At 39.0% G+C, this 134,574-nt stretch overlaps 4 protein-coding genes across 6 annotated transcripts in view; 1 reads left to right on the top strand and 3 right to left on the bottom strand.

Annotated features, from left to right (window-relative positions):
* The window catches only part of LOC130574414 (unconventional myosin-X-like), an 89,559-nt gene extending 76,723 nt beyond the window's left edge, over window positions 1–12,836 (top strand). Inside the window, exons 33-41 of the mRNA XM_057367627.1 lie at window positions 1,054–1,211; window positions 2,389–2,512; window positions 4,295–4,592; window positions 6,067–6,274; window positions 6,983–7,119; window positions 7,288–7,411; window positions 8,602–9,045; window positions 9,796–9,987; window positions 10,527–12,836. Of these exons, the coding sequence (XP_057223610.1) occupies window positions 1,054–1,211; window positions 2,389–2,512; window positions 4,295–4,592; window positions 6,067–6,274; window positions 6,983–7,119; window positions 7,288–7,411; window positions 8,602–9,045; window positions 9,796–9,987; window positions 10,527–10,640 (1,799 nt within the window). The 3' untranslated portion in view covers window positions 10,641–12,836. The remainder of the gene's footprint in view (window positions 1–1,053; window positions 1,212–2,388; window positions 2,513–4,294; window positions 4,593–6,066; window positions 6,275–6,982; window positions 7,120–7,287; window positions 7,412–8,601; window positions 9,046–9,795; window positions 9,988–10,526) is intronic.
* A 4,158-nt stretch (window positions 12,837–16,994) lies between these two features.
* LY75 (lymphocyte antigen 75) lies at window positions 16,995–60,140 on the bottom strand. Its single transcript, XM_057367626.1, has 35 exons — window positions 60,026–60,140; window positions 57,535–57,909; window positions 56,498–56,671; window positions 56,082–56,246; window positions 55,405–55,515; window positions 53,573–53,713; window positions 51,878–52,066; window positions 51,023–51,180; window positions 50,102–50,212; window positions 48,827–48,915; window positions 48,312–48,484; window positions 47,937–48,133; window positions 46,442–46,584; window positions 40,873–40,954; window positions 40,249–40,320; window positions 38,730–38,853; window positions 37,873–37,908; window positions 37,438–37,613; window positions 36,809–36,873; window positions 35,897–35,973; window positions 34,643–34,779; window positions 33,598–33,703; window positions 31,533–31,693; window positions 31,029–31,158; window positions 28,443–28,669; window positions 27,671–27,839; window positions 26,603–26,764; window positions 25,617–25,739; window positions 24,988–25,182; window positions 24,404–24,624; window positions 23,154–23,328; window positions 22,495–22,662; window positions 21,242–21,364; window positions 20,636–20,803; window positions 16,995–19,682 (listed from the first exon to the last, which is right to left on the bottom strand). The coding sequence occupies exons 1-35, from the start codon at window positions 60,105–60,107 to the stop codon at window positions 19,498–19,500; spliced, it is 5,190 nt and encodes a 1,729-aa protein (XP_057223609.1). The 5' UTR covers window positions 60,108–60,140; the 3' UTR covers window positions 16,995–19,497.
* An 18,157-nt stretch (window positions 60,141–78,297) lies between these two features.
* On the bottom strand, window positions 78,298–117,393 carry PLA2R1 (phospholipase A2 receptor 1). Its single transcript, XM_057367628.1, has 30 exons — window positions 117,216–117,393; window positions 113,746–114,129; window positions 111,324–111,491; window positions 110,514–110,687; window positions 109,275–109,388; window positions 108,448–108,591; window positions 107,286–107,477; window positions 105,782–105,939; window positions 104,343–104,450; window positions 100,958–101,070; window positions 98,740–98,909; window positions 97,322–97,524; window positions 96,887–97,032; window positions 96,327–96,411; window positions 95,816–95,948; window positions 95,386–95,421; window positions 94,705–94,862; window positions 93,171–93,235; window positions 92,745–92,848; window positions 91,294–91,436; window positions 90,360–90,477; window positions 89,431–89,561; window positions 88,729–88,864; window positions 85,055–85,293; window positions 84,290–84,458; window positions 83,242–83,382; window positions 82,701–82,817; window positions 82,089–82,265; window positions 81,376–81,405; window positions 78,298–81,166 (listed from the first exon to the last, which is right to left on the bottom strand). Exons 1-30 carry the CDS (start codon window positions 117,340–117,342, stop codon window positions 80,949–80,951), a joined length of 4,401 nt encoding a protein of 1,466 aa, XP_057223611.1. The 5' UTR covers window positions 117,343–117,393; the 3' UTR covers window positions 78,298–80,948.
* A 7,974-nt stretch (window positions 117,394–125,367) lies between these two features.
* Window positions 125,368–134,574, bottom strand: part of ITGB6 (integrin subunit beta 6) — a 43,304-nt gene continuing 34,097 nt past the window's right edge. For all 3 annotated transcript variants that reach the window (XM_057367630.1, XM_057367631.1, XM_057367629.1), the window contains 4 exons: window positions 133,405–133,502; window positions 128,741–128,860; window positions 127,541–127,707; window positions 125,368–126,195 (listed from right to left, as the gene is read on the bottom strand). In XM_057367630.1, the coding sequence (XP_057223613.1) occupies window positions 126,094–126,195; window positions 127,541–127,707; window positions 128,741–128,860; window positions 133,405–133,502 (487 nt within the window). In that variant the 3' untranslated portion in view covers window positions 125,368–126,093. The remainder of the gene's footprint in view (window positions 126,196–127,540; window positions 127,708–128,740; window positions 128,861–133,404; window positions 133,503–134,574) is intronic.

Genomic DNA, 134,574 nt, shown 5'->3' on the forward strand with positions numbered 1-134,574 from the left:
AGTATGRGAGCTGCTTGGGATATCTTTTAAAAGGGCTGTAAGCTGGAAGCATTTAGTAAAGATGAGAGGAAATTTATTCTGCTCATTCACAAGAAATCGTCCACATTTTTGGTATCAACAGATGTCTAGGACTGCCTTTAGCAGAGAGAATTGCCATCTCCTTGACATGTTCTCTCAGGTTGTCAAACACATATTTTTAAAAGTTCTGAGAATTGATTTGGCAATCTGACTGGGTGCTGTGTGTAGAGTGGTCTTTTTCCAAGTGATTAACAGGACAGTGTAGCCCAAATGCTGTCTGTGAAAGTGAGCTGCCTGGTTGGCAGGCAAGTAGTCAGGTTACACTGCAAGGTACTGCTATCTCGAAAAGCTGTCTTTGTACCAAAATCTGGATTGGGACTTTCCTGTTGATAAATATGTTCTGGGAATGGGGATGTTGGTGTGTACCTAGTGGATTTTAACCAGACACACTGTGTATTGTTATCAAAGCAGCAAGGGTTTTCATCAGCCACAAGCTACAGGCAAAAAGAGAATGAATGMTCTCTTAATAATTAAGTCCATTCATTAGCCTGACATTGTCAAATCCACCACTAAGTGATGTCCCTGAGTCCCACATCTACATATTTTTTAAATGCCTCTAGGGRTGGTGATTGAACCACTTTCCTGTACAATCTGTTGACAACCCCTTCTCTTTTCCTATCGCTTGTTWCTTGGGAGAAGGGACYGATCCCCACCTGGCTACAACCTCCTTTTGGGTGGTTGTAGGTAGTAATAAGGTCTCCCTGAGCCTTATTTTCTCCAAGCTCCCTCAGCTGCTCCTCAGAGGATTTGTGCCTCAGACCTTTCCCCRGTTCCATTGCTCTCCTTTGACACTGAAGATGATCTGCTCCATAACCTTCCCTGGTATCAAGGCCATACTGAYGGGTCTGTWTYCCCCAGATTTTCCTTCTTGTCCTTCTTGTAGATGGATGTCACATTTGCTAGGCTCTGGTCAGCTATATAATATGGAAGCAAGTTTCACCTTGCACCTTGGTTTCCACCTTTGTTTGTCCACAGGCTACTGGAACATCATAGTCCATGGGCGAAAGCATTCCTACAGACTGTACACGAAGCTGCTGAACGAAGCCATGCGCTGGGCCTCTGCCATTCAGGGTGTCATTGACAGCAAAGTTCCCATAGAAACACCTACACAGCAGCTCATTCGTGACATCAGGGTAGGTGGCATCCTGCTAATTCCCAAACGGGCTGGCAGCAGCCAGACCACCACTGGCCTTACCCAGTCATTGCTGAGAATGTGGCAGAAAATGGGGCTGCTCGTCTTAAGGGGAAAATGGAATAAAAAAAGAAACTTACACAACTGTGCAACAAAATAATCAAGTATTATGGGAATTGTATTTTGTTAACTGATCTGAATGAATCTAGACTATGACTGTGTGCAATGAAAGGATAACACCATCAAGTATTTACGAATTTCTGCTCCATCCTTTCCTCTACTAAGTATCCTCCAGACAAAATATAAAAAAAATCCATTCCTACCAGCCACCTGAATTGGATGTACCCTGAGGTTCACTTCATGTCTTAGGCTGTGGGGTTAAATATCAGAGTAAAAGGTGGAAAGACAATATCCTTCAAAACAGCAGAAATTTCACCACAGGAATAATTTTTGAAAAGAAACATGCCAGAAACTTTGGCAAATAAACCTGGAATCATTTAAGAAGACACACCAAAGCATATTTCAGAAGAAATGTGTTTGTGATGTGTTCTAAACTAGATGCAATTAGGTAGTTCATACTGAGGAAGAAAGAGCTGAGAGTGATTGTAGAAAATCGTGGAAAACTTCACCTTGGGGTTCAGGGACAAATGGAACATTATGTATTGTTAGGGAAGGAGTACAGGACCAAATGCAGAAAATAATGTGATCCAGTGTGTGTGGAGGTGACTGACCCAGATTTTGAACACCATTGAGCATTTTGGTTGTACATTCTGTAAACACRTATAGTATAACCAGACAAGCTGAGGAGAACAGGCTCATTATTACATACTGAAAATGGTTCATCTGTGGTCAAAAAGTCAATTAACCATGTCCTGTTGAAAGCTTGAAGGATTTAGGAGTGAGGGATCATGCCATATATATCATGCAAGCCAAGCCTGAAGGCACAGTTCTSTGCTTGGTGACCTGTGAGTTGATGTAATGTGGTTATTCTTGTTTTTAGTTTTCAGGAATAACGTACAGGGTAATTTTCGGATATGGATTATGCTTTGATCACTTAGTCCCCCACACCATCTCCAGAAACTTAGACAAAGGTGGTTGAGCTGAAACCTAAATGTGTAAGGCCATCCTGGAAAGGACTGTCCCTCTATGAGGATGATTATTTTTCCTGTCTTTTCCAGGAAAACAGCACAAACCTTGACGTAGTGGAACAGACGTATAGGAGGAACCCAATCCTGCGATACACCCAGCATCCCTTGCATTCCCCACTGCTCCCACTGCCGTATGGAGATGTTAGTGTCAACTGTAAGTATTTTACCCAAGTGACACAATCCACTCATGTTTTGAGGGTCAGTGAGGAKCCTCAGCATCACAAAATGGGCCTGTAAGCTCTCTCTGTGCAGGTGAAGTCTGTCTGGGGCAGTGTAGCCCACAGGGTTCAGGGAGGGAGCAGTCCCTTTCTCTGTCCTTTCTCCTCCCTAGTGTTCCACGTGCACTATGTCTAAAGTAAATTGGGGCAGATAGTTTATCTTCCATCCAGGGGACATGCAGCCTGTCATCCTTTAGCCACAACTGGGTTGTGAGTGGCTCCAGTGGAAATACTACAACATGATTACATTGTGAAGCTGGCAGTGGGGTAGTGTTTCTACAGAAGCTGCTGTAAAAACAGACTAAATGAATCCTTTTGTGAAATTCATCAAAAACGTGAAAGAGCGAGGCTGTGTGATGGGCCACCAGAAAGCCAAAGTGATTTGCTGATGATTATAGGCTGTTTGACATATTAAAACTGAAAGCTGGTGAAGAACTATATTAGAATCTTTAATGTAAAGTGACTGAGTCATGGAATCTTTTAAGTAATTAATTTCAGTCAAAGCAATGTATATGGGAAAAACAGTTTTCTACATAGATGGTGATGTAGCTCTGCTTAGGAAAGTGAACACCAATTTRCATAGCTTTATGCAAATGTCAAATCCAGTGGTGAGTTCAGAAACAAACAGCTAATGTAAGGTTTCGAAAGCTTAGAAAAAGAAAAATGAAGTCTTTGTGCAGCTGTATTGATATATCATGCACCTGCATCTTCAGTWCAGGATACAGTTTTGCCTTCTACATCTCATCACAATACAGGAGATGTAAAAACCTACCCAAAGATGATCAAAGGCACAGAACCTGCCTACAATTAGGTGACTAAATAGAGAGCCATAATTATTCAGCCTCAAAACSAAGTTTTTCAGGCCAGAAGACTGTGATGGAAAAAGTGAAAGGGTACTAGCTGCTTGCTGTCTGTTATGATACAAGGATCCAATTATGTGGTAGATTAAAAACACAGAAAAAATAAATTCTGAAATATGGAAAAATTGCAGAGCAAGCACGCACTTACTGTGGAACTTATCTGTATCCAGCTGTCTTTGTATTGTATAGTTAATACATGGCTACTGGGGAAGCAGTGCAGGAGATTCAGAAGGACCTAAAGCCCCAGAGATGTGCAATGGAGAATGCAAACGTGCAGCTGAATGGTAGCACATGTCTCTGAGCAGGTCAAAAAGCAGACATTTAGGTGGTTAGAAACCTCAAGTTTTGGTCTAAGCATTTTAAATCTAAACAATAGGTGAAAATTGCATTTGTGGTTCAGCAATTTGCYTAAGTTCTCCATTGGCTCAGGGGTCAAAGCTAATACAGGCACAACACAGAATTTTGGGATTATACAAGTCAGGTTTCAGTGGTTGCATTCAGGTGCCTCGGTTGCAGACACTGTTATGTGTGTGTTATGTGTTATGAAGCCTGAACTAGATTTCAGTGCTCATTTCCCTTAAAAACATTACTCYGCTTTTCTGCACAGTATATCCAAAAATGGATTGGCAGTGGTGCCAAATCAGATGTTGGCAAATACTAATTAAAACTGCATTTGAACATTTAGAGGAAGCAATAATGAACTTCAAGTATAAATTCAAGTTCAGGATATGAGCTAATGCTCAGGTTACTGTTCYTCTGTGACAGATTAACACAGATTCATTGACTGTAGTGCTGCTGGGCCAGTATGAAATAAGGGAGATRTTTCACCTCCTTTCACCTTTGTGATTTTTTTCCCAGTGCAACAGGAGAAGGGTTACAGCAGCTTACAGGATGAAGCAGTGAAGATCTTTAACTCCCTTCAGGAAATCGAGACAGTGTCTGACCCCATACCCATTATCCAAGGCATCCTGCAGACCTGCCATGATTTAAAGCCCCTYCGTGATGAAGTGTACTGTCAGCTCATCAAGCAAACCAATCACATGCCACATCCCAACAGTACTGGGAACCTGCACCACTGGCAGCTGATGACCTGTATGAGYTGCACTTTCCTGCCCAGCAGAGGGATCCTGCGCTACCTCAAGTTCCACCTCCGAAGGTAAACGTCTGTTTTGTTTGCAGCTTGTTCTGCCAATCTTCCACTGCCTGTTGTAGTTACCTCTCTCACCTTCTTGCTGTGCAAACACGTTCCTGTGGTGTTCCAGCCTCCTTTGCCTGATTCCTGCCACCAGCTGTTGTGGTGAAACAGCTTCTTCCCAGCCAAGGGAAATACAGGTTGGATATTAGGAAAAAGTTTTTTACGCAGTGATGAAGTACTGGAATGGTCTGCCTGGGAAGGTGGTGGAGTCACCATCCCTGGATGTGTTTAAAAAACGATTGGTTGTGGTGCTTGGTGCCATGGTTTAGTTGGGGTGTTAGGACATAGGTTGGACTCGATGATCTTGAAGGTCTCTTCCAACCTTGTTATTCTGTGATCCTGTGATTCTGTGTATTGAGATCCCCCCCAGCACCCTTCTGTTGTGTCAAAAGGATGTGGAATGTAAGTCACCCAGACAGAATACCATCAGACTGTTCATTCACAGCTGATGATCTGCCGCTTACCAATGTACATACAAATGTTATCAACCTGCAGGAAAGGTGAGGATTGTACTTTCATACTCATGGAAKTATGTACTACCTTGCAACTGGCACAGGCAAAATGCATAGTATGGAGTAGGAGAGATACTGTAAATCCAATTTATAATTTTMCAAAATTTGTTTAACTAAGCACATAATGCTTGCAATTTGTACTTTTAATCTTTTTTAACTTCCCCTTTTCACGAACTAAATCATTTACATTTCTTCCCAACTTATCTTCAGCTTCTAAAGCAGCTTTACAAAGCAGTCAGCATTGGAGCTGAGCTGCAGCTCAGCTGCATTCTTAATCATGAGAAGGATCAATAAAAGCTATTTGATTCCTTCCAAGCTATGAAGGAGTGAGATGAGATTTGTGTCAATGCACCAAACAACTACATCCAGGGCATGTGTCTAAGAGATGCTGAAGAATACTCCATGTAGCCATTTCATTGTTTTATCMCTGGAGTTGCAGATAAATGTTATGCTTAGACCTCCTGGTCTTGGAGGCAAAAGAATCATGTACAGGCATCTGCTTTCCATCTTCTTAATTCTCAAACATACTGTAAAAGTGGCTCAAAAGCAGCCAACAAATTTTAAAAAAACAAAAAACAAACAAACAACAAACCATTAGGAACAAATAAAAAGGTTTACATTTCATCTCATAATTTTTATTCTCAGTTTTGTAAATTGAGATAGCCAATCCTATTATTGTCCGATGTCACTGAACTCCTGAAAATTTGAACTGCTTATTTCATGCATTGCTGAGAAATGCCACTAACGTGACTTTGAAATGATTAGTGAAAGCAGATTGTGTGGTTTAGGAAATAAGCTTGACTTTAGTGTGGTTGCACTTGACATCAGCATCTCTACCAGACACTTTACTTGCAGCAGTCTAATTTTTAGGGTAATGTGTTGTTCACTGTGTAATGGGTTTTTTTGCTTCTCTTTATAATTAGGGTAAAAGACCTCTTTCCAGACTCAGAAATAGACAGGTATGCGCAATTCATAAGCGATTCCCTGAAGAGAACAAAGACAAGAGAGTTTGTGCCCTCCCAGGAGGAAATACAGGCTCTTCTCACCCGTGAGGAAATGACCACGACAGTGTATTGCCATGGTGGTGGCTCCTGCAAAATAACCATCAACTCCCACACCAGCGCCGGGGAGGTAATGCATTAGTAGCATTAACCAGTTGTGAGATGTGCTGAACAGAGTGGGTCTGTTCAAGGGACACCCTTTCCCCCTTCATTTCAAATTTCTCTCACTTTTTTTTTTTTTTTTTAAGTACAACTTTCTTGCTTTATCTTTAGGGAAAGTTCAGCTTATTCTACAAGGCAGTGCTCAGGTTATAGAATATCGTTTGACAATTGTGTTGCAAAATCTAAATGCTTCTGGTGGTCTATCCTTTGTCTGAAGACTTTCTAAACACAGTTTTCTGGACAAGGAGAGATTTCCACCTCATAATGGAATCCTTTCTGAGACAGATATTGTACCAGTAACTTAATCATTAGCAGGTCAGAAGCAAGATTCCAGGTTGAAGTAGTCATGTCTGTGAAAACATGAGTGCTAAACAGAGGGAAAAGTGAAATTTTTACTAGAGGAACTGAGAACATCATCATGACATCTGAATCCATTATGTGCCTGTATCTTGTGCAGGATTCTAATTCCCCCATCCTCAGAAGGGCAGGGAAGATTGAAAAGATTCACAGAAGACAAGTGAGGATGATCAAATATAAGTAATGACTTCAGTGTAGGGTTAGAATTCTTTAATCTGAAAGCATAGCAGTTAAGGGACAAATGTATGAAATGAYAGATGGACTGAAGAGGTGCTGATCCTTCATTGTGAAAGGGGGTGTGATGTGTCTGATTTTGCAGGTGGTTGAAAAGCTGATCCGTGGGTTGGCAATGGAGGACAGCCGCAATATGTTTGCGCTCTTTGAACACAATCAGCAGGTTGACCGTGCTGTGGAGAGTCGGGTGATTGTGGCTGATATCTTGGCCAAGTTTGAGAGGTAAAAGAATATTTCATGAAGYCTTTAATTCCTAGTTGGATGTAACACTGGATTTCAGAATCTTACCTACCTTCAGATTGTCAGTTGCACTGTGGACATTCCAGTACCATGGTACTTCTTCTTAGTGTTCTTTTTTTTTTCCTTCTCATTCTCTTTTGTATCTTACAGACTTGCTGGCTCTGAAGAAGAGGAGGAGGAAGGACAGTGGCAACTGTATTTTAAGCTTTATTGCTTCTTAGATATTGAGAATGTTCCCAAAGATGGGGTGGAATTTGCCTTCATGTTTGAGCAGGTAAGCTAGCTCTGGGAGAATGATTTTGTTCCCAGGGTGGCAAAAGCACACAAGAGTATACAGAAAACTGGTTTAYCTTCCAGTAGAAGTGGGAATGCTGGTTGGAATGGGAGAATTTAGTGTGTTGGCTTTTTGCCAGGAATCTACTCAGCAGATAGACTGTTAAGTTTTCTAGGGAAGATCAGTATTAGAACAATAGCAAGAAAAATTAGCAAAGGCTTTAAAAGAAGAGGAAGACTAATGATAATTAACTTTTTTTAACCTTGGTCTTTCATTTTAGAAGGCAAAGAAATTTGGGTAATGATTCAAGAAGWATCATTAAAAGTAGCTGTTTGCAGAACATAAATGTAAAGAAAACTGGGAAATCTATCTGCAAATCAGCTAAAATCATCTGTGTTAATGGCAGTCAGAGTCATGAAGACTGAAACTCACTGATAGTCAAATGGATGGCATGTAAGGCACTCAGACCATGGTTTCCATTCTTGAAATGAGCAGCAAGTGTTGTTAATGTCTGGAAACATCTGGAAATGTCTGGAAAACAGTCAGAAACAACATCATGGTGCTCTGTGGAGCCTCAGTTGTACCAAACTCCCTGTTTACAAGGCTTTCAGTCTACAAAGCTTTAACTGGCAAGGGAAGTAACAGTAGGAGAGTAGGTGTTACCCAGACATAAGATAGATGTGCAAAAAACCCCATATATAGATTTCACAGAAAAACAGGCAAGGGGAAGCAAGAAGATTGGTGGAGWCATCAGATGAAGGAGGAAGAGGTAGGAGGTGCTTTTCCATAATGAAACTGAGATTGAGAATCTTGAATTTATTATATATGACTCGGGTGTTGAATATAATCTTCATACAGGAGCTGTCACTGGTACAGCACAAAACCAAATTGCCTCAATTCCAGTGTCTTCCACCTGTTCCAGACCTAAGAGATCCTCATTGTAAGACTTTCTATACAGGAAAGGAGCCCCTCAAAATGTCTGTCCTGTTCAGGCTTACGGAAAGTGGTGTTCCTGCCATATCRACCTGTTGCAAACTTTGACCTGTTAATTACAATGTCTGCTCTGACCTCCTGAATTATATCTGTCCTGCTGGGATCAGCAGATGTCACAGGAATCTGTACATGGATCTAGATGTGAATAAAGTATGCTTTTGCTTTCTAAYGAGTTTGGGGGGACTTCTTGTTTGTAGGCTCACGAAAGCCTCATAGATGGTCATTTTCCTGGGCCAGAGGACACTCTGCAGTGTCTGGCAGCTCTGCGGCTGCAGTATCTTCATGGAGATTATTCCAAAATCAGCTGGACCCTTGATGGAATCTACCCAGTTAACAGACTGAAATCCAAAATMCTGCAGTCAACAAAGAGCAGCAGCAGTCACACTCTGGAGAGGAGGCGGACCAGCTTCCTTGAAGGGACATTGAAGCGTAGCTTCAAGACAGGGTCTGTAAAGAAGCAGAAGGTGGAAGAGGAGCAGATGATGGAGATGTGGGTAAAAGAAGAGCTTTCAGCTGCTCGGGCAAGCATAGCACAGAAGTGGACCAAGCTGCAGGGRCTGTCTCAGCATCAGGCCATGGTGAAATACATGTCCATTGTAAAGGAGTGGCCAGGTTATGGCTCAACCCTCTTYGATGTTGAGGTGAGTGATTTATAAACACAGCTGAGGAGAGATATCAGTCTGGAGAACAGATAGAGCTGTGTGTAAAACATTGCACAGCAGCCGAAGGGAGATTTGGATGCATTTTGCCTTAGTAATCTCAGGGTAAACCTGCAGTGCCACAATACCCAAGAGTTACGAGACAGAGAGAACAGAGCAAGCAAGGTGAGGCATCCTGATAAATGAAGGGAGACAATGGATTCCTACTTTGTTAGAATAACAGTGGAATGGGGCGGGGGGGATGCACTTACAGTGGTGGTTAATGAAACCAAAAGTWAAACAAAGCTCTGTTGTTTTTCCCAGCAAAAAGTGCAATCCTGTTCTGGAGCAGTACAGCAGAAACTGCTGAGACTGGGGCATGTAATGCTCAGCCTACTACAGTAGGARCCCATAGTTCAGTTCTGTCAGTTTTGTTGCTGCCTAGGGGGMTCACCATGGGAAGTTGTTTGCACTCACTATATTATCTATAAAATAAGAAGTGGAATATTGACTTGCTACATCACTTTATATCTATTAGCTATTACAATTATTTATTACTCAACTGTTRTTTGACTCACAGCCATATCACTTCCAAATCTGTAGCAGAAGTGCCTCCAACATACATTCTGCAGCTATGCTGGTTTCTCTATTGAATTGAAATATCCTTTAAGAGGTAGAGGGCTTTTCCTTGAATGGAAAATYATTTAATCCTCCACTGGATTTATGCAAAAGGTCATGTTTCTCTTTCTGCAGTGCAAGGAAGGTGGATTCCCCAATGATCTCTGGCTTGGAGTCAGCACAGAGAATGTGTCTGTCTACAAACGAGGGGATCCTAAACCACTAGAAACTTTCCAGTATGAGCACATTGTTTTCTTTGGAGCACCACAGCCCAACACCTTCAAAATTACAGTAGATGAGAGAGAAATGTTCTTTGAAACCTCTCAGGTATGTGAAAGCACACAGCCATTTCAATTAAGCTTCAAGAAATAGGTTTCTGTGCAAGAACTCTTGACTAAYGGACTAGGCAGCTAAGGGGAAAGATAAAGGGAGTTTAAGCCTAAAGGGCATTTCACCTCTTCTTGAATACAGGAATGAACAGAAAAAAATAAGCTGGTTAGAAAKTGAAAGAGGTTGAACACTGTTTACAGGGCATCAAGAATTTCCAGTTTTAGGTGCTCTTCAGTTTGCTTGGTTTTTTTCATTCCAGTAGACTAATGGGGAGTTTCACAAATTAAAAAAAAAGATAATACCATTGAAGCTGCTTTTCTTTGAGCTAAAAATAGTTTTAAGTGTTACTACAACAGAGCACAAACTTGTAAAGTCTTTCTCTTCTTACTATCATGTTCATATTTAGTATTAACATGCAGAATTTATTGTGTCATGACTTTGGACAAGGGGAATCTTTCTCAGCAGAAYGTCCTGTACGCTTCAGTGGACTGAGGTTTTTAAAGTGCTTATGCTGTGTTATTGTGTTCTCTYTCCAGGTGGGTGAGATAATAAAGATCATGAAAGCATACATCAACATGATTGTGAAGAAACGCTGCAGTGTCAAATCAGCCACCAGTGTGGACAGTCATGCAAGCATCTGGACTAGGTGATACAGATGAACTGGCACTAGTTTAAGTCGTTGGTATTTGCAACTTGCCAGCACAAGTGTAGCAAAAATGTTTTTTAAGAATTCAACTGACTACTGTGTTTAAAACCTGAAGTGACATCTACAGTACCATAGGATTTGCACCTCTGCCCAAAGACATTAAACAGTAACAACTGTTGTTAAATACTAATGACCCAAAAGTTGTTTTCCCTTTGCTTGTTTGATGAACAATGTACCTTAAAGAAGCAAAGTCAGAAGCATCCTCCTCCTCCTCTGTGTCCCTCTCTGCTGCTTTCACTATCACCTGTCGTACTGGCAGAAAAATTCACAAGAATCATTTCTGCAGGACAGGAGACAGACTTAAGCTTCGTTAAGAATTTTGAACATGCAGGTATCTGAGATCATGTGATCACAGCATGGTCTGCTAAAAGAATATTTGTTTTATTTATTTTGCAAACAAATCTAAAATATAAATCACTGTGGGTTTGCTTTTTTTTTTTCTCTTCAGGATATACTTAGGATCTGGTCTTAAAAAAGCCTTTGTATAATTGAAGCCAAGTGGTCCAACAGAGAGGTCAAACCCTACCTGAGAGAGCATTAAAGAAACAATTATAAACACCCTAGGTGGTTGTTTATCTTCCAGTAAACGTTTACAGATACATTACTGTAAAAAGYGGCACTTTCAGTTAAGCTACTAAATACTCCAGTCTGAAGAAAGCTTTGAGACTAGCACCACTGAAATAAACCCTAAGGTGCCATTCTGGGCACACTGAAGKCAGCACCCACACCTGCCTAAGAAATGAGTGCTGTTCCCCTGTACAACTCAGAAGGTGAGATTGTTCCACAAGCATTTCCAGAAGAACTGCTCTTCACAAACTCCAGGTGTTACATGGAGGTCRGAGGTTTATGGTGAGCAGTTTGCTTGCATTAAGATCCTTCCATTAGGGGGGATTTTAGGATGACTGGCATGCCTGAGCTTTAGTTTTAAGTGAACTCTTTCCTACTGAGTGAGTAGGATAAATAGTTACAGGCAAGATTTTTACTTCCTCTGTACTACAGAAAGCAGATGCCAAATCCTTCATCCACCCCAAATTCTAATGGGAACTGCTCACATCACTGAAACCCCAGATCCCCATCCAGTGTCCTCTAGGTTCCCAGTCCTCAGCAGAACTTGAAAACAATGCTAATTTGCCAAAACAACTGGTTCTTGGAGATTTTTATAGCTACCTGCAATTTGAAGAAGCAGAATCTTTTTCTTCTCTGTGAAAGATGACAAGTCACCTTCAGTCTCTTGACTCCAGAAAGTTGATTTCATTGTTTAAAACAATATTCAGTATCAATCCTGTCATAAATTAGTCACATTAGCAAACAAGAAACCTGGCAGTGAACCATTTTCCATGACCCTTGTMTATTCTTGGGATCCCAGAATGCAGAGGCCCATTCTACTTTTTAGTAAAACTGCAGAGCTGTATGTAATGTAGGCCTTGTTCCACACTTAAAATTGGCTGTATCCATTTCTGAAGTAACAGCAGCTAAGGCCTGTTACCTACGAAATAGAAATTGTTTAGAAAAGTAGCAGTCAGTATGGAACAGGTTCCATTCCGATTCATCATCAAACTGTGCTGTATCACTGTGTGGCAGAACACTGTAGTTTTGAGGGTGATAGTACAAGAAAAAAACACTGTATATAGCCCCTGCTCCTCTCTCATTTCCACTACACTGCAGCATGTGCAGACACTCCGTGCACTTGCTWCACGATCAGCCGAAGAGGGTGACCACTGCTGTGCATCATCCCTTAAACTGGAGTTTTGCCTTAAATAGTGTCACTGATGGATCCTACAAACACCCCCTTGTTGTCACAAGGAGTAAAGAGATGACCAGGTCATGAGTGTGAGAGAACAGGAATGCAGAGGCAACCTGAGAAGCAACACTTYGTGTACACTGCATACACTGTCTCGATATCTAATGTATCAAACTAGGCTTGATTATCCCTGTCCTAACTCTGCACTAGCTCTGTGTTCTGGCTCTTGGGTTGCTGCAGGCAGCTTGAACCCACTTGAAACATAGCACCCACTACTATTTGTTGTAATTTTGCTCATTTCTATTACAGAATTCCTTCTGTCTTTTTTAATTTGTAACTGGCTTTACAAGATGAAAGTTTAATAAATTATTGGATTGAACAGACTRTATTCACTTACAGGCATTGTGTGCCCATGTCAAGGTGTTTATTCGAAGCTTAACACTTGGAACTTTTAAGTAAAAAGTAGGCATCATCAGCATGAGGATACAACAGCCCTTTCTCCTAGAAGCAAATTTTGGGGTGAATAGAAAATAGTTTGCTGCTACAGTGGGGAGGGTTTCTTTCCAACTTCTGCTTTTATCTCTTGGGCTGAGTTACACTTTTGCTCAGTGGGAGGTGCTCCACTGGTTCTGAGTTGGCTGTTGGTGAAAGCAAGGAATTAATCGCCTCCAAAGGCCCAATCTGTTGGGTCAGCTCATACCTTCTCTTCAGCACCTCCAAAGTCACTAATAACAGAAAGTCACTTCTGGCTCAAATAAGCTGCCAATCTGCACTTCCCACAAAATTGCATGGCTGGGGCATGGTACTCACCTAAGAGCTTGTGTCACTGAAGTGGTAAAGCAGGACTGGGGGCAGCTGAGCTGTCAGCAGCACAGATGGACAATCCCACCAGCAGACCAAAGTTCCCTCAATCCATACACAGGTATGGAATCCAAGCAGTGATGCATAATCCCCTCATTATGCTCCCCTATATCCCATGGTCACATGCTCTGAGAGCCTCAGGACCCTGGAAATCAGTCTATGCAATATAATCTCCAACTATTCAGAGATTCTTTTTTCTCCATCTTTATCACATTGCATAGACTTTCCAGATCTTTATTCGAAGCTCCAACTACCTCTGCTTACTGCAAACTAGTCAAGTCTCCCTTCTGTGCAGCTGTTGAATTTCAAGCTGCATTTGTTTCATAAATACATCTCTTATCAAGACAACAAACTGCACTGCTGCAGGTCCAGCATAACTATAACAATACACACAATGCTTTTACTGAGKGGTAGCTGTGAATAAACACCCAAAGCAGTGGCTAGGTAAAAGCCTTCTCTGCCTCCCTTTTTCAGCCTGATCACACTGTCAGTGKGGCATGCAGTCCCTTGGTGACCCCACCCAAGTATTTCTGTAACAGTTACTTTGAGTGCTCTAATGACTATTTYATATGAACTAGTTCCAGGACAATTTATAATCTGCACCCACACCATGAAAACAAAATTGTTTATACACACAAAGACACTGCTGCCTCTGGCAAATTGTATCACCAGGTCATGTGTCTAGATATTACTGGGTGWAAACTTGAAATATTAATTTATACCTTGTTTTAAAACACACAGACTCTCCCTACATAGGCTGTGTGTTCTGTCATTACCCTGTGTATTTGCTTCGAAGTAGTATGCTACCTCTGGGCCTTTAAGCAAATCTCACACATGAATTCCAGCCCCRCTGCACCTCAATCACTGGGGTGCAAATTTGCAAGGCTCTTGGCTGCTTTTTATACCAGAGATTCCTAATGCACAGCTAGATATACACCTTGGCCCCATTCCACTGCCAAGACCGAAGTGAAGGATGGTAACTGGATTGCCAGTGACAGTCACTTACCCACGTGCTTGTTCAGCGCTGCTCCCAGCTGGGAGGAATCCATCCCACGGAGCAGCGGGCCTGAATGCAGCCCAGAGCAAACACATKCAGGGGGCTGGTTCCTGGTTCCTGCCAGACATTTGCTATCCAGCACTGGCTTGGGCAGCCCAGCCAGCTACAGAGCAAAGCTCTGGTGTTGCAGAGCCCAGCTGCACCCAGGCACATGTCTGGGGCCCCTCACAGCCCTCAGGCACTGGCCCCCAGACCTTTCCCAAAATGCTGAGGGYTCAGCATTACCAGTACAAAACATGTTCTTCCTGTAAGAGCAAACACTCACAAATCCTGAGTGACTATCATAGTGACAGCCTGTGAAAATAAACTCAGTTGGCTCTGTACAGGGTTAGACACTGGGCATAGTTTTTGAAGTGCCCTTAATAAGGCACACACATTAATAGGAACAACTTACATGTCTTGATTCTCCTGTTGCAGTGTGAGGCTGAAGGCAACTCCGCTGCTCCATGTTTGTGCCTTGTCAGGGTGTGCCCATGGGCACAACAGCATCTATAACAGGAGCCATCTCCTCCCASCTCTGCTGGGATGGCTGAATCTTGGTAAGCCACCCTCTGAGCAAAGTGATGCAGCAGAAGGCTGTGAGTAAGTACACAGAAACAGCGCTGRTCCTGCAAGATGAGACTGGTGTGGGGTACAAAGGCACTTAATCTGCATGGTAGGAGATACCCTGGTTGAAGAAGGTGTAGACAAAGTCCCTCGGGGCTGGAAGAGGGGAGAAGTGGCAGTTGTCCACAGCAAACTCCCCATTGTTGTGTCATGAGTACTGTGGGCAGGATTAAGAAACTTGCTCTCAGCTTTCTTACCCGCAGAGGAGGGGAACAGACCCCTCCTGCCAAGGTCATGGTGTCCTGCTGCTCCAGAATGTTCCAGCTGTCCACAGTGGCTKTTGCAGCCCTTTCCCTGCATCCCATGACAGTGCCATGGGGCTGTTGAAAGTGTTCATCCCACGTGTTTCACCCTTGTGGCTGCTGCTCCACAGAGGAAGTGGTGCTTCCTGGTGTCCTCTCGGGGCAGTTTGCACTGATGTAAGGCCGCGTGGTTGGATCTTGTGTCTGTGGTGGCGTGTTCTCCATTTGGTGGCTGAATATTCAGTGCTGCAAAGGAGGTGTGAGAGAGAAGAGGTACAAAGAAGAACAGTGTCCAAAGGAGACAACAAAAAATGGAATTTCAGAAACCCAGTCTATTTCCTCAAAGCAGCTCACAATGCAAGCSAAGGGCAAATGTGACTTCCCATTATCCACACACATCTGTAATTCACATTCGCACTTAACACAGGATGCTCTTCAAATACCCAGATCACGTTTATGAAAATAAAGACAATTCAATAAAAGAAAGCACTTCAGTTGCTAATGGGATGACATGCAATCATGCATATTTGTAAAATCATCTCAACTCACTACTTTGTATGTTTAATTTGAACACGCATGTAAGGCTTGTTAGCTTTAACAAGTGTAATATGGTTTTGTTCAATTATCTGCTCTATAACATCTCCTAAAGGGGAACATGACAAATGACATTTGAAAAGTTTTTATAGAAGGCAGGAGCAATACTCTTACTATCTGTATGAATGTCTGAAGACAGCATGCAGAGAAAGATCTCTGTTCTCACTTGTTCTATAAAAAATGCATGAGGGGCCAGTATAATGAAGAAAGCACATTTTGGCATAATTATTTCATATTGCTGAAATTTCACTTTTTAAATAATCACCCTGGAGTAAATTATTAATGGTGAAAAGTAGCAAAACAAAGAACTGTTGTACTGTTTGTAATTATAGTCCCTTCTGCATTGGCAAAGAGAAATCCATAAGGACTYACAGTCTGTGTTGCAGCACTGTGTCATCACAATAAAAACCTCATCTGGTATCCTCYCCTATCCCCTCAAATCTGTTAAAAATCTTAGTTACTGACAGATACTATGACAGAGTGTACAGGAGTTTTCAATGTGCAAATACCATTGCTGTGGTTTAGCCATAAAGAATATACCCAAGAAAACAGTATTTTATAAAGGCATTTATGCTATGCACCATTTGCAAGTCAATTTGCTATYAACAGAACATTGCCCTTTCACAGTACTTTGCCAACTCTCACAGTAAAACTCCAGAACTAAATGGGAAAGGTCCATTAGAGTGACAATTGAATTTGACTCTCCAGTAACTTCTCTGTTTTCTCCAAGCTTAGTTCTTTAATATTGCTCATAGATCTTGCACTAAAACTSTGCAAAGTTTGTTTAATTTGGTCCATAAAAACTTTATGGACTTCTTGACAAYAGAATGAATTTGAATTTTAGAAACCTGGGTGTTATATATTCCACTGTGCTCCATACACACAGCAATAGCAGATGCATGAAAGGCCCAAATCGTAGTTCTGACTTGTAGCAACAAAAATTGTAATTGGTCTTCATTTATTTGCAGCCACACCAAAAAAAAAATTATCACTGGCAGGCCATGCAATTTCCTTACTCTTTTCAAAAATATTTACATGTATAACATATGTCCAAAGCAACAAGCAGATGGTACATTTGGTTTAAGRGAAAAAATGCTGAGAAGTACAACAAAAGCATCAGGCCCAAAGGGTGCTATGCATAAAAACTYGTTGATTTCTATGTCAATWAAGTTATTGATGCAGAAACRCTTRAAATAAAAATACTGGCTGGTGKAGTGGCAGATGTGGATTAACCTTTCCATGACAGAGTCACCAAGGACCAGACAAAATTCAGGAAGAGGAACTGAAGGTGAACACTTTTTGCCTAGAGCTACCACAGCTGGCAGATAGTCTGAGCGTGGGATAAARGAGTTTTAGGATGCCTTCTCAACTGCATTGCTCTGGGACCTGGAAAAGCATTTCTCTGCTGCCATTTYCCTGTGCATCATCTTCAGTTTTAASATTAATGTTTGTGAAGCAGATGACCTTGTTAGTCATCTTGCACAACAGGATGTCTCCCAGCAAKCCATTACTGGAGCTAAAAATAACACTGCCCTTTGACCAGCAGTCAGAGASTTTGGAGATCTGGAATTCAGAGTTCAGACATCACTTAAAATAARTACATCTCATTCTTTAATTGCAAGTGTTACTTTGCCGGAAGTAGTTTTAACTTTGCCTTATATTAAGAGGTATTGTGGAGGGAGCCTTTGTATACTGCTCTGAGTTAATTTGGGCCTTGAGGTGCTAATGAACTACAACCTGATTAGAACAAAAAGGCACAGAGGAATGTTCCCTGACTGTGTAAATCTGAAGCGGCTTGATAAAAAGTTTTCAACTGCAAAAAGGAAGTTACCAGCATTCTTTTTAAATACATCAAAGATATTTATTACCTCTAAAGTTTTCTTATTGTGGTAACAACACTTACTGGCTTTAATTCTGACCACAGCCCCTGTGCTATGCGCTTTTTTACCCAGTGATTAATGARCCATACCTTAACTCTGACAACTGCTTCCATGGAAATAAAACCAGTGTAAGCAGTTGAGTGTTTTATTTAACTTTATTCTTTCAATAACAATACTGCCAAATATTCTTCCTGTGTATTKCAAATGGAGTGGGTTATTCACCTGCACTAAGGCTGTTGTGCTTCCACAAAAAAGAATAACCAGTGATTAGACAACTTTGGTGTGATGAAACAAACATAAGAAATGGGGCCTGAAAAAAAATATTTACATCATTTATAAGAATAAAATATACATTTTTTTAATAAAAAGTATATATCCTTTTGTGTTGAATTAGGATTTTACTAATTGCCACTTTCCATTTCAGATTCACACCTAAAAATGCTCAAAGTATAAACATCTATAAAACTAGTAAATCTCAAAACATGGGAACTTGTAAATAATTTTCCCCACTTATTACTGTAGTTAGAAAAAGACAATAACCAACGTTTTTTTAGTCCATTAAGTTAAAAGTCATTTGGCAAAGCACTTAGGCATATAAACTAAACCAGAAGACATCAGGAACCAGACTTTGCAACATTTCAAACACTTCTCATACCAGGGCAAGTAAAAGAATGAGCATTATTTTCATCATAACTACATTTTCTACAAGTTACCTCAGGAAAGCAAATGTTCACAATTGTGCCCAAAGTACCAAATAAACAACAAAAGTGCTTACTTTTTTGATCAGCAAACTACCACAATGGCTCCTTTACTGTGCCCCTTCAGGGTGCTGTTTTAAGAGGCTCAAAGTGGTACCTACAAGGAATTCTCTACTTCTCAACACAAAAGATAAACACTTGCTTATCAAAATAGTGCAAACAGGAACAAAGAAAAGTGCCATCAACGTAAGTAAACTGCAGGAAAAGAAGGCAGTTGAACATTGTGGCCTTGCTCTGCTGCTTCAGAGAAATCAGTAGTACTCTTCTCAGCACATCAGGCCAATGTATTCCTATTCACCACCTCACGCCACCACCACATGCAGAATGGATTTGGTCTTTGGCATAYCCTTCTTCATAAAAGTAAATGCATCTGTTCTTTGTACTGTGCATTAAAAAAAGTCAGAAGACTTTTTCAAAACATTAATTGATCAAATAATTGAGTAATTAATATATACAACTCTATCTTCCCTTTTTCCCTTTATAGCTTTCTTTGGAGTGCATAGGAAAGGCTACAGTGACACATCACATACAAAAATCAAGTTTAAGTTTTATGCAAAATACTCAAGTATTTTTAGCATTTATGTACACAAGTTTGTTYACCATATATTCTCAGGCTTTCCTTAAACATATCTTTTGTTTCTTGGACAGATAACATACTTCACCTATAAAGTTATAGGYTGGTAACTATAAAATTAGGCATTTAATCCTAGTATAAATAAGAGTACTGGGAGAAGTAAATTTTAAGTGTATTCATCAAAGTGATGTTGCATGAAGCATTGTTGGCATTAATTTGTTCCATCAAAAATTCCAGTAAAGAGAGATAATACTATAAATTAAAAAATAMAACAGAACTCTAAACACCTTGCATCTTAAAAGACTTAGGCCAAATATAAAGAATTACCATAAAACTGAATAAAAATTGCACTTATATATAAACGAACTAATTTTAGGGCAAATTAATAACGTGACTTTTCCAAAAAGAAGTAATAAAACATCAAGTAGCTCATTTCTTATGGCTTCACACAGTGAAGTTCATACTTAAATTCWTCAGAAGTAAGTTTTTCAATAGCTATCTTTTGTGAACATATCATCAGTTTCWTCATCATTCATCCCTCTTTGATAGCGTACTGAAGAGAAGGCACTCCAGTGAAGACGCTTCTTTTTGTAGAGGTACCATATCAGTCCAGCAATGAAAAGCAAGATTATCAGCAGGGCAAATGCTACAGCCACACCAGTATGATTAGAACCTGAAACAGAATGAAAGACAAATGGTTATTAAGAATTTTGGCAAGATTATTTTGTCATAGGGTTGACACTTAGGTAGCTACACACTCATACTGCTTCCTCTTCCTCATATTAATAGTCTTCACTTCATTATATGGAAAGTTAGATGCTGATTCCCAGGAATGCATTAGCTTATTTTTAATCATTCTCTTGTTAATTTACAAATATTTATGTTGGAATGGACCTCTAGGGTTCAAAAAAACTACTTGTAAATGCTGCACTCATTTACAGGTTTGTATACTTCATAAATATAATGAAGGTAATTATACTCCCTTCAGACTCAAGAGATCTCGTTAAGGTCTTCTTTAGTGGCAAAAAGTTCAATCTATTCCTGCATTTCTGCTTCAGTGAAAATGCATACAAAATCAGAAAGATTCCACTGCTTCTCAAGAACTTGCTTGCTTAATGCTCAGGTAACTCCTTGCTTTCCTGTACAAAGCCAAATATAAGGAAATAAAGGCCTAAGTCTTTTGCTGGAGCTATGGGGTGACATGTCCAAAAGGCTCCTCAAGACTGAAAACAGTCTGCAGCACCAGCTACTCAGCATCTCACAAGCAGAACTCTGACTCCACCTATACAAATGCACCTTGAAACATACCCTGTGGTAAGAAGCAGGGGAGTAGGTAAGTAGCAGCAACTACTCTAGACTCTCTTTTAAGTGGACATTGCAGTTCCCTCCCTTACCCTCTGAGTGGATAGTGAGAGCCAGGAGAAGTTAATTCCTAGGCAGTTTGTCTCTGAATCCAATTTTATGGCTACACAACAAGAGAAGACTCTTGCTTAGGCAGAGTACTTGATGGGTTCTTTTGTCAATTGCATATCCTTTGTTTCAACACAGACTTCATCCAATAAACCAGAAATTCCTGAAAACACTCTCTACAAAATTAAGTCTCTGCTAAAAACAATGCTTCCATACCTAAAGGAGCTTTACAAACCACTCTGCTTCGACTACGTCCACAGTCAACTTTGGACCACATGCCAGTTGAGGACAGGATAACACTACATTTTTCATTGGCTTCTGCAGTTTTATTCTCCCAGTTGACATAATTAACTGATGAGCCATCCAGCCAGCTGAGGGAATGACCTGTTTGGAAAAAACGTTGCTTAGTCTAGATCACCAAAATGTCCTGTAATGCTACACAATGTCATTCACAATTTATTKATTTCTTTACATTGCTAAAAGGAAAAGGGCTGACTACACATCCCATATATTAAAAGCTGTGAATATGAACACCTACTTTTAGCCACCCCTCTTCTCTAGACCTTTAGCAATTGATRCATTTGCATCAACCATTAAGTACCAGTAATAGCAGTAGGAAGTATTCATTTCAGGACCTCGTGATTACCCTAATGTGTGTCAGGAAGAGACCTGACTACAATGAAGTCCAAAGGGCATTAAAGTTTTAAATGAGGGACTCCAACCTCAAGTAGAAGTTACTATAAGCTACTCTTATTCGAGGATTTATGCATTTATATTTACAATATGAAACATTTATGCTCATACACTGTCACTACTTCTTACCCTTATAGCTCTGATCCAGGCCAAGCCATACGTTCTTGGTGATGAGATCATGTTCCTTTATGTGTGTGCTCACAAATGCATTTTCTTCAGCATCCACTATCGTCAGAAGGGTTGCTGAAGGATCTAAGGGGCAGAGGAAATGAGTCAGAATTGCAACCTACAAGATTTTTCATAGTGCTGGTACACTGAGTTTTCTGTAGGAACGATTACTATGGGAAAGGATTTGCTCATCTGGGCTTGTAAAATTAGCTTGGAATAACCTTTAGAATAAAGACATGAACCTCCCATCCCCTAAAATACATCATGTTATATGAGATGGCTTCAGATGACTGGTTATTCTATTAGGTTATACAAAATAAAACTTACTGCAGCTGCAAACGACATACATATCAAGAGATATGCCTGTTGAGAACTACCAGTTTTGCCCTGGTAACAGGCCCTTTCAAAAACATATTTGAACAAAAGCTCAGCAGTTTGTTGAGTCAAGTTAATTTTTAAGTCACTCCCCTCAYTGTGCCTCAGGTTTTTATGTACAGTAATTAAGGAATAGAAGAGGGGAAAGGATATACTAGAGAGACAAATACAAGCCAGATACTTTCTCTTTCAACTACCAGATCAAGTTSGATTCAATAGAAAACAGTATCCAGGACTGATTCTGTCCAATGTCACACCATAAGRTAATTCCATAAAATAAATTTATAACAGTCACTGACTTCTGTATTAGGGTGATTAAAACTCCTGTATATAAATGTGTTTAACATCRTCTCTGCAAYATGATTACCCAGATAKCTCAGCAAAAAAAGGAGAAAATTCTTTAACAAGACATAAAAYGAAGCTTTTTACATGCTCTAGTAAYKGTAACAYACATGCTTTGAACCATTTGATAGGTTAGCAAGCTCCCTACTAGCAGGAAGCTATGGCAAGGTTGTAAGAATGCACTGCCAACAGSACTAACTTTGCTCACAGATAAAATGTTTTCCTCCAAACTTCAGCCTTAAATTTCTGAATCTTCTACAATTAGCTACATGCATTTTATTTGCGCACAGATATCTGTGTGCCAAACAACCTGTTTCATGTTGCAGCATTTAATTAAGAATTTTCATCAGATATGCAGATCTTGCTATTGCCTTTCCTAAACTAAAGGAGCATAAAAATGGCAAAGTTGAAATATAACCCACATAAGTTTTTATCTTGTTGGGTTTTATTTCTTCTCAAATAGTGGACTAATTACAAGTGTAATGTGATAAACTTACTCAGCTTCCGGCAGATTCTCTTAGCCTCTTCCATGTTATACACGGAGAAATTGTAGAATGCCATGTCAAAGGCGTAACAGTGATCCCTGTACTGTTCCCACTGCAGGGACCCACTGCTCTGCGGGCATCCGGGGGCTCTACTTGCTTGCTTTGGCTCAAATTGTCTCTCTGCAAACACAAAGAAAGTAAAGTGATTTCTGCTGCAACAGTTCGTGCACAGTCTCTGGAATAACAGGACAGTAAATATCAACAAGCACCACTACTCCTACCAACAACCACTATTAAATTAGCTTACATTTCTTCTTCATGAGTCATAGATGAATCTATTTGAAAATGAGCCTAGACAAATCCCAAAGGCTTGTTAACAATTTTTTTCTTGTTTTTTTTGTGGATTTAGACATTTGCTGTATGTATTTGATAAATAATTTGATTTATGCATTTGATAGTCATATCACAGGTGATCAAGAAATAACCAGGTTGATTTAGGTTTTCACCCCTGGAATGATGAAAATTAAAGGTGTTTTATCATTCCTGAAAGAAWACTCTTCTTAAAAAGGGAATCGTGCAGTCTTTCAATCTTCATTTCTACTTCTAAATACAACACATAAAGATAGAATATGTAAGACAACTGCACAAAACCTGAAAAAAAAACCACTTACTGTTTGGAGGGCTATAGCAAATGGCACCTTCAGCAACATTTGTACATTTTGTACGGTTCCAAAATCCTTTAGTATCCAGCAGAACACAGTTCTCAGTAGTATTTGAGTTTTCTAATTCCCAGGGATAGTAGTCAAAATCACTTCCATCAGACCATTCAAAATTAGCTTTACTTCCCTAATTCAAGAAAAAAACCAAAACTTTTAAACCATGTATGATTGTGGTTTAAATCTCATCAGTCTTTAAGTCATTTAGCAATAGTTGTCCCTTGCAGAGTGATAAATTAAAAAGCAGTTTTCTCATCTGAATTCACAACATAGTTTGCATTTTCTTAACATAGAAATTTTTACTATTTGTGGGAACCGAGAAAGTATAGCATGCTCACAAGTTTAAACCTGCAATGTGCCTAYTTTATTCTATGTGGAACATTTTACTTAGTTCCACCCTGCTGTTTCAGTTAAGCAGTCTTCTTCCMTGATATGAACATTAGTGGATTTGTTGCAAACTGCTGAACCATTGAGATGGCCTCAGTGAATAAAACTGGGCAGCTCAGGAATGATTTGCAGTGCTAGCTCCTACTTCAGATACACTCCTAGAAAACCATGACAAYGAGGAGTCAGTTGAGAGGGACCCCTTCAGGTCACAGCACAGGCAGAGGGAGCACAGGTATGCACAGAAATGACATACCTCTGCAGAGGGTAATTCTGCCAACTAATTCCTGTGACCAGGTCTGGCGATTAGTGAGGGGAGCAGGGTCAGGGCCACAGATYTTTAGCTCCATGGTAAAACAAACAGAGAAGGAAGATTATCTGCAGCTGCCTCTTGATTTGTGTTTCCTGGGAGAACAGATGCTTAACTTACTGAGAGCTAGTTCCTGAACTGCTCTAGAGAGCCAGTACTGATCTTGACTAAGCAGCTTCCACACAGCCTTGTCTATTTTCTTATGAAATCTGATTCTACAGAAGGCCATAAAATCTGAAGCCTCCATGGTTAGCACTGCAAATCATACTTCTTTGTACTCCAAGGAGTGATGAGGGAACACTATTATTTTAAACTGTCAGGTATTAGGAAGAAACATCTTAGTGTCCCTATATTCACCAAAATTTAACATTAACACATTACACAGGATTAAAAATACACTACAAGGAAAAGAGATTCTAAGAAACTGGGAAAAAGCATCAGAAAATATTCTGTATCTTGTCCAAAATATTATTTACAGATGTTACTGATGTTCCCAACAGTATATACTTACATCATGAATTGACAAGCCAAGCCACAGAGGATAACCATCCTGTTTGACAATATCTTCTAGAAAYAACTGTTCTGATTCACTGTGTACACTTGCTAAATCACTCTTATTTCGTTTGCATGATCTCAATGCCTCATACCATGTTAAYTTTTTCTGAAGGATCCTGTATGTTCTGTTACCATGTGGAATAGTCTCAGGCAATGGAGGCTTGTGCTGTTGGGGTCCTATTGCAAAGAATAAGAAGGTAAGTTGTGTGCATTTCTTTCGTGTTACTAGGAAGATACTGAAAGCATTCAAAACCATCTATATCAATGTAACTCAAACATTAAAGGGCTTGGCACAAGCCACTTATATGAAGTAAGTTTACTTCTGCAGCTTTGAACACTGAGTTCAGCAATTGCTGGATGAGCACAGCAAACACATTTCTCCTGATCAGAGTGYTACAGCAGTGAAGCAGACAGACCACATGACCCCAGATGCTCAAGACATCTGTGCCATATGTTCCACTAGGAGCAAAACCAAAGCCTTATTCAGCAGGAACCATGATTTAAATTATGACCCTCATCCAACACTCCAATAGTACTCACCCCTTTCGATTTTGCAAGCGAGAATACTGTACATGTTGTAGTGATTGGCATGCCAACTTTGAGAATAATTATAAATATCCCAAAACCCATCAAGATTTACACCAGCAAAAAAACTGTTCTTCTTTATGATAGGTCTCCCCAGCCTCCAGTTATTGTAAGTCAGATGAGTTTCATCRTACCACTTGAGAACTTTATCTGTGGAAAACATTGCATTTTTATTAAAACAGTGGCATTATGTCCACAAATACCATTTAACTTTGAATATATTACTGATWATATTAACAGATGTTCACTTTGGAAAAAGTGCTATGATACTGGAAGTTACTCTAAATCAGTTCCATATCCAATGCTAAATACATTAGCATTGCTCATCCTGGCCACTTTAAGTCCTGCTTTCCAGAGAAATCAAATCTAAACTAAACAGAACATACTCAATTTAACTATCATTCAAATAGACAGCATGTCAGGTTATTTCCTTCTTGAAGACAAGTACAAATATAAATTGTTGTTACAGGTTTGCACTCATTTTGACTTTAATCATAAACTGAAGCATAAAAGAAACATACATTTAATGCTGTAAATTTGGTCTCCAACCCAGTTAATAAAAAAAGTAAACCCCTAAGTCTTACCACTGTCATCATAGATCACACCCAGCCAGACCCACAGAGCCAGACCGCTGAACGAATGAAGCTGCTCAGTAACAAAGCTATTCTCCTCTTCATCTCGAACACTCAGAACAAATGCTTCAGGGTCTGTTGAAAATTTTTTTACATTASTTTCTTACAAATTCACCTTTCAGTTACAAAATAATTTTTTTTCTGTTACTGTTAATAATTATTACAGATAGGTCAGCAGTGTGTAAAGGCCASATCTTTATAACAYAGCAATTAACTGAACAGTGCAAATRCMATTTTCAAATGTACTATCAATGGTACTTCCTCTGGTTTTGTGGATAAGAAAAAGACTTGAGCTCCAGAGATATTTGTGGGTCCTACTGCCATTTCAAATTGTATGTAGTAAAAATTCTCTGCATAGAACAYAAAAATATCAGCAAACTTTCATGATTAGCTTGAACTGCTCTAGGAAAGAAACAGTACTAAGAACAAGACTGAACTGAAATAAATTCACAGAAAGATAAAACCTGTTTTTAGAAATATGGAATTCTGAAGGTTTAATACAAGAGGAAAACTGTTCCTAAGGTTATACTTTATTCAGGATGGACAGAAAACGTCCATGTGCTTCTCAGTCTATTTACTTTGTTCACCTAAGTGTTCAACACAGCAAAGCTGGTGGCAGCAGGAAAACACAAAGTCAATGTGTCTGTAAAACCAGAATGTTGCCAAGAGGTTAATAATTACCCCAACTATTTAAAACTGGCGTATTATAATAAAAAAAGCAACCAACTACAAAAAACTTCCCATTTTTCAGAAATCTCAGAGTTCAGTAGTTCCAASGCACACAGCATCAGGCAGTGCAACACCACTGCATTACTGCTACAGCCTTTCTCAACACTGACTTTGCTGTCTGTCATTCTAAGACACTGACTCAGATCTAATACTCATCTCCCTCAAGCAGACCTAGGTCCATAAATACTGCAGTATGACAAAGTACTTACTCATTTTCCTGCATAAATGATGAGCTTCTTGAGACTTCAGCTCTCTCCATCTATTTTTTGTTATCATAAAAGTGTAACAATTGTTTCTAAATGATATCCAGGGTGTATTTTTAATCTTATGTGGGCACTTCACTTGTGGAACTTGTTCCTCTTCAATCTTCTCTAAAAAAAGACAAGACAACATCAGGACATGAATTAATAATAATACCACCTGACTTGTCACCCCACTTTCAGGTACCACTTAAACACATGTAAGACAAATTAGGTGCCATTCTTTAAATGTGTAGTGCATTGTCACTTTCTGTTTCCTCATGATGGTAATTTTTTTAGAGTAACAAATCGAGCAGTAAAATCTACTAAAGAATGCCTCTACTAGCAAGTTTTCAGTTACATTAAATAGGTTTAAAAATAAAATTTAAAAAAAAAAAATGTATCCCTACATAAAAGTGCTAAGTGTGGGCCAATAACTAAAAGCTCTTATTGCCTCTTGTGCAAGGCTACACAACTATCACAGCACCTTCCTTAAAATAAAAAAAATCCAYATCCTACTACATCCTTACCCATCTTATAATTAGTAGTTGCTAAGAAGGGTTTTGTGAGCTGCAGATGATGTTAATTTTCAATTCAGTGTCTACCTTCCTTCTCCATATAGTCATGTACCTCCTCCCTTTACAGACTTCCATGTCTAAATAGTTTTCAAGAGRTCCCAATATTAAGATGTAAATAGTATAGAAGTACTTGAGTCTTCTTCCAMACGCAAGTGGGAGAGATTAGTATGCAACAATCTTTGAGAAGGAATGCAAAGATGGAATCAGTTGGCAATAACGGTACTGTCTGACCAAATGCACCCATGCTGAATTTATTTCTAAGGAACAAGTGGATTAAGACCAGCAGATGCATGCCCTGCTTTTTGTAGCCAGGTTCTTTTTTTCATGGCACAGAAGTCAGATTGTCTAAGAAAATGTAAGTTTTAAAAGGTTGTAATTTTGAAGTTACAAGCTGGAATCATCAAATGTTTCATAATAAAACAAAATTCAGCTTTTATAAAAATTATGGCAGTATACATACTTTCTGATGCATAACAAATAGCACCTCTATTTTCAGAGGARCAGTCAGAAGTTCTCCAGAAACCATCAGTATCCAAAAACACACATTCTTCATTTGTTTCATCATCATCTTCAGACCAGCGACTAAACCTCACATGCTTCCCATCCAGCCAGCCATAGTGTTTTCCACCCTGGGATTATGTAAGCAAAAGGGATGAGCTTACACAGTAAAAAAAATTAAGGCGCAGAAAATTTTAAGGAAAAAAAAACAAACCCATTGACTTGTCTCAGAAATGCCTCCCTCAAACTCAATATATGGGCACAAATAACATGAAGTAACAAAATAATCTAAGTTTAGCTTTAGAAATGTATCTCCACAAATATTCAATGATTCATTTTCAATTTTATTTACCACTTCAAGTTTCTCCCTTTGAAAAGAGATTTTTGGGACAGCTTTTTAGAGTGGTACAGTGGTGACGATATTAAATGGCAACTCATTAGTAATTACTCATTTGTTAACCAAAGAGACAGATGACTCAGCAACCTATGTCACTGGCACCCTACAACATATCCCTTCCTCATCACTCTTTTAAAAGAATTTTCTTATCATCACCATCAATTTGTCCAGTGTAACTTAGGGCACTGAAGGTTTAAAACATTTATCTTGAGACATTCCAGATGGTTCTCTCTACATGTAAACAGCCCAGAAATTAATTTGTCATTAACTCAGGCTCTGTTTCACACAACTGCAAAAATTACCTTAAGCAACAGTCTGAGGGAAAAACAAAACTTACATCTCTGCTGAAGAGTCCAATCCAGAATGGGTAATTATGACGRGCAGCCTGAACAGCAAGAAAAGCCTGCTGGAACTGATCTGTGATGCTAACCAGCTGCATCTTGTTATTTATACATGCAGCCATTGCATCATTCCAGGACAAATTCTTCAGAATTACCATGTATTGAACATTTTGATAGTTCAATGTTTCATTAATGACTTCCTCTGTCTGGTTATCAGCAGTTCCTACACATAAGAAAGAAATACAGTAACAAGGTAGTTAAATACTGTAACACATTTTAACTCCCAATGTCTCTGTAACAATCAAAAAAACTTGTTCGATTACTCTTTGGAAACAAAAAAAACTTATATAGTAGATTRTGCTGATAATTCTAGTTAGAAACAAATACCTTTGATGCTTTTGATAGAAAAATATATATTAAAAATAAATATTATTTTCAGCCAATGATTATTAAATATRTTTTTCTCAACTTAGGTTCACATCTTTTTATATGTTATTTTTACCTAACTGCTAAATTACTTATTGAATTAAAAACATATTCTGTAACTCTAATTATAAACAAATGGGAGAAAGCAAATGGTCTCTGCTGTAATATAGCAACAGCTAAACTTGACTCATTTATCTCYGTGTAGCCTGTGGACTTATGCAAATCTAATGAGCCACTAAACTTGTCTATGCAGATTTTGGTACAGCACAGTCCCAGAATTCCTTATTGCCAAACATGAGTAGAATGCGAAATTATTTTGCCTCCACTTAACTAATTGCAGAAAATCCACCCTGCACAGGGAGGGATATAATTCACTCTTTATGCTCTAAGTGCAGAGTCTTATCACAGTTACCAGCACAATTCCTGAAGGCACACAGCTCAGTCATGCATGGCTACTGCAGTTAATACAAGATGYAAATACTCCTGAGGGTGGTAAATTAAAGCACACAAATTGTAAGCTCCAAAATTTTAAACACAACCAAAAAWAAATTCCTTCTGCAAAAGGCAGAACCCGCCTGGTATTTAAAATATCTGAAGTAGTATAAAGGTTGCGGYGGGGGAGGAGAGGGGATCACTCTATAAATAACGGTACATAAATGGCTGATTGATAGGCYGACAGGGCCATTTTCCAAAACACARTATTAATTTGATATTTACAGCTTTCAATAGCTCAGAAAACTGACAAGGCTGAAACAGATTGTTTYAAGTGGTTTGTGTCTGCTGCCAAATGCTTTCACTTAGTAAACAGCTACAAAAGAGAATCATGGAACCCAGGATGGCATCACACACAAGGGGTACCAAATTGGGAACAAGGCAGGAAGTACCATGTTCATTTCTGAAAAATTAATTGCTCATGATTACCATCTCAAGAAATTCAGCAAATCACAATCACRCCAAGATTTCCAATGAACATGAATCATCTTTTTCCCTGTGATAAAGCCCCTGACAACCTGGACTCTCTCACGACTGTCCCTACAACCTGCTCAAGTCCCTTCCTACTCAAACTATCCTTAGATCCCTAATACAGTGTAAGATCAGACCAAAGCAGGACACGTTCTCTGTCAGTCCAAACATCTTTCTCATTACACCTTCTACAGCTGTGGCAAAGAAATAYGGAGTATTTAGTCATTTCAGACTAATAAGATGTTGTCAACCTCCTATTCATAAAAATCTCCTAAAAATCTCTCTCCTAAAAATCTTCACAATTTTATGACAACTCTTCCAACTATACTTCTATTCTCAACATTTGGAATTTCTGAAGTATTTGGCACTGAATTAAAGATGATTTTGTATGTTACATGAAGGTGGGGAGTGGGAGGTGGAAATCTCTGCCTGTTTGAGAATGAAGAAGGTGGGTGTAGTCTTGGGCGTTTTGCACACCTAGGTTTCTTTGTGGTTTTTTTTTAGAAGATAGCATGTTCATCACTTAAAAGGATTATTTATACTACTCAGAAATGGGTATGCTGAACATTAGCCCTTAGCAGTAATTAAATGCACATAATAACTATATGTGTTYGATCTTATTCCAGTAATTAGTACTGGCCAACCCACATGGGTACATCAGAATATTATTTTTAGTTCAGATTAAAAAATCCCACTCACACCAACTCTGAAGTTTGCTCTGGGGAGACCAATTTCAACATTAAGAGTCTATGATACCTTGTATTCTCACAGAACTACAAGGCAGAGGATATATTTAAGGAGGATATAAATGTTGTGAGATTCTTTCCTAGGGCTTCTCACTTCCACAGCTCTGAMGAGGAAAAAGGAGTCATTTGTTCTAACTCTCAATGTACATGACCTCTACACCCATAGAACATTAAAAGACCCATCTGAAATATAATTCCACTGAAACCACACAAAGCCTCTCAGGAAAAGAGATTCTCTCTGAAGTAGGCTATAAAAMCAACAGGGGAAATACTGAATGGTTGACAAAATAGTCCCCAGATCCTCCTCTACACTCTAAAATTTACCTGCTCAGACTCTACAAGAATYTTGCTCTTCAAGTGAAATTATTTACATGCATTAAAGTCTCCTGGCACATACACCTTAAGTTTAAACTCTGGCTGCAATTTATTTTGACTCTTCAGACTTACCTACAGACTGCTGGCAGATACCCAAGAAGTGCCTGTCAGCACAAGCAGTGAAATTCCATGTTCCAATGTATTGTGATTTGGGATCATTGAGGATTACACCACACTGATTGTTAAATTCTTCATCAAAAAGCTGAGAAACAGAAATATCCTTATCAGACTCAAATAAGGTATAAACATACTTGTGTAGAGGTGAAGTAACATGAGTCTAGGAGAGCCCCAGTTGTCTGAACTTGTTTAAGAAGTTTCAAAGGTGTGGTGCAATATAGCTTACCTATTTTACAAACACTGCCAGGTACCTGGATTCGGAAAGCTTTCCTAAGCTAAATACATTTCAGAAGTTGTCATCCAAATAAAGGTAAACAGAATTCCATTACTGTCAGCCACGCTACTGGCCAATTAAAATGACTATGTGGGGAATTTGGTCTGTTACATGGGGTTTTTTTTGACACAATATTCCACATTTCATTACTCAATAGGCAAGAGAAGTCAAAAGTCAGAACTTACATCCAGTGGAATTTTCCTTAATCGTCCTGTCAGGAGTGGGTGAAAGTTACTATACAACAGTCTRCTCTCATCTATCCATTTGTTCTCCCTTGTGCTGAACAGGAACTGCAAACCAATCCAAATATCTTTTGGCAGGCCAGGAAGCAAGGATGTTATATAATCTGTTGGACAGAACAGTAAATGTACATATTGTGTTTAGGAAAACAACAGTAAACATCTGAAAGAATACTTCAAATAAGTAAGACAATGCAATCCCTATTTGCATTAACTTAATTTTTCCAGCCCTTCATGGCTGCCAAATGCTTATCATCCCTTTCTTTCATATGATCACACCTTTCATATTGATTTTATCTGAAAGGAATAGGCTATTGGTATTTGTCCTTCAAATTCTGAGYTGAGGAGGGCATAGTAGATTTAACCTTGTCCTCTGCCACTAACTTTTAGTCTTTCATGTACACACAAATTTAAGAAGCTGCTTTTCCATAAGCCTGCAAGATCTCCTATTGTCTCACTGCCCATTCTGAATTGATGGAAGAAGTCTTATCTCCCACCTTTCTCTCCTACATACATCAAAACATTTTTTGAATTCTGGCAGAGTTTGTACACTCCATCATCAGAGAAAGTAGGACAGGACAAAGGAGATCAGATTTAGCTGAAAAAAAATTCAGCCAGGCAAACCTTAAATCAGACCACTGTTAGTGAGCATTCTGGCAACACACAATGGGCTTTGGCAACCCCCCAGGCATCAAAGGCATTCACTGAACTTGACTACCTTAGGAGGACAAAGTGAAGCTRTGTAATTAGCTACTGCTGACATGTTTTAACTATTGGTCACATGCCAGACWAGCCACAGCCTATTTTCTGAAGGAGACAAAACCATTGTAGATTTGCATGTCAGAGCTAGCCAGTGACTTAATACCACCAGAAGGAATAGAGGCRACCTATAGAAAGAAGCACACTTCCAGAGGATTGTGCCTTCTATCCATATAGGTGGTCTCTGCCACACAGAGAAAATAAAAACAAACAAGACACAAACACTTCCAAATGCAGCAAATCCCACAAGCAATCCTGCTACATAACATTTCAGAATGGCTGTGCTTTTTCAACCTTAAATGAATTTAAAAACATGCAGACATTATATTCCTGTACATAACCGTATTCCTCCCCAATAACATCAGTAAAAAAAAAAATTACCATCAAGCTGCTCCTACAGGTACACTAGTAACTTCTCTAGTCCACTTGCCACATTTTGCTTGGCAAGAGGTTATTTGTTTATAAAGAAAACAYGCACTGTGGGCACTACAGAATTCAATTGAGCTACTTCAGATATTCCCCCACAGAACTCTTAACTATTCACAAGAATATAGTTGCAAATGCAGCCRTATCATTCAGCAGTTTATTGCTTTACATTGTTTGCAGCAAATGTGAACCCATTTCTTCCTCAGTGCATTTTTCTCATTGACTATAGCTGATTGGAGAAGTAGAACAGTTCTGCATTCCAGTTCTGCTTTCCATCCTCTCACCAATGTCTTGAAGAGCTCACRGGGGATCACAGTTTGGACACACTGCCACATTAAGCTGCTCAGCACACAAAGACACACAGTGGGCCCTGTGCTCCAGCTGGCATTGCATGTGCCACCTCATTCCCACACAGACAGCTGAACTTGTCTTGGAAGCAGCTCCTAAGGTGGTTTTTCACAGTGCAAAGTCTACAGTCTCAGTTATCTTTTTGCTTGCAAAGCCAAACAATTCTTYATTCAGTGATGACCATTTTATGCTCAACTCGTAATGCAACGTTTTGCAACTTTCTTCTTTTTATAACAGGTTAAGATCACACCAAGAAGCTGTTCTTCAAATRGGTTTAAATGTCTGCTGACTGCACTTCCATGTTATGTTTCCAGTGATGCAAACAACAGACAACACATTTTTAACCACTCTTGGATTTTTAACCACTCCCAGCATGCCTATAGATAACCAAGTGATTTCATGCTCAAGCTCTTAAGCAGAGCTATTCTGAATCTGGGAGGGAAGCTGCATACTAAAGTGCCCCAGTTCACCACTGTACCTTGGTCAGCTTGATCTGAGATAGATGGAAGAGAGCCTCCAAAAGTTACGCACTTCTCATTAGCTGCACTAAATGTTAAATGTTCGGGTTTCATCTTTAGAAAACACTGCAAAAACAAACATAATGAAAATTATTTCATCGTACCATTCTGCCTAAGAAATAAATCAGTATGCCAACTTTGTTAAACCAGCCCTAAAAACTCAACTCTCATTTCCAGTAATAGCATAAAACTATTTTTTGCAGAAAGCTAGGGACCTGATAACTAGCTGCAAGTATTTAGATTCAGCAGAGTAGCTAAATATAAATTCATCCAACTGACTAACTCCTMATTCGTATTCAGTAGTTTTTATTGTCAACATCAGAATCATGTACTGTTTTAAGAATGAGAACTCACACATGAACTCTACAGTCAGACAGTGCTTGCCAGGAATGTGTATTGTAATGTGTTACCTTTGAGGAAAAACTACGTGGGAACTCCAAGGTCTATTCTGCAATGATGTGAAGTACATTTACAAACCTTGGCACAATGTAATGTGCCRGTTTGATGCGCATGTACAGAATAATGGCAGATTATTCTAAGGCTTCTGACCTSTTGGTTAATTCTCAAAAGCTGCTCACTAATTCTTAAGTGATACAGCCCTTAGGAAACAGTGTCKGTCATCCTGGAGCCTGCCTATGATTACTTGGGAAGAGAATCAACATGCTTCTGCCACAGAAACCTCATCCTCTCCCTTTCTAATCCTTCCTTTATTCAGCAGAAGCCCAAGATTAGATAATACAACCAATGCTCTTGGACCCAAAATACATGGTGATGGGAAAGCAAAGAAACCTAAAACTGAAAGGTTCGAATTTAACAAGCCATCAATCCTGAATAAGGGACAGAAAKGRAGGAGATTATTTTAATCACTACACWTGTTTTCAAAACCCCCTTTCTAGTCTATTCCTCAACGGAGGGGCTACCTCCTCCTTTCTTTCAGAAAAGCATTCCTGCTTAATGGACTATGAAGATTAAGCAACAATGATGAAACCTGKATTATAACTGTACCTTATTCCGGAACTGATACCAGTCTTTAGGGCAACCTCTTTGGACTGGGCGGTAACTGGGATCATGTCTCTCTAGTAAGGAGGCATTATTTTTTTCACAGATGAAGGGCAGTTTCACATGACAGCTAACTGGGTAGTCTGTAGAAATAGAAGTTTTAAAAAACAGATAGGTAATTCCTATTACACTCCATTTGCTATCGATACTTTATAACAAAGATTACATAACAAAGATTAGTCTGAAGGGAAACACATTTTGGTGCAACCACAGTGGAACTACTATGCAATCTAAAGATTAAAAATAGAGCAAAAGGTAAGCATGGATCATTTAAATCAAACAATAATATAATAGTCCTAAAGATCCAGAGTCTCACTCTTACTTCCAGTATTAACACTGCATATAGGCAGACACAACTTGAAAACTGAAAATCAATGAAAAAGTATTTTGTACATGAGGACTAACCTCATATTCTGGCAAAGAGGGTGTGCCTAAATGTCAAAAAAAACCCAAAAGGGATCCTTTAACATATACATGGACAGCAACTGCCCTGCACTACTTTATATGWTTCTCGCAATCATAAAAGGACTGACTTCCTAGTCAAGAGCAATTTTTGGCTAATAGAGATGACAACAGCTCAGCAGTAGACAACTGAATAACAGGGAAAAGCTTTAAATGGGAATTGTAGAAGACAGGAGTTTCTTTTCCTCTGGAGGTTACAAATTTTCCTCAACACAAAACAGAACTGAAAAAAGGAAACCATAAGCTTCAAGTACCACCAGGTGGCTTTTCCATTACTTTGCAGATYCCTTACAATATGACTCCAACACTTAAATGCATTTGTGTCTCCAGATATATCACACGGTAGCAAGTATGGGGTCAGCCTCTGCAACAACTCTCAAACTCCAGAGCTCATAATACGTAGCATAAACACGAAAACGTAGCCATCAAAACCAGATTTCACCTAATTGATTTCTGTTGCAAAAGGAGTGACAATCTATCATAAGAATTTGTCATTTGAATTCAGATGTGCCTCAGGTCAGTAAGAAATACTACTGTGGTTTCTACCATAAGAAAGTAATAAATGATTCAACAGTAATCAGATTATCATAGAAAAGCCATTCACTCCTAATTCAATATCAATTTCCATTCAATAGAAAAGAAAAAGAAAAGTTTGGGCAGAACAGTAATCACTTCTTTTTTTCTTTTCAAATAAACACAACAATGAAAGAGGGGGTGAAAAAATAAAAACAGCCTTACCTCTATGCCAGTTCTTTCTGGAAATATACCAGCAATCTCTCARGAGTCTATCATGGAAGCGTGGAAATAGCTGTAAACTGGACAKAAATATTTCAGGGTTAATCTCCAATCCAATGTGGCCCCACTGAGAAACTCTGATGGCAACAGTGTCAGTGCAAACAAAAATTTGGGCTWTTAACTGTTTCTATATGCCTGACACAAACTAAGCTAGGAGTAAATATGCAATAGATTCAGTAGTTATGTACTTTGCCCAAATTAACTGAGTTGAGATCTGCAGAATGAGGTTATCACCATGCTGCAATCACAGCACATTGTCAAGTGAAGGGAAGAGGAGATAGCCCTGGTTTTCTTCCCACAATAGCATATTGCTGTAGTATTTTGGAAAGTGAAGGACTTTCCTTATAAGAAGCCAGTGAATCTTTGCAGCCAAGAAGGGTATGATGGAAGATTTGTTGTGAGTCATCCCAACTCTACAAGGCCATACTAAAAGTACTCCAAGACTTTGGCATTACCCAACTAAAAAGTCGTATCTTCAACCAATTTCTCATTCCATGTCCTTGGGTATTCCTCAAACCTCAGAGTCAACACAATGGGCTTTCCTTTTTTTGTCAGTTCTCCAAGTGTTACAAGAACACAGAAGTGGGCTTAAAACCCCAATAAAAACATTTCAAAGATCAAGGAAATATGTTAGCTACTAGGACCACACATRTCAAGGATTCACATGACAAGACTAAGATGCCTAAGCCCAACTGCCCAAAATCTCCAGTAAGAGGAGGCTCCAATAAGACACACAAGAAACTGATTATTAATTCAGTTATTATTAAACTGTTATGAATTAATTACTCTAGTTACCAACTAAAAAGCACATCAAAAAAAGCTTGCAATAAAGCATCTCATAATTATTCTACATACGGTGAATGATAGCTGTAGCCATAATCAATAAACTTCAGCCACCACTTCTGTTCACTGTTTGATAACTGTGGAAATAAAGAACAAAACCCAGTACATTTTACAACCCACACAGAAAAAGTTCCTAACTCTACCCAACATAGAGCAATGTGACAAAATCAGCCACGAGGTACTGAAACTTGAATTATTTTTTTCTTAGATGCCTTATAAGAATGTACTTTCATGCCATGAACACCACAAACCTCTTTCAATAAAGCCTGTCATACCATCATGCATTTCTAACTAAACACTCTCATCAGGTGAAAAATTGTATGTTACCATGCACATGAAATTAAGAAACAGCCCAATTGTTAATAAAATAGTTGCAGRCAAGGTGGTCCTGCTATGACAGTCTTTCACCATTCAGAGAGTTTTGGGYTTTTTAAATTTTGTTAAACTTACTTTTAAATTTTAAAATCCTTTTACCAGACTGCCATTAAAATTCCCTTTAATTGCATCTTTTCGTTTTAAGTACAATTGAAAACCAAAGGCCAACTAGAAAAAGAAATTTAAGATTTATATTTGCTTATACTGGAAAACTTCACAAGAAAATTTCCCTATAATGGAAAGTTAAAACAGATTACAGTCCTYACCTTTTCTATTTGAGATAGTATTGTCCTTAGTTTTGGATAAGATTCCACAGAGGCTAAATCACTATCATTTTTTTGACAGTAGAAAATAGCTTCCTGGTAGCTCAGGTTTTTATCTGGCACAAACCACAGCTCTGCTCCATCAACAACAAGTGGGGCTCCATGAATTCCAATTTCATCTACACAGAAGAAATACCACATAAGTAAGAAACAAATTCTGCAAAACTTACCCTTTCTTTTTTTGAAAAAATCTCAATTTGACACTGGGAAGAGTCAACACTCTGCATTTTGAATTCTCTCAAAATCAAATTCTATCAGTCATAACCCTTCCCGGTATCAAACAGATACTGCAGAAGCAATGCAACAAAACTAGTAAAAGATATTGAGTATGATGAACCCTATACACATAGTGGAAAAATATGAAAGTAGTTCAGTTACCTGGTATGTACCACTCTGGTGTCTTTGGAGTGCTACCTGTCCAGATGAAAAAAGGAGAAATCACTGGTTTCACCTTCTAACAAGACTGTGGCCACCAATAATAGAAGCRATAATTAGTACACATACTTCTCAGTATTCATGATGGAAAGAAAAGGAGAAGGAAACCATACACAAGTTTAATAGTTTAAAATGAGCTGATATGAAATTAATGGGAGTACGGCATACCTCCATCATAAACATCTGTGGTTCTTTTATCTCTCAAGCAGCAAAGTAGTATATCTACCAGTATCTCACCCCAACAAAAAAGTTTCACCCCYAGCTTTTAATGAACAACTGAAATGTAAGAGTCTACTGAATTACATTTCATACTGCATGAAAAAACCTGGATCTGTGCAGATATGCCATGCCATTCTTATGTATCTCCCCTCCTCTGATTCATTACAATGAGGAGCTAGTGTACCAGTTCAGCCACCAGGCTAGTTCACCTRAGGCTGAAGCAAACTTACACCCAAGATATCTGGTGATATCATTAAAAATATCACTAAGAAAGATTAAGTATAATCCACAAATGTTGCAACTTGGTGTCTTATAYCACCTCACAAAAAACCACTTCCCACTCCATTGGACTAGAAAGAGTATGAGAGCAGTGATACTGCATCCCACGCAGGATCATTTTCTGATCTAAAGGTACATTTGTTTGTATGTGACATAGGTGAGATATTCAATGTACTGTCCTCTTGGCAGTTCAGAGAAGAAATAATAAAATATTGTTTGCAAAGTTTCTATTACAGAGCAATAATGACAACTCATTGTATTAAGTTCTTTATATTAACAAATGGATGTAACTGCGAGTTTACCTTTTGTTATCTGGCAGACCCATTCAAGTTTAGCATCACAAACAAAAGGCTTGAAGTAAAATTCTAGGTCTCTGCCTTCATGGAAATAAAATCTCCAAAATGATCTCCGTGAAAACTGTGAGGTCTGTATACAAATATAAAGAGAGAACTGAGTAAGTACAGCATAGGCCTCTGAAATGTGAAATTAAACTGTATTAAAAAGGTACTTTGACAAAGTCAGCGTATTTTACTGTGTTCTTAGTCATACAATTTATTTTGCAAATAAAAGGGCAGATACAACCATAATGTCAACTATAACTCTCCATGTTAGCTAACACTGTGAAGCAATTAGTCAAAGGGCTTAAGGTCAGTCTACATACAAAAGTCTTGAAAGCCTTTTCTAGCAATAATTCTTCTCAGGGTTTTTGTAGTGCACAGGTTCTCACTGATGTTTATTATTAAATTTTCTATTGCAACTTGTTCCCCTGAAATTACTCTCACTTCTGCTGAAAAAAACCCATCTGAACTGGCACAGGAACCATCTTTCTTATTTAAGATTATTTATGACAGTCAGGCTTAAAGAACTGACTTCACTCTTGTTGGTTTATCCAGTAAGGAGGATTTTTTATCATTTCATGAAATAACATGTCTGTAATTAGACAGAGAAGAGAAGTTACTATATTCACAGCATTYTCTACATACTGCTCTCCTTTGTCTAAAATTTCAGGAGCTCAATGCTGACAAGCTTCTCAGATTGGGGTCATGAACACAGGAAAAGTGGATGAGGGAAATGCTGTGAACAGAAGCAAAGRGATGAAATTATCTTTTTCCCCAGTAAATCCTAAAAAGCAAACATTCTATTAAGGTTAAAAGGGGTGGAACTGGAATGAGCAAGCAAAAAGTCAGATGATGCTTCAGAAAAATAAAGGCTATTTTAAAACTCATGCCATCAAGACTAAATTAAGTATTGAAGAGCTTAATCAGGAATCAAGGCAAGGTCTGACATTTGAAATGAGAAACCAACACAACTCGTACAGTCTATTTCACAAGTAAACACACACAATATACACAAACACATGCTCTGTTCTGGCTATTGCATTTTCCTTCTTCAGGTTTCAAACTTTTTCCTTAATGTGCAGTTCAGAAAAGCTAGTATAGATTTCAAAAGTTACTGGTAGGATTCTCGTTGCTTTTTTTGGTTTAGACTCCACGATTCATCCTTAAGAATTATGTGTAATTTGCAAGAAATCTATAACATGGCATTRTACAATGGAGAACAGCATTATTACTAAAATATTATGTAGTTAAAAAGGTTCATAAGAAGTCTTATGAAAGGCTGTCATTAGCAGAGCACTTGGCTCATAAAAAATACTTGATTAAGGGAAAATTTGTAATAGGTGTAGATTGATAAAGGGAACACTAGCAGCTTTTTCACTGTTAAGAAAACATCTAAACCTAAATTCAGTATACATCTGGAAAAAGTATTTTTTCCAAGTACTTCCAAGTAAAAACACGTATTATTAAAAACCTTGAAACTAACCTTTAATGCAGCACAGTCTCTTGTATCATATTCATCCTCCAGATAGTCAAGTGGCATAACAACACTGGTTACCTACAGGGTGATAGACAGGGTGAAAGAATCAGCACWTGACGCTTTGCTGTGGCAGTCCCAAGACGTAACCATTCAAACCTGGGTCCCATTATGTTTATTACTATTAAAATATGTGTTGAACAGCAGTTAATCAGTTTTGAGTCTCTGTATCTGTTTTGATTCAGGAGAAYTAACTTACAATTTCAAGCAAATGAAACAATTACAGTGAGGAAGATTTTTTTTGAAAAGTTGGACATAACATGGAGATGAACTGATAAACCCCCCTTTCTGTTGTGGCATGAAGACACTTTGTTCCCTCCATCAGCTCTACTATATTTCTGTGAAATTATTTTAATATAATGGAAACAGAAATCAGATTAAACTTATTAAAGGTATGTTTTTAATTGGAAATCTGCTTGGATGGYAGGTCTTAAGTGCACAATCTTCTTCTGAGTTATTAATCTGTTGAAAGAYGCAACATATTTTAATTAAAATATTTATCAATTTACTTTCAATTCAGTCCTAGTTGAAACAATACAGTACATGACATTTCCTGGTTAAAAATTAACTTACAGGTTTGTTATCACTCCATTGCCAGGTTCCCAAAGAATCAGGACTCCTCTTATTCATTCCAATCCAGACCCATCTGTCATTGCTGTAAATAAACAAGATACAATCTTATGCTAAGCAAAGCTCATTTAATAGAAAGACTGACCAATGTCATGGCATTACTTAGGATCAAGTAGCAAAATCAAGGTTTTACCCCTGCAATTTGTAGTAGTTCAAAGATAAAATAGAAGGGTTAGGACCTCCTCCTCTGTACAGAGGAAAACTGAATCAGGTAATTCCATTGAGGACTGCATCACCACTTCATTGGCTGTCACTTGATATAATGGTCTCTTTCCTACATTTTTCTTCCAGAATCCCATACAGAATATTTATATGGTTTGTCTACCTTGGGCTATCTCTCCACCATCAGCTCAAACATACCCTTCCTCAAACCACACAAAAGCTTCTACTCAAAGAACACAACTGGTGTATTTCCCTTAACTTTGTCAGTGATACAAACACATCAAACCTGGGCACCTATTTCAATTACGCACCTTCATAAATGAGGTGCAGACATAAATCAGCACCTAACACCACTGACTACAATTGCTGCATTAACAAGTGGCAATAGAAATTTTAGTCTAGTCGGAACTGGGTTTTTCCTAGATTTTACTTCTTCATTTTTCAAAAGCAGRAGACATTTAAATCTAAAAGTTCAACTATATTTCAAGATAACAAGACTGCCTGAAAAAAACAGGTTTACAATGTAAATACTCGAATCTGCAATAAGAACCTTTAYTGTACTCTTTTGCTTATGAATCTAAAGATACTATAACAAAATTAAATGTGCTAGACCAACTAGCAAGGTTGTTTTGCTAGGTTAGTTTTGTACTGCAAGTTCTCAAACATTCAATTTTGTGTGGGGTACTGAACTTCRTGATAATTCACTCCAATCCAAACCCTGCCCAAGAAAGTCAATAGACACTACCCTGACTGACAGGAAGCAGCAGAGGGGAAAAAGACCATGAGCTGTCATGAAATCACAGACTGCATGAAACCCTACTGCAAAAGAGCAGTGGAAAGGCACTCTCATCAAGGTGGTCTGACATGATGGTGAARTATTGATGCCACACTACAGGGCTTTTGTAGAACTGTATCAGGAGCACTTTCCATCATGCTGCATCAAACACAGAGACACAACACAGGACATTTGAAGAAATTAAGACCTCAGGCTTAATTAAGAATTAAGGACTTTCTTGTCCAGTCTTCCCAAAGAAAGACAGGGAAAGGATATAATTATTCTTTATAATATTTTAGGAGACTAAACMGACAAAAAGAGGAGCAATTTGAGCAAAAAGGACATCATGTCTGAAGGAACCACAACCCAGAAATAAATTTAAGTTCAAAACTGGACAGAGACATCTGACCAGCAGAGGTCAGAGTTTGTAAAAGACTCCCCAGAAGGCAGTGCTGACAGTGATTTGAAGTCAGAACTTGTAAAATTTATGAAAATTACTTTATAACCTGGAGGGATGGACTCARACTCAGGCTTAGCCACACAGGCAATGTTATGAAACCACAAGGCAATGTTAAGAAAGTCTTTGCTAAGACTGTGTCACTTGATTTCCACCGTAACGATTCTGAACAGCCTGAAAATACTGATGGGGCAGCACTGAGAAACAGCTTAGCCTGTGGTATGTGAGCTAATTACATGAAATACAAGAAGGGCAACAATATTTTTTTTGGTAAAGTTCCCTTTAGGGAACTTAGTATCAACCATCAACAGATCTACTATTTTTTGTTCTTTGTTCTCAACTCCAGTCATGATTTTCTGACATTGGTGGGACYGTGTGGTCAGTGTGATAAAATCAGACTGATCAGTTCAATGATACAGCTAAGGAACCTTTACAGAGCCTAAATGCCCAGTATCACTGCAAAGGGAAAACTGTGAGCCAAACATTCACAGCTGTCAAGCAGCTAAGTGACTTTTGGCTATTTGCCTTTCGGACTTTATTTTTCTGTAGCTGTTATTCMAGTTAAGAAGCAAACATCCCCTCCTAATTGCCTCCTATAGCCTTAGTGCAGTTAGGAGTATTTACTAAAAAGAAAATTTGAGACACTAATTTCAAAAGCATTTGCAGCAGTTACCTGAGGCTCTAGAGCAATTTTTCAAACTTTCAATTTGGAYCTGACTTTTATATAATAAATGAATTAAAACCAAAAAATCTCCAGCTCATCTTTCAATTTACAATTACTAGCCTGCACAGAGAACAATGTTTTAAGCTCACTGGGCTCTTACACATTAATGTCCTGCTTTGCTTCTGGAATTGTTCAGACACGACCATAAGTAATTTAATAACTGCTACACTATGCTTGACAATACTTTWAAGCTTCAGTAAAGCCTTCTGATAGCCCTCTGAAATTATACTGTCACCTTATCATACGAAAGAACTCCACCAACTATTTAAGACAAAGATGAATTGTCTATCGCAATTAAGCTTGCAGCAAGSAATTTGCTAGTGCTTCAAGTATCTATCTCCTCATTGCAAAACATTAAAAATTCATCTTATGGACTAATACCAAAATGGATTTATCAGTGACAAGGTATTCTCTGAGCTACACTCCTGGAACTGCCTCTAAACACCCAAAGTATCCTGCATTTTAACCTAAAATATACATGCAATTTGTGCTCTGCAAGGGACTCCACACTGATTTGACAGTGAAATCTCTAGCTTGCATAATATTGGTGGTTTTTCTTTCACACAGAACTAAAAATTCATAAATTCAAAAGTACTACAGGAGTGAATAAATACAGCTCAGACTGTGAAGGGACTRCAAACCTGTACTTTTTCTAGTCATATTCTGCCAAAATAGAAAAATTATTTTCTCTGTCCTTTATGTCAGCTCCAACACAAGATTAAAGCCTAAGGGAAGTTTTTGGGGCTTGYAGGTCAACCTAGTTCTTGACAAGAGGTAAGGTATGCACATCTGGGCCACAGCTCTAACATTGCAAATTAAGGCACTATTTAATCTTAGACAGTGCTGGCCTAAAACTCTGCATGAAGCCCATCTGACCACCCTGCTCTTCCTGCTGTAACAGGCTCCTGTTCTAGCTAAATCACATCCTGCTAATTACCTGCTCCTGAGTGGAAGAAAACAGAAGCTAAATTAATGCAATTGAATTAATCTTTCATCTCAGCTTTATTAATGTTTTGGCTATTGTGTTAAGGTGGTTTTTTTCTTTCAAACTCAAATGTTTGTGAAGCTTTCTAGATTCAGAACAATTACAGCAGTAGAGCTGTTCATATAAAAGGCAACTGATTTCTTTCCAGTCAGGTGYCCTTGCAGAAGTGTTATTTCTAAGCAGCCCAAGCTATTACTCTCCCTATGTYCAGCACTGCTGCCAGCTATGAGCTGCAGAATGCTCACAAATACAGTCCTAAAGGAATGAAAGCAACTGAACCGGATCTGTTCTGCCTGTATCATGTCCCTTAAAGTCAAAAGAGGTTATCTCCTACTTCTCCCAGACAGGGGAAGGCTGGCAGGCAAATTTTATTTTCCTTTCCAATGGCAATAGCCTGACTTGGCTGGAGCAATTCTGGCTCTTACTTGACTCTAAGGTGGAATCTGAGTAAAGAACAGAATGGACTAGGCAAGCTGCCCTTTTCCTGGTGAACCAAAATGACTCTTGCTAACATTCAAAAACAAACAGTTCTCAATGAGTCACCAGAGAACTGTGCAAGGGGAAAAAAACCTGAAACCAAGAGAGCCGAGGCGTGGCTCCTTCCCCAAGCTGAAATGAATGCACTGAATGAATGCTTTAAGTCAGAGATTGCACTGAGTAAATACAGGGAACACGAACAAACTGCATGCCAGCACACTCCAGCAGCTAATCACATTTAGTGTTACCTTAGCRTGATTTCTCCCAGTTAGCTAAATTATTTGTTCTTGGTGAAATACTTCACATGGTTTCTTACCTCCTATCCCAAATGAGGTTTATTTTTAGRTAAGCTATCCCTGACATTTGACCTCCAAATATTTTATGTAATCAGCACCTCGGAGCAATTTAATTCAACAATTCATTACGTTATCTAAACAAACAAACATACATTATTTAAAATACCTCGGACAATATCAACTGTGTAGTATTTCTGCTCAGAATGTTCTGAAGTGATGAAAAAGAGGTTAGCCCACAAWAAAATACTGTGTTTTCAGTTATATTTGATATGATCAGTTTCTGCAACACTGACTTGCAGAGTCAAATTATACTGGGCTCATCTTAAGTTCTGCTGGAGTAAGACTGAAATACTGGGACTTTCTTTCTTTCAGACTAAGTTCAAGTTTCCTGAGCTATGGGGAATGCAGGAGCATTGTGTGTCAACTGACTTCCCAGAAAGACAGAAGTCTCTACCTTTAAACTCCTAACAGAAAMTATAATTAATACCATAGAAAGTCTGCAAGCTGAAAAGCAGCTCCAAATACTTGTAGAAAAATGTTACTTCTCTATTCACATTTCATAGTAGATTAGGTGCACAAAACCAAAATTCATTATTGCAAAGCCATCTAATAAGGTCTACRGCTAAAAATAATTTGTGCACTGATTTTTATTTTGGGACTTTACTCAGTTTAGCAAAGGAATCACAAGTGGCTTTTGCACAAGCTAAGCTATCTATATATAGAACACACAAGTTTGGTTTTGTCTCCCGTTAATATAAACACTGAGCAATTTTCATGACTTGTGCACTCCTAAAATAAGTTCACTGGGTTCTCAAGAAGGCACCTCTTCAGTCATCAGGTTTTAAAATTTAATCACAGTGTTGCATGCTGGCTGCTTCWGAAATAATCCTGTTTTAGTTTGTTGATGAAAAAAAATTTGATGAYATAACTGACAGCATTTGAGTTTAAGCAGGCAAAAGTTCTAAAAAAACAGACTGTCAATCAAAAAAAGAATTACACAAGGGTTTGACAACACACTAATGCCAAATAAAGCTTYGCAGTGACAATTCATTTGATTAAAAATAGAGGTTTTTAACTCATAAATTAATTAGTATTTAATTTTTTTTATACCAGAAAACTCATCATGCCCATCTAATGCCCATACAGTGTTATTGCAGCTATGCCAAATGGGATCTGTGCCAACCAGATTGCTGGACACTACATTATTCACATTTTCAAAAGTTAGCACCCAGTTTAGTCAGGAAGCATTTCATGAATAAAAATGAGAAGCATCTGAAAAACTGAAATAATAATTCATCTCTAACAAATGTGCCAGTAAAGAATAGGTACAATTACCATCTAGCTGTGCCAAATTCAATAGTGAAGGAAAAAAACATATTATAACAACAGACTTAGATTTGCTCTGAGCATCTTCCATTACATAAATTTCTCTTCCTGTGTTGCCTCTAGCAATGTGAAATATTTGCCCAAGATRTACTCCCTTGACATTTTCCAGCAAGGCAGTTCAAATGCCACATCTAGCTGTTCTGTGGGAAACACAGTTGTCACACGCTATCTCATACTTGCCATTTGGGGTCAGCAGCAGTATTTGCAACTACGACAGAATCATAATTTTACAACATGGCTAGTTTGTTACCTGATCATTTTTCTCAGGATAGAATGAAGTGCCTTGATTTCTTCTGAGTGACTAAAACTAGGCAGATGGCCTCCCAGTGCTTCACAGAACCTTTCTGCCTCTTCCCAGGTCCTGGTTCGCAGCACTCTTTCACTGTGGAAGAACTTCACAACAGCCAAATGTCAGAGCAAAAAGTAACACGCACGGCAGCATTTTCAAAACACTCCTGTTCTACTAAAATATGGTCACCTGAGATTTAGTAACTGGTATTTCCATAGGGAGAGAACTTGACTTTTTACCAATTTATTTTTCAGTTTGTTTGACAACAGCCAGACTCYGAAGTTTAGCTGAAAAAATGTGTTTCGAACACAACATATTCCATATGACAGACTTTCTCTGTTTTCATTTTACCATATAGATTTTAGAAACCACTACCCAGCTTATTCCGTAACTGCAAGTCAAGCTGTAAGTTTTAAGGCATGTTGTTCTTTCAAATTTATGGTGAGCTACAAAGTTTAGTGTTCACTGAAACTGGATTCATTTGGGTGAGTGAAGAAACTTCTTTGGCCCACCCTTGGCTRCCTGTATGCATCAGAGCTGCAATTTGGCTCATACACCTCAGCTAACATGTCCACTTGATCCCCTTGGTTTCAGTYCAAGACAATTCCCATCAGCTAGATCTCTCTGCACAGACATGCTGCATTTGGTCAACAACMGTTGTGCAGAACCTGCCAGGGCCAGCTGTCATGTCCATCAGCTATGATGCACAGCAGCACAAACCTCTCTCTTCAGGATGCTTGCCCACATCCTTGTTATCCAAGCTGCATTTCCCTACTTTGCTACATGAGCTGTTTACAAGAAACAGTTCATTGCAGACACCGAGTCCAAAAGTAATGAATAAATATTCCAATGAACAGCCTCAGTTTTAACTTAATTTAATTTTTAACAGGAGGAGAAAAAAAGTGTATTTCTAAATATAAATTTGTTTAAGCCATTCCAGCTAAACAGCACAGCTGCTCGCTTCCACTATTCACTTCTAAATAGTAAAATACAACTGAGGCTGAGTATTTTCAATATCCATATTCAAACCAGAGAAAATCCCAACTCTCCTATCTATACTCTTAAGAGTACAGAAAGGAAAAGGACAAGGGCAGGTGATGCAAACTGCTTTCCTTCCCTGTCCAGGTGTCTGTGCGTGCCAGATGGCAGCAGGGAGGACACGGGTACAGCACCCTCTGAAAGCATGAGGCTCCTGAGACAGCAGCACAGGGCCTGAGCTGTTGCCCCACCTCAGCTGACAACAGAAGGAGGAACAATGCACCCTCCAGGAATGGCAGAGGATGATGCATGACAGTATCTGCAGGCAGTCAACCTGAATCAACATCAATTCCACCTCCTTTAATGATGAGCACCTTTAAAATGCCCTCCAGAGCAGCCATGCCCACAAAACTGCTGATCACTCACTGCTTTCAACACAGTAATGAGCCATTAACATCTAACAAGAATAACATTTTACCTTGTAGCAGGCAAGGCCAGATCCATTGTGCCACCCAGGGGGACAGGGATCAGTTGGTTTTGGGAGCACTTCTGGCTCTTTGGGCCGCCCGATGTATTTTTTGCAGACAGAAAATGCTTTAGTGGTTTTACAATCCTTGGTTTCCCACTTTCCGAGAGAATTTCCACTGGACATGGCCACACATCCTCCTGAAAACTCTAAAATTAAAGCCACCAAAAAAACCACTTAAAACCATTGGTTGGTTTTCAAAAAAAACCCTGACATATTTATGAATTATTCCTTTATTTTATGCTTGGAGTTCTGTAACATGGTACTCCAATGATTGTTCAGTTAAAAGGACAGTGTTTTAATGAGGTTTTTAGTTTTCAAATTTACCTGGTTGCATGGAATTCCAGTTAGTGTATGTCACAGCTCCAGGCTTTTCCCCATTCACCGTACCCCAGGAATATATTCCTGACTGGCTAATATCGTGCAAACCGGTCCAGAAGTACTTTTCTTCAACTTTGGTGTGTTTCCTAATTAGACTGTTTATAAATTCTTGTTCAAATCTGAAAATTCACAGATTAATCTGAGTCAATATTTGAAAGATATCCCACTACTGACATAATTTGAAAACCAAAACTACATGAGTCAGTTCAAGCAGTCATCCAGGCAGTCCCWCATTCAAAATGGGGGCAGCAGGCTGGGAATTCTCATACTTCCAAGGTTTCACATTGTAGGTTTACCACTGTCACACTGTGGAAAACACAGCTTTTGAGTTCTTGGCGAAAGCAATTCTCTCTCTACTCTTTTTTCATAAACCATTAGTTAGCACACAGAGTTTTTAATATGTGATTTTATCTCCAGGATTGTGCTGTTAAACCTGCTCATAAATTAAAAATGTGCTTTACCTGTTCATCACTGTAAGATTGCACTGGGCTCCATATGAAACTTCCATTTTATCAATCCTGTAACAGTAGTTTCCATGTCTCTCCCACCCCTGGTTAAAGAACAAAAACCACATTCTATAAAACAACCTAATTTAGGCATTACCTACAGGAGAAAATAAATCATTGCCAGCACTGTGRCTGGTGCCCACAAGCTGGCACAACTTGTACAAAAAAGAAATGCACTGTATCACACAAGGTCCAGTATCATCAACTCTCAGATTCAGAGTTGTAAAAAATAATGCAGCCACAGGAATAAAATACACCACTGTTTTAGCTCGCCTAGGCAGAGTCTTCTGACCACTATGTGTATTTACAGAGAAAAACACAAGGGCAACAGCCCAGTCCTATTCAAAACAATAGGAGTTTTCATGCTGTTCCACCAACGCCAGGATTCAAACAGAAGAATACTAGGAAGGCATATACCAGTGTTTCTTTACTTCCAAAAAAAAATATTCGATACTGAAAAAAGTGTGAACTTACAAAATTTTTCTATTATTCAAATATTTCTCCCCATAGTTAYACTGAAATTTCAAGGAACATGGTGTCTGAACAGCACAGAAAGCTGTAACTCTACATGCTGTAAGTCTCTGAAAAGATTAGAGTAAAACGTTGTGCAGAAAGAAGGGTAGGGGGTAAGCATCTTTCCTGTTGCAAGCAATATGCTACACAAAACTAAACCAAATAACCCTGAAGTAGCTAACAATACCATCCAGGCTTGTTCAAAAGATGGAAAGACTTCCTTTTCAACTTCATTTATGCTGTAAGATGTCAGACTGTAAAAAAAACCTCAAACCCAAAAAAACCCACCTCTGTTGAAGTCACAGGACACAAATGAGAGCCAGCGAAGCATAACAAACCTAACCTCAGTTAACAATGTCTGCATATCTTTATGTTGCAAAGKGCTTATCCTAAATTTTGAAACATAATTTAAGCAAAAATCACAGAACAAATGGTGTTGTCAATAACTTTTCTAATAAAATTATTTCTTTGAAAATACATAAATAAATAAAACACATCTCATGGATCCAAGCTCATAATACTTTCATCAATAAACAGAATAYAGAGCCTGATTAGGAGAATCTGAAATTTGATTCATGCTATATAAATGTCCTTTTTCAGATAAAATGTTTCATAGATTTTACTGAATACACMAGATAGAAATAGAAGTAGAAGTAAGTGATTCTAGGCAGGTTTCTGAACCAAATGACARTAAAAGAAATAGAGGCTTCCTATTACCTCTTCCAATGAACAATTTTCATCTGATTTTGTTTCATTCAAAATCTCTCCTTTCTTCTTGCAAACATATTTCAATTTTTCTTCACAGGATTTGACTCTCCACTGTCCCAGCTGTGAGAATGAAAGGAAAGTATTTTAAGCAATCTTTCAATTGTCATATTTGCAGGGGCTCTTTCCRTAAGGGGGAAAGCCAAAATGCCTCTAGGATAGATATTGGGGTGGGATGCAGGTACATATTGGACGTGAGAGAGAAAGCTGGCACATGCAGAGATGGGAGGATTGTGGATCACAGCCAAAGAGGAAAGAAAAGGCCAGGGTGGTGCTAACTCTCTTAGATCAGGRTGCAGGAGGTGTGCTCAGCATACTGTGGAAGCAGCTCAGACAGCTCAAAAGAGCTGAGCACAAGCTCCAATGCCAGGCTGATGACACAGCAGGCAAATCCATGTCCCACTTTTCTAATGAATTTGCAGGATGGGATACAGCTTGCTTCCCACTCTTAGTGACCTTCTTTCCTCACCAACACCCTTTTTAGAACATTCCACCCTCAGACAGGGTGGCCCAAATTGGTCTAGGAGATGATTGAACCCAAATTTTCCTTCCTTCCTTCCTTCCTTCCTCCCAGAGACATGCAAGAACACAGTAACCCAAAATACAGAGTAACAAGGCCAACTGTCTGGCCAACAGTGTGGCAGTCTCAGAGCTAAAAGTAATTTCTTCCATTCTTTGCAGTACACAGGTACAAAATCCTAGCTAAATAATTTTAGGAAATTTGCTCGTAAAAAAATGCATTTTAAAGATTATTCCAGAAATAAGATCAGCTATCTGCTTTATCCCCTTCCTTGACTTTCACACACATCAGTGTTGCCTCTACTATCATTAAAAAAACCAAACCAACAACCAAACCCAACACTGTAATCCTACCTTGCCTGAATATGACACGCAGTTAGGAGTGCTGTTAAAAGGAACTTTTGGTTCATTCTGATCCCAGTATGTAAAAACCACAGGCGAGCGATCTGACCATTTAAACAGGGTTGGCACATCGTCATTGCTGAGACCTATCCACATTTCCTCTTCAGCATCTGTAATTTAAAATTACAGATGACACTGTCACTTCAAAATAATTTTCAAACTAACAGGGAAGAAATGTGGTACCAGCAAAATAATTTTTTTATTATACTGCGCAGCAGTGGAAAATACTGTGTAGCAGTACAGTGATATTTTTTCTTACAGTAAGAAAGGGCATTTGAGACAACCATAATGTATATTTGTTATCTTGTTTCTCAACTTACATTCATGACTATGAATAAGTTTCACAGAGAAGGTAACAAACASGAAAAAAACCTAACCACAAATAAACTGAAACAATGAGAACACAAACAAAAAAACCCTCAACCAAATTGAATTTAAACAGTGTAGGCAAAGATGCTACACCAAATACTACTGATATTATTTATTAGTTCAGTGACTCAGCAGTCAAAATACTGACCCAACTGTCTACCATTCTCTTTGAATGAGAAAATTAAACAGTAAGTATAAAAAATACTAGAAGTTAGTCCAGTAAATAAAAAATTAATAGATTGAACCAGAACAAGCCCTAACACAAAGATCCTGTACCTGCACAGCAGCATTCAGCACTAGCCTGAGTACAAGCTCAGCATTAACAGCCACACTTAAAAGCTAGAGGTTATGACAATTGTATGCTAGAACATGGAAAGCAGTTTGTAATGGATGGTGTGCAGCACTTGGTGCTTGACCTTTCCAACTACTCCAACTCACCATTATGAAGCTCTGTAACAACCAATTCAACATCTGCTAATGAGTGAATGCTGATAAGGTTACTCTTATTTGCTTTGCACAACTCCTCTGCTGTACTCCAGGTTGCCTGGTTGTTCATCAGCATGTAGCAAAAGCCATCGTGGGGGAGCCAGCCCGGATCACAGCGAGTATCCAAGTGGYTCCAAAACTCTAATAATGAAGAGGAATGGAATTAGAGCTTTTGTTTTACATTATCCCTAGTACAGGCGCTTGGCTTTTAATTCAGCAGCTCCTTGAAAACAGTCAGAACGCAGCAATTAGAATATGTTCATATCTCTTCAGGGTTCATGTAAGAAAGRGTCACAGCTTAGTCAAGCAAACAGACTTCAATGCAGCATTATGAGAATTCATAATATTTTGGGGCCATAAAGTAGGCAGAAGGAGAAAGAAGTTARTGGGAGTGAAAGCAAAAAGCAGAACTGGATTACATTATGGTGGTCTTAGTGTAAATGAAAGGCCCAGAAGTAATCAAGATTTCAAAAGTCACTGAAGACAAATCAACTTAATCCATTGCAGGAGAGAAGCACACAATTCAAGAATTCAAACTGGGTTTAATGCATGCTAGAAAGATGTACATTAATAGCCTTTCTGGTTCAAAACACACTATAAAATACTCYAAACAAAGGAATTTTGTTTTTAAATGAATGAAACACCATATAAACACTGGTAATAACYCTACATACTCCACTGAGGAGCCAGAAAATAGAAATTGTTAATTGACAACAAGCTTTCAGGGTATCACTGCAAAATTTGAATCAGTTCAGTCAAATTTAAACTGATTCCTATTTTTTTCCTCAAATACACACACACACACCTCTCCAGGGGGAGCTGAAGAGAAGATGCCTTAGCCAGAGACACTCTACAACTCTTATCCCCTAGTCCACCCTGTCACTCAAGCACAATTACCTTCCATTAAAMGTTTTTGCAGAAGAGCCCTGCAAGCTGGAGCACTGGGAACTGCGTAAGGCCAAAGCACAACTTGAAGAACAGGTCACTGATCTGGGAACGGTTGGATATCCAGGTGTAGATAAATATGGAAKCAGTTACATGTCACAGCTGGACACTGTGAACACTGAAGTGGGTGTGCGTGTGTAGGTCAATATAAGGGATTTTTTAACTTGGAAGAGCTGTTGCGCATCCACAGATTACACATTGAGCAAGCTACCACCTCTTGCACTCTGATTTCCAGTGTTGGGCCTGGTTTCAAAGGATAGTTAAGGTTATTTAACTACTTCTATTTGAATTCAACAGAGTTTGATCCAAGAGCCAGGTATGTCCCATTTTATGTCAATACACACCAAGGGTGAGATAAATGTGCTTAAAGCAAAGATGTAAAGGTTTGGGGTGCRACTGCTAGTTCCAGATTTCCAGTACTATATATGAAAGAAGGCACAAGCCATGGAGGAAAATGTGATGAAAAGGGCAGGACTGCTGCAAAATGCTTTATGTGTGAATGAGAAACTGCAAAAAAAGAAAACTGTTTGTGATGCATCATCTTGACACTGAAGAGACAGAGTTCRCCTCTGCTCTGCTAAAAAACCCAAAGCTGTTGTGAAAATGCTTTGGCAGAGATGCCTAAAAAGGCTTGGGAGGACTCCATAAGTGAACATTATACTTGTATTAACAGGCATAACTCAAAAATGTAAACTGTCCTACCTGGAATGCTTGAAACTTCCTTGAGTGACTTCTTGCAAGTATATGGAAGTTGTGTCCCACAATGGTAACTCTGCCACTGGCCTGAAGCAGCATTCATCACCACACAACTCGTCCCATCCAATGGGGATAAACTCTGCATATCTACAGACAGGAACAAACACTTTCACTGTTATGAAAACATAACAGCACAAGTTATCAAACAGTAAGGCAGTGACTGCTTCTTTTTACTGCTGATTTTCAACACAAGAATAACATACTCTACATATTATGGCAGCTTGTATTTGAAGAACATAATTTGCATCAACCGAGGACACCTGTCCTACCACAGGTCCCACAGAATGTTTTTTCTAAGACAGAAAGTTTCAGAATCAAGGMATTTTGAGTTCTTTTCCAATGTTTAATCATAGAACCAGAAGGAATGTTCTATTTACAATACAACAAACCCTTGGCTGAGTACTTTCCCAGACTAGAAATATCTCAGGGGAGAACCATTTTTGCAGCCCTCAGTTTCCTTTGGCARTCCCTTTTCACCCTCACTCCAAACAGTTCTGCACTTTCTCTCAATGCTAACCATAACCCTWACCTTAACAGAAACATTAGACAAGACCCCAAATTTGTATTAGCACAGAGAAAAACTCTTTTTTGTAGTCTTCAGCTTTCCTTGGAGCCCCTTTCTAATGGAACTTTTTGACTTTCTTTTTTTTTGAGCCTCAAAGCAAACCCAAGCTGTGACCTATCCAGAGCACCCCAGCTCCCCCCRGCACTGGGTTTGTTCAGGCTCACAGTAAAAAGGCTAAGGGTAGATTTTAGTACTTCATGAAAGAGAACAGTGGGATAGGGGCAGACTCTTTTCAGAGGGCTAAAGTGAAAGGAAAAGTAATGGGCACAATTGCAGTTATCAAAACTCCTGTAAGGTAGCAGTAAGTATTTTCACAAGAGAGATACTAGACATGAGAAGGTCTGCCATRACTGCAGACTAAATTATGCCACTGGAACTCAGGATAGTCTGGCCTCTAGCTCGGCATTAGTCCTACAGAGTGATCACAGCTCCAGAAGAAGGTGSAGTCAATAGTACAAGCAGCAAAGATCTTAATCTTCCTAAAAGACAGACMACGTTTGGAAAATCCCACAGAAAATTCTTAGTAAAGCTATCAAAGAAGTAACAGAAACTACTTCTCAACTTTCTACAGAATTTCTATTGCAGCACTATTCTAGAAACTAAAGGATAAAAGAGAATTTCACTTAAAAAAGCTCAAGTTCAGCTTGAATGACAGAATATTAACTTCAGTATTCCTGATGACTACTACTCTGGGATTCTCATACACATARATTCATGACGTATTTGTGAGAATAYTACAAATTCATTCTGAACATTCCAAATAAACAATAGTCTCACCAATCCTACTAGCATCTTTGGAGCAACTAAAAAGGGTTTTTCAAGGTTTTATAGTTCTTTTATCTTCACCTGAAACAAATGTAARTAACCTTCAAGTTTAAGAATCCAAATTAAGCTTCAAAGTAATGTCAGTCCTTGCACATATACAAGCAATCACAACATTTGAAGGAAATCAGTGTCATTCTGTCAGTGGGAAGATAAATTCAACMGCTAGGAAAGCTGTGGACACTTTACTAAAATGGACTTCAAAAATACTATTTAAGTTTTACCTTTTTAGAGATTTATTAACCTAATCAGCCACAAATATCAAATGAAAACAGAAAGATTCATTGGCTAGGAGGAAAAGATGCTTCTGAAACTGGAATGAGATARCACAAAAAAGTTAAACACAAGTTAATGTTGTGAATGCTCTCAATAAMYCCAGAAATATCAGTACCTGGATGCCAGTTGAGAAAAGTCAAAGGTCTGTGATCTGACCACTGCCAACCTCCAGAAACGTCCAGTTGATTTAAGCCAATCCAGAATATCTCAGCAATGTCATCCTTGGCTAGAGATTTTTTTTAAAAAGAAAACTATTAATATAAAATGCTCAGTCTTTATTGTTCTCCTTTAAATTAAAAATGAGATCTGAAAAGGCATGCATTTCAGGAAAGAAAGATTGCTACTATAAYTGGACATCCTAACTTTCTTGAACTGAGAATGAATCTATCCAYACTAGCTTTCCCTCCCAATGCCTTCAGATGTTTCTCCTTTGGTTTTCTAGTCCCAAAGGCACTTAAACAATTTCTCCAGGTCAAGACTGAACATCAGTGAGTACAAYTTCATAACAAGAGAGTAACATGCTGCTAAAACACAAACTGCCACTCTGACCTGTATTTGATATTTTGGGAACATTCTCATTAACAATATGAAAAACAGCTAACTGTTGCAATGAAATTATGCAGAAAAATTTAAATAACATCCTAAAGGGAGATTAGCAGCTTTGCTACACAAAGGAAAGCCAAAATATTTAAAGTACAATCAAGTTTTAACCCAGAGTTTTAGGACAGAAACTAAAGCTCCCTCTACTTTATASAGATTTCCCAATATTCACATGCAAATAATGACACCTACCTTGTATGTAACTTAATTCAGACGCATTTTGGATGCTAAGTAAATCTCCTCCTTGCCTYTGACATGAAATATAAGCTTCCTTCCAAGAAAGGGCAGACTGTGTATTAAACTGGTAGCAATTTTCAGACCCTGGATCACGTTCCCAGGTATCATGACAACCATCCTCTGTTCAAAGGAAGCAGAAGGTACTTGTAACTACAACTACATGGAAACATTAAGAATGTTTCAAAAGAAAAAGTTTTGAATATAATACTGAAGGTCTACTGATCTTCATATTGGCCATCACAAACACTTGCAGTTAAGCCAACACTGCAACAGAAAAGCTTTTACACAGTCTAAGAGCAAAACCAGGGTAGAGCTGTATATATCAGAAGGGACAGAATGCTTTTAGGACATCTATTTAAAACYCAACATGCCTGGCTGTAAGCAGATTCCCCATTTTCCATCGCGAGAATAATCTTCAGAAGTGGCGCACCACTTCCCACCCGCATGAGTTTCATCCTGAATGCAGTCATGATGCCAAACCTTGTTATACAGGAAGGGGAACTCACAGGGTTTACCATAAGAGTTGCCATCTTTGGTGTAAACCTCTGCAGGGAAAAAAAAAAAAAAANAAAAAAAAAAAAAAAGAAGTAAAATAAAGAAGTAAATACATCCCCCTTGCTTAGGCATGGAAAGGACAGCAGAACAGTACAGAAATATTTAACCTAAAAGCATGCAAATCACACTTGTGGACTTAAAGTACCATATCTTCTTGTTACAGGTAACATATAGCGATGCCAAAATTGAAATAAATTAGATAAARACAAATAATTTTCTGTACTATTTCTTCCAAGAAACAGCAGAAACGCATCTCCCTCATCCTGTTAAGTTACAGATAATTCATCATCCGATTGAAATCCAGGTGGTTTGCACAGTCCTACAGAACAAGGACTCTAAGAATCAATATATACAGTCGAGGGAAAAGGTAAAGCACATTTTCACCTCTTCTTCCAGCAAGCATGGTATTTCAGACAAGACTGGCTTCCATGGAAAGTATACACACTACCATATCAAAGCTCACAGCTGGCATCATGCTCTGAATTTGTACAGCCTACCAGCCAAGAAAACATCCTCAGACCCTGCTAACAGGAAAATTCCCCTCATGCTGAGGAGGACAGTGTCAGTTCTGATAGAAGGTGGCTGGTATTTCATAATTAAATAGGWTTGCACTGAAATATGGGGGCAGAGGGATTTAAACAGCTAAGAAAACCACTCAGTAACACATCTGCAGTTGTGCATAGTTATTTTTAACTAAAAACCTTTAAAGTTCATTATTTGAGTATTAGTGTCTCTGCAGCACTACATTCTATTGCTTTACTGATCAGTCTTTTTAAGAACTTATTGGTACACACACACTCAAAAAGCCCTTAACAAATAAAAAATCTCCAAAGCCCTGTGCAAACTTACTTACCATGGTAGGGATACTGACATACATCACTGGAGGAATTGTTGCTTCTCCACTGGTCTGTTGCATTTATGCTTGCAGTCACATAGTTATTCTTGATAGTCACTTTGTACTGAGATGCACCAATGATGGAAGCATCAGCACATCGCCACCACAGCATTAATTCTGAGTTACAATCAACCATTTTCAGGCGAGACACTGATTTGGTGAATATATCAAGTCCCAGGCACTGCTTGGACCCCAAGTGAAAGAGGCGATTCTGGGATACCCATTTCCATAAAGCTTCACTTGTGTCCCTGCAGTCATCTATCACTATCAGCGATTTTTGAACTTGTATGCACTTGTTCTGTTTATCATGGCGAATGGTAAAARCATCATTGCCTGTATAAGAACAAACAAATATCCACATGTGTCTATGATTCAGTATCATTTTCACAGGAAGATCATTTTTAAAAGGGTAAACACATTCTGAGAAAAGCTATCAGAAAAGTGCAGCAGCTGCCGTTATACGTTAAACCACCTGGCTCATATAAGCCACAGTCAGAACCTTTTCCTGCTCTTTAGTGAGTATTCTTAACTTCTGGGGGAAAAGAACTCTTTCAAAGTCTATAAAATTATGAGAGACAAAATGAGAATTCTAAGCCCAGTTCTAATGATGAGAATTATTCTTCTATATCTAACACATACTGATTGCRTCAGCCCTTGTTAAATTTGCAGGCTTACATGGTAAAGAATCTTGTCTTTTTGCCTATATGCAAACACAGTAACACACACACAACAGACATCATAAAATATAATTAATAACAATATTCACTTAGTAAGCACTTTTTWAAAAACTGCGTATCATATCATGAAAGGTTGGCATGTGAACCAGTTTGTGGGCACAACTGCAGTATTGTTAAGTTAATTGGCAGTGCTTTGAGGAGGGAGTTTTAGAATGAGTATCCCACCAGAGAGCACACAACAGATTAGGAGTATAATTTTGAAAATCACATGGGGACCTTAGTTTCATTTTCAGTTCTGGCACAGTGTGTCATTAAAGAGAAAAATGGAGGCTGATAAAGCATAGTCTACCATTTAAAAAATATAAGGATCACCATTCTAATACAAGCTAACACCTCTGCCGGTATGAGAACCACTTCTGACAACCAGCAGTAGGTTTATGGTAACCATGAAAAAATGCCCTAGAATGATTTCTATGCCACACTAAAGATGGCTGCACGGTATAAACTTTCACTAATCAGGCTGAAATGGACCTTGGCTGTCCCAGGCCCACAAGGCCACTACTCTTCTGATTAAATAAGGAATCTGCTGAGCAGTACTTTGTATTTAATAGTAATGCACTGTCAATCACATTCCTACTGCRTTTTTCTGTTATGACTTACTCATGGATTTGGCTGAACAGGAARGAAAACAGTGATGTAATGCAGTGAATTTTGCCACTAGTTCCCACTATACCCACGAATTTTCCACTGTGTAAGCACCAAACAGTATTTAAATAGTACCTACCAGATCACACCATAAAAATCTGTAAGTCAGCCACCTATTACAGTGGCTTGTTTAGGTAGCACACTTCTACCATCTCTTCCATCCTACTAAGACATTTTAACAAACAAACCTGCTTTTGTGAAATCCTGTAACCCTGCACTTTTCCAGCGCTATATCTGCTTTTGCTTTTTATTCTTTCCTCATTACTTTCTTCCTCATTTTCATTTCTCGTAACAGGTTTTCAGCGTCTTCTCATATATGCTTTCACTTTTGCCTTAACCCTCATGCTGGTATCAAGCAGCAAATAACTTTAAAATTTCCCTGGGAAAACTGATGACCAAATCTTACTATGCAGCAATTTATTAACAATAATTCCAGTTCAACACTCTGGCCACAAAGTTTTACTGACATCTTCGGCTAACAACCTGAGCCTGTTACTATCCTAGGATATAAAAAACACGTGCAGCCTAACTTAGCGCAGAGGTCAACTTGTTTCCCCGCAGCTGTGACCAMGCTAGTGGCTTTGGCTTGCAAGAATTTGCTCAACGTGAAACTTTTCCACCTGCGTTCTGTCGGACAGGGCAAGCCTCCTTGACTGCGCATACAGCAGCGGGTAACAGCGACGGCGGGACGGGAAGTGCCGGGCTCGGCTTATTCCTGTCCCCGAGCAGTCGGGCCAAAGGCCGCGGCCCAGCCCGGGGCGGCCCCGGCTCCGCGGGCACCGGGAACGTGGCAGCCGCGGGCGGCGGGGCAGCGGAGGCTTTCGCGACGCCCCAGGCGAAGCGCACAGTCAGGACGGGAGCTCCGGGGCTTTTTCCTGCCTTCTTCGTTCCTCCTTGTAAGTTTCCCAGGTTGTTTTCACGCAGTTGGACTTCACCGCCGAGCACAGCTCCCGCAGGAGCCGCCGGGGCGGAAGGCCCGTCACGGCACCCCCTCACCCTCACCGCTCAAGGACCCTCCGCGCCCGTAGCGCACCCGCGTCCCCTCGCCCGGCGGGCGCCCGGCTTACCTGCGGGGTCCCGGCGGGCCGCGCAGCACAGCAGGAGCCAGGCGAGGCCGCAGGCGCGCAGGCAGCGCCCGGCACCCGCCATCGTCCCCCGCGGCGCGCAGGCTGCGCGGAGCGGCCGCGCTGCCGGGCTCGCTGTGCCCGAGCGCCTCGCCCGCCGCCGGCTGCACCTCCGCCGGCGCCGCCCCATTGGCCGCCCCGCCGCGCGTCACTTGTTGCCAGGAGGAAAGCGGCCCCCGGAGCTGGGGCGAGGCGGGGCCGGCCCGGCGGCAGCGGGGCTGCGGCGGGGGAAGCGAAGGCGCGGGCGAAAACAGGAGCGTGAGGCTGAAGGGGAAATGCGGCGAGGAAAAGAAAGGAAAAAAGGAGGAAAAGTAAGCGGGGGAAATAAAGGAATTTTAAAAAAGGGGAAAACCCGAGGAAGAACTAGAAAAGCAAATAGAATTGTCGCATGCTCATTGAAGTTAAAACTAAAAAAAAATTTTTTGAGAAGCTCAGTTGGGGAAAAAAAGGGAAAATGTAAGTGCTAGAAGTGAAGGCAAAAGGTGAACAGAACGATCTAAAATTAACAAACACACTGAAGTAAAATATTTGAAACGGTACAAATTAYACGCATCACGCTGTGCTCCTCGTTCCCCTCTGGTCGCGGGGCCGCACGCCATCCCCGAGGCAGGGGCTGCTAAAATCGCGACTGTCTGAGCCGTGCTTGCCGCGGATGTGGCAGGACGGGATGGGACTGTGCGCGGTTGAAGTTAACTGGTGCTGAGAAAATGTTGAGGTTGGCTCCAGGAAGTTAGAGAAACCAAAAGTTAAAACAYGTACATGACGAGAACCAGTTGGCCTGAGCGAGGTAAAGAGAAAGAAGGGGAAACTGATAGAAGCTATGTGAAATAAAATCATATTTATTARCTGCATGCTGGGTGAATCAATGCTTACCTGGACAGGTTGTATAGCTCGAGCTCCAGCTGTTACAAAATTATTTGCAAAGTCACAAGAAAAAAAAAAAACCACATTTTTTTCCTAGGAAAATCTGTTTTTATTAGACTTGGAAGAGCAGTTGTTCAGGGAAAGAAATACTRGATTTACATAGATGGGAAATGCAATGTGCAGTCTGTTTATATGCTTCCAATGTGCTCATCATAYAGGAATGAGTACACCTTGGGACACAGGATTTGAGGGTATGCCAGGCTGGGAATTGAACGGAAAGGCAGTAAACAAAAGCAGGCACCTGCAACTTAACAAATGTTCTCTCCTGCTGGAAACCACATAGTAGCACATGGCTGCCAAGGGAGGAGCTATTTGAAAAATCAGAAATCAGGTTCAGGAAAAAAGGASTCTGTAGATGTAGCAAAATCAAAGCTACCAGAAATAATTCATCTTCAGGAAGAGCAAAGCTTTAAAGTCTCCACACAGAGAGTGGGAGGCAGAAATTACCCACTGGTGAGCCTGATACAAAAGCAAGCTATTGCAACTAAAATTAAATATGTGGTGGGATGATGTGTCTCTTTTAAAATAAAACAAGAAGCAGGTGTTAACCCTGCGTTCCCATGAATCTTTCCAAATGTATGTTATTAGTGTTCTAATAACTAATTAGCTAATCAGAACTAATTAGTTCTGACTGTCCCAGTTTGGGTATGGTGAGTAGTTTAACTTTGAAATTAACAGCATGCAGGGCATATTTAYTGAAGATATACCAGCGATTCTGAAATTAACAGCATCCTGCTTACCACACATGTATCAGCAAATACGTGTGTTAACAGAGACAACGTTTTCTAAGGCATCTTAACATATGTAACATATGCTTTCAGAGATACACTTCTGATTTGAGGTACTTTTTTGTTTATTTGTTGATGAAATACTGTCTTTGCTAATACAGAWTCAGACCCTGATCCTGACTCAMAAATTAAAGAATGCCCAAGAATATSAAAAAWTGTTTGCTTTGGTGCTTCATAGTTTCAGTTTTGTGTTTATGTACACATCCTGTACTTAAATTCTGTCATACATTAATGTAAGAGAAGATACAAAATGTACAGCCCTGGTGAACCCACCAACCAATCAAAATTTTGGAAAGAACATGCAGGAAAAAAAGAGAAATTTGGTGTATGTCATGTGAGAACCTATGAAACTCTAATACAGTCTTCTGTTATTGAAAARGTGGTTTTGTACTAAAGCTTATCAAAATTGTGACAATGACAAAGCCTACTTCTTACAGGACTTATCCTTTATTAAGGAGGCTTCTGCGCTTAATGTGAGCTGCACAGCAGCATTACTCACAGCACAATCAGTGAGCAGTTTCTGTATTGCAAGTCACAAACAGTATACATCCCCATGAATACCTACAGCTCGCTTGAAAGCACAGCTAATGGCTGAGCAAATTTCAACCATGCCTGCAGAGATAACCAAATACAGAATTTCAGATAYCAAAGGGGCCCARCCAMAGAGCTGACAGTAATGCACAGCAGCCTTYTGCTTCCAAGAAGACTACTTTGYCTTTCCAATCAAAAMGYCYTTCAAGGTGCCAACATCATGACTAAGAGCCTTGTATTTCTAGCAGGAGTCTTTGTTGCTTATCAACAGATCATTTTTTTGCCCTTATTGCCCATGTGTTTATAACAATAGCAATGCCTGCAGAGTGTCAACACCTGTCTATCCGTAAATCTCCACTTATCTCTCTTCTGCTCACCACATGAAATAGATACTTTGCATGGGCAACCTTCCTCCTCTTACATTCAACACATTATAATCCAGTTTTTCTGGCTGAGTGCATCCACATGTGCCAATGTGCACAAAGGGAATGGTGGAAAAGGATTTGCTACCTCCAGTAACTTGAGAGAGAGAGAGTCTGGACATGGTAACTTCTGCTTTTCTCTGCTTCCCCCAGCAATGACTTCGAAACTGGGACATCTGAAAAAGTTTCACTAGTTATTTATTACATTTTTAACCTCGCAACATTGGTGCTTACAATACCTTACTGAATMCCTACATCCTTACAGGAAAAACAAAAACAAAATCAACCAAACYCAGCAGCCATGTGAAGGCTTACAAGAGTTACCGGAGCAGTTATTTCCTGACTCTTTCCAAGGACTATTTCCAGGACTATTTCCAAGAAAGTGATGGTACCCACAAAGCAGCCAGCAGTCAAAGATTTCAATTGTACCTGGATTCTGTTGCTGAGTATAATATTAGAACATGGCTCTKGTTTGAGTAAAGTGCCTGCTAATCATCTAAAATATCAGCCCTGGACATGTTTAAAGATAGTTTAACAGAAAAACTGGACAATTGCAACTTTTACCAYAAACATGGCTAAAAGCCAAGTGCTTACTTTTTGACAGATAAACAGGTTTAATTTGATGAAGTTGATCGCATGCATGGCCACGAAAAAAGTCACTAAAATGCAAAAGAGGTGGGGGGGCGGGTACGACAAGCATTTAGCAAATTTATTTGGATAAAGAGACACTGTATCCAGAGAGGTCTTTAAGCAGTAACTTAACTTAGTTTTGCATTGACTCCACCTGCATGGTCTTTTCTTCTTGGACACTTAATTTGCTGCCTTGTTTTTTWAAATGGATATTGAGGACTTAATTATTTTTAAACATCAAAGAATGTTGTGCTTTTAGCAAAAAGGGAACACAAAGGAAAATGGCTTTTCAATGTTGTTGCTCTAGATTTCCTGTTTCCAGTGGCAGTGGCCTAACCTTTTAGCACATTGTGAAACTGTTGTATTGCACAGTAAACTTAGGATGGAATCAAATGCTCTCTCAGCTGAGTTTATATGTGTTTCTTACATCTCTTCTACAATCTCTGTATGAATCTTTGGCATAAGTCCCAAAGTTTTGAGGTTTTTATTGTGCGTGAAGAGTTTATTATTGCTAGGGACCCTTGCATTTGACTCTCTTTAAGTATCCCCATTCACAATAAATAACTAGATGTTATTATAGCATTTTAGAACTGTTCTGTTTTGCTCAGTGCACGTGGTAAGTAACTTTCAGAAATAATAAAAAGAATTACAGACCTTCCTTCTAATACCAAGCTCCTTTTTTACTCAAATATGACAGTGGCAACTTCTGTAGTGCTGCCTCCAGCTCTGCCCTGATGCATATTCCAACATTCATATTCAGGCCTACTGAAATACTACAGAGAGATTTGGGAAATAAGACAAAGAAWGGAGTGTGGACACATCCACATTGCGTGTTTGTTGATAGCAAGGAACGTCTTTCTCTGGGTGTTGGTTTGACTTTGACTCCTGCTAGGATCTCTGTGTGCTCCTGGAACAATAACAAAATTATATAAGCAGTACTTTAACATTGAGACAACTGCTTGAAATTGTAAAATGGTAAATTATATTCTTCTGTAGCACTTTAAAAAAGGGTCTCTGACACCTGTACTGTGCATTTTTAACAGAAATTATGCCTTGGTTTAGTAGTTCTACTGGCAGAGTTTATATGCTCARTATCCTCAAAAGCTGTTTTCTGTTGTCACTGTGCCAGCGTGGGATTGCTACTCAAATAATGATTGTGGGAAATGGCAAATAAGATGATATTTTGTACCATGTTACATTTGTTGTAAAAAAAAAAAAAAAATCATTCAAAGGAATGGTTTAAAAGAAAATCAGTTATCATATGGAAAACTGTTTTTAAGCAAATAAAAATCAATTCAGGTAGAAGAGTTTTAATTTTAAATAAGAAAGGTTGTTTGTTTGTTTGTTTGTTTGTTTGTTTGTTTTCTTTAAACATGCAAAGCAGAACAATTCCCTAAAAATGCTGGGGAAGAGCCTGCAGTTTTGGGTCTCACATGTTTTGGAAGCAGAATTCATCCTTGACTAGTAGCAATCTCTAAAATTTCCCCAGTGCCTTATGTTTGACCAGAAAGGAGCAAACTTTCAACAAGCCGATGAGAGAATGGATTAAAGAGCAAAATTTAGATTGATCTGAACTTGGGAGTACTTCTAAGATAAAAAAATCTGTATGGATACAGTGGACTCACTGGGGGCTGAACTGCTGGCATTTAAAGGTTGTGATTGATGAAGATATAAACTGAGTGGCAGCAGGAGTGGGAAACACACARTTCTATGTGCCTTCAGCAAAKGTTTGGAAATTGTGYCTTCCTGAATGCGGGAGAGGCCAGAGACCAAAAATAAGGAATGGAAAACAAATAAAATACCTTTCAAATGGGAAATGAAGGAGGAAACAAACACTGCAACAACACATACTTCTATAAAAATGCTAATCACCCAGTGAATAAGTGGAGGGAAATCCAATGCCTGGTCTTAGACAAAGACAAGGACAYGCAACACACATTCAGGACATTGTAGTACCAGAATCTAAAATATACAGAARATGTAAGAGTCATCTCTGCTGGTTATGGGGTAATGACATTTATTGCTGAGAACTTACAATCAGATGAAGTCAACAAAATAGGAACCCAGCAGGTGGCACAGAAGCCAGTGCMCTAAAATGTCAGGTTTAAGCATATGTAGTCTTAAGTCTGCAGCTTGCCTGCCTGACCAGAAGGACAGAGAAGGCATGCTGAGGATGATCAGATGGGCAAAGAGGGTGGGAAATATAACCAGCACTGTACTTYAGGTAGCCTCCATGTGGTCTGTGAAACACAGACTGCATTAGACTCCATCGATACTGCCTCACAGAGCAGTGGGATGGGGAAGCCACAGAATAGATGCTGCCCCTCATTTGGTCCTCATTTGTGTGCAAGATCTTGACCTACATCTTTAGCTCAAGGTTTCTGTTCCTGTGTTTACATTCAGAATTCCCACAGGCTTGAMAAAGGCCAAGCATACACAGCAGTTGCGCCCATTTTCAAAAGGGAGAGAGACATAGCAATGAGAAAGCTTGTAAATAGGAAACAAAAGGTAGCTGCCAGGAACAGCAAATTCTTACAGGTGGAGCTGAACTTCCTGAAGGATGCACAGCACAGCATCAGTGTATGCCATTTACTAAAGTCTTGAGAACTGGCAAAAGGAAGTGGGCATCAATAATTTCACCACAGGGCAGATTACTAGAAATCAGAACTTTAAGTCTTCTCCAAATGCAAAACCACAAAAAAGATCATAAACCAACATGTTAAAGGAAAGCACAGTGAAAGAACCATAAAAAAACTGTGAGCAGCAACTCTCACAACAAATCCAGCCTAATRTTAAATCTTGTCTTAGGTACATCAAGACCAAGAAGCCCACTGGAGTCTGACAGATCAAAGGATAACTGCAGAGTGAAAAAARGAGGAGAGGCCAAAATGCTTCCAGAGAAGCTAAATTATGTATTTGCATATATTCACTGGRATAAGCAGATGATCCCCATACTTGAACCCTTCTTTTTGAGTTGTCAGCAGAGACTCTCCCTGAAAGTGTTGACTGGGAAAGGCTGTGATCCAAACTAGGCAGAATAACAAATCTGCAGATGTGAGTTTTTAAAGGCAGTGTTGAGCACTGAGCAAGAACACATCTACTTATGGACCTACCTTTCTCCTCATACTTYCTCTGTGTCTAGACCCTGGAGGGGTCAATGCAACATGGATCTCTTAAAAAGATTCCAGGGAGTAAATGAGGTGACATGATGGAAAATACTAAAGGCTGGCAAGCCTAACATCAGTACCAGGCAAAGCAGTAGAAACTGTGTGCACCTGGATGAATATGATCTATTTGGGCAGGGCAAATACATCTTCTCTAAATGCAGTATTTACCATCTAGGCCTCTAGACAGGTTTTTCATGAGGTCTGAAAGAATGCAGACAAGAGTGATCTGGTTGATATGGTCCATCAGTTATTTCTTTATCTGGATGAAAGCTCCTACTGGGTGAATAAATGATCAGTTCCTCCTCACAATAACTTTTTTTTTGCATTTTTCTATTGATTTGAGTGGCCTTTGTTGTAAGGAAATTATTTGTACCTTACTCATAATTTTTGTGAGACTGAAATAGCTTTTGTTATTACACAGCTTGCAAGAAGCTGGGTCTTGAACAAGAACTACCTGTCTGTGACTCAACACTCACACAACTTGAGATAAGGTTGTGGGTGGACAGTGCATATAAATGAGTGTATAGGACTTCTCTCTGTGCTTGACACCACGGGTGAATCAGGGAGAGACTCTGAGGGTATTGCTATCAGGTTGTCATCACTGCACAAGCACTGCTGCTGAGCTGGTTTCATGTGCTTGACACAAAATGCACGAGGGAGAATGAGAAAGATGAAGATAGTACAGAGCAACTCAAATCCCTTATGACTCAGATCTGCAGTGCTCTGCACAAGCACAAACCAGTAATAAACTTCTAAGCCAAACTTCTGAGTACATTATAAGCTAAAAAGGATTTRGCCACTTCAGACAATACCTCTGCATGTCACATATTTCTATTGCAGAGATCATTAGTTGTGTCCAATCTGAACCCMTTCCTGGCCTGGAAAAATCAAAGGCCACTCTCTTTCCTTTGCTGAGGCTGTCAAGGCGTCAGCCTGCTCTTTATGGTAGCTTGTGGACGACCTACTTTACAGTGCTGAATGAGTATCTCTGGTTACATTTTTAAATGTTAAAAAGAGAAAAAAGGAAAATACAGTAACACTCTATATTCAGTAAAATACCTAAACAGTACTATTATCACTCTTTGATTTGTGAATGTCTTAATTCTTCATATACCTAAATAAATCACAAAATTACAAAAAAAAATAAAAAAACAATCAAAAAACCCCAGACAAGAGGTTATCTTGTGAAGTGTGTATAGATTTCCTGTTAGTGATCTATTTAATTGATGCTGAATAATCCTATTAYTTTAAGAACTGCATCTACATTTCTAGTTCTTTTTTAGAGGCAATAATAAACCCATAGTACTAAACCATCAATTTTTATATATGTTCTATTAAGCGGCAGCACTTCAGTCTATGAAGTCCATAAATTTCTTAAGGTTTGTATTTCAAACTGAAATAGTTTGGCCATGCAGAATAAACTGGGCTGGATATATCATAGGCCCCAGCAGGAATGTGTGGCCCACAATTTAAATCCCATCAGCATGTGGAAACTTTGGAAGCATCAGAATCCTCTTTCTAAAGAGTGAACTTGGAAGAAATATTCAGATGTTGTTGAAGTAAATCAAAGTACCCTTGTCAAAGAATCAGAAGATCTGTAGAGATCATGTAGTGCACCCTCTTGCTTAGAGCAGAGTCAACTGGTACAGGTTGCCCAGGGTTGCATTTTGAATATCTCCAGGTATGAAGATTCCACAACCCCTCTGGACAATCTGCTCCAGTGTCTGATGGCCAGAGCAGTAAAAAAAAAATCATTCTGTTTAAAAAAAAGRTCCTGTGGGTCAGTTTGTGCCTGTTGCCTTTGTTGCTTCACTGAATGCCACTGAGAAGAGTCTGGCTTCATCCTCTTTACTCACCCTAACTTAAGATCTTTAGATAGATTGATAAGATCTCCTTGAGCCGTCTCTTCTCCAGCTCTCAGCCACTCCTCGTATGACAAACATTCCAGWMCTGYAATCATCTTTGTGGCTCTTTGTTGGCTTCAGTCCAGTAAAASCCTATCTTTCCTACATTGGGAACTCCAGAACTAGATCTAGCGCTCCCAATGTGTCTCAATGCCGAATAGGGGGAAATGATCACCTGCCTCAACCTACTGGCAAYGCTCCTAATGCAGCCCAGGATACTGYTGGCCACCTGTGCCTCAAGGACACAGCACATTGCTGGCACACGTTCAAAGTAGTGTTCATCAGGGCTCCCAGATCCTTATCTGTTAAGATACTTCCCATCCAGTTGGTCCTCAGCCCCTAATAATGTGTGTGGGGTCATTAGGCAAGAGGTGCAGGATTTGGCATTTCCCTTTGTTAAATTTCCATGAGATTCCTCTTGACTGAACGACCAGCTTGCCAAGATCCCTGTGAATGTTAGCACAACCATCTGGTGGATCAGCCACTCCTCCTTTCTTCAAGTCTTCAAGTGTCTGCAAACTTGCTGAGAGTGCACTTGTTCTATCATTCAGGATCACTAATATGTTCAACAGTATCGGCCCCAGTACTGACCTCAAGAGTGCCCCATTAGTGACTGATCTCCAGCTGGATTTTGCAGCACTGATTAGAATCTCTTGAGCCTGGCATTTTAGCCTGTTTTCAATCTACTTCACTATCTGCTTGTCTATTCAGCAGTTGGTTAATGAGGACACAGCCAGTGATGAAAGCCTTTCTGAAGCTGATTAACACCCTCTGCTCTCTCCTTGTCCACCAAGCTAGGTATTTCATCACAGAAGGCTATCAGGCTGATCAGGCACAATTTTCCCCTTCATATATCCATACTGATGACTCCCAATCATCTCCATATCCTTAATATATTTTGAAATAGTTTTCAGAATTATTTGCTCCAACACCTTCATGGGTATTGAGATAAGGATGACTGGCCTACTGTAGTTTCCTACATCTTCCCTCCTTGAAGCAAGACATGGCATCTGCATTGAATTTCTAGTCTTTCTCTGATCACCRTGTCCTTTCAAAGATACTTTAGACTGGCCTTGCAATGACATCTGCCAGCTCCCTCAGCACTTGTGGCTGCAGCCCACTGGGKCCCATGAACTTGTGTCCAGTTTGTTTAAATGTTTTGATCTTCTCTACTGAGGGTAAGCCTCCATTGTTCCCACTGGTCCCAGGAGCCTGGAATTTTTGAAAACAAATCTTACTAGTACAGAGAGGTGAAGAAGGCATTGAATATTTCTGACTTGTCCACATCCTGTATTACTGCAACCACACTCARCAGYAGGCCCACATTTTCTCTAGTCTCCCTTTKTCTGCCAATACACTTGCAGAAACCTGGACAGTACAGAGCTCTTCAGCTCCTCATTGCTCTCTAAACCATCAATGAACTGATGCCCTAGGAAAGCTGTCAGRGAGTGAAAGAGAAAATGCTGTTGTCCCTGTTTTAAAACATACACAACAGTTTGAGCATCTTTGCTATTAAAAACTGAAATGCAATCCTTTTCTCTGAATCTGAACCCACATTGATCCAGATTAATTCAATGACTACCAGRCTAAAGTAAGTGCTCAGTGTTTCCTTCAGGAGCTGATGCGCTTATTCAAAGCACTGAAATGTTTACTAGAGTWTAAAGTGGAATTTTGTATCCCACTTCTGCTTCCCCACAAACCAGTACTGCTGGTACTGGAGCACAATCTTACTTGTTCTCATTGTGACCTGTTGAACATTTACTTACAGGGGTAAAGTCCGGCGTCTGGACTACGTTCCTTTTACAAATCAAGTCTTGAGTTGAGCTGACAACCTGAAGCTTTCAGAGAGACAGAGTGTTAAAAGTATATTGATTTTAACTTCAGTTCAGACACAAACATGAATGCAATTGAGATGCTTCCTTAAAAATAGAATGAACCAGCCACGAACCTTAGAAGTGAATCCTTATGGCAAGAATAAGCATATTTGTTAAACCTAGCATTTATCTTTAACCTTTACTCCCACACACTTTTATAACCMTAAGCTCTGCCAGAGGGGACGTGACAGACATGGCAAATTAGGAGCAAGTGAAAGGGAAGCCAAGAGTCTTGACTTAAAAAGCAAAGGTTAGTGGAGATTCCAAGTCAGAGTGTGTTTCATTATTCTAACAAAACAAGTTTAAACACAAGTGTTGGACATGAAAACAAAGTATGAGCAAATAGAAATAGTGCTAGAGATCACTTTGCCTTCAATTAGTTTAATTTTGTAAAAAATACCATGGATTTTGAAAGATTCCTAATGCTGTAATATAACACTGCAAGAACACTGTAATAAAGTATGGGATGATAATCTCACATTTTTAACCCATCACAAAACTGAAAACAGAATTCATTTATCAATTTCTTTACACTTTAGCCCCTTCCTGTTACAGCTATTAGCCTGAATTCAGAACAAAAGTTGTTTCAAGTTTAATTGGAAAAAAAAAAAAACCCTTTAAAAATTAAATTTTACCAACAATTTTCTGGCAAAACTTGCATCTGTCTGGCCTTGGAAGCAGCCTGGATACAGTGATGGAATGGAGGTACTTTACTCTGTTCCTGCAAGGGGGCTCCCCATTAGTAACAAGGTGCTGGTTTTGCATCTTGCATGGYACTTGGCAATCTTTCTCACAAGAAAGGAATAGGAATTGCTAAGGAATTGCCAAGGAATAAGGTTGTTTTTTTTTCCATTTTGTATGTGAAAATCTCAAAGCAAAAATCCAGGTGAATTGGCCAAGATGACATAGTGATGGTGAAGCCAGGAAACAAAGCCTAGAGCTGCTCCCCAGGTCCCAGCACTGGGCAAATTCTTTTGCCTGTACCTGCCACCAAACAGCACAACAGTAAAAGGCACAGTTTTGCTTTCCTAGCCCAGGTTTTCTATGAAACAGAGAAATAAGAACTGTTTTATTCATGGACTCAATGACTGACCCCTCATGTCATTTGGCTACTTACTRGTATTGTACCTACCTAGGCAAAGAATGCCCAAATGCCCCGAATATCCCACCTGTTGGGTTTGTTTGTTTGGCTGAAGGCTTGTTTTTACTCTCACACAGGCAGGATGAAAGCAGCAGGACAATTGCAGGCATCTCATACAGCTGACACTTCAGGCAGGGTTARGTCCCTTTTGCATTAATTCTTGTGCAAATGTGTGAGTTTTCCCTCTAACCTTGAAGTGTGAGGTGGCAAACCAGGACTCTCATTAGTGGTCATTCTCAGATACATGAATTTAATTAGCTTTCTGTAAAAAATACTCTAAGTGTTTGTTTTACATAACCAATTGCAATTTAAATCAGTCCTGGGAGGGACAGGGGGGCTCTTGCAGCACTCTGGAAATGTCACATTTCATAATTATTCCAGTTTGTCATTTGTAGCAGCTGTCAGTACACACAGATGAGTGTGTGATACCAAAGCAACCAAAGAGAGTTGCAAATAGTCAGAGGATGAACAAGTTCAGAAGGTACTTTGCTATCTACCACACTGCCAGCTGGATAGCACTTTACCTTGGCACGTAATACCACCTACAGCTCTAAAAAGGCAAAAATATGCATGACTCTGATGTTAAACTAATTGTGAAGCAGTTTAACTTTAAAAAGCTTGTCTGGCAGTAAGATTTTTCTTAAACAATCTGACACCTAAAATGGCATCTCACTGAACTATGGTGAAGAAAGCAAAAATCAGTTCAGCATYCCATATGACCTATTTGTTTTAAACAATAATGCATTCTACTACATCTGTTTTGGCACTTACTTGTAATAGACAATGTCTCTGTGCTGTAACCCGYGTGCCAAGCAGGAAAACAGCTCCAATGTCAAGCAAAGAGTGAAAGTTGTTCCTAAATTTCTTTTCATCTTCCATCCTTGGTTGTTTTGTTTTGGTTTTTTTACCAGTATTTCATACCCCCCTCTGTCCCTCCCCCCACCCATTTATTCTCTTTTTTCTGTTTCCATTTCATGCTGTAATTATAGCTAYGACTGGCACTAGTTCAACTCTGAACTGCACTGAATTTTTGTGTAGTGCCCATATCTAACTCCTCTTTTACTCCTAAAACTCCCGAAATGAGGGGAGAAGAGCCCTGCACTTTTACATGGCCATCTCTCTGGCCAGGTTACAGAGGAAGGATTAGAGCATCCAGGTAGAATGCAATATAAATATGTCACAGCAGAGCCTACTGTCTAAGGACTATTCTACTTTTTTTTTTCTTTACATTTTGGTATTTATATTTTTACATATAGGTATCTGACTATTTATCACAGTAGCTTCTGAATAATATTTTGTAAGGCAAAGTATGAAGTTTGATGCTTTTTCCCTCTTAACAGCTTYCAAAATCCCCCTTTTTCTTGTTGACAAATGGTCAAGAGGCTGACAATAGCCTTTTTTCCCTCCCCCAATGATTWTTATCACAGTAAATGTACAACTTCTCCTCATTCCCTATAATCATTCCTTAATGTTAGACTTATTTCAGTCTCAGGACTGCTGAATCCTTCTACASGGAGAAAAGACGTCTGAGACTGAATTATTACCTGTCTTGAGAAATTCAGTCATATATTACAAGMTATCTCCCCCCTTCTGCCTAAAARTACAAACCACAGTGTGAAGTATTTCTTTTCCAAAGAGATCTGCATTAGTTTTTTATATTTTCCCAGAATGTTTGGAATGCACATTTCCAAATCAGTCTCTTCCCTAGAGGGTTAATAATTAGCAAACTGACTTCCCCAGCTGGTTTTGTTCAAAGTGCCGTCATCCTAYTGAATTCAGTCAACATCTATCAGAAACAAAGACGTCAAACAAAACATATTAGGCTTCAGTATTCTCTTGTGAAGTTTTGGCCTCCAGCCAGAATATTTTGTTATTTTCTCTGTAAGCTTTATTTTTCTTTCCCTGACCAGCAGTTAGCATGGATCAAAAGAATGACTGCTTAAAAATGCAATCATAAAAACAATAAATACTAGCACTAACATAGCACTATGCTCCTTTGGTTAAGTTTTGCATCTGTTCTGGGTGTCCTTATACTTGAGAACGTGAGGTTTTTAGCTTTTTTCAGGATCCCACAAATGTTTCTCAGTCTCCAGGGAAAACAGAAAACCTATGAGCTCTGTTTAAATATCTTTTCCAAAAGACTGAAGAATGTCCACGTCAGAAATAATTTTCTTTATTTTGCTGTTGTTATACAAAAGGATTAAATGTATCAAATTTCAAAAAGGAAATTTTTTATGGTTTTATGATCCTGGTAGAACTGGGGTCAACCATTCCTGCCCTTTCTCATATGGCTTTTCTTTGAATGTCATGGACTTTACAGCCCATCCCACAGTTCTTGAACCAGATTTGGCCACACATCAACTTCAGCAGATCCACGTGGAGCTAGGAACAGATATTTGTAAGCCTGCCAAAAGCTGCCCTGTCAGTCAGTCACATCTCAGTGCTTTGAACCAGGCAGTTGTTGTTCAGGAAGTTGCTGTTTCCACTACTGTGTTATACAAGAGGAAGAAAGGGGCGTTTGGGACATCACTGCCTCATGCACAGAACTGGGGCTTCTCCCCACAGGCTGGCCCCACCTGGGGCCCAGCTCCAGACTTGCTGAGGCATCTGGACTATTAAAAGTGCATCACAGAAACATCTTCAAAGTACAACYTGAGCAAAGAGATCATCAAGCATCCCATCACCTGGTCTGCCACAAAAATCAGAAAGTAGAAAAGAAACTAAAGCAAAAAAAATCAGTTTTTGCATATATCCTTCTATTTTTGAGTTCTTCATGTAGTGGTTCTGGGCCTCCACATCCTTTATCCTGGATTTGGATTTTATGTACCCAGGGCAGGTCGMGTGCCTGTGTCCCACTGGCTGCCATAGTAGATGAATTGGATGATTCAGCTTCACTYGTTCTCTATCCAGAGACAAACCACAAACTTAAGTAGAGGTTTTTTCTTATGTTCCAGCTGCATGGCATTTGTGTCCAGAGGTCCTGAATTCTGGCCTCTGAACACTGGTGTGGGTCAGAAAACTGGAAGGCGGGTTTGGGCTAGAAGGCAGTGGGATGATGCATCAGCAGTCCCACAAATGTTTACACACCAATATTTTCAGGTCAGGCTTACTCATTGTTACCCAAGGTGACCTGAAAGGGCCAYCCAGCAGTGCTGTGAATCAAATCCCCAGCAGCTGTGGTGGATTGATTTGTTTATTTCTAAACCACAGTTATTGAATGTAACAGTGCACGCTGACCCTGCCACTTGCTTTGGCTGCTTATTGCCAGCCCAGCTATCCCCACTTATCACCACGTATTGTCTGCTGCAGTTCAGTCACTTAATTCTTGTTCCAGTGTTCACAAATAGGAGGGATAACTGATCCCTGTTCTCYTGATACTTTTGCTTTCTCCAGTGAACGGTTCTTCCTTTTGTCTTTCCTTCCATGAGGGTTTGCTTTGTGCTACATCAGAGCAAGTGGTTGAACAATCTGTAAGARCAACTATGACTCACCCAAATTCCACTTTACATTTTTTTAATCAGGCAAGAATTGAGCATATTTTTATATAAATAGCAATAATTAAAAACCATATCATCAACACACACTAGATTCAGGAAGGTTGGGCAAGTGGGTGGTCAATGACAAGATGAAAAAAAACTGTCCAGAATGTTGAGGGGAAAAAAAAGCCCACATTGGCTTTCTTCCTTCTTCCATAACTTAATTACACCTGGATACCCTGCCAYGTGGTGTGTGTGCTCCAGAGGAGCCTGCAGGGATAAAGGCTACATAGCTGTGTTTCTGGGTATGGTGAGAGGGGAACAGCCACTCTGTTATTTATACTACAAATATGTTAAAGGGTAAAGTAGCCACTGTTCCTGTATGTATTCTAAATATCTCTTCTTTCCAGACAAAAAGCCTCACATGATGCATTTCCACATTTAACTGAACCTTATGTCTTTTACAGCTACAATGTATCCCATATGTAAAATTCCATCTTCAATATTTACTTTTGAAACAATAATGAGAATAATTTAATTTTCCCCTCAACATAATTTTCATCCCAGAAGACTAGCAGGGCATGATAGGCAGCAGCATGAATATTACCTTCTTACATTTTCAGAAAGAATCCTTCTGGTATTCTTGAATATAAAATATTGCCTAGGTCATGTAAGCCCTTAGATAGCTGTCAGATTTYGGGTACGTAACAGTAAGCCGGCTAGCATGAACAGTAAACTTACCAAAACAAACTAATACAGATGAAGCAGAGTTGGGACCATAAAAAATGAAGTCTTACATGACTCAGAATATTCTTTCACTTAATATATTAAGAGTTTGTGTATGCCAGCTCACTGGCAATGTCCGATGTTATGGATTCTGCTYGCACACCTGAATGAACCTGGAAACATTAAACTCTGGGCTGGTGTCCCAAATCCAGCGTCAGTGAAGCCACACAGCCCAAAGCTGCTGATGAGGTGGAGTCTGTCTGTTCTCAGCTCTGTGGGGACTTTCCAGGGCCTTCTCATCTACAGTGCACACAAGGTTTATGGCAAAGCAGATTTAATCAGGTTATGGCTGGGATCAAAGGCCTAAGATCATGCTTTAGAACAAATGACCTGAATAAATATCCGCAGAAGAGGAACGCATTTGATAATTTTCAGTGCTTTTTGTTTTTTCAGGTAAAAAACAAAAGAGAACAGGATTTTTTTTTTGTACAACATAAATGGAAACCTTTAATTTCTAAAGATGAACATCCATCTATAAAAATCTGAAAAACTACAGGGATGGTATTGTTCTATGTTGTGTTTTCTGGGATACTGACCCAGCTGTTTCATTCCCCTAATCCACCCAGTGGTGTTGGATGGCCTTCAAGCACCGGGTGACAATCCCCACTGCTGCAGGCCATCCACCTCGGTACACAGCAGGCTGTTAGTCTTGTGCCTTTCTGTGCATGGTTCACAAAGACAGGCTTCCCTATTTTCCTTTGCTAGCATGCAGAGAAGAGGAACTTTCAGCCTACTCTACACTTCAAGAATTATTTTGTATATACAAGTTTAGCCAYTGTTGATACTAAAAGAAAATGTTTTCAAACATTTATTTCTGAGAACCACAGTAGGAATTTTGTCTTTAGGCTGAGGTTAAGAAAAAAGTAGAATTTGTTACAACAATAGCAACAAGTCAACAAAAAGAAAAAAAAAAAAAAAGCCTGAGAAATAAAGAAAAAGGTAGTAGAAGTATTTTTGCTATTTTCTAGCTGTGCTCTTTTGGAAACAATTGCAGCTGAGAATCACTTCCGTGGTTATAAATTACCATGGTGTTACTCATAAGTATTGCAACAGGCTGGGTCTAGCACACTTCCTTAGACAAATGCAGTTTCTTCATCATAGGAGGACTGGGGAAGTCTCAGAAAAGCTCCAGAGTAAGGAAACGAGATAGTAAAAACTAAGGTTTTGAAGTGAGGTTTTATCACAAAATTATCCTCAGTGCCTTTTTTTAATGGTTAAGTTTCTAAGATCTAAATCCAAATCACGGTCATTCTGCATAAAGATAATGAATATAGAAAGGGATCAGGAACGCCTATGCTTTGGGCAACTTCCAGAATAAATTGGGAGGAGAAAAATAAATCTGCTTTCAACAGTGCAGTGGAAGGATTATTTATGCAGTAATTTATATCTTACTTTTTTATTTCCCATGAAAATTGGTAAGCAATTGCCTACACTGATASAGTCAAGAAATAAAATATTAAAATAAATCCCTTAACATGGCTGGAGCATTTTCATTGAATTACCTTCCCATGAAAGGCATCAGAAAAAAATATACCACAAAGATATACTTATTTATTATTTAGCAGCCTGAATGGATTTTCTCTTTACTCACCGAAGAAATGAAAAGCTCACAGACCAGTGCAAGGACTTGCTTTATCCCTTTCCGAGCACTTCAATGCGTTCATTAAAGCAGTTGAGAAGGAGCACAGACTTGGAAAGCCGTCTAAACGCCGTTTGGTGACATTGTGGCCGTGGCTGAGAACCCGCTCTGCACTTTGCTGTCCTGTGACTTGGGATTCTTGTTTAACTAAAYTTCTAAAGGACGAGGAGCAGATCCTAGCAGTATTTTCTCTCGCACAGCTCGTTTTCTCAGCTCTGTGTGCACCACTACCATCTACTGGCCGAACCGGGACCGAGTGTTTTTCCAAGCACCACGATCCACCTTATTCATCCCAGCTCAGAACAGCACGGCCGCCTGTGGGTTTGGCCCTGATGGTTACTCACCCATCTGCATCAGGGCTGCASATTTAACACTTTCGGTAAGAGCACTGAAAGAAGCTAACATGGCAAACAAAACCACAACCTTCACTTGCCTATTTAGGCTGCGGGGAAACCAGTTCTTGGACATAGGCAGAACTTAGGTGACATCGATGGAAGCTGCTGTGCTGCAAATCCATATCTCCCCCCATTTGTGGCAGAAACAAATAGACCACAGCCTCCACAATTCAGCAGGAAAGTTCCCCAGCCCATCACACATCCCTGGTGGCCCCAGCTCCCTCCTGCAGGGAACAGGTAGCAGGTTGGAAGAATATCTATAAATTAGTGCCATGATCCCACCCATCATCCTTAGTGATAGTGCTGTGGCTCCCACCTCCTTCCAGCACCTCATACACACACGTTCTGGGGTGTCCTCATCCGTGCCCTGGGAAACACTCAGAGCACCCTGTGTGTGGAGATCAATGCAGCACCCAGTGCAGTCACACAGCCAGGAAGAGGCTGGAGCCTGCTGTCCTCCAAACAGCATCATCCAGTGCAAGGCCTGGGCACTGCTCTTATGAGACACTAAATGCCTCTTCCCTTAGGGAAAGACTCAAGAAAAACTACAGCACAGAGAACTCTTAGTCATGCTTTAATTTTCCAGTTGAAATAACACAGTGAATCTCACTGCCAGAGTCATCAAGGTCAGAAGTAAAAACAGTCACCACATACTCTGATCAGGGAAAATATAGGAAACTTCTGATTAAGGGGAAACAATTGAAAGCCATTGGTAACAAAATCCAGAAGGAAGACTAGAAAGCAATCAATGATTACATTCTTGAGTGAATCATACCTGCAATTATAAAAAGTTAAATGATGAAATATTTAGAAATAAATATCAATCTGGTCTCTTCCTTCAAAACCACTTCAAATTAGGAAGAAACTTTGGACTTYGTTTTGTTTAATACAAACTCATTTACACCAATGTTAATCAACAATCACTGTTTTGAGATTAGGTTTATTGATTATRCCACTGACCTTCAGCTATATTTTAAGGAATAAAACATACCTCAAGGGAAACTGATAAAACATCTTTGTCAAGTTTTGTGAAAAAGTACAACTTCATTAACCATAGCAAAATCTGAGCAGAGTCTGTATAACTATCAACAGCACTGTAGCCCAATGAATACATGCTCTCAGAGATGACACAGCTTACTCTTGCAAACAAAAACCACCCTGCAAGCCACTCCCCTTGCTGAACTGTAAGGCAGCGGCATTTACACCCTCGAGAGTGAATGGGATGAAGGGGGTTTGTTGGTTTAAGTTTCTCCAACTGTAGTTTAGATATGTGAAATACTCATGGGGAAAGGAGAGAAAGCCRTAAGTTTTTTTTCTTCTTTTCTTTTGGTTGTAAAGAAGCTATCACAGTTAATACATATAAACAATAGATTATCTGACAATTGTGCTCAAAAGTTGCAGTTCACAAACTCTAATAGTGGACTGCAAATAAAAATAGTCCCACAGATAAATCTAGAGGATGAAACCAAAACTTGTAGAATATTACTGAATACTAATGTATGGGGTCAAACTACAAGACAGAATGTACACAGAAAAGCTATTCATATTTTATATGATAGAAAAATTTAAGATTAAAAACTTGTGATAGCTACAACTTGAAAGTTATCAAAAAGAGTAAACCAGTTCTGTAAACCAGCATAGAAAYATTCTATGCACTATGTAATTTTTAAAAATAGCCCTACACATAATTATGGCATGAACAGGCAATTTTTGGCCATATGAAATCTAATAAAAGGCAGTCATACATTCCTGTGCAAGTGCACAAATATTGTGTAAAAAYATTTCAGTTGGCCTTAGCTGCTTGCTTAATTCTGAGGAACACACCTCCAGCTCAGGGCTATTGCAAAATTTTTAGAATGAGTCACCTTGAAACAAGGAAACCATGAAACTGAACAACAAATACAGCCCTTTGCAGCAGCATTTAGAGGTGATGGAAACAACACGAAATCCTTTCTGAAGTAACCATGATTAAACATTTGTTTTTCCACACTGCAATAAAAATAAAAAAAATAAAATCCCTGAAAAGCTTCCAGGTGTTTTCAGAGAGGTGGGTGGAGGACTGGTTAGGGTGGTGGAATCCCAGGGAGAACAAGCATTTCTGTCTGGGCTGCTGCAACTGAAATTAAAACCTGAGCCTGGCTCCTTCATAACCATCAGCCTGCAGACCAACGGGTCAGCAMAATTCATCTTCTTTCTTAGCACCTTCATAGGAACACTGAAAGGGAAAGTGTCTGCTACRTGGGGTTAGAGGACTAGCACCCTTTGGGAACAGCAGTGTGGCTCCCCCAAATGCCACCCTTGGCTTTGGAGAGTGGGGTCTCAGCCAAGTGTCCATGAACACTGCTCACAGAAACACTGCAGGTGAGCAGTAAAGCCATTTGTTCCATACCTTCAGCAAAGTTTACAACAGTTTTTTTTTTCTTCAGCAGATACTGCCAAAATATGTTTTTAAGGGAGGTTGATGGGATTCCATGTCTGAAATAATCTAGGTGAGACATGGCAYAGCTAAATCTTTAACAGGATGATGGATGCATCTCAAATGGATATAATAAGTTCAGGATGACAAAGCCCATATGGCATCRTATCTCTAGACTAATTTATTTTATAACATGTACTAGGCATCACAGACCAAACTACCAAAACTCTGACAGTTTCAAGTGAAGAATGACTTCATCTCCCTGCAAGCTTGGAAATCTACATGGCAAGAATCTACTGTCTAAAAAACAACTGTTCATTTTGCAGAAAAACCAAAACTGTTCATTTTGCCAGTAAAAAAAAAGTCTTCCCCATAATCCTTGGAACATGTTTCAGAGTTCCTAAATTCAAGGCCAAATTTTAATGACAGCTCATAAGCACGTTCTGCAAACATTCCCAAAAGAAAAAGTTGCATGAAAATGCCTGCTGCTGTGGGACCTCCAGCGAGTGGTTGGAGGTTTATGATCTGTGGGTATTTTCAATTCCTGGCTTGTCTCAGAGAAGAAAATTTCTCTGTGGCTTTGCCTTGCATCCTCCTTCATCCTGCCACAAAGCAAAAGCTCTCCAGGGTAGAAAGCTCCTCCAGCATTCATACTGATGGCCATGAGGTTTTCTCAGGATATGGGCACCCTGAGGGACTCCTGAGAATGAGAAAACCACTGTAGGTTGTGAAATTTCACACAGAAGACAAGATCGCTTGCTACTTCTGATCAATTAATTGTTYTCACTTCTCTCAAAGTCAGAAATGAGGATGCTTTCTTCCAAAGTAGGACTATCAGCATTAATCTGTGGCAAATAGGCATTTCTGACCCACAGCATCCTGCGGAAGAGTTGGTTATTCTCTTTGTGCAGGCACCACAGGAAAAGGGAAATTGCAGCCAACATCACCAGTGTCACAAGAACAGCCAGAGCTACAAGCCCACTGTATGATGCTGAAAGGGAAGAACAGAAAACGTCAGCAAGCAAATATAGCTACAATTAAAGGTAATTCTAAATGTAAACATGCAGCTGTTTTATGGAAAACATATTATTCCTTATATGTCACACATTTTAAATTACAGGTTTAGCAGTGAAAAATGTTATCTCACGAAATATTAGCTACAGATGTGTATTACTTCTTATTAAAAAATAAAGCACTTACCTTTTTCAGAAGCTTCTGTTKCATAGATATCTGAAATAGAATCCAGAATGGTCACAAAATCATCCACAGAGGTAACAGAGGTTATTATGTATATTCATTTTAAAATGGATACTGAGAAGAAAATCTACCTAAAACCAACAAGAATAGCCTGTTCTTTGTTTAATTTGACTCATGTCAATGTTATTCTAACTGGCCAAGTTAAACATAATCTAGTATTTATTTAAAATCCCTTTAATTTGATGGAATATATCAACTGGCATTCGTGCAAGGATGAGCAGCAGTATTTACCCACTTTTTAAASTATAAATGCATGAACAGAACCATGCAGAGCTGGATCAATCTGGCTGATGGGTCTGGCAGTGAYTGAGGGATTTTGTGTGGGCTCTGGAAACACTTGACCTCTCTCACAGACCCACGTTCCTACTGCTGTGGTGCTTGCCCAGCTCTCCCAGGCTGGACCTGCCCACCCAGCAGGGGCTGTGGAGGTCACCCTGATGCCACAGGAAGGCTCCTGCAGTTGGCACTGACACAGCARCTGCCCAGGTTCCCCAAACAGAGCTCACCCACCCTGGCCAGGGCTTTTACTGGTACTTCTCTAATGCCAAGGGTCAGAATTAATTAAATGAAAACTAACTGCAAGTAAGCAAGTGACAAGGAGCAAATGAAACAATGGTTATAAGGACAGAATTGCCTTCTTTTATGGAAGCACGTACCTGCATCCATTTTACACACAAAACCCTTCTTTTCTTTGCAAGGAGATAATTGCCAGACTCCATCTGTGGTCCTCAAGCTGACACAGAAATTCCCTTTGAGATGATCAAATTCAGGCTCCCAGATGCCCCAGTTAGAATAATTTAAAGGAGAACCATCAAACCAGGAGACTGTCTCATCTATGGGTGGAAGATAAAAATAATTAGAAACTAGAATAAAATTTTGATAAATGTTTCTGTTTCAGTTAGATTTATCCTCACATAAAAAATATGGCATTATGGAATATCAGGATTTTGTCTGTTTGGTCACTGTATTACCTTTTTTACTGAAGGATTAGAAACATCCTATGTAGTTAACACTACAGAAGGCAATCTGTAAGGCATCTTTAAGAAGGAAGAAAAAAGGCATTTTACATGCATGTATGAATATCGAGTATTCAGAATGCTGGTAACATCTGCAGAAAGCTTCAGTGGTTTTACTGACGCATAAACAGGCAAAAATCAGTGAACAAAATCTCAAAAGACARCACTATTTTGGAAGATGGTTATGCTAGCATTAAAATAACCAAAACCCCCTAGMTTCTTACATGCACTTCTATTCCTCCCCAAACTTACTGTCTGTAACAAGCAGGAYGTTCAACCAAACCATTTGCAYGGAGTAACCAAAACTGTGTAATTCTTCCAAAATGAAGGCATTTTCATCTTCGTCTTGAATAGTAAGAAGATTTGATCCTACAAATTAAACACAGAACAATTTTTCAAGCAATCCATGCTGAATGTACTATTGTATTTCAAAAAGTTAACGTTACCAGTCTTAAGTGAAAAGCTTAAGAAGTCTGCTTATATAGTATAAGTTCTTAAATTTGTAATTAATGTGAAAATGCTCAGGCAAACATAAAACTCTTCTCACATGACTTCAAAACAAATTTGAAGGGGGAAAAGTTCAATTTACATATTATTGAAGAAACCAGTATTTTTACAGGGAGAGGAACCTTTTTTTTCGCTTATGTTGCCTCCAATTTCATAGTTGGCTTATGAGTTCCATTATTGTTATATTGAAACAGAGAAAACATATGCCATGATTTCAGTCATTTCAGAAAATAAWCTGTTTAAAGATATCACAATGACATTTGGTAGCTTAAAAATAATCACTTACCTTGATTTTTGCAGACTTCATATGCAGTATCAAAACTCATGCCCTGCAGAACTGTGGAAAAACTGTAGCAACTGTTTTTGAATTTGATCCAGGGTACAGTTTTTTCTGAACATAAGCCTTTATAGTCACTGAGTTTCTTTTCTGTGATAGAAGTAACAGCACAGCTTTATTGGCACAACAAAATACACATTAATATAGCATTCCACACACTGTTTTGGAGTAATGCTAATAAAGCACATTATTGTGTTATGCCTCAATTTTTTTCAAAGTGAAAACCTAGYGGTTGCATATACTTGTATTTAATGAGTACAGATGGTTTTATTTCTGATCAAAAGCCTTGCTGGATTGCAGCAGCAGGATCAGGAYAACCTAACTGATAGTGATGTGCAGAGCAGGTCATGAGCAAACCACGGGCCCAGGTGATCAACTCTGCTGAATGGGAGCAATTTGGAGAGCTGGGTGCTGCCACAAGACCCTGCAGTCCTGGACTGAATGGAGCTCCACCCCTGAATTCTGGATGCAGCTGAAGCCCAGGTAACTGACAGAGCATTGCAGAAAACACAACATATTTTAGGATACAGAAAAATATTCTTAACTAAAAAAGACTGCAAAATCTTTGATGTRCTTCTCAGCGAAGATGTGATTAATTTTTCACTTTGCTCTAAATGCTCCCCTTCGCCCATCCCAAAGTTAATTTCAGGAAACTGAATTTATTTCCCTTCAAGCTAGGTCATTAGCAATCCTCATTTTTCATCAGTAATATAATGCTCACTGATGAGACAGAGTAAGTAATTTTCCTGTTTCTTTTCCATAATGAAAGTTCTCTCTCCATTCTTCTACAGATCAGATCTGATGGCCAATGTTTTATTGGGAAAAAATGGTTTCACAAATAAGAAATACAGAGAAACGTACTTCAGTTTTAAATGATAGTTAGCCTTGCTTAACATTGCTTAACCTCAAACCCATTAATCTCCTTTCACATATTTCCACTGTCAGAGCATACACTTGCAGCTGCAAAGATTTAACATAAACTGTGGTTCTGACTTACCAGGTGGCACATGGCAAACTGCTCCTTGCAGAAATTGYTCACAATTTCCACTTTTCCAGTGCCCTGAAGTATCCATGTAAACACAGCTGCCAAAGGCCTGGGACTCATCATCTTCCCAGAAGGTAAACAAAGACCTGGTCCCATCCGACCACTCAAAGTTAAGCCCRTTCTGCCAAAACAAAGTTCACGTTATTGTTCTGATATGCTTTAGCACCATACAAATTAATCTTCTTTTGGTGGCATCCTCACCAGGTATTACAGAATGCCTAAATTTTCTAAAAGCTCAGTGGATCCAGATGGATCTATGAAAGGCAGAGCCAAGGATCCTCCCAACTCACTTTTGGGAGACTACAAACTACAGCTAATCTTTGGTTTTGAGCAAGCAGCTACTTGGGCCATTGGGCTACTACAAATGAAACAACAAAATTTCAATGTTGATGCAACAAAACATTTCTTTTTTCATGCTTTTAAAAGTCTTCTCTGGCATTTAGCTTTCAGTAGTCATTGTACCAAACTGGCTCTCACTTGACTTAAATGTTATGTCGAAAAAAAAATTAATAAATATATATAAAAAAAAATCAAAAGAAAAAAAAACAAAAAACCCCAAACCAAACAAAAAATGAAAAAAAAAAAAAAAAGGCTCAAATTTTCCAGGGTTTCATCTCCAGCTGCAAACTTTTCTAATCAATGACACAGCTCACTAACTTGTTACTGGAAAAACTCCTTTGCAGCATCATATTCACAGCCAGGTAATCTGCTACGTACATCAGAGGTGAAGAGGCCGATCCAGTGGCTGTACCCCAGGCGATTGACGATGACCGTGAGGAAAGCTTGGTGGTACTGGTCTGTAATGCTCACCAACTCTGCGCTGTTTGCCATGCACGCTTCCAAAGCTGAAGACCATGTAAAATTCCCACTTATTAGTTTATACATCCTGTTTCCATATTCTAAAGTATCWGGCACAGGATACATGTCAGATGCATTCGTAACGTGTCTGGATGTGTCTGTCATAAACAGAAAAAAAGAACTTATTTTTAAAACAGACAACTTGATCACAGCTGAGCATCTCCTAAATAAAAAAAATCAGAATTATCCTCGCAAAAAATTTAAAAAGTTGCAAACTCATTAGTTTTAGGAAGGCACTGTGAAATTTAAAAAGAAAAAACAATGACTACTAGAAAAGTATTTGAAATTACATCACAAAACTCATTACAGGAATGACAGAGTCTAATGTATTTTAAAACACCCCAAACCTGAATGAGGTTAATTGTATTGACTGCACCTTTGGAGGTCAGTAGAAATCAACTGGGATTTGGGCACATCCCAAATGTCCAGTACCAGTGGGCTGCCAAGTGCTTTTATCCCCAGATACCCGGCATGTAAATTAGATTACCTCTTTTTTGACCTGCTCTTATTAATAATTTCCAAGATCAGCCTRTATCATAAGGTCTGGCCTCAAAAATTACTCTATTGATACAGCCAAAAGGGTAACAAAGTGCATGCTTTTGAGCTTCTTGAGCTCTTCTTTAATATCCATGAGTCAAYGGAGGGAAGATCACAATGTGGCACTTAAAAGAGAAATCATCTGTGCACGGAGACTCAAACCTCTTTCTGATGATAAACTAACACAGCAACGTCCAAAACCATGAAAGGAATAAGCAGGGCTCTTGCATTTAAGAAACAGAGTCTCTCATGATAAATAAAAATCAGGAGATGAGACCATCTCACCCCAGCCCAGTCTGTGATGCTGCTGCACTCGCTCTTTTACAGGAGGCAAATGCCTTTGCTAATGTATGTGGATGCCTCCAGTATGCTTTAAAAAATGCTACCATTTTGATCCTGTTTGTCAGTTTGGATTAATTATTCCTCACTATAAAGCTTCTGTATGATTACAAAATGAAGTGGYTGCTTTGCTACAAGGTGGAATGTTTTTAGGCTTGGTTCCCTGTATGACTWAGAGAGGAGGAGTGTTAACAAACATCTTAAGATAGCAAATTCATTTATTACTTGTCATTCACAAATAATTTAAAATTAGAAATTTCTAAGCAAGAGGAAGTTCTGCTCTTGAGCTAACTGAAGCACCCTGTTTTGTTCCAGCTTTCAGTGTGTGGCACTGCTTAAAAAAGGCAGAAAATGCTGTAAATTGGTGACACAGTTCTAACCCAAGCATCACTGAGAGAGCAGAGCTCAGTTCAAACCCCCTGCTGCTTAATTTCATTTTAGTCTCCCTCAGAAAAGAATTCAAAAGAGGAGAAATGGAATGCAGGCAGGATGGCAGAAGCAAAACACCAGCTCATCCTTCCAGGAATTGACACATTTGTTTGGACACATAAGCAAATTTAGCAGTTCACTACTGCCAGCAAGAGGCTKTCTCAGTACTCCCTTTCCTTGCTTCTCTGCTCTTCCTGCTGCAAATTCCCTGCTCTGGTGTTTGCCTGACCCTGCGCAAAGCTGACACAGCCTGTAAAAAGCTGCAGAAAATCACATGATTTATACAAAAATAAATAAACAAAGCAGGAGGGGGGAAAAAAAGATAGGAAAGTTTTCTGCTGAATTAGCAAGCTGAACTGCATGATTGTTTTGGGGTGGTGCCACGAATGTCGCACTGGGGAGGCAGGACGGTCCCTTCAAAGCCAGGAACACCCTACTGTGCTTGGGGCAGCACTGAGCAGCACTGCAGCCACTGCCCATGGGCCCCCCTTGGGTCAAATCTTGAATTGTAACAAATGGTGTTTAAGCMTTATGAACTCCTTCAGCTTTAACCCACAGTGCTCAGTCAGGCATTAACGGGTTCAAGTGCTTATCTCAAAGACTTCGGGCTGGAGCAATGCTGATAAGAAGGTGTATCTTCACCAGACCACACCACTGGGATTCATTCCAAGAAAAGAAACTTTTTTTTTTTTTTGACGACTATGACCCAAAAAAGAGTAATTTGAGGAATGAGATGTTCCCCAAATGACCACCAGAGACGCTCAAAAGAACCCCTACTCTACTAAGTAAATAAGCTCTGAGARGTGATTTAAATATGCAAAAGAATTCACAGGACTGTTTAGCATATATGCATGAGTTTTGGGAAATGGAATGAATATGCATAAGCTACAGAGAACTYAACTGATCTGTTGGCTGGCTGCAGGGCAGGGAAGAGGAGAAAATATTCCCTGCACACCTGGCACCAAAATGAAGTAATGCAGCTTTCTAATGCTGAAATTACGGTGTTAGAGAGTTYTATTCCTGACTTTCRGTGACACAGCTGGGAAATGAGGATAGGATCCTGAGCAGTCACTGCAGCCCAAATCCTCTCCAGAACCCCRGCCACCCAACGCAATTGTTTTCCTTCCTGCCTTTCCATGCCTTCTCTATTTGTCTCAAGAACCAGCAAGAGGTTAAAATACAAACGTTTGGGAGGTAACTGAAAGAAACCCGCAGGAAAAGATATTTATTTATTTTTTCTGCACTATGCACAGGATTGCTCCAGCCCTTCTCACAATTGTACTTCCCAAYAAGTAAAACCCAGCTATGCTTTGCTTGAGCCACATGTGAGCACTGCCCAAAGCTTGYAATTGTTCTGCTTCTCAATTTGCTGTCCCTCCCCTCCCAAGCAGAAGCAGGAGAGTACTGTTTCCTAATCCCAGGGCTAAATTTAGGGGTGATAATATAATATAGAGCTGAGCTGTACAAAACCACCCCCACAGTAAAGGCAGAGGCCAAGGAGACTCCTTACAGGCTCGGATTACAGCCCTCCCTTTGCTTCAGGGTTAATAATTTGTTGCTGCTCTGTTTGGGGACATGTCCTGCTGGCACAGGTACAGCTGCCCCYGGGATGGGGCTCCAGAGCTGCCCACGGCTCTCAGCTGAGAGAATGTGGCTGGAGGAAACACAACAACCTGTGTTCCTCCCRAATGCTTCATGTTCTGACAGGGGAACTTTATGGTACCAGAATTAAAGAAGTGTGGTGCTAGAAAAGAGAAGCCAAGCTCTACTCAGTCAGCCAATCAGGTCCATGCTGTTCAGAAAAATACATTTTCTAGGGTCTGTTCTGATCTAATATGGCAAGTAACAAATCTCTACCCTAAATCATATTTTCATCAAAATTACTCTTATTTTAGCCTTTTGTAATTTCATGTGGTTACTCTGCTGTACTGAGAAAAAACACAAAATGTCATCTCTATTCCYTCTTCAAAGATACGCTAACAGAATRCTCAAAGTTAGGAGGAAAACTTAATAACAAAACATTTTTTTAGCAATTACTTCTACATCCCAGCTACTGATTTATTACATAGTGTAGAGCTAGTCTATCTAAATAGCAAACTGTCTTAGAAATTTTTTATGCTCCTTGTTAGAGAGACACTTATAAAAAGCTGCCTCTATATAAAAAAAAAGTAAGACAAATTCAATATCGTAAGAAAAGAGAACAGAAGCAAAGCAAGACAAAACCTTACCCTGAGTCTTTTGGCAGACAAACCCGTAATTTTTCTGACAGTTTTCTAAGTACCATTTTCCCGTAAGATAAAAATTAGGGTTATTTGATACCAATGTACACAGTGGAATCTGGTCTTGAATGTTAAAATGCTGTCTCTGCAATCAACACAGAACCTTTTATTAATTTAAAAATACACTGTGTAAAACAATGCAAAATCATTACATCAAATTTAGGAGAATAATTATCCGAAAGTCTGTATAACAAATATTTAGGTAGAACAATGAACAGTCCCCATAAATACAATTTGAAACCATAACCTCATAATTAAAAACTCACTAGCTTTCACAGAACAAACTAAAATGCTAACCCCAGTTGGGACTAACATGTTGTAAAGCAATGTATTAGAATAGGAAATTCGTAATCTTGTGCCTAAGCTTTGCTCAGACTGTATCTCATACTGACCATATAATTCAAACTGTGCTGCTTAAAACCAGCTGCAAGAGAAACTGGGAAGAGCCACGAATTTTGTAAATATCTGTCTTGACCATGCCTTTTTTTGCTATTTCTAGTAATGCCTGTGAATCTRTGCCTGAAGTTCTTTGAAGCTGCAAAAATTAAGAGGAGCCTGAACTGCTGTAACACCTTTGGCCTTGTCTTATGGAAGCCATAATTTTTAYGGATAAAAAACTTCTCACTGTTGTACCCCCCTGAAAATACTCACATCCACTACTTCAACTGGAGACCAGTTGGAATACATTTGAGGGTTTTCATTCAACCATTTTTCATAATGGTCACTCTGGAAACCTATCCAAACACTAGTTTTCCATCCATATAGATTCATTGTTATGAAAGCTAGAAAATTAAACAGAAATAAAATAAAATAAACMRGTAAGCMTTYAGGGATAGATGGAGTCTCTTGCAACACACTGAAGCATTGAAAAAATTAATTTCCAATCAATGATATTAAGTAGTTACTAGAAAATAAGAACATGAGTGRCATTCCAGTATCATCTAACTATAAATACAGTTAACTTGATTMATTTAATCGGGTCAGGATCTAGTCCATTAGCTAATAATACCATTCCAGTAATAAKACAGTCCAATTGAAGAGGCTTATCTCAGTTTCAGTTGAAAACAAGATTTCTCAGMCAAAGATAGCCAGTGAGATTCCTCTCACCTCCAACAAGTGGTTTTGCAAACGTGTGAAATTCAACTATAGCTTTTTTAAGAATAGGGCTTATAAATATTTCCAAATTTGCTGGTATTTATTTCTGACACTTCCAGCCTAGTGGTATGTCCTATACTATAGATCAGATTTTAAGTACTAGTAAAGGATAAAAATGAGATAATGAGGTAGAAATTTGAARCAGCCAGTTTTTAAATGGGTATTCCATTGTTGGGGGTATTTTAATGCATGGTAAGCACAAAAGAATTTGCAATTATTCCTTATAATATACCTGTCATATATCTCAGTGAACCTTTAAATTTTGGGAAACTGAGACAGAGAAATACTAATTTGTTTAAAATAGTGGAACCATGGGTAAGAGCTGAACGATCTTCTTTCCTAAATCTGTGTCCAACATTTAACTTTACTACAGCAGCCTAATGGAAAACAATGCTTTATTTATTAACATATCTGCAGCACTCTACCTTGCTCCAGTTCGTCTTCCAGGAAAGCAAGTGACCCATCATAGCTACTGCAGAATTCTTGTGCAGAGTACCAATTTCTCAGATGCTCTGGATCCTTTGGAATTTGTATTAAAAAACACTGTTTCAAAAAAAAAAAAAACAAAACAAACTCGCTTTGTTTGTTTTTCTCCAGTCATTTATCAATCACTAATAGTGATCACCAAAACAGTTCACATGCTGTTACTGAATGCTCAATATTTCACTGTTTTCTGCCCTGCCATGGACATCTCCACCATGCTCATTGTGAGTTTTCAGCTGTCATCTGGATTGCATTCAAATTAGTTGTTTCAAGGCAAACACAAATGAGGTTAAATTTATCCTCATAGTCACTGCAGCGAGCGCTGGGATAAATCCAGCCACCTTAATGCACGCTGCTGTGAAGGAAATTGGGCATTCAGGAAAAGCCAGATGAAACAGTTACCTTTTGACCCTCAACTGCAAATAGACTCTGGCTTATAATGATYTTTAATAAAGCCCAATTGAAASAGCATCTTTCAGAGGACAGCAGCAATTAGGGATCCATTCAGTACATCAAGGGGTTAGAGACCTCTTTTGAGWTCACAAAAGACACTTGGAAAAGGTGTCGAAAAGAGAGGATGGAGCAGGCTTTTTATGGCAAAGGCACAAATACACTTGYGCAGCTTTTGCATATATGAATATTTACTCTCTGAATCTGAAGTAAAATTTTTAGCACCTTATTAAGACAATTTTTTAAAGTGTGGGAAGCTACTCAACTGCAATAAATCTTTGTGTCACGGTATCAGTAGTTATAAACCTAAGGGCATTTTCAAAAAGTAAGTAAATCTTTAAATATTAAGTAATCCTTAAGTACAGTTTATGTCCTAAATATGGAACACATTTTGAACAATGAAACAGCATAAAAAAAAGGTTTTACTTTGAATCCAAAGTGCAACCAGCCTTTGGGACATACTCCTTGTTGGCTCRGGTCTTTTGGAATCTCTTTCTCTATCTTCTTTGGAATTTTACGTTTACAGATGCAGGGAAGAGAAACAGTGCAGTTTTCATCATCCCAGAGTCCTGAGTAAAAAGAAAAATCACAGTTCAACACTGTTTTGAGACTTGGAAAAGGTGTTTTTTCTTAGCTAGCTTAGATATTGTTAAGAAGGGTATACTTTAGTATTTGAGTAAAAAGAGATTCTACATCAAATATAATTGGACATACTGCATTAGAGCAGACTTGATGGTTCATGGGGCACCTATTTTCATTACTAGTTTAATTTTGCTAAGTAAAACCAACACCTCTACAGAGTCTCATAACATATGACTATATAATCATTTATTTAAAAAAGAAGTTATGCAAAAAAAACCAAAAAACCAAAAAGCCTTCCAGATAAAATAGTTTGACTTCCTTACATTGAAAATTTTTGGCAAGATCGAGCTGATGATATAAAATGCTGACCTGCTTAGGAGGAAAACACRCTTTTCAGGAAACTGAACAAATTTTTGGCCAGCCCCCACATTTGGTCAGCTGAGAGGGGGAGGGTGGGCGTCTCTTCCTTTTATCTGATACTAACTATGGCAATGGCAAACTCAAGCATTCAAAAGTCATGAATCAAAACTCCAACATTATATGAGGGGAAAAAAATTTTACACTTTTTCAGTTTTGACTTTTGAGGCTGGCATTACAAGAGAGCAGCTGGATTAGTCTTTTCCAGCTCTTCTCACAAACACAAATCTATTTTTATTTTCCTTGGAAACTGATGTGTTTATCATATGACTTGCAGATCATCAGAAAAAAGACACTGTGGGATGATAGCAATCACTAGAGCAGAAGCACTGGGATTTTTTTATTAATCTAGTAAAATAWAGAACTATGCCATGATCGAAAGGCTAGCACCAAAATCATGGCATCCAAAAATCCCTCAGCAGATTTGCTATGGAATCAAAAAGAAGATAGAAACCTGAGTATTTAGAGTTGTGTGCTGATAGAAAAACAATTTATAGATGTAGGAAAAATTGTTGCTCAGTCCATCTGGGTCGTTCGGTTATGAGAAAATGTGAACACCAGCAATGCATTGTTGCTGTGCCACATAACAGACCAATTAAGACTAAAGTATCAGTATCACTGGAATCTTGGTATTTTGACATCAGAGAGCTGTAAGTATTAACAAACTTTTTAAACCTACAGCTTAGTCCCTGAGCAGATTAATGATGTTTCATAATACTTTCCTTAATCACAGAAGCAGTTATGCATATTATAACCATGGAACAGGACTTTGATATGGATTACATTTCTTAAAAGCAATGAAAAAAGAAATAAACCCTTTGGCCAACAACAGAATCAAGTCACAATTCTTCTGCAGCAAAAGGAAATATAAAAGAAACCTGATTGTGATGAAATGAAGGCACATCTTTTCCCTGGTTTCTGCAGATCTCTTTTCCTCCCTTCATCCCAGTTCTGGTATGTTACTGGTGATTCATCTCTCCACCTGCACAGAAATATTAGGAATGAGGTTTCACTTTTCCTATCCTTACCTAAAATTACACCCTCATAGGGCTCATAAGGAAATGCCAGGGAGAAAGTGAACAACCAACCRCCACAACCAAGGTCAGTATCAATGTCTTTTACAACCCTGACAGAAGGAGAACGGCAATATGGAGATAAATTATTCTGAAATTATCTTTACATGAGAACTGAAGCTATGTCTTGAATATCCCACTCAGTGAYCAAACTGCTTTGGCCCATCRTACTGACACARGTCATGCCAAGCACAGCTCCCAGCAGATGAATGAACTGCAGTGAATTCTTACCGAAATTCATCACTGAGGTTTTCTGTGTACAGTCCAATCCACCAGTGAACATCACTGTTCGACAGCTATAAAAGAAATGTTTTGCCATGTGTTTAGCTGCTCTTGCCCCCTTATCCATGCACAAACTCCTAAARTCAGACTCTGTATTCAAACAGCATCTCCACTGGGCTGCAATGGAAGGAACAGATGCTAAATCCTGCCCATGTTAATTCATATCAATCACTACACTGAGGTTATTCATGTTGAATAGAGCATGAGCTCCAATAATTTCCTGGGATTGCTGATGTGTCTTCTGTAACCCAGCAATCTACAGTTTTAGGAATTTACAGCCTATCTGGTTTGAAAAGACTGTACTCTTAGACCAGAATTTGTTTTCTCTCAACTTTTAAAATTAGACAACAGCAAGTATTTCCTTTAAGTACTAATGTACTGCTGATCCTCGATATATCCAAAATACTTTTTATGAACATTTACTGGCTTTGCATGGCTCATACAGGACTTTTCTAGAGATGCTTTCCAGACTGATCACTGTACTCATGAAAGGATCTACACCTTTGCTTTTAATAGCAAAGTGTTATGGAAAAGCCATGGAAAAAATGCAATTCCAACAGCCATGTGTTATTGCTTTGTTCAAATTGATTCCAGCTTAAGCTATGAATTGGTTTCRCTTCCAGGGTTAGCCATGCAGTCACAGTCTGGGGACTCTTGGAAAAAGAAAAAAACCAAAAAGTTCTARAAGTGCAGGACACTAGAAAAGCCACCTTGTCTCTGTGAAGCATTTATTTTTTGTCAGAAGGAATGAAAGTCCAGCCTGTGTTGGAGTYACAGTTAGGATTCTCCAGCTTACATATTATTTAACAATATCAAATGAAAAAAACAGACATTTCTGACAAAGAAAAAACTGTKGAATGCTCTCTGATTTGGCACTGACTGACTCCTGAGCTTAGTTTTCTAATCACAGCACACAGCCTACATATTACAGTTTTTAATGAAATAGTGAAAAATGTGATCCCAAATTCCATTCTAAGAAATTTTGACCAAGTGGTCTAATGACATATGCAACATCTAATTGGACTGCTGAGTACTATTTTAGTGACTGCCATACTCCTGCTTCCACAGGAAACTAGTTACAATCACTCAGGGSTAAGTGTGGCTATGCTGGGAAAGCTCAGCCAAAGCTATCAGGCTTTGAAAAAGCTGTGTATGTTGTTTTCTGAGACAAAATTTCAAGGAAGTTAAGCTTATTTCCAGTGTCAAGAGACCAGATTTGGCTTTTTCATTGCAGAATGCTCACAAGTTTTCAAAATGCCCACTAATTTCAGTGGTAAATCTAGTATTAAAAGATCTTGCGTAAGTGAACACGACTGTAAAGCAGCATTCTGATTATCCATTTTAAGTGATCTGAATCTGGAAAAATACATATTTTTTTAAAGTTATATCACTTTTTAAGTCATAAACATTCAGAATTACAGTAGCAGAAAATAGCCAGTTACCACCTGAGGGTTTATKTCTTCAAAAGGGTAATTCTTCTTACCTTTCTTATTTTACTTTGAACAAAGGCTTGTTCACCAGAAGAATTTATCATTGCCAATCCACCACGAAGCCAGCTACAGACAAACTTACAGGTTTCCCAGTCTGCWGGGGTGACGTGGAAAAGATATTCTGCTCCTTGATAATATGACCAGGGCAGTTCTAGAAAATGAGCAAAAGAGTCAGTGGTGTACAGGGGTAAAAAACTCATTTCAAGTCTCATCTTTTTTACCCCCATAGCCTGCCTTCAGCCATGTGTCAGAGGACAAATATGCCRCAACATATTAACAGAACCATATTAACATCAGAACAGGAACATCAGAGCCATATTAACACAGCAATTAGTGGGAAAAAATGGACTAGGATTTTTTTTCTAATGTTTCATCCCGCGGTAACACTGCAGTAATATAAAGATTTAACAGAAGGGCAGTTTGAATGTGATGGAGAGTTTATSAAAGTCCTGTGCTTACTATTGGCAATTTTCCTTATTCAACYAAAGCAGTATCTGATGCTCTAGTGYTCCTAAACAGTGGCAGATTTAATCTGTGGGAAGAAGTTCTTACAGAGTTCCTTACTGCATATTTTCAATTTAGAATATTTTAGTTTTTTTCATTTTTAACAAAGGCTTAAATTTTATTTCTAAATTATATCATTTCAAGATAAGGGAAAGAAAATATTTTCATACCAGCTGTGTACCAAACTGGACTCATTGGTTTCACACCTGCAAAAAACAAACAAACAAAAAATAATTAAGACTATYGTTATTCTTGTTTTGGGATAAAAAAGGAGTCAAACATAGAATAAAATAAAATAATTGACATACTCACTAAAAAAATATTTACAATAATTTTTATCAATAACAATTTTGAATAAGTACTTCTAACTAACTGCTAATCTTGCTATATATTTTTTTAACTGACTGTTCACAGTAGATCTCTCAACTGGACAATGAACATTAGTGGAGTAACCCCCAAGGCTTTGTCATTATTTCATGCAGAAGACCATTGAGAACTCCAGAGGTAGATAAAATGGAGACTTTTAGATAGTTTTTTCTTGTTTCTCCTGAATTGCAAGTAATGTGTGTAACAGACACTGCATGTTAATTAACATTTCACCTTTTGGTATTTTGCATATCCATTCACGCTTCTCATTGCAGAGTGCTGGAAAGACTGTTCTGTTTACTTTGAATGCACCACAGTTTCTCAAGTCATCTTCAACATACTTGTGCTCCAAAAATGAAGACACAACCTRAAAACAGCACATTCATTCATTTTCACTGACAACCCAAGATGAAGCATTTAACAGTCTCATCATGGAGAAAAGGAAGAATTTAGACATGTGTGCACAATAAGAACATCTAAGCAACAGCTAGAGGACCACCTAAATTGTGATGGTAAAATACAAATAATAGGGTCTCCARTCATGTTCTCTCAATGTCCTGTCCAACTCATCCATCTCATATCAAACTCCTCCTTCATAAAAATAACTTAATAGCTATGAAACCTAACAAATATTTTACATGATTGGCAGCAATTGTCCACATCTAAAAGCCTTTGCYTTGGTTGAAAGAATGCTCAGGTATGACTTGAAAGGTTACTTGAAATAAGAGAGTAAACAGATAATTACAGGTGTTCTGTCAGACCACTGCCACGTCCCTCCAGAAAGCGCATTTCTTTTATTAAATCCAATCCAGAACTGTCTCTCTTCTGTTCTAGAGCAGAAACAAAGAAAATAACATTTCTCGTGCACTTTTTCCTTAGCCATTTCAGAAAACTTATTAGTAGTACAAGTTCACATACTGATTTCTTCTTGAATTCAATATATAATTCCATAATATGTTTCTTACTTTTTATTATCTTTGAAGTGAACTCTTGTTTTCCCATGAAAATGTTAAATTATACTTTACAAGATGAAAACATTTAAAATGGGATTAAAATTGTTGAGCCTCCATTTCGATGAGAAATGTTAACTCACAAAAATACCACCTTGACAATAACAGCARCTCAACATTTATCGCAAAGATCATCTTCAAAAAAGAATCACATTGCAATGTTGCTAATTTCACCCATTTTTAAGTTTGTGTTAGAGTAAAGACTACTTTGGACACTAGTAAAGAGGATAGAATAACCTAAATTRTAGATTATTATGATTAAGATAAATCTTGTTGGTGTTAAAAATATATTTACCTGTCAAAAATTGTATATAATAGATTGTTTAAAAATGTCTCTTCATAAATGTGGCTAAAACTCGCAAGATGTGCTCCAAAATCTTGACATAATGCTTCTGCCTCATCCCATGTTCTTCTCATCAGAACTTTCTCATTGTGAAAAATCTGCAATAAAATAAACATTATCATAAATGTAGTTGATTTTAGAGAGCAGTTGTTTTAGAAACCTGTAACAGTAAAATATTATTCAGTTTTTTCAAACTAAAGCCATATATATTCCAAGYATAGCTCTGATTCTTACTACTTTCACTCACTTTTAAATGCAGTGCGGATGGTAATAGTTCCTGTTTGTTTGCTGAGTGAAAGAAATTATGCATTATCAAAAATCTTTTAGGAACAGCATATCCCTAAGATGGTGYGAATCAGAAAAACTCTAAGGAAGTTTGACAGGTACCTTGTAGCAGCTGAGCAGATTAGGCTCTGACTCCCATCCAAAATAGCAGGAACTCGAATGTTTTTGAAAAGTAAGTTCAGGTTCTTCATAAAAATCGGCTTTTTGCTTGCACARTGACATTGCTTTGAAGTTCTTACAGCTCTTCACCTCCCAATAACCAATAGGGTGCTGCCCTCGCATAGCCACACACCCTCCAGAATGACCTAGACAAGAGAATAAAACAATGAATTTTGTGATTTTTTGTGAAGTAGCTGTTTTACTGACATGAGTTTCTGGATAAAACCTTATTGAACTTACAAGAGTAGTAAATTCTTTGGTCAGCAGCCAATTCATAAGCCTGTCTTGGCTGGCTTCAACTAGTAAAATGAACCAYGACAAAGGGTTCCTCTCACAAAATGCAGAAGAAGAAATGCCATTAAAAACATTACTGTTGCAAAATGCAGTAGTAAAGTAATAAATGTAAAGAGGCCAAATCAGAGAGCCATTATTGAAATGGAATATCTTTATTATTATATCTCTGCTTTCAGGTATGGCTAAGTGATTTATGTTTCAAAGGTTGAACAACTATTTCATTTTTTCACTTTTTGTTTCCTTGGAATATTTTCCTTAGAATTACTATAAAACAAACAAGATGAAAATCACAAACCAAGTATCAGCAAACTAAAGGGGAAGAAGAAGTAACCTCCCCACAGTGTTCTTATTTACAGAAATGTATCTGGCAATTGCTGACCTTTTTTTCATATACAAAGCAAATTTCAAGCTGTGACTGTTATTGACTAAAATTCTTGACTTTTCAAGGACCTTTTGGCAGRAGTTTCAGGAAGCCCTTGAAAAGTCCATCAAGAAATGTATGAAAAACATCTTGTATGCTTTTTTGATGTTTCTTAAAAAAACATGACGTATACAAYGAATGTATTACAGTCCATAAAGGAATGCATGAAAACCACCTCATGGGAAAAGAAGCATTTCAGGTATTAGCTGTGCCTGTAACAAGGGCCCGACTGTGGGGAACTTCAGGCACAAGTCTGWAGCATAAGCCACCGTTTTTCCCCAATATTTTTTTTCAGTATTTAAGACACACTAGAAGACACAAAAGAAACACTAGATTAATATTTCCCTTGCCTCAGGTGGGAAGAGTGGTATCCAGCACCCCACCACAATCCAGGATAGCAGCCCCTGGGTGGAAAGCTGGGAAGGAAGCTCCAACTTCTCCACAACTGCTGACTCACCTAATTCAACCCATGCTAGGGAGGAGTTACAGAGCYGACAGCAGATGTAAGCTCATCTCTCTGCTCTCTCGACCAGGCAGGGAGGAAAAGACTGGGACTCTTCAGTCCCTCTAAGCCACTGGTGCCATGGGGAAGAGAGCACACTCCTGAGTTTCCAAACCAAWGATTTTTTTAACAGCATGTACTCACGTGGCTGGTACTTGTTCCAGTTTGTGTAGCTCACAGAGAGATTCTTTCCTGCTGTACTGAGCCAAAAGTATTCTCCTGTGTTGTTAAGGTCTTGCAATCCTATCCAAAAATAAGTTCTCTCAGATTTCACCATGCTGCSGATCATGCTGTTGATAAAAGCTTGTTCAAACCTTAATAAAGTAATCAAGATAAAGGTTTTTAGGATAAAAGAGGTAAATTGGTATTTCAGTTAATAGCTCTCATTAAATCATTTAAATTATATTAGAAGAGAAGAATATAATAGAGGTACTTAATTTCCTTTRTAAACACCGTGGGGAACTTCAGGCACAAGTCTGTAGCACAAGTCATATTTTTTCCCTGTTTTTTTAGCATTTGAGCACATAAAAGAAACACTAGAATCAGATCTTACAGCCTCAATGCTTGAATCACAAGATGTAAATATAAGGTGTATTAATGATGCACAAATAAAAACAAGAAACTCCTTGCAAGAAGGAGAAAAGTTATTGGTCTGAAAAGGCTCCAGAAGAAAGAAAAAACAAAATCTGCACAGAAGTGCCCTGTTGGAAGCAGGCACAAACCAGCACTAAAAAACCAGAGCCGAAGGACTCAAAGCACTACTGCAGAAAGAATCAGGAGCGCTGATTAAAGAATTCCTTCTTTAATTTCTTCACTAAAGTTATGTGAGAGATATACAGCYTGTTGCAAGTAATAATTGTTGCGTATAGTAATCCAATTGTCACTTAAATGCAACTGATTCTAATATAATTGGTACAGGATTATACAAAAATCCTTCAGTTTATGAGCACATTTAATCAGTTGACTAYGAAAAAAGTAAAACCAAGCAATTTCCCAGTTTGATGAAGACTTRCTCAACTTTCTGGTTTCACAAACTCTGAAAACAATGGCTAAATACCATAAGGGTGACATTAATGTAAAAGACTGGACTTATCTCTCACACTTCGAGTGTCTCAGAACTTGTACTTAAAAAGAGAACATGCAGAGGAACTGAAAATTATGTCAACTCTCCTCCCTCTACAACTAACTATCTAATGAACATTTTAGGATCAATAAATGAAAAGTTTCTGCATTTTTCACTCCAGAACAACAAACCTCAGCAGTAATTTAAAAAAAAACAAAACATTAAACTAACTTGTTATTGCTATTCCTTGCCACTGCTGCTAACTGGAATTGGGAGCTAACATTTTAATTAGTGACAGCTACACCTGGAAGTGGGAAGGGAAAAAAAAAAAGGCAGAAAAAGACAGAAGACATGATTCTAGTGATGTTCAGCCCTCAGTTCCCTGCCACATTTGAGCTGCCAGTGCTCAGCTGCAAGAATTTGTCCTTTATTCCTCCTGAAAGGACAATCATCACACTGCAGCTCAGTGCTCCGCACCCTGTGCTCTATCCTGGAACCACCTGGCAGGACAAATTCCCATTGATGTCAAACCTTTTGTAGGGTAGCCAGTGTTTCCCTAAAACACCACTATTCATCTGATTGCTGGTGGTTACTTCCTCTGGTCTAAAGGGAGGGGACATTTCCTCCTTTTGGGGTTTTTTGGTTGTTTTGGGCTTTTTATGCAGTGGCTGAGGTATCTATGTAATTTATCTATCAGTATGTCAAGCTTTAATGAAAAGCCAACATAAAGGGTAAATAATAAAGACAGCAGAGAAACCCCAAGCATCCAGACATCTGCAGAGGAGAAAGCTCTTACTAAAGCTGGACTAGAGGTAAATATGAACAAGGCATGGGAAAACAGCAACAAATTATTTCAAACAATTACTGTCTTATCCTATTTTCTGAAAACATACATAAAATGAATACATAAATAGAAACATTAAAAAAACTAACTGATTAGCTTTAAAATTTTTAATATTTTAATTACAAAAAATAAATATATTTTAATTTTTCCAAGTACACCAATACTTAAAGATGTTACATACCCCTGTAGAAAGCATTTTCATTAGATTCCTGCATGCCCAGGTGTGCACATTGCTGTAAGTGTTTATTAGCCTAACAGCTGCTTTTTACTAAATTTATTTTCAATTAAAAGGTAAAGCAAAGCACACCCTTGATTTTAGYCAATGTTAGTAATTATGCTCACTTCTCAAGCAAAAATTATTTCATCATGGTAATATCTTTTGCCATGCAACACTTTATAAAGTTAGAGCAGCTCTTGTTAGAGGTATCTTCACACTGTCTAATAGGATTAACTACCTGTTTGTTACTGATACAAGTGCAGATGGGCAGAAAAAACCACTGGAAGCATGTTCAAAACTTCGAGGGGTACTGTCGATTTTGTAACAATATCCACCATGTCTTTCCCATCCCTTAAAAGAAATGAACATTATTTTATAGATTATTAATTATTGTATAGCTRTTAAAAACTTGTTCCCCTTTTGTACCTTCTGTCTGATGATACCTGGCATCCCTATAGTGCTTTTCTTTCCTACCAAGGTTGAAGAGCAGTTATCCCCAAAGTTACTGAAAATRTGGATATCAAATGAGCCAGGACACTGAGTCAGTGGTCAGCCTGCCTCATTTCATCTCATTAGTACTCTTATTTCTGACTATTCAGCCCTGGGTGTCCAAAAGACACCACCTGGACTGGYGTACGTTCTGCTGGTGTGAGCTCATGCAGCATGCCTGCCTGGTCTCATGATTACATGAGACAYGTTTTAAAAATGCAAGAGAATGAAGAGATAATACACAATCTCAATTCAATCCATCCCAATGCCACACAGACAGAAAAGAACCAGATGATCTCATGTTGCCTTTTCCATGAAGGAGGTGCTGCTTGCTGGGGGGTCACAAAGGGCACCATCAAGAACAGCTTGATGGTGAAAGCAAAAGGAGAGAAAAGAGGAAAAGGATAGGCTCTTTTTCTGCTCTCCCCCCTAAAGTACAATGAAATGTACAAGAAGTTGCTGCAGACCTATGCAGGATAACAATCAATGATTATGCACATCCTTCAGCTATGCTGAGCCTGGTGGATCTTCAGCTTCTARTCAGGAGCGTGCTTGCTGCTGGGGCAGCCGACAGCTCTGCTGCCTTTTACCAGCCCCTCTCTGTGCTCAGAACACAGCCCTTCATTGGCACAGAATGCACTGCACTACCAGCTTCTGTGGGTTCCCCTGAACAACACAATTGCAATGTTCAGACATTGGCTTTGCAAGAAGAAATAAACTGCTGGCTTGAGGCTCTTCCCTATCTCCTAAATGGGACTTCTCATTGGGAGAATGCAGCACCTGGGGACCCAGACGGCTCTCACTGTCTTTTCACTTTGATGTGCACTCAAAGTCCAGCACTGAGGGCTGGAAGAGGGCTGAATATTGACTGCAATGCCCTCTATGGGGACACAGTTAAGAGACAGAAATGTCTGGTTTCCTTCAATTGTAATTCTTGAGTGATAAATASATGGATTCAAAGGAGATAAACACAATCATCCTAACCTCTCAAAAAGGTTTTATAACCTTTTGAGCTATAAAAGCAATTGAGATAATAGCAATTATCTTCTTAAAAGTAAAATTATCTTCTGTTACAATAGCCATAAAGACAAATGTTCAATTTAGTACAATTGCATTATCTTTTGATGCACTAAACAAAGTGCAGGGGTCTGGAGAAAGTCACTGGTACACCACAGTAGTTCTATACCTGGGACCACCCAACTTCATTCTCCAGCAGCTGATAACTCCACAACCTGTTTCTRAAGCTGGCTGAAAGAAAATACTTAMAGCTGTTATTTCAGTGTTATCTGCCCAGAGTATGTGACCTTGGCATTAAAATGTTTMTTCTCAGTAACAGCCTACTGACTAGGAAAAGAGAATAGTTAGTCTGCTAAGGGAAGAAATTACTCCACACATTTTATGTCTTAGGWTGACAGAAGTGTAGGGAAAGAAAGAGCTTGGGTTTCTGGTAACTGCATATGAACATATTGCAAAAAACTGCATTATCAGGGCCACAAAAAATGTTAAAGGCTGGTTCWTCTGATGCACAAGTCCAAAAATCAACACGAGGCGAAAGCTTAGCAATAACACGTAAGACAACAAAGCTTTAGGAAAGCAAACACTGCAGCCAAGGCCAAAGCTCCCTGAGTGTCTATTATCAGTCCAACACGAATGACAGTATGAAGATAATGGAAAGTGAGAAACTCCATTACTTATTCTGCACACTTAGGGTAAGACAGCAACAGAAAAATGGACAAAAAAGTTAARTCTGGATGAAGCAAAGACAGCCCTAGAAAATTAGGCAAATAACTAGCAACAACATATACATTGAATGTTGAAAGTGAGTTGACAATACARAATGTCTGAAATCAGACAAAGGTAGCTTTGAATAAGCTTAAGTATTGACTTCTTTTGATTAACTGAATGTAACTTTTTTCACATTAGAAAGAAAAGGATCAAAGCCAAGGAACTGTAAGAGGGTTCAGCACATGTTTTTGCAGGGTGTGGAACATCAAGAAGTAGAAATTTATTCTGAGGGGAAGTTTGCCAGAGTGGATCAAAATACTTATGACYAGTGGCTCAATATCTTGAGACTCAGGCCTGTGGGATGCAGGATTGAGAAGAAGTTGAAGTGCTGTCAAACAGCTGACTACAGATTGTCAAGGAAATCCTGATGCTCTGTACATTTTTCCCCTGGTCAGGACTGTGACAAACCTTTCTTACACTAGTAACACACAAAATTCTTGAGTGATGGAATACATYGGTCCAAATGAAATAAATGCAGTCCCCTAAACTTTTGGAAATGTTAAGCTGGAACCAAGCAGTAACTTCCATAACGGTATGACAAGAACTCCGTATCAGGACACTCTACATCTGCAGAAACACCACATCTGAATCCAAACAGTTCAGCTTCAACCTTCTTATAATTCAACTGAACTGGTTGTGTTTCCTCATTTCTCAAGAAACAGGACAGAAAATTGAAAAAAGGAAGACAATGAACTAAATAGTAAAGCAGGTTAGAGARGAGAGATTTTTTCCTCCACAGTTTTGAACATAATGGAAATTGAACAAGTTTCCTCTTTCCACACTGTGAAAAGGAACTGATGGCAAATAAAGTCATACTTTAACATGCTTCCTTTTACTACAGAATGCAGAGCCTAAATGCCTCAAAATGTCCTAGTTAGACAGCCGTGCTCCTTCCCACTTGTGTTTGAAAGCAAATGGAATGCTAATGTATGAGTGGAAGAGTTCATCCTCTGTGTCAATGAAACTGATTGTTTTTCACCCTGACATTCCATCTCAATGTATGAAAACCATGTGTGGGATGAGGCATCATATAACAGCCATTATTTGCACAGATGGTGGGCAAAAGGGCTTCACTTTTGATGTAGAAAGAAATAGGAACTTGGGTCACAACCACTGATGAAAAAACAAGCCATGAAGGCATCTTGTGAAGGCTTTTAATCTTACATTAAACTTTAGTTTACATACTTTTAAAGCAAACAAAGATTTTTCCAAGCAAAACAGGCATGTCTTTAATATAAAAAAACTGAAATTATCTATTTGCATCCACATGTTCTGTAGCTGTATTTAGAGGTTACTTAAATAATTCTATGTCATCAGTATAGTTCCACAACAACCACAAACCCACTTACCTCTGGACAACCYGATTCCAATTCAGGAGAGACACTATTAAACTCCCCTGCTTTTTTGCAAATATAAAAAGATTTGTCTTCACACTCTTTAATCCTCCAGTGTCCGTCCTAAGGAATAAGAAGAAGTATATTCTGTACATACCCATATTCTCATGCATATCTATACAAACATTAGATTACACTCTCTCTTCGTCTTTTAACTCCTCACTAAAAAATAAGTAATTTTTCCCACTCCATTTACTTTTTCTTAGATGGTCCATTTATTTCTACCAATACTGTCAGCAGGATGCCTCAAATCAATCATACAAATGGGTTTGTCTCTTTGAATCAGTCTTCGGGACGTAAAGCATCTTAATTAACTAACACTACAGCCATGCCAGAGTACTTTCTAGCTATCACAGTTCTTTGTAAGATTAATCTTTATATTTGAACAGTCCTTAATCAAGATATTATAGATATTGTATCATATAACTGTATATATTGGACATGTATCAAAAACAATGCTTGAAAAMTTTTATCTTGAACCTCCTTTTCCATTGTATTTTGCATTTTCATTTGTTTATACTAGCAAACTGAAAAAAATATGACTTTGGAATCTAAAACCCACAATTGTACCAAAGTCCTATTTTCTGCTTCCAATTGGAACACACTTTTCCCACTCATTGTAATTGTCTTGGCTTTCCCCTGAGTTAAAGATTGCAACCTGGACCCACTACTGTGGAGACAACAGAAACTCTTCTTGATACAGCTTTCACACTCAGACATAACACACTTTACAAAAAAATTTACAGTGCTACTTATTCAAGTCATGTAYTAGTGAGCTGAAGTACTGTAAACTGCAAAAGTAAATGCATGACCCCATTATGAAAGAATTGACAGTGCCACGAACACCAGTATAGCAGGACAGCGTTGTTTTAACATTACTCCCTGGTTTACAGCCTCTGACTGATTTGGTGTCAATCTTCCTGCAGTAAACTTCTATACTTTTATGTAGAACTAGACTACTATGATTTTGAAAGCCTCTACATGAAATTTATAGATATTTACACCAAGACAATACAGGCACAACTGACAGTTTTTCAAAGCATGAAATTTTCAAGACTAGAAGTTATGCATCATAATTTATGATACACACTAGCTGGATTTTAAATTACTTTAGCAAAACATCCACTCATATTTGTTCTCTTCCATTTGGCAGGCTTTACATATAGAGCATTTTTTATCTGAAGCTCAAAATCTGTGATTCATTTTCTGTGCATCAGTACTGCAGAATGCATTGGTTTCTAAAGGCTACACAGCATTTATCATAACATGAATATGTTAGGAATCAAAAAACAAAGTCATACTTCAGGTCATGGTTTAAAAAATTATGCACAGCAAGGAACAGAATTATTATGAGCTAAACCAAAAGCGTCTAATTTTTTTAAAATAAAACTTACAGGTCCTTGTGCTGAAACACAGAGTTGTCCAGTTCTTTGAAAGGTGTTAGGTTCTTGTYTGTGCCAGCTAGAGAGTTTTACTGGGGTGCCATCTGACCACTCAAAAACAACAGGGGTGTTATTGCTGTATAATCCAATCCATGTCTCAGTTACRTTTTCTGTAAAAGAATAAGTGAGTTCAGATTTTAATGGTGAAGTGATAAAGCCTGTTTTTCCTTTACCATCAACACCATCCCTAAAAATTATTCATGGGATTTTCATAAGAATGTCTTTCCTTAAAGAAAAAAAAAGCTGTATAAACTTTAGGAAACCTTATTGATGAGATTATACTGTACTGCTCTTGAAAACCAAATAATTTTAAAAATAGATCAACATACATGATAACATGCTTTAAAATCCTGGAAAATACAAATGACCATATGCACTTTCAGAAAAACTGACATAGAACTGAAATATTTCTTCATGTAATTTTCCACAGCACAATTAGCTTCAGGTTTCTCTGAGAGTTTATGTGGTCCAGTGACAGCACAGTTGTAACCAGTGTCTGACAAACCTAGGAAAGACAAAGCTTGCAGTTTGATGTAAAATCTATTTAGAACAGCTACTACAGGCTGAAAAAGTACTCAGGCTTTCAGGCATGTAAGCACTTCTGAAGAAAAATCTGAAGCAGGCTGGAGAGAAGCTTCAGACTGAAGCTGCAACTGAAGTTGAGAACAATTACATCTATCCATTATAGTATCTCTGGAAATAACAGTATTTGGTATCTACTGAAGGTCTAAATAGAGGTGAGGAAGATAATGTGGAGGGTAATTTCTTAATCTCCACGTGTCACTGCGCCCCTGCTCTGGGAGACAGACTCACAACCAAACTGTGCAGCTCTGCCAGCACACTGGTGTCAGGGGAAGGCAGAAAATATTCACTTTTCTTTGCTGCTGTTATGACAACAAAAGTATTGGCATTGCTTCATCAAAGAGCTTTTGTTCATTAAGTTCCTTGTGCAATTGTGCTACCTCTTGGGACAATGTGAACTTAGCAGAACTGCTTTGATACGCCCTGCTGACATCAAAGGGGGCTYTGCCCTCATAGTAGCAGCAGCAATTTTGCAGTGGGGATGAGGCCAGCTAGAAAGCAAAAGATACCCCGAATTGGTTTTTACTTCTAAGCTCTACTTCTTCTAAGCTTTACTTCTAATACAACTCTAGTATAAGGTCGATCACTGAATATTTTGCAACAGTTTGCAAGGAGGCAGGCAAGAACAGGAAAGGATAAAAGCTAACATGTTTACTGGAGTCTCACTATRTCTGCCTCATGGATTCATACTTTTATTTTAAGAATGGTTGTTGGAAAAAGTAACTTTATAGATTTTTAAGACTCCTAGAATGGGCATGYATCATGATTGCATTTTTTGCAAACAGCATTTGGGCGTGCCATGCAATATTGTGCAGAAGAGAACCACAAAACACTCGAAAAACACTGCACATTTGAACTCCCCAAAGTCACTCACCGCTTTCAAGCAAGTTAAGGAGCAGCTCTTCATCTGCCATGGAGGATATACTGATGAGACTGCTATTTTCACTCTGGCATGAGAGAGATGCATTGTTCCAGCTCTTCTCCTCTTTACCAAGTCTGTAGCAGTTGCGATTGTGYGGGTACCAACCAGCGTCACAACGAGTGGCAAAATACTTCCATGTATCTTCTAATGGAGCACACAAAGTTCATACAGATGAGACAGAATTACCAAGCTTACGGTATGTTCACAGCACATTCAGAGATTTTTGTTTTCATCTTCAAAAGTTGAAAACAGAGTCGGCCAAGATGACTTAAGGAGGCCAAAACACCTTCTTTATGGATCATTACCTACCAAGCAAACYGAAATTTCTTCCACTTTATTTGATGGCTGAACCATTTGGGCTGGTGCAAATGCTAATTCAGTTTAAAACACATTGTTTTATTACCTCTGAACCTGATTCAAAGACAGATAAAAGTTTTTCAGATGCATTACCTACAGAACATTTGGCTAAGTCTTTCCTTACTTCCTCAAACATGCTGCTTGTTTCTAGTAGCTTTAAGTTACTGGGAAAGAGCTGAGCCCAAGTAAGTTGCTCTCACAAAAACGAAAATTTATGTTAGAATTAACTCAATTCTGTGTTTAACTTTCTCACAGAATGGGAGCCTGAGTCATTCTGTGTATACATATCCTATACTCATTGCATAAACACTTGAAGTATATGTACAATGTTTTTCTGGTATATCAAAAGTACAGCACATCATAAAAATAATTGCAAATTTTGCACTGCTTTTATACAACTTTCTTCTCTGCGTGCCACTGGTTAATTCCATTCACACTGAAAAACTACTTTGCAGCTCATAAGTGTGGCTCTTACCATAGTRTAACTGAGAATGAGCATTCTGATGGTGTAAGGAACCAAGTAAATGCTATTTGTATCAAAATTATTTGCTAATTCTGACTCTTAACATGTTTTCAATGACTGAATTTAAACAGAAGGAAGTGTAATTACATCAGATAAAGTAAATTGTGTTCAACTTAAACTAGCAAACCCATTTAGTGCAGCTCTGACTCAGTTCTGCTGACTTTATAGTCAGGCGGCTTCTCTTGCTCTCCTTGCACACCCACAAATAGGATACAGTAACACTGAGAGACTTACCCAGAGCTTCATGCTCTGTCTTATTTAAATATTTTTTGCATATAAAAGGCAATCCAGATTCACATAAATAACTGCTCCAACCATAGTTCAATCTCGGATTAATCACTGCACAGCGATTTTCTTTAAAATGCTTATCAGAGACATCTGCAAAAACATTTTCGAGAAGCACAAAATTRCAAAAAGTCACTTCTTAGTTATTAAATGGTGCTCTAAGTTCTCTGCATCTTTTTGAATTAATGTATAAACATCCCTGAACACCCAAACTTCTAGAAATATTTTACTAGTACTGTGGCCTGTTGAACACTAACCACAAATTACCTGCGTGGCACTGCCTCTTTGCCTGYTGCTCTCAGGTGAGAGGCTGAAACTAAAGCCTGAGTGTCTATGTTATAATTGCTTGTGGGCAGATCTCAAAATGTAGCAAACCAAGTCACAAAGCATATGTTAATGTGCTACTGTTAATTGCAGCTTGTTAATATATACAAATTGAAACTCCTTTCCTCCATGAATGCAGCTGAAGTTTTCAAATTTGCAACTGGAACCTTAAAAACATTTTAAAAAGTAAATAGTTTAGACAAAACCATTATCTAGACAAAAGGACTAGACCATTAATGCCTTGAACAAATCGATCCCCATTGAGGTTACATCCCAGGAAGGGCCTTCAGTTCATGAACATGAATAAWCATTTCTACCAAAAARGAAGTGTACTCTTTCACTTAATTCAACTTTCAAACACAACTGTAAKAACAGCAGTGTTGTATCAGACTGCWGTTAYAGAGAACATATAATTAGGCTGCTATAACATATCCAAGAGGAACATCAAGTACTTGCTCTCCAGTTCACAAACATCAGCGGTGCTCCGTCTGACCACTGCCAGCCAGCATCATTATCCAAGCGGTTCAGGCCCATCCACAGCATCATGTCCGTGGTGTTTAACTGCCCTGAAACAGGAAAAATAAACAAAGTAAAACTGCATGCTTTAAAATATCTACAGGCAAAGACCTGCTGTCCTGACTTGTTACAACTGGAATAAAACAAAACTTCAAAGCAGTTGAAGYTGAACTCCAGAAAGTTCAGGCTGCTTGGGGTGTTTTTTTTCTGTCCTTAGGGAAAGTCTGTTACTTTGTTAATCAGCACAGAGATGAAAAGAAATTAACTCAGAAACCTGAAATCCTTCAAAAGCCACTTATCCTGAAAACCCTTCCTGCAGAAGTTGTTGCTGACCTTAAACTTAAATCTAGAACAAGCAGCTACATAAATGCTAGCCTGTTTACATAAACACTAGCTTGTTTCAGCTTTCYATAAACCAAACAATTTTCAGAAACTCTTACAGCCGTGCAGGCATATCAAAAAGCTAATGAAATCATTTTTAAAACTTCCTGTTAGCTTACATCCTTCAATTGAAAACCAGCAATAATGGGAAGCAATGGACAAGAAACCTGAGGCAACCTTTTGCATCAGAGCTCCACCACCCATTCCTCCACTTGATTTTCTCCACACACACTGAAATACCCATGAAAGCCCTGCTCTGCAGCTTGCCTGAGACATTTGCTCCAAGAGGAAAAGCAAAATGCTTCTCAGAGAAGGAGTAACATCATTAACAAAAAGAGAGCTGGCATTTTTCCCATACAGGACATTTATTTCAAGCCTGCAGAAATGTTCCTGTCATTTGCATTTGGTGAAGCCCAGCTTACAAAGAAAACTTAGCAGGAGAAAGGGACATCAAGGTACATTGCAGAGAAGGTAAACACATGTATAATTCTCCAAGTAAACAAACACACTGGCTAACCACAGCTGCAGGATGAATGGGAATTTCTGCAGGGAGGGAGAATTGAGAAAATTATATCCTCACGCAACACATACCACCACTTCTGCACTTCTGTTCATTAAGATGGGAACTTACTTTCATCCTTGCTCCTTCAAATATTACATGACAAAGCCCCACAAGCAGCAGTAGGAGAGACATCACACAGAGTATCAGGCTCCAAAGCTTACCCCTTTGCACAGATAGGGAGGAAATTTAACTACAGGTTTCCTACAAGGTCCCCAAAGAAATGTGTACTCACTGCTCAAGTTACTTATGTAGTTCTGCTCCTCAGGGCTGCTGATGCTGAGCAGGTCTCCTCCCTGCAGCTGACAGGCAGCCCGAGCCTCGTGCCAGCTCAGCGCAGACATGAGGTTGAACTGGTAGCAGACACGTGTGTTGGGGTTCTTCTTCCAAAAAATGTCACAGCCATTCTCTGCTCAAAAACAGATTTGTCACAAACAGCCCAAGACTCCAAACCAATCAGAAACACAATATCTTGAACAATTCCATTAATTAATAACAGCAGCATTCCAGTGGAACATGATTATGATCACCCTTCCTGTTCCTTTATTAAAGTATGCACGGAAATAGGGCACTAATGAAATAAAATGTTGCTCCAAATTTCATATGGTTGATAAAGTATTTGGGAGATGATCTGCAGTTGGTGGTGATTTTCACAGCTCCTGTGAACCCAACACAGCTACATTTTAATTTATTCTGGCTAATCATTTGTTTGTAAAGCTGAATGTTGAAATATTCAAACTGTGAACAACTCACCCAACTTGTGGAGCAACAGTCAGTGGATGTCCTTGGACCTTGTACCCAAGAGAATAAACTTCCTCTAATTAAAAAGGATAAGCAAGGCTGCAACTACCACCTATTTTAACAGTTGCCCAGAAATACCCACTACATAGACAYATTTATAGCTGATTTTATGATGCTTTAGAACAGAGATCTGAGAGACAATCCCCTCTAATAGAAGGGAAGTAATCCAAAATCAGACTATCCTAGTATTACAATAAAAAACAAACTCTTGCAGGGAGAGAGAGAAGACAAGCAAAAATCTTACCAGCATTTGGGCAAAATCCCCATTTTTCATCTTTTTCATACTGAGTTGTTGTGGCACACCACTCKGATTCCTTTCCATCTCTGGTACACTCATGATACCACTTGTTGTTATATTTAAATGGAAAAACRCACGGGAAACCAAAAGAATTTCCCATCAAGGTGTATGTTTCTGGAAAAAAATAAAATGCAGAGATTAAAGAAATGCAGACCACAAAAATTTCTTTGTCCTCATATGTCATTATTCCTGTTCCTGTGTTTAGAAGCAGAGATAAAAATAAAATGTCTAAAGTTACTTTCTAATTTTAATTTATAATTGATAACACAGCATTACAAGTGTGAGCAGCATAATTTCAGTAAATAGAATATGGAAATAATAATTTATGAAATTTGTCACCATGAGGCACATTCTTGTAACTTACTTGATTAACAAAAAAACCCCAAACRAAACCACCACCCCCAAAATCTGACCAGTTAACACAAATTCTGCATTTATATTTCAGAACAACTCCATAAAACAGTTAGCTAAATCAGGACACACTCAGATGCAAACTCATTCAGCAGTCTATGACAAACCAGTAATTTGACATTATTTCCCCTCCTTCTCCCACTTCATGAAGTGGATTTTTAATGTGTTTTCCATTCTCTTTGTCATTCTATGGGAAAGGAAATGTACAAGACAAAGGAATATTAAACACACTCTTAAAAATAAGCTTTTATCCCATGGAGAATAATAACATAGYTAGAGAATTGATGTTACATACACCTGTTGTCACAATCAATGCCTTCCAAAATATTTAGGTATTTTCCTGTTATACTTTGATGATCAAAATATTGGGAGAATGCAGTGCAACTGAAAGCTGTAAAAGCTTTACCACAGTTTAGTGTCTCCTAAACCTCAGAGCTTCTAAAAAAGGTCAAAGAACCACAATCACACTTTGAAGGAAATTGTTTATCAAAGATCACACATTGATAGCTTTAAGATCAAAGTCCTCCAGCTACAGAATCAATACACACTGCCAGGTTCCTAGAGGTTCCCAGAGTTAATGGCTGGCTGCACACATATAAAAGAGCAGTTTACACACTGTAAATCCCCTTCTGATATGAATGAACAGACAATACAAGGAACAGGTMAAAAAATATATCAGGATTGCTTCTCTGTCTGCCTGCTACCATGCTGCCAGCTATGGAGTTATAAATCATTATCTCAGTCCTGGCAGGAACACAAACTCAATTGCTACAGCCCTCTTACCACAGATTGTTTGATTTTTTTTTTCAATTTTTTTTTTCCTTTGAAAGTAGCTATTCCCCACTACCCTTGCTTGGGGGACTAACACACTGGCCTGCCTTTGCATGGGCATGAGCTGTGGCAGAAGGTGGAAAATAGAATTGGAAGTGAAAGATTTTGCCAACGCAATTAAATATTTTGGTCCTGAAATCAGGCTAGAAGTGCCTGCCTCAGGCTGATCCTCTTCTCACATCTCTGAGATGCTGCAATAAAAGGGCTAAACCAGGTCTACTTTTATCTCACTGTGTGTTCACAGCAAATTTGTATGACTTTTTATGGATTTAAATATTTTCTGTCTGGTCTTAATATAAATTCTACTAAGCTTTATAAAAGAGGTYGGGCACTGTGGTGTTTTCCCAGTTATCACAGGTCTGAAAAAGAAGGACTTTGGTGACAGCAGAGGCCAAGCACAGCTACACTACACAGCTACAGGGGAAACCACAAAGATCAGATCTGGCACCCAAACACCAAGTTCAAGTGGGGAAAATCAGCAGCTTCAGTCYGAGACACTGTGCAAACATCAGGTCTGTCCCTCCACAGAAATGCTGAGGAAGGGGTAAAGGTACAGGCTGTCTGTTGCTGTTCCAAGTCAATGGCTTTATCTCAGTCCTTACACCTGGAAAACGTCAGGTCTGCAGACCTGGATCTTGATGTACATTCCTGCACCTTCACTAGCTGTACAGCAGGATTTAGCAAATTTCTGATCTGTTTCAAGGTTTGACATGTTCAGAGTCCAGGTGCTGAACGTTGCAGTCATTGGTCCGTGCACACTGCAATTGCAGACTGAATTTCAGTGACAGGAACTCCAAATCCTTTCTTATCTCTCCTTGGGTCTATCTGATAATGAAAGCTGCAGGACAGGCAACAGCAAATCCTTAGCAACCCTTTTAATTTTATAACTGATTTGAAATRAGCATTTCCTGGTTTGCAAGGATACTGATGATTTTGGGGGTCAATTTAACAAAAGAATATCAATTGTGTAGTATGCTTAACTCAACCACTGCATATAAAAACCCCACCAGCCATGAGACCCAAACCACAACAGAGACTGGAAGGGATCCTACGCACCTGAACCCCCTTCAAAAGAACCACTGAAACTTTTCCCACCTACACTTACATGACAAAATTTTATTCTTACCTTGGAACGGGTGCTCACAAAGATCTTCATCATCGGACATGTACTGTTTCCAGTGAGAAGCAGATTTTTTTTTGGCCACAATATATTTTCTGTTTTCAACTGCTAATTTGTACTCTGATGCACCAACTAACGCCTTTCCATCACAGTTCCACCACAATGAGTATTGAGTTGAATCACATTCAAGCATGGTGAGTGGCTGTTCTGGTTTGCTGATGTTCAGCCCGAGACAGGTGCTGCTGCCTATGTTGAACAGACAATGGTTGGATGCCCATTTCCATAACATGTTTTCTGAGAGTTGACCACAGTCTTCCAGAACAAGGTCACTTCTGTCCACTTTAATGCACAAGTTGGAATTTTCACTCTGGATAATAAATATCCCTTTATCTGTAAGGGAAAAAAAACCCAAAAAACTTTCAGTCTGTATAATATTGCAATTGATTAAATAATATCAAAAGACAAATGTTTTAATTGCAGCTATTTATGAAGAAATCGGAAAATATCCATCAGAATGACTGACACKCCAAAAAAATAAGGAGGATTGGTCAAAATCTACTGTCAGCTGTTTTTTTTTTAAACATGAAGACTATTTGCAAGCTTACAAAAATAAAGCCAGGTAATATTTCTCAAGTTGGACAGCCAAAAAAACCCTACAAAACCAACAAGTACCCAAAAACATAATTCATGTTTAAAGAAGGYTTAAGTATTACAAGAAGTCATGCCGTATGCTACAAAATAATTCCCAATGCAGATTGGAGAGTGCAATTAAAGTAAAAGCTAAAAAATTTAAGACTGACATTGCCATATTCTCTGCCATATTCATTCAGCACTCTGCAACTACAGAGACAGAAAGAAAAGAAGTTGCATTGTCAATAGGACACAGAAGTARTAGGATTTATCTACATTGTGAGAACTASTGGCCAAGGGTTAAAGTATGCCTTCCCTATGGGATACATATTGTTCAACTCTATGTGACTATCCTCCACAAAAGCAGATGTTGTGGGGCTAGCCTGACATCCCAGATTTCTTGGAAWCACCCAGAAATTCACTGAAATATGTGATCTCATGTTATAAGTATGTGAAAAAATTCAGCTGTTTAATGTCTTGGGAGCAAAAGTTTAACTGAGCATATAGAGTGAGAAAAAAAGGAAGGCAGCGAGGAACTGGAAATCAGCAAAATGTAAGCCTGTGACAGCTCAGCTATTTGAGTCACTCTGAAATCCACTGGTAAATAATCCAGGGAGTTCTGCTCACATTATATGTGAGATATTTATTTTATGCCTMAGGATATGCTTCTCATGTGTTGAGAACCTGAGCAGCACTTCCATTTCACCTTCGAATTTTACAGTGATAATTTCTGCTTTCAATTTTCTGCCACTCGCTACACCTAAGATACTGAAGCATCAATTATGACAATAAAAAACCCCTCTCAAATTGACACAACCCACAAATAAAGTATGAGGTGCAGAGGTCCACCCAGATGCTGGGTTTAGTGCATACAGCTCGGGTGTGGCCCTAAAAAAGGAAGATGTTCCAAGCAGCATCACCACAGTGCTGTGTAACAGGCACACAGATCAGCTCAACAATGCGCACACAACAAGCAGAACAGAGGGAATATAGATTATGGAGAGGTTTTTGGTTACAGATTCTGCAGACAAACATTGTGACTTACAGAGAGATGGCACTGCAGATTGCGTCACTGCTAACGCTGAGATTGGTCGTGTGACAGAGCAGCAGCAAGTCCTTCTAACCAGCAGCAGGAGGAAATCAGCCTTATATAGCAAATTGTAGCCCTCATCAGCTGTTCTACATTAAGTCCTTAACCAGCTGGGGGCAATCAAGGCTCCTTTGATCCATGATAATTCWACAACTCTCAGGTGTTTGAGCTCACTGAAAGCCCATCAGACACTGTGACAGATACCCAGATTGGCCCTCAGCTTTTGAGTTTTCTGTGAAGTTTTGCTGTTTGTATGGATTTCATCCTTTTCATCCAACCCAACTCTCTATGGGCAACACAGGTGTCTCTACATGGCCAGAAAGAGTTCCTGCCTCATGCTAGGGGTATGTCTTTTTCACAGCTGTCTTATCTTTGCTGACAAAAAAAAAATATATACTGTTAATTTGCTAGATAACTAAAAACTGGGATGTTAGCACAAATAAACACTGATTCATGAGGTTAATTCCCAGGATACCAAGATTCACACTTAGACTGTGAGTTTGACAAAAGTTTATTTACATCTACAGCATGCAGCAACACCCTTGCAGCACCTTCCTGGTGTGGGGAGGAGCAAGACCATAACCCAAAGGTGAAGGATTCTCAACCTTTGAAAGTCTTTATCTGTGAGGGTCTGAAGAGTTGCAATGACTGTTGAGGAAAGATAAGGTTTTCGCACTAACCAAATAACCCATCTGGAGGATCTCTGTGAATAACGTCCCTTTTACATTCTGGGGTAACTTGTGCCAAGAACAGCCAGATCATAACTCCTGAGGCCCCTTCCAAATGTGGTTTCCATTCCCCACATACAAAATGCAATAGGCAAGAGAGCTGTGYTGGTCTGAGAACTGCCAGGAAACAGCCAGCTCACCGCAGAAGTAAGACACAAGAGATGGCAGGCTCAGTGACRGCTCCATGAGCTGCAGCTCAGCTCTGTCTCCAAGTGGAGCACTGAGACAACTGGAGGAACATCAATGCCGGGAATGCCTCCAGGCTCACCTCCTTTGAGCTTGCAAAGCTACACCATCCATTTGACCACTGCTCTCATAGATGGGGTTTGTTACAAGGCTCCTCGAGTCAGGGAGAGGTCTGAGCCCAAAGTTCAACTGATGAAGAGCTGCAACAGAGCTGTGTGAACTTGCAGGCCCCAGAGGACCCAAAGAGGAAAGGAGATAATCTATGCTTTAGAAACTGAATGGGTGGAGGGAAGCCTTTGAAACAGATCTGCTTCTCCTATATCCAGGCCCCTCCAACAAGGAGAAGTTGACAAGAAACATTCTCCAGAAGTGAAGCCTGGAGATGATGTGCAGCCCCAGGTGAAGACGTGATCGCTGAGGTCTTCAGTACCTCCAAGTTCCTGTTTACTCGGGCTCAACACAGCTAATCAGGAATAAACGGCTCTAACAAAACTAGGCGAACAAGATAGCTTCATTTCCTTCCCACTTACCTCCCATTTCCTTCCCTCCAAAAAAAAAGCAGTGAGAACTGCTTATGTGGTAAGAAAGAAAGTAACAGGGATTTACTGGAAATGAGAAAAAAACTATCCCTGTTGCCACCGGGTGCGGGGAGGACCGCAACGGGCAGCGGAACAAGAAGCAGGGAGGACGCCCAGGGCGCKAAGCGGAGCCAGCGGGGCAGGGCCCAGGGGCTCAGTGCCCGCYCCCGGCCTCTCGTCCCTCAGCGCTCGGAACGCCCGGAGCTCTGCCCGGGCGCTCCGCCCGCCGCTCCCCAGCCCCGGGCCACCCCGGGCGTCACTCACCCCGCAGGGAAGGCAGCGCGTCCCGGCCGAGGGCAGCGGCGCCGCGGCCGCCCAGCAGCAGCAGCAGCAGCAGGAGGAGGAGGAGGAGGAGGCGGCCGGCCAGGAGCCGCAGCCGCACCGCCCGCATCGCCCCGGCGCTGCCGCCCCTCTCCGCTCCGCCGCGGGACCGGAGCCGCCGGCCCTGCCCTGGGGAGGGCAGAGCTGCGATCCCACCCCGGCGGCGAAGGAGGGGCGGCCCCGAGGGGCGGCCCCGGGCTCCCCCACCCCAGCCTGCCGGAGCCGCCGCCGAGCGCTCTGCGTTATGCGAGTCGGAGACCGCTCGGCCGGGCCGGGAAATGCTGTTCCTGCGGCTCGGGCTGTTTGCCCATGTCAGAGCTGTGGATTCAAGCGGACAAAACGCTCTGTAGTAACCTTCTTTTCCATCTGAAAACACCTACTTTCTCTTGCCTGTACCCCATGTACTTTTATCTAAAAATAACCAGAAAACACATGAGATATTGGAGGTGGGAGGCCACCGTCAGCACAGTCCGTGTTCCCAGGTTTGCTGCTCTGTACCTGAGCGCCCCCACTGTCCCAGACCCCCCTCGGAGACTTGTTTTYAGCTAGGTCAGCTTTGACCTCGAAGTAATTTTATGTTTTGGCATGGGGAAAAATAATTGCCATCTTCCATTTGGTTAATTTTTGTCTTCAGTTGAATATTTGCAGGAGCTGCCATCCTTGGGCTAGTTTCAGTCTTGGGGCAAGTCAAAAGCAGAACCTCTGGGTTAAAAATAGAGTAACTTTACGAGAATCCACAGGACAGTTTCTTTTAACTCTGCAAAAGCATGTTTCTGCTTTGTTCTTTATGCACAGCAGACAAGTAAARGACATGTACATAAATGTGTAAAAATAAATGCATTGCTGGAGCATAACTGAACTGAGACATATCTACCTCAATCATGGTACAAGGATGGAAAACAGAAGCCTCTGGGCTTGGGGAAATTTCTCTCTGATTGTTAGAAGGACTTGAAAAGCAAGAAAAGCCAAACACTTAGAAGGAAGTAGAGAAGTAGAGGAGTTTCTCCCCATTTAACAAATGGTAAAAATGTCTGACAGAACAAACAGCAGGAAATACTGCTGCAAAAGCTGATCTAGGAGAGATCTGACTTTGCAAGACAGAAGGGTTGTAAGTCTCACAGAGCTTGATGTACCTCTCATSAGGATAACTGCAGTTCTCTGAAATTTTCATATCCTGAGAGAGAAGATTGTTAATGAGCATGTTCATGAAAATCTGGCCACTTAGAACTGTCTGCATCTCTTCAGGAATGTTTGACAGCTGCTTTGAGTACTGAGCTCCAGAAAAGGGCTCTTTTGATCCAGAACCTGCTACTGGGTCACACTGAGAATTTGTTCATGTTACAACATTTAAAAAAGAGAAAAATGAGGCTGCTATGGGATGGAGCCCCCCTTCAGGCGAATTTTTTTGCTGATTTCAGCAAGATCAAAGTAATCACGTTCTGATTATGTATTCCTAAGAATTAGCTTACCAAAGTAATTTTGTAAATATTTTGCTAAATACAAATGAGCAACTTCTTAATTCTAAGTGGTTTTCCTTGCTATTTTCTCTTTGCTATTCAGATCTTTCTCTTTGACTAAACAGTTTTTTACTGTCCTCAATCTATTTTGTTCAGACCGAACTGGTAAATCCTTTCTAGTGCAGCTGTAGCTGTACTGAGCTGGCTATTTGTAGCTGAGCTGTACCTACATATGTATAATAATAAGACATCGTCACTGCCATAGTGGCTTGTAGAAYCAATATGCTTGGCAACTTTTTCTGAAGTAAACTCGATGGCAGTTTATAATACCTTGCCCATTAAATGGTATAACTTTCCAGTTTTTGGGGGTGGGGGKTTTTGTTTGTTTGAAGCTTTACCTGTCTTCCTTCAAGGCATTTGCTGTAATGATTTGGCTCCTTTATTTTGTTTCCTGTCTGGAACTCAATTTCTGTAAATATTTTTTTCTTCATTTCTTTGCTGATTATCTGTTCTTTTTGTGTATACTTGTACTCATGTACCTATAAACACATATACACATATACATRTACACATAAGCACTTGTTTCAGCTGACCTGCCTTTGCTATTTAGGTACTCTACACAAATGTTCAATTCTTGTGTTAGACTTCACCTTCTGTGTGAGATCTATACAAGAKATGAATCCAGTGCATGTTCAATATCCACAAATAGAAGCCATCATTAAACTCACACTTATTCAGCTTGCTTACAAACCCATTGCTTTTGCAAGGCMCACACACAGATCCTGTTGTCATGTGCTTAGCACCTCTTTACACAATAATTTCTGTTTGTAATTGGGAGTCTGAAGATGTCTCATTTTTTCCCCAACCAGCCAGAATGGGAACACCAAACCAGACAATACCTAGAAGGAAAAAGCAGAAGGAAAATTCCTTGCATTAACAGTGCCCAGCAAGCAATAATTCCATAATTCCATCTTTTTTGGAGGCATTGTCCTACATCTTGTTTGGCTCTGAAGAATGACACTTCCTAGGTATCTCAAATCAACTCCTCAGCTTGCATTCACCTTCCCTTTCAMTAAAACATTTTTCTGTTTACCCCAGAGACAGAACTGCTCTCATTTATCAGCTCTGCCAGTCGTGTAACAACTGGTCATATTCACTACAGGCACTGCTTCCACCTTCCCTACCTCCTCTGACACATCCCAACCATGACCAGGGACACCCTTTTTCCCTCTGGCAGCCCCACCTTTGTGTTTCTGTCCCACCACTCGTCTCCCATGCTCCAGGTAATTGCTGCAGCCACGAGGCTCTGCAGTTTGTGTCCCTGTCAGCTCACATTGGGTAACACGACCTTACAGAACAGCCTGTACAGGCCAGTTTCAGGTTAAGTCAAGTCCCTGGCTGTAAATTGTCACTTTTATGTTCATTAGTCAGAATGTGTTTTTTCTCTAAATGTGACGTCTTAGTTTTATTTGTTAGTTGGCTAGCTTTAGGCTAACATCTTTTTCAAAGTGATAAACTCCTTTAAAGGGTGACAAGAACTTTACTATGAGTTTATTCTTCTAAACTCTTCTCAGTAGCAGCYATTCCTTCACAGGCATGAGTGGAGAGAGTTACTACCTGTGTGGCTGTTACTGTGCCACATGAGCCATCCCTGGGTGAATCTTAACATTTCCAAGCTATCTCTCCCTCTTCCCCCAGTAAATGCTCACTTGACACAAGTCTAGAATAGTTTGTTATAGTATATGATTTAATAATGGGTAGAAATTTCAGTGTTACTGCAAATCTATCATGTCAGACTGCCTGTTGCTTTGCAGTTATATCAGATTCAATAGGAAACAGACATTTGTGTAGTTCATTTGATGTGGAAGTAAGGGAAAAATCCAATACTGAAATACTTACAATAAAACATAAATGGCTAATGGGAGCAGAACTGCCTCTGGACTGCCCATGTTTGTTTCTCAAAGCCTTTTTTCACCTTATCCTTTTCATTCCAGCAAAACCATGCCTGCTTTGTCATTAATCCTTTGATGTAACACAGTCAATTTTTTGCCACTCTTGTTAGTACARTTGCAGTACTATCAATAGAAATCAATAGAAGCAAGCAGTTTTTGCAAAGATTTGCCACCAAAAGAACGGTTAATATGTTACAAAAAAAAAGAGCTGTTAATATTACACTGTAGATTTGGTTACTAAACAAACATATGACTCACTGTACTCAATATCAGAAATTACACATATCATGATCAAAAAATATTATTATTTTTAAACAAACCAATAAAGCCATCATATAATTGTTTAGCAAAAAATTTAGAGTAGATATAAATTCCATAAAACTTCTACAACCTTTGTTTCCTGGTTCAAATRTATCTGAGAGACTGATAGTTTTCTTTCTGTTTCTTMAGCATATGCAAACAGGTTTATAGGCAAAACCATTCCTGATTTGTTAGGCCTCTACCCTGTGCTAACCAATTCCTTAAGCACACTCTTTATTTTATCAGAACAAAGCTTCATAAATCAGGGTAACAGAAAATATGCAGGTTCCACTACAAAAAATGGGAGCAAACATTGATTCTGACATTGAAGCATCGAGGAAACTTTTTATCAGCTCCAGGAAAAAATGATGCTTTCAAGAAGGACAAGGCCCTCAGTCAGTGTGTTCCCTCCAGGGTGGAATGCCCCCACTGTCCCACCCTAYTGTCTCTCTGCACACCCCGCTGGTTCAGTGGGGCTTTAAACAGGAGCGGCAGSGAGCTGGGCCTGGCTTTGCTATAAACTGGAGTGGCCAGAAATGATGGTTAGGAAAATTTAAGCTTTGTCCTTTGCTAGGAAATTATGAACAGCTAAAAAAGAACAGACAACCACCACCAAAGTACTGTCAGTCTAGTTGGAAAAAAAAACTTGACTGGGTGTAACACTCAGAACAAATATATATATACTTGCAGAAATTCTAGGGCAATGTGTGCTCAGTGCTGACATGATTTCACAGGTTGGGAGAGGGTGTGCCTTTGCACCTCGTACACTCCTTCCCACAAGAGCTGATCATGTTTTCTCAGCCATGCAGCACAAACACTCCAAAATTAGACTCSAAAATCCCACAGCTAATATAAAAACATTTACTGTGTTTGTTAGAAATATGTACATGAAAAAGCCCAAAGTAATTTTGCTTTGCCTCTTTCTTTAACCAATTTCTTCTCAGGTGAAATAATCCTTGCATTACATACCTTACTTTGTATTCAATGAAAAATGAGTAGATTTTTTTTTTATCTTCAATATTTTGCTTTCTGGTAAAACAGATATACGGTCAGTCTCATATTTGAGGATTTAGGAGCCAGCATTTAAGAAAGGACTAAAGAGAAAATATGCCCTTTGCTGTGCATTTCCAAAAAGATGTTGCTGCTGCTACCCTGATAGAATGGATGGATCTTTAGCTTTAAGCAACTTACACAATTTAGGGATCCCAGTACGAAAGAAGCATAGAATGGTTTGGGTTGGAAGAGAACTTGAAAATCCTCTAGTTCCAAGAAGAGAAARAATGCCATATGTCATCAATCAGTGTTCCAGAAATAGGCTGCTTGCAACATTCGTCCATTAAGTAATTTCCTTGAAAAGTAAAAGGATCACAAATAAAAAAATCTAGACATTAAATTTCATGTGCTGTCTTTAAAAAGTGGGGAGGAAAATAATTTCTATGGTATGCCAAAGCATGAGAAATTTGCTAGGATTTGTGAAATCATGTGAAAACAGTGATAAAGACTGATGCCAAAATGGAATGTGAAGAATGGAAATGGAAAATGAAGAATGAACAGCAAGAAACCACATTACAAAATTATTCAATTTTGCAATCTTTATTCAAGGTCAAATAACTCCTTTTTTATACAAACAAGTTGAAGGATTTACCAGTTTCTTTCAAGCAGATGAAGCTAAAACTTGTCTCTTTTGTTTTATTTTTAGATTGTGTGTGATAATTTTGTGGAGCAATAACTCTCTTACACTCACTGCAAAAAAACTTGAACTGTATGTAAAGGCAAATGAGACATGAAGAGTGTTGCACTTGACATCCAAATCTTGTATCCCAGACTCAATACCCATCCGTGACATTACAGAGCAAAGCTAAATGCAATCTGGACATTTACAATACCAATTAACACGCACCTTTTAAAAATCAAATAAAAAATTATCCATTTACCATACATTACTGAAATTACTATTCTATAGGGTGTAAATAATATAAAAATACCAAAAAATTGCTAATGATTATTCTTTTATTCAGTGTAACTCTTTAGTGAATAGAAGTATTATTATTAAAAAATGTTTTGACCACTCTCAAGGTCCAGCCTCAGGTCAAAACAGTATTTGTGAAAACAGCAGAGAGACTTTTTCAACCCACTCACCACACACAAACTCACTAAATAGCTTGGTGGAGAAAAAATAAAAAAGAGAAAAATATGAACTTTGATACAAATGCTACAAAGTGAAAATGAGAGAGTTAATAAAAAAGGATGAATACTRCTCTTCTTTCTAGGGTGAATGCCAAGTGAGATCTTCAAATTTCTTGAAATCTAGGAGTTTAGTCAAAATTTATGATCTAAATTAATTCTGTTAAAAGGATGGCTCATATGAATGAGTCCAGTTATTTGAGATCACTCAATAATAAAAAGCTTCCTCACCAAATCCTATTTTCTCTCTTCTGATGAATTCTTAATTGTTTGAGTGATGTCCATCCTGACAACTGGGAAGGTGCACAGAAAATGTATAGTACAGTCAGTCACAGCAGAAAAATTGCAAATCATCCTGCCTGATTCCTGTACATCTTTGATAATTTAGAGAGAGATTTTAGGAGGAGCAATTACAAACATACCAAATTGGATCTCTGCTGATGATCAGAAGACACAAGTGATGGGAAGAGAGCAAGAAGGTTTGTGAAATGGAATCTCTTGTAGGAACAGAGAATGTRGAGCACCAAGAGTTTGATATGAAATGCAAACACCACTTTGTTATTAACATTTGAAGGCTGAGATATGCTGTGGTATTGAAATGGGTGACCTACAGGAAAAAGGCTTTCAACCCGAATATTGAGTAGCAGAATCAGATCTCAGAAATAGAAYTTACTTAAAAGGTATTTAATAAACAGTATAGATTGTTATTATTTTAAAAGTAATAAAAATATTTTTATTTCTTTCAGAGAAAGTTTATAATTTGATGACTTCTTTGTGAGAAGCAAAAGAGTAACAGATAACGATAACTTACATGGGCTAAATCCAGATTTCCCTAGTTGCTTAGGCAATCCTGACCCAAGTGGAATCTGAGCAGATTCAGGGGCCAGCTTTGTGTCCCATGAGTTTATCCATGTGCTGGGGAAATGGGATTTGGTCCCACATGTAACTTGCACCGACATCTGTGGGAGTCTGGTGGTTGGAAGGGTCCACAGATGTGAGCCTTTATCTGTGCAGTTTCCACTATGAGACATGCGGGACACCAGAGCACAGATGAGAATCTGTTCCAGTTTAATGACAGCCATCATTTCCATCACATTGCTATAATTTTGTACTTAATACATGGTTATAGCATCACCTTCTTTCCAAAGGCATTTGATACTATTTCTCTTTGCACAGAAATATATACTACAGGTTCTACTTCTCTATTAGACAGTATTAATCAGTTTATTTAAACAAAACAGTCTTTGTAAACCAAAACTAATAGTTTCACTGAAACTAGATCCACATCTGTAGCATTGACTTTGGATCCAGGCCCTAAAACAGGCATGGGTCAGAGCTAGCTAACRTATCAGTCTCACTTCCAGAAACTGTGGAGGGTATGGAGACTGAAGTTACACAGACCTGGTAAATATTTATTACAAAATGGACATCAGCTTTTTCAGATCAAATACATGATTTACTATAGGGAATGTATGTGATTGTAACAGTGTCAAAGTACCTCCTTTGATTTCTAAGTCTTCTAAGTACCTTCTTATGTACATTTTGACATTTTTGTTTCAGAGTAGCAAAAAATTCAGCTGAAAAGTGATACTAAAAAGTAAAGTTCACTATTGTTGGCTTAAAATAACCCAGTGATGTAATTTTTCTGTGTCAGTATGTTAGTTGCTTTTTGGGGCTTTCTTTACCCAGTGCTATGCATGATAACAGATTACAATTTAAAAAATTATGGCAAGTAATTCACAACTAGCTAAAACTGAGATTCAAAAATCCTCATTAAYATAATGGAAATGTATATTAAGTGAAACCCATAGATCTTTTTGTTGTTTAGTGTGGGGAGAAAAACCCAAACTAAACCAAACCAAACCCAAAACCAAACAACTCAGCCCAAAAAAGCTGAATATGTAATTTCATATACGAATAAATTTGGCTGCTGAGCATTGAAAGAACCTCACAATTTTGGACATATCAACCAAAGTAGTAAATCTTTTGYGTGAACATTTCTGCATATAAAGGGCTCCTGGTTCACTTTGTGTGATGCTCCAGCATTTGAGGTGTACTGCAAGTTCCCAAATTGTTTACAGGATGTAAATGGTGAAATGGAGTTATGTTAATYCTCTGGTTTAAAAGTGTGTCCACTGGGGTCTGTAATTTACAAATATTTATCTTTTTCTCTGCATTTTTACTAGAATTTAAAAGAAAAAAAAAAAAACAAAAAAACAACTCAGTCTGTGCTTGGAGCAGAAAACAATTGCAAGTCAATAAGGCGTGATTGGCTTGATTTAGCTTTCCCTAAAATAATCCCAGGGACTGGGTCCTTAAAGAATCTCAAACAGCAACAAGGACAGGGAAAGAGGGAAATAGGACAAGAAAGAAGAAGTAGAGAAGAAATATTTCCGTTTAACTTAGATTTACAGAAGACAGGCACTTTTTTTTTTCCTGGTAAAAAACTATTCAGTCACACAAGTGATATGAGAAAGCTCAATCCTCAGTAGTTTAAGATGCATTTGTGAAAAAAACAGAACAATCTTTTTAAAAATTAAACCAAAAAGAGTAGTACAAATACATTCTTAAMCACTAATTTATGGGATTGTGTGTATGAACAAAGTAGTACTAAGCTCRCTGTATATACCTAATTTGACAACAAATAAACTTACACGATAATTTACAATCCTCAGTATTAATGACTAAAATTACTTCTGATGCCATTTTTTAAGATGGGGCCTTTAATAATAAAGGGTTGTGGTTTTTCAATATTTCTACTAACCTTTACTCCTAATATGTTGTCTTTACTTGTCCCAACACAAGRTATATATTCTCTAACAGAATGGTAATACCACTGCAATGTGCAAACAAATACCACATAATCAGGTGAGAAGAAGTATTTTTAGATTTCTTGTCAGTAAAATTAAGTTTGTAGTGTCAGAGGTGCTAATAGAAATCTGCAGCCATGGCCCTCTTTTGCTTGTCTTGATTCTTGTAAGTTACATTTTTAAAAGTGGTTGTTGAGCCTCTGTACAATGGATTTGTTTCCTAAAAATAAAAATAAAAAATAAATAAATAAAAAAAACCCCCACAAAATCAAAACCAAACAAAATCAGATTAAGTGGGAGTCACACAATGTTTGTATAGAAGTAATGTGGCATCTTTGATAACTTCAGAATAGKGTTCAGTAGCTCACTTATTCTCCAAGCCACTGAAATCCAGACCTATCTGTATGAGGAGCACAAACCAGCCTGGGGTCAGGAGAACGCTTTCCTTCACATCAGTCTCCCAGATTAAAGTAATGCACATCATCCAACAATAGCTCATCAAATGTGTCTGATACATTTGTGTATCAAATCTGGCCGTTAGASCATTATAAAAGCACAGAGAGTGTCTCAGCATGAGATGTGACTTGGCATGGTCCCCTTGTSACATACACTATCCATTGTGTGCTGGGAGAAAGGCAAATCTCACCTGAGCTTTTCATCCTGGCCTCTCATCAATCACTGCCTATCCCTTCCTCTTGTGACAGAAAATTAAAATGCTTCTATCAACTGTATCCTTCCCTTCCCCCTTACCAGACCGAGCTCTCCTGAAGGACCAAGAAAATGTTCTCAGGTGGCCTTGCCTGTAAGTTAATGATTTTTCCCAGCTCAAAAGCTGAAAGGCTGACAGTGCCCATTCTTGGAAAAAGTTGCAATCACAGGACTTTGTAGGAGAATGGAGCCACAAGAACAGCACATTGCTTGTCCTCCTGACACCCACCAGAAACGCTGACTCAACATGGTTTTTTTAAAAAAGATCCTCAGAAGTCCTGAAGCTTTTGCAAAAGGGCAAAAAGTCAGGGGCAGAAAAGAAAGAAGAAAAGGGAACATGTTGTGTAAGCTTGCATTAGATGCCCAAAGCTGTAGACAGAAGACAGGCCTGGATTTCTCTGGATTTCTCCTTGCACCTGCATTTGGGCCAGTTCCATTTACTCCTGTTCAGGGTGAATTGGCTTGGRTCCTGACAGAGGCCAGGAAAAACCTTTCTTTCCTAAACAGCTCTGTTTCTGATCACAGGGATACACCTCTGATAATCATACAGGCAGACAACAACTTTGTTTGGCATAATCAWAGACACCATACTAATAAGAAACAACAAATAAAAGTAAGTTATCTGTACATTCTTACATGTGGAAGAAATTAAACCAGGAGATCAAATCCTAGATAATTTTCATCCATAAAAGAATTATAATTTTACTTAATAGAATACTGAATGTGGTGAAAACTTACCAGAAAAATCTATCCATTTAAAAATAWTTTTAAAAATCCAGACACAGAATTTTAAAGGCAGTTGTGCATCATGTAACCAAATGAAAGAACTTTGTGTAAAATCAATGCATTTCACATACCGTTTGCCATTTAACTTTTGATTTTTCTGCTTCAAACTTGGCCACTTCTTTTCGGTCTTGAACTGACACCAGCACTTTCCATATGCAAAGTAGAGCAATGCCAATGAGCAGAATAGCAAGGGTGACACCCACCACTATCATTGGGATATTTGGAAGCTGTGCACAATCTGTGGAAACAAAACCAGTTATGACCGTGGATAACCAATCAATACATCTTAGACAATTAAAAACAGCCRAGAGGTATGCTAAGATTCTCATTTGCCATGAGCTGGGCACGCCTTTTTCTTCAAGTTCACATTATTTTTCTCCTGCTAGCTTGCTAAAAGCTTTGTGAAGCCAGCTGAAAATGTTGCATCAAAAYGTTTAAAGTTAATTGCTAACTTATTCCACTGGTCTTTTACCATGCCAATTAGCAGCTGCTGGATACAGACACAGATTCCAAAAAGGAGGATAAATCAAAAAATTTATCTCAGATCTGTGTCAATATAATTCTAAAAAACAGGGCTGAGTTGACCAAAYTATGAATTTTACAATGTTATGGCTGTAACTTTAGTCCACTTAACTTGGTTAAGATTAGATATTAGGAAGAAATTCTTTACTGTGAGGGTGGTGAAGTGCTGGAAAGGKTTGCCCAGAGAAGCTGTGGATGCCTCAGCCCTGGCAGTGCTCAAGGCTGGGCTGGATGGGGCTCTCAGAGAGACATCCCTGCCCCTTGCAGAGGGCTTGGAACAAGATGAACTTTAAGGTCCCTTCCAACCCAAACAATTCTATGATTCTATGACACTGCAACATTAAACRGAATTATAAATATATTTTAGAATTTCATCGGGGTATCCAATCGACAGTCTGTTGAATATTTGTCTATATATRAAATATATATAATTTCTAAGTAAATTATAATTTTATCCTATAATGGCATTTAGTATCATCACCTTAAAATTGCACAAGACTTTGAAAAAATTAGCTTATTCTTACAGCCCAAGGATCATTCTGCCCATTTTTTTTTTGAGAAAGGCCAAGAATTTATGTTACCACTGCATTAAATAAGTGCTTGAGGAGGTGCTCTTTCAGCTGGGCAGAGAAAAGCTACAAACACAAGGAGGTGCTGTGCTGCTTCAAAGAGCTCTGCTTCCAGTCTGCTAACCTTGCCTGTGGTTTTAAATCAGATTTCACCTAGAAAAAGCAATATTCACTGCTTACCTTTCTGTTCTATGTTGTGAATGACTGTCCTTCCCTGTTCGTCCACAGYCAGTAGAAATGTGGTTATACATTCATTTTCCCCCTGCAAAGAGCAGGAAATGGATTTATCCTCTGAATAATCTGCAGAGAGAAGGAAAAAAGTAATTCATCAGATCAAATGAAATTTAGCCTTTAATAACTAGAGAGACTGCTGGCATTATGTTTGTCAGAGCCTTGTCTGTGGATGGTAAAGAGTGAAAGACAAAAGCAGAAATAGTCTCAGAATTTCTGCTGAACWTAATGGCTTTTCTTCCAGCCCCAATTCTGTTTATTTTCTGAGTTTTCACTTGCATTTCAGAATAGATCCAGATACTGCCGGCCTGCGCTGATCTAGTGCACCTTGTTACTTTAGTGTACTGTGAATTTCAATGAATTGGAAGTGCTTCCAAGGCACTTAACTGTGAGCTGCTTAGCAAATGTAACAACCCCAAATTATGGGACAAAGTAAACAGTCGAACAAAGTATGTTCCTTAGGTTTGCAGCGACTCCTGGCACCTCTGAATTATTTCAGAAGTAGATATAGATCCATCAAGCCGCGATGGATGCTGTTAAAAGGGCTGCCATTCATCTCCACAACAGCCCCCCAAAGGTCACTGTGTGTTCAGTACTGTCACATGAGTAAACAAAGATTAATAACAGAAAACTGCAATTCTGGAATTTTTGTAATGGGATTCTGGATGAAGCAAATAAAGTGGCCTGAGATGACAGTCTGACCTCATTTATTTGKCCCTCCACTTACTGTTGATTGCACAAAAATTTAATCCATTTTTTCCCTCCAAGTTTTTCCKAACTGGGGAGCCGAGCAAAATTCATTCAAAGGGAACAGAGAGACAGRAGGAAGCTGACTTTGAGGGACAATATAAAGCAAATTAGACAATCAGAAATTGAGAGTACAAGTCCAGAGCCAGAAATGTTGTAATTTGGAGTGCAACTATAATGTAATATTTTACAGAAATACTTTATCCCTGTGTGCAATAACACCTCTGGGGCTGAATGCTTATGTTTCCATATAACACATGATTTGAGCAGCACTGGAAATCTGGGTATGCTTTTCAATATAAATCAAACTTCTTAGGATTTATTTTTTAGAAGAAAGAAAAATGGTAGGCTTCTCAAACATTGCTTTAAAAATAATTGTCACTCACCATTATTTCTTACCCATTCAAAACTCTTACTGAAATTTCATAAGCAATTGTGCTAAAAATATTAAAGTCCTCAAACTTTGATACAAAAGTAGTAGAATAGGAATCAGACAAGAATATGTATTTTAAAGAAACSTATACTACATTAAAAAAAGGGCTTGCTCTATTTTTTTCTTCCCCATATTGCTTGTTATCATAAGATTTAGTCTGGTAGAGATTACCATTAAGCACCATAGAAAGGAAATTCCATTTGGTTGGATTTTAATGGAAACAGGCTCTTGATTTGAGCCTTGTATTTAACCTGTGGCTGGTCCTTGGCGGCAGAGCAATATTTTATCTACARGGGGCCAGGTGGCCAAGATTTGCTGATTTAACAAGATTTGGTTTTGTTAGAAGGGCCACGGGCTGCAGACTGATGGCTCTCGTTGACACATCACAGTCCCAGGAACACTGCCACAAGTTTTGCAATATTTGTACTTTCCCAACTCTTTTAAGTCAGAAAATTCAAAATATTAACTTGTTTACAAAGAGGGGGAAAAAAGGAAAAGGATAGCTGTTAGCTATCCTGAAAACTTGCAAAAATACACCAAATATAATCCAGAAGGCGRTAATAGCACATGTATTATTTTACATTGTAATTTTTCATTTAATGTTATAATTTGAAACCGAGGGGAGCAGAATTCTGATTGTGTGCAATAYGTAGAAATGAAAGCAAAAATGCCAACTCAAGCTATTCAGTATCCAGCTTAYGGTTAGTAGTTTTCATTTCTCTGATGTTATTTTTAGCATGAGGGATCACTAAAGGGAGACTACTGCATATGTTATTTGCAGTTCATCAGCAAAAAAAATTTGCCTAGGTAGGTAAATTCCTGTCCTTTACATCTGTGTATTTTTCTGCCTTCTGCAGTGAATTGCCACGCTCTTCTGCAGTCTAATTCTAGTAATTTCAATTGTATTTCAATTGTATTTGAAATAACTGAAGCTGCAGTGGAGGAGGAATCTGTTAACAGTGGCAAGCTGGAGACTCAAACAAGAAGGACTAGATACATGAAASATTCAACAACAGAAAAAGTTGACTTTGAATTTAAATGTCATTATGACCTTTCTTGTTTGCTTTTTGCTCAGCAAAATGCCTTTTTTGAGACAGCTCACCTCACTTTGACTCAGAGCAACGCTGACATAGAGGATTATTCAGACTCCAGKACCCACTTTGCTGCTGCACTGGGAATTTGTGAGGTGTCAGCGCTGTGGGGTGGGAAAAACTCAGTTCCTTCAAGGAAAATATAACTGTCCTTGTTCTGCTTGTGGCAGGAGCAGCCTGGTGCCCTGTGGCTGTGGTGATGGTRGGAGATATCTTTTAGGAATTTTGGATCCTTTTGTGTAGTGAGTAGAGCAACGAGGGCTCCTTTTGCACCCGTSTGGCAAAGTGGGTGTTAGCCTAATTTAAATGTTCGAGTATTAAAAGTGAGTGAAAATACAAGTTCAGAAGTGATGTCTGCTGTGGAGATAAGCCCAGTAAATGTGAAGCAGAGCTGCTGGACACGCCACACCTGCGGGATCCCTGAGTGGAGTGGCTGAACCTCTGCTGGGGAGCAGGAGGAGAAACCCCCAACTAACCCAGAACCAAAGCAGGGGAGCTGAAAGCCAAGGCTCAGAGCCTGAAATGGGCACTCCCAGGAAACAGGAAAATGTAAAGCCCACAAGTTTTTTGTTGCTCCACACTTCCAGTCATCGTATTGCAACATCCACATGCAAAAGAGAAACAGATTTTTTAAACGCTAATGTTTTAGTTAACCTAGAGCTTTTACTTTTTCTTTCCCCATAAGCATYGAGGCATTCAAGAAATTAAAATATAAACCAGAAAGATATATACTACTCCATGAAGTTKCTCAATAATGTCTTAAATATTATGTGGTTTCCTAGTCATACCACTTTCAAATTGGTGGGCTTTGTTCCGGTAATAGTTTTTATTCTATGATTAATTTTAGTTATTATTTTAAAGATCATTCTTTTTCTTTCAGGACTTCTTAGTTTGCAACAGCTGCTTCTTTTTTACTTCTTTTTTTGAAGGGTCAAGATGGGAACATGAAGGTTCCAGTAACTGCTGTAAATAAATTTTAAATCTAAAGAGGTAGCTGACAGTCCCAATAAGGGAAGCACAGGATGTGAGAAAAAGGAAATATGCAGGAGTAGGAGATGATATTGTCATGTTCATGTTCATGTGACCTCTGTGTATGTGAATAGAACCATATAAAAGGCTGTTCCTAGCCCTGATTAGCATTCATTCTATTTGAAAGTATAAAGTTTTATCTATTCCTAGCTACAAATGTCTGCCCCCTTACAAAAGCAACCTGAAAACTTTACAAAGTGAAAAGATACAGTAAAAGTGCTTACGTATTTTTTTAAGCCTGTAAAGGTATTTCTATTTATAAAAAATACCGATGTCTAGAAAGGCAAAGCATGATAATAATTTTAATGAAAATACAAAATTAGAATTAACTGTCCTTAAAAGGGCAACATTTACAACATTTGATCTCTGTATTATGGAGTACTGCCATCACAAACAAAAGGTGTAACTTTGCTGGGAGGATGTCCATCAGTGACATTTCTGCATGCACACAGCTCCGGACAGGCTCCCAACAGAGCTTGCAGATACAAACCTTAGACATGCACACAGGATTCTGCATTGTCATCTTTCTTCTTGCATTTGTCTTATTTAATGCTTAGGGAATGTCTGTGATGTGGATATAATTAACCTACGTCCTGCTTTACTTAACAATTTATTGTGCCATAGGACTGGGACTGGAATTGCCACTGGAATAAACACAGGCTGCCTGCTGAGCAGGCACCYTCCTCAACAGAAAAGAAAACTATTCACTTTTTTTATTTAAAGGTTTGAATGTTTTGGGGCTTGTTTGGTTTGGGTTTTTTTCCGATAGTACTGTTTTACTCAAGATTAATTCTCATTCCAGAAATTTCCATTGACGTGGGCAGTTTTGAATTAAAGCAAACAACTAAAAGATCTGTTTAGCCTTTTAGAATACAAGAAATGTCTTTGCCACTGGTTAAAGGCCTGTCACAAGCTCTAATCAAGAATCTGTCTAAGGACTGGAGCCCTTTTTGGTTTTTTTTTTGGCTGAAGMAAACCCACTGGAACTCATGGTACAGGAACAACTTAAACTCAGGAGTTTTCATCTCACTGATTTGCAGGGACTGGTATCTATCAAATTCTATACTTTCCTGCATAAACTGCGTAGAAAATAGGCATGATCCAATGAGTTAATCAACCTGGAAGCGTAATACCAGCCCTGTTCTGCATTTCCTGCTTGCCTCAGAAGAGCCATAGACAGACAGTAATCGCCTTATGACCCATAATATAATTCCAGAGCAGAAAAACAAGGCCACTTTCAAATATAAAATTACTGAAAGTGGAACCTCCTGCTAATCGCACACACACAAGAAAGGAAGACTGAATGTACCAACCYTTTGCGATGCTGACAGTTGCATCAACCAATTTGCATTTTTCACTGCAATCTCCCAGTGACTTGTCATCGGCAGCCAAGTGACATTCCACGCAGCTCCTGTGGAAAATAATTCAGCAGCTCGTCAATCTCTGCCTGTCACAAAGCAACAATACAAAAGCCAGKATGTGTGCATCTGCATTTTAAAAAGCAGCTAAATAAAAGGTCTTCTGCTATGGATACAGCAGTTCTCAGGAATATGATAGGTACTGCCACCAAAAAAAATCCCAACAAAACCAAATAAAAAAACCCCACCTGAATAAAGGTATTGTGGATAAGCTCTGTCTTGTCCTCTATTCTCTCCCAGTTTATTAGCTACCAGACAGAACCCCAGGCAACATTATTCATGTAGGTCTATCAAAGACGTGTGGTTACTCACACATAACATTCATCCTCAAAAATTGAAAAAATAAATATTCTGAAGACTAAATATTCCCACACTAAATACCAGCTGAAGGAATTCCTATCAGATGAACAATATTTGAAATTGACTTCAAAGAGATCAGGCTGAGGCACCTACTATGAGTCTGCCTTTGTTGAAAGACTATTGAATAATGCATTAAAACACTTTTCAGGTGCCTCAACAGTTGTCTCTTGAATATGATTACTTGTCTCAGGAATTACTTAGATGCTAATTATTCTAATGAAACTTACTTATACTAATGAAACTTTTTTTTTTCTTCAATGGTGGAATGATTGAAATACTGTTTAAACATGAGGCCTAAATCAATTCATTCAAAAATATCTGAAAATCTTCCCATAAACTGAATGAGGATTAAAAAAAATCCAGAGTTTTTAAATGGAAAAYAAAGCAATGAACATAATTAATATAGGAACATTTCTCATTAAATGTTTGCTAATTTTTCACAAAAAATTTCAGTCAAATTACAGGGCTGAGATTCTGAGAAACAGCCTGAAGGACTGTGTAAAAAAAAAATAAAAGGAAAGAAAGACGAGGAGGAGAAAGGAAAGAAGAGGAAAAGAGAGAGGAAATGAGAAAATGGAAGGAAAAAAGGAAAAAGGGAAAAGGAAAGGTAAGGAGAGAAGGAAAGGAAAGGAAAGGAAAGGAAAGGAAAGGAAAGGAAAGGAAAGGAAAGGAAAGGAAAGGAAAGGAAAGGAAAGGAAAGGAAAG

Source organism: Malurus melanocephalus, unplaced genomic scaffold (genome assembly GCF_030028575.1).
Source record: "Malurus melanocephalus ecotype Western Australia unplaced genomic scaffold, MMel_1.1 scaffold_81, whole genome shotgun sequence".
In the NCBI taxonomy this organism is placed as follows: domain Eukaryota; kingdom Metazoa; phylum Chordata; class Aves; order Passeriformes; family Maluridae; genus Malurus; species Malurus melanocephalus.